Genomic DNA, 131,112 nt, shown 5'->3' with positions numbered 1-131,112 from the left:
CCGGGCAGGAATTCAAGGGGCGTAACGTACACAAATACCGTAAACGTACAGTAACGTAAACAAATACCGTCATTTTGGCACAAATTTCCATTTTTTCCTAAAATGGTAAACCTACAAGACGGACAATTACAAATACCAGCACAACATTTCTAGACATAAAAAAACGCTTTGTACTGCCTAGGCATGACGTGCTTAACGCGCGCTCGAGTGGGACGTCACATTTATCCCCCGAAGGTCTTTCCGGAATGGTTTCCGAACGACGCGGTGTAGTCGCACCAAATTTTATATAGCTGTAGAAAATTAAATAGCAGATCATTTCGTATCAGATATTTAGATGTGCCTTGTAAGGTCGGTGACCTACGGCAGACCAAAGTCAGGCCATGGATATAACGAAGTCAATTTCTAGAGAATCGCTTAATCTGATGGAACAGTGGAGTGTTAGACGAAGACATACATCTCTGAGATACTTTCCTATGCGACAAAACAATTTAATGAACAAATTCAATTGACCCAGGGTCAGGTGTAAAAGTCAAACCAAGGTCAAACCAACCTGCTTTATTATTCTAAAGCCTGCTGTATGGGGTACTTTCTAGTGTTCATTTCAAATTTGTTAAGTAACAGGAACCGCATTTTACGTCTTCCATGGGCTTTTTAAAGGTCATAAAAGGTTGCTGACATAAAATGACTGAGGTCAACATTTCGGTTTTAGAAACAAACTGCCTAGCGTAATCTTTGTCGCTTATTCAAGTAAAAAATTCAATGCAGTCTTGTATGATTTTGGTCACTATGACCTTCAAAAGGTCGAACAAGGTAATTGACCTAAATGAGAATGTTACCTCTTGCTTAGACCCGGTAGGTTGGTTCTGGGGCCACTTCGGAGACCAATCCGGGGTGTGACTTTTTGACTTTATTTGACCCGAAGGTCGTGACTTAGGACTCTCAAACTCCGACTTAAGTGAGTGTACGTACAGGTCAACACACATTGTGAATGTTGTGTCTCTAGCTCTCTTAGTTCCTGAGATCTCAGAGGGTCAAATTGACCCCCACCCGAGCAAATGGTATTCAACCGGCCATCCCGGCGCATGTTAAGCAGTAAACAGAACTTTTACACATCAAACCAATCTTTTATCACACTTCGGCACACTCCATTCAGACAAAACTAACACTGCGCTGAAGCCACCGCATACAGCATTGCCCATGATTGACGACCATCTTTCAAGTAAAGCGTGGTGAAAGTCCAAGCATCTGGCCGGCCCGTTAAGACAGCGTTGGGAAAAGTTAGAACCACACCTCACGTTCTGGTCCGATTCGATCTTACTTCATCGCCTTGTCCATAGAGAAACAAGGTTTATTAGTCATTTACTACAGGCTCTGAGACAAGTGCACACAGAAAAATGTTGCGCATGCGATTGCCTGCAAGTTATGCTAACGGGTTCATTACATAGGAGAAACTAAACGCCACCTGTGACCACGTTTCATTGACCATCCTCGTGACGCAATGAACACAATCAACAACACCTCCCTTGGAGACTATGACTGGCAAAGCCATCCCGGAACAATCATCGCGGCCGACTCTCGGTGTGTCAAAATTCTTCCAAAATGGAAGTACGTAGCTTACTTCCACATCACCAATTCTCAGTTCATCCCAGATAGGGAGCATGTGCTTAACACCAAAACATCGCCATGGAAAACTGTCGCACCGCCGTCGTATGGTTCGCATTAGATATGACCAAGCGGTTCGTTCAGTGTTTCTCCAGCAATACATTGTGTAATAGTTACTTGGGGCGTTTATGATTGCGGGCTGCATGGTAGCGAATCACGGCTATGATTGCTTAGTGAAGTGCTATGGCGAATTGTGTTTGTGGACTTGGATTTACGACGGTATATTGATGGAAGTGTGTCATGTATGGTATTCATGCAAAGATGTACAAGCAAGAAGCAAAGAAGCAAATATATACAAATGCACACACACACACACACACACACACACACACACACACACACACACACACACACCACACACACACACACCACACACACACACACACACCACACACACCACACACACACACACACACACACACACACACACACACACACACACACACACACACACACACACACACACACACACACACACACACACACACACACACACACACACACACACCACACACACACACACACACACACACACACACACACACACACACACACACACACACACACACACACACACACACACACACACACACACACAACACACACACACATATATATATATATATATATATATATATATATATATATATGTATATTTAACCAGCGTGTTGCATGGTCATGCTAAAAAATATTTGCACATGTCTACCCATTATCCATAGCGCATATGGCTCTTGCCCGCGAGTTTCATGGTTTGGCAGTATTTTTTTTTGTGTGTGGGGGGGGGGGAGAATTGAAGGCAATCCAAGGACGGAAGCTGGTCTATAATACAGAGAGTTTGGTTGTAATGAGTCTGTATTTTTAGTTTGGTTGTTATGAGTCTATATTTTTAGTTTGGTTGTTCTGAGCCTGTGTTTTTAGTTCGGTTGTTATAAGTCCATATTTTTAGCTCCGCTGCTCCGCGTGTTCGATGAGTCTCAGACGAGCGCTCCGTCATAGAGATGAGTCTCAGACGAGCGCTCCGTCATAGAGATGAGTCTCAGACGAGCGCTCAGTCATAGAAATGAGTCTCAGACGAGCGCTCAGTCATAGAGATGAGTCTCAGACGAGCGCTCCGTCATGGAGAATAAACGAATAAGCTAGAATCATACAGGCGGCAGTTGTTTATGCATTTTTTTGGACGTGCTGGGCAAAATAACTTAACTTCCTTTGGTAATTCAGGTGAAGCTTCATCTAACACCTAACTGTTTTAGGTCAGCGGCCCCCTGTAGGTACCGAGTATTTAGGCTCCGACGAAAGCACTTCCAAACAAAATGCGGGTGTCCTTCACTTTGGCAAATAACGAATGGAGCCTAGTTAATCCGCCACCTAATGCTTGCTTTTGGAAAATTCTCGCAAAGTTTAAATGAAAGGTCGCTGCGCTTCACTTGATCTATGTCGTCTCAATCCATGACACGTATTTGTAGGTGAACGAACATAACCATACTACGTGCGTGAGCAATGTGCATGGAACCCAAGAGCGGCGACGATGATGTTCAGCGGGGAGCCGGCCAAGACACGGCCGGTCCTCCAGCCAAACATCCCGCGGAACAAACCTCATCGCTCCACTTATATCAGCTCAACACCGATAGCTCAGTTGGTTAGAGCGCCTTTGCTCCAATTCACCCACCCGTGGCGGGGGTTGGTTCGAATCTCTTTCAGCTCCAGAATTTGCGCATGTCTCGGACGGTCAGCAGCCGGTGGCAGCGGTCGCGCTAGAACTGTTAGGCGATGTTAGAGGGCAGGACGGACCGCCGTAAAAAGAGGCCGCTGGGCCATGATGAAATGAGGAGCGCCGGCGATTTGTTTAATGCAGTCATTTAACGCGTGATTTTGCCAGTTTATCTACTGTAAAGCTAAGGCAGAATTGATCTCGCGGTAGCGTCTGAACTATATTCTATTTAGAAGGGTAAAAAAGTGGAATTTAAATATAATAATATATATATATATATATATATATATATATATATATATATATAGGGGAAACGTTCTCAATGACAACTGGGTCATATCCGGCGATTCTTTGGGGGGGGGGGGCCTTTCACTGTCAGGGGGCTCTTTGTCAGCCCTGTGCCCTCTTGCCAAAGCTTTGGCTGCGCCCTGCTTGACCTAACTTGACCTCTGACCTTGTCCGCTTCGGTGAAGGAGTTCGGCGCATGGTGGCGGAAGCTCACGGGCTTTTGCCTCTTCGCCCGGCTGGACACTGTGCTCGTCGAAAAGCAGAAGGCGACGCCGATGTCGTTGCTGGACGGCGAACGGGCGCAGACGCTGAGGCACAGTCTGCAGGTCTCCACCGACGCTGACCTTACATCGATGCTCGACACGATGGAGGCGCGCTTTTGTGGCCAGCGGAGCCTCGTCATCGCCCGCTGATTACTCTCCTCGTGGGCTCGAGGGCCCGGCGAGCTCGACGACATTGTGTGCGGCATCAAGGAGACCGCTGCGTGTTGCCATCTTTGCGTAAGCATTAACTTACAAATTTATGTAAATCCCATATGGAATGTACGCCACAAACAAGGCCGCCGAGATTAACGGGAGGTCCGGCTCCGTGGCGACGCCTCCGCGCGCCTGCTCTCCGGGCTGTGGGTGACGTTGACGTGCGTGGACGTCGACCTGCGTAGACGTCGACGTGCGTGGACGTTGACGTGCGTGGACGCCGACGTGCGTGGACGCCGACGTGCGTGGACGTCGACGTGCGTGGACGTCGACGTGCGTGGACGTCGACGTGCGTGGAAGTAGACGTGCGTGGACGTCGACGTGCGTGGACGTTGACGTACGTGCGTGTGGACTGTGCGTCACGTCGACGTCCAGGACACCGACCCCGGCCGACGGGAGCGGATGGTCGCGGTCGTCGGTATCGGCCAACACTGTCCGGGCTTGGCAAAAGTGACAAGTGACCGAATCGGCTTGCGGGACAGGCGTTTGCTGCGACCTCAACGTCCGCTGGCGAAGCGATGCGGAGACGTCAGCACCAGCGCAGCCCGTCATCTGCTCTGCCCAGAAGCCGCCGAGCCGGGCGACGGCTGCCACCGGATCAGCTGAGCGGAAGTCGAGCCGTCGAAAAGATGTTCAGTTTGCTGCGGAAGCAGGCGACAAATCTTGAGACCACCATTTGTAGGAAGACGGTGATTTCGGTGAAAAGCGCCAGTGCACGAAATGTAGGATCACAGATCGAGGGCTATTGTGGGGATCATATGGGTAGTTTACTTATTTAGCGACGCTTGACGCTGTCGGAGGCGTCGCAGCATTGAGTGGTGGACAAATTATGAATTGTGGCTCAGACTGGAACGGTGTGGTGTCGAAGCATTGCGACAGTGGCGCGACAGTCAGAAAGAAACCGGTGGAGGTAGAGTCAACAATGCTGGCTAGAAGCTTTCGGCATGCAAAGAAGGCGCCGACATAGCCAGCCGAGAACCGAGCACATGGCATCAATCGAACTTTTCACGAACTCATTTGTAGGCCGTATTATAAAAGATCGGGCTCGTTTTGTCAACTATACATTCTAGTGTAATCTCTCCGAAAAACGTGGCTTTGAAATTGTCGCAGGGATGTTCCATGGCCATTCAACACGCGCCCTCGGCAAGGAATGAGTTAACGCGTTCGCCTTGCCGCGGGGGACTCTGCGATGGAGGCAGGATTTCCGCCTCACGCACTACAAGACCAACCATCGGCCGCTATGCAGAGACAGGGGGGCGCATATAGAAGCCGGGGGACACGCGTCACCCTTTACCAAATTTGTGACAAGCATTTGCATGCACCTGATTAGACATTGACAGTAACAAAGTTCAGATGGACGTTTACAGCTTAGATCGAGAGCATGCATGTTGTTCTCCGGCACACAATAATTGAAAATAAAATCCGGCAAACAATAAAATAAATCGGGCAGACAAAATCCGGCGCAAATTTTGCACCTTTGCGGCGCACTGAACAAGGCCTTCAATGAACATTTTTCAGTTGCTGCTTGGGACACGTAAAATGGCCGTACATCTGGATCCACCCCCAAAATCATGATGACATGACTGCGTTGGCATATGCCACCGATTGTCATGCGTCACCGCGTGACACGATGCGCAAGTGGGTGAACGGGGGGAACTTTAGGCAATTTCTTAGGTGCATACGCGTGTTCATTGTGCGTATTCCGCACAACCCGTGGCTACCAAGGAAGCAATCCCTTCCTTATGCCACAAATTAGGAGAGCCACAGAAGAAAGAGCTGAGGAGGTTGCTGAAACACACAATCTTTTGATCTCCAGTCGCGTGAACATACACATGCTTAAGTATCCCTTCTTTTCCGTGAGAACAGATCGTTACACAGAGGACTGAGTGGCTTTCCCAATTGTGCAGAAAGTTCGCGATTTAACACGTACCCGAGTGGCCCGCTGAATACCCTTCGCTCAGGTGGGGGTGTAGGTCAATTTGTCCCATCTGAGATCTCAGGAAGTAAGACGGCTAGAGACACCAAGTTTTCAGGGTGTGTTGACCTGTACGTGAACTCACCTAAGTCAAAGTTTAAGGCTCCTAGGTAATGACCTCCGGGTCAAATAAGGTAAAAAGGCCAAGTTCCAGGCTGGTCTCCAAAGGTTCCCTGGAGCCTAGATGACTGTTCTAAGCAAAGGTCACATGCTCATTTAAGGTCAGTGACCTTGTTTGACTTTTTGAAGGTTATGGTGAAAAAATTCATACAAGACTGTTTTAAGTTTTGCATGTGAAAGAGCGACAAAGATTACGCGAGGCACTGTGTTCTTAAAAAAAAAAATGTTGACCTGGACCATTTTAGGTCAGTGATCTCTTCTGACCTTTTTAGAAGTCATGGAAGGTACATAATGCGATTCTTGTTGTCAGTAAATTCGAAATGAGCGCCAGAAAGTATTCTAAACAGCAAGCCCTAGAGTAGTAAAACAGGTTGGTTTTGACCTCGGCCTGACCTTCATACCTGTTCCTAGGTTAATGGAATTGGTCCATTCAATCGTTGTGTTGCGTAATAAAGTATCTCAGAGATGTATGGCTTCAGTGTATTACATTCCGCTGTTGGATCAAATTGAACGTTTCCCTAGAAATTGCCCTCGCTGAAACCATGGCCTGACTTTGACCTGCCATAGGTAAGCGACCTTACAAGGTACACTTGAATTGTTGGTGCCAGATGATCTGTTACTACATGGTCTACAGCTAGGCAAAATTTGGCGCGGCTAAGCCGCGCCGTTCGGAAACTATTCTGGAAAAAACCTTCGTGTGGTCGATTTGATCCCCGCCCGAGCGCGTGTTCACAATGTAACAGGCTCGCAAAGAAAGTAGAAGAAAGGTAAAATAAACGGACTACGTCCATGAAAAACCACCGTTTATGCAAAGTGGCCCACATGCAAGAAAGCTCACGTTTTACTCAGCTGTGCTCAGGGGCGGATCCAGGATTTCGTCAACGGAGGGGCACGTAATATTGTAGGCCCCCTGGAGTTTGGACACCCTCCAAAGCATATCCTTGCTTTTCGGTCGTTACTTTTTTAAAACAAGTCGTATATGTATGTATATGTATATGTATGTATATTTGCTTGTTCATTTATTTGATAAATACGGAAATCCATCCAACTGTGCACAGTCCTATAAAGCTAGACGTGCTACGCATGCATACACATGAAGCTCACTCATTTTCTACAGAGCATTTTAAATGCTGTCATTTTGAGGCCGATTGCGTCGGAACAGAGGGCAAAATAAACTTAAGTTGGCTGCTAACAACCATCAAAACCAAGCATGGACTTGATTCGTAGCTAATGCATTTATGGCTAGCCGGCTGGGTGATGTAATCAGCTGATGGCGAATGACTAATGCGTAATTTTTCCTGCGTTATAAACTGGTACAACATATCCTAGCATTCAAAATATGTTAAGAACGCGATGCACTAGTATAATAGGGCTATTAGAAGGAATATTGTATCACACTGTTCCCCTCCCTGACACGAGAGGCCTTCTCACCCGCCAGTTGGTCCCGGATCAGCTCTGTTTGCTTATTAAATCTTTACTTTTGCTAAAATTAATTCTTGGCTGCCTGTGGACCCAAAGGCTTCCAATTTTGTTGTTTTTGTTGTAAGAAAACTGCGTCCGTCCGGCCAGTTATGGGTTCCTTCAGAGTCTTTAGGTCAGCTCGGCATAGCCCGTGGTGCGTCGTCCTGTGCCTCCCCACCCTCTGCATCTGCCACCGGCCCGAGCAGCTGAATAGATGAGGCCCGCCAAGAACATAGGACCATCCATTCAAATGAGAAATACTCACGACGCGATGTGTAGGGCTCTGAACGATCGAGTGCGCCCGGCCAGATTAACATATTGGCCCCCGTCAAGAGGGCAGGGCCCTCCATTCAAATAGGAAGTACCCAAGACCCAATGTAGAGGGCCCCCAATTGATCGAGTGTACCCGAGCAGGTTAACAAATAGGGCTCCCAACAAGAGCACGTGGCCCTCCATTCGAATGGGAAGCATCGAAGACCGGAAGTAAATGGCCCCAGAATGATGGGATGTGCCCGAGTAGATCTATCAGAAGTAGCCTGACAAGAGTGTAGGGTCCTTCAATGAAATACGAAGTACCCAAAACCCAGTGTGGAAGGCCCAAAAAGGTAAAATATACCCGAGCAGATTATCAGGTAGCCCAGACAGGAGTGTAATGGCCCGAATTCAAGTACCAAGACCCAATATATAGGGCCCCCGAACAATCCAGTGCGGCCGGAGCGGCGGGAAGACGGGGTCCCCGACAAGTGCGTGGGGCCCTCCATTCAAGCAGGATTACCCAAGACACAATGTAGAGGGCCCCCGGATATTCGAGTGAGCCCGAGTAGGTTAACAGATGGGGGCCCCGGCAAGAGTGTAGGGTCCTCCGTTCAAATATGAAATACCCACGACACGATGTAGAGGGCCCGAAAAATCGAGTGCGCAGAAGCAGGTAGACAGATAGGGGCTCCCGAAAAGAGCGGAGAGCTCTCCATTCAAAAAGGAAGCACCCGAAACCAGATATAGAGATGCCCCACGGACCGAATGAGCCCGCGCAGCTTTTCACAAGGGACCTCAACAGGAGCGTATGGCCCTCCATTGAAATAAGAAGCACCCAAAACGCGGTGCGGCGGAGCCTCGAAAGATGGAGTGTACCCGAACAGGTTATTAGATGACCCCGGTAGGAGCAGAGGGCCCTAAATTCAAACACCAAGAAGTAATATACAGCGCCCCCCGAGTAATCCAATGTGGCCGAGGAGGCGAACAGAGGGGGCCCCGGACAAGTGTGTAGGGCCCACTGAAATAACACGTGCCCAAGACCCAATGTAGAGGGCTCCCGAACGATCCAATGTACCCCAGCAAGTTATCAGATAGGTCCTCACAAGAGCGTAGGGCCCCCCGTTCGGAAAAGAAGCACCCAAGACCCAGTGTAGAGGGTCCCCGAACGACTGAGTGTGCCCAAGCAGGCCATCAGATGGGTCCCCGACAAGAGTGTAGGACCCTAAGCACGTGAGAGAGAATTTGAAACGCCCTGGACCAATATAGAAGGCTCATGAGCATATCACAAGTGTGTCGGTAGGTCAACCAAGACCCACGTAGAGGGCCCCTGAACAACCGAGAATAACCTGGCAGGTAAAGATATGGGACCCCAGCTATAGTTGACAGAGCCTTTCTGGAGAAAGGAACCCGTGGAAGGGTCCGTGATTGACAAGAGTGTCCCGATATGCTAACAGGAAGGTCCCAACAACAGCACAGGGCCCTCCGAGCAAATGCAGTGAAATGAAGGGCAGCCTGGAATGCTCCTTAACGATCAAAATGATTCTGGAAGTGGGTACATGGGTCCCCGGAAACACCACGGGACCCTTAAACAGTGTAATGGGGCTTAAAATGTCCAGTTCACAGCTTATCCAATAATTGAATATTTTTTGACTTCTCTAGGCCCTTCACTTTCGCTTACAACTGCTTTTGGTCGCCTGGAAGTCCAGAGATACCCAGTTTTGTTGCGTTTTGTGTTGAAAAAACTGCACATGTCCGGCCGGCTAAAGGCCCCCTCGGAACCAATGGGCCCCTTCAGAGCCCAGGGGGGGGGGGGGGTATGGGGACACGACCTTGTGCCCCCCTCTGGATCCGCCCCTGACTGTGCTCAACGCATGTCCCGCGCAATCAAGACTGCCGTGGCATTCGAACAACCATTCAATGGCAAAACGTCATACAAGAGGATAGCATTCTTCAGCGATCTCCCATTCCTCAAACCATTATGTCAACACCACCTCGGGGCGCTGCATCGATTTCGCTATGACGCTCCCCTGGGCTGCCCTGGTGCGACATCCCGGGACCGGTGGGGACGAGTTATGATCCAGCGGGACGGGACCACACTGTTCACAGCACGGATGTCACTGAGTTGGTTGGATAATTATTTCGCTGGAATGCACATCGAGTAAGGTGTTCTGGGAAATAAGGGACCTATCGTGCCAATAGTTCAGGTAATTTTGTGACATTTCTTTGGCCCAGCGTTCCCTTTTGCCCACATGCATTAAGGGGCTCAGAGGAGCCCTCACCCGAGTGGTCACTACCCCACCGGAAATGACATTCATTGGGAGGTCTCAGGCTCCCCCGGAAGTGCATAAAGTGACGCTCCCGCCAGCAGCTTTATTTGTTTGATTATGAAATCCTGGCAAATTTTCGCCGTCTCCCGAGCTTCGAAAATGCTTGCACTCAATTTAGCTGCAGATTTTGTCTTCTTTCGTCTCTTTTGCGCAGGCTACGGTGCTTTCTCTTCTGTCATCCAACAGTTCCAACGGATAGTGTCGGCGTTGTTTACGTTTCCAGAAAGAAATTGCTCTGTGTGAGTGGCGGTTGGCACGGGAGAAGGGTCATAGGAGTTCATTGCGTTACATACTTAACAACAGTAGAAATCTGGGAAAACCAAAGTGTAAGTTTCTTGCGACATTTCAATGATTCGCCATGACTGGCATATGACGGGTCTGGTGGGCGGCGGGTATCGCGGAGCCAGATTGGAAAGGAATCATGTTATGCCAAGCATGTCCGGCGTTGCGGCGTTATTGCAGCAAAAAGTCTAGTGTATGTGTGCTGTAAATCAAAATGCTCAGATTTTGGTGCATGGTTTCCACCAATTACAGTGTATGGACCAATGTTACAAGGTATTATTGTTTTTCATGTTAATTTTAGGTTAACATGCAGTGCAGGTATACATTCCTACCTAATGTTAAAAAATCATTGTACATCATTTGTCGTGTTTGAAGGCAGAACATATAATGCATAATCTTAAAACAGGTAGATTCATGCTCCTACCTTCAACTTTAAATATTTATGCTTTGTTACTGCTTATGCCCAGCTCTGTTTCTGCATTGCCATTGCATAATTACAATATTTCTGCTTATCAGGAACCTTAAAAAATGTATGGGACTAAGGTAACTAATAATACAATAAAAACGTTTCTTATCACGTTTAGATACGTTTATGAAATGGACAGGCCAGAATAGTCCAGAACATAGCCTAAACTGGCCTAACCTAACCTAACCTAACCTAACCTAACCTAACCTAACCTTACCTAACCTAACCTAACCTAACCTAACCTAATCTAACCTAACCTAACCTAACCTAACCTAACCTAACTAACCTAACCTAACCTAACCTAACCTAACCTAACCTAACCTAACCTAACCTAATCTAATCTAATCTAATCTAATCTAACCTAACCTAACCTAACCTAACCTAACCTAACCTAACCTAACCTAACCTAACCTAACCTAACCTAACCTAACCTAACCTAGCCTAGCCTAACAACCTAACCTGACCTAAACTAGCTTAACCTAACCTAACCTAACCTAACCTAACCTAACCTAGCCTAGCCTAACCTAACCCCCACCCTATCCCCTTCAACCCAGTGTCCCTTTGGCATCCATGTTCCATGCCATATATATATATATATATATATATATATATATATATATGTATATATATATATATATATATATATATATATATATATATATATGTATATATATATATATATATGTACCATATTAAGAAGTTTTGTTTAGCCACCATATTCTCATTTTGCTTTTCATTCCCACACAAAAATCTCATGTTTCCCCACCATGTTGACCAATCTACAAGCAATATGGAAGACTGCTTGGATATGCAAGAAACACATTTTATTGAATTTTGTTACCTTGGCCTCATACATTTTATAGTTCTTGGTGAGCAGTAATGTTGTGATCACCCGTAGAAATGGTGCTGTGGTCGTGGTTGCTGTCTGTTGCGCTCGGATGTTTGCTATCGTAGTTATTTAAGTTCCAAGGTAAGAGCTTAGATGACCTGCTTTAGATTAATTACGATATGTTCTGCCTTAAAAATGACAATTGATGTACAATGCTCTTTCTTAACATGAGGTAGCAATGTATACCCTGACCAAACATGCTCCTTCGAACACTTTCATGCAAAATTGCTGTGAATATTCAGCAGGATTTGATCTGGCCTGAGCTGGATGGAAGAAGATGCGAAAGAAGCTCATTGCACCAATTTCACTAGTGTCTAGCTAGTCTGCAAGAATCCACTTGCTGTGCTACAGATTACAGGGTGCTGGTGTGCTCAACCAGAACCTGCATGCACTGAAATAAATCCATCTACAATTCTGTAAATTTTTTGCAGACTGGGTAATGAGTTAAGATGGCCAATGAGTTAGGTGTATTTTCTCATTATTCCTTTGCACATCAGATGTGGAAAGGTAAATTGAATTTTCATCATTGTGCATCATTGTATTATACTACCACACCGAGTAGTGACAATTTGAAACAATGAAAAGTTATAGCATTATATTCATACAAGGGATTTTTTAAACTCAGGCTGTACACTGTGCTCTATTTGAGTACTTACACACTATGAGTTATATAAACCAATAACAACTATGCTGCTTGTTAGTCATTCTGGTACCACTTGAGGTATTGTAACTTGTAGCAATATGCCATGACATATTCAACATTGCAAAGGGGATTACATTCTGCAAGCCAACCTCCATTGTAACCATTCTCCAGTCAGCAGCATTCTAGAGAGATATGATCTGAGCTTATTGTGAGTGAGCGAATAGGCCATGGGGTAACTTACATGACTTACTCAGAAATTTGTTAACCTTAGTGTCCCAACCCAAGTTGGCCTGGCAGTAGCCAAGGGGTCCTATGTTTGGACAGGCTTATGTTCTTGCAAATGCTGATTGTCCCTAGATGCAAGTTTTGGGCATAACTATGTGCCACATTTTATTGTAATTGTAGTGTAATGCATTCAAGGGACTTATGTCTAAGATGCCTGATGAAGCAAGGTGTTCTTTTTCTGCATCATTGGAGTGACATCATGATTGGAGCTCTCTGGCTCCCAAATCAGTAAATAAGCTTACAACATTGTTCAAAGTGAAGTGTAAATTTAAGTGGCTTGTGCTACCACTGAAGACTTACACATGAAAATGATAAAATTGTGAGTTAGCATGTTCAGCAAGCCACATATGCTTTCAGTCATGAGTCCTGCATCTATCTATTTAGGGTTGTTTTTCCAGATTAATACCCTGTTTTGGCAACCAAAGCAGACAAAGGAATGACACTGAATGCATAGTGCAGGAAAAACACCCTGTCTTCGAATCACCAATCATTCTCAACACTGTCCAAGCCAACAATACTCTATCATGCCATATGTGTTTCGGGATTTTAAAGACAGTTTGTCATGTAGGTCCCCATTCTCATTGAGCTCAGGGTCGAGAAAATATTCTACCCTCCTGCTTAGGGATAAAATGCCATATGGCCACCCAGTTAGCAACTAGATAATCAACTGGGAAGTTACCAATGTCATACTCCCTGGATTTGGCCTAGAGTTTAGCATGCTGGCTTAGATCTGGAGATATGTGGGCATTGAAGACTGTGCTGGCATTCATAGCATCTTTATTGTGAGTTATTGTGTACCAAAATATTTGTTATATTTGTGAACTATAGTCACAGTCAGTGAAATGGAGCCTTTCTAAATTTGCATGATTAGAAAAATGAAATGATCAGACAGTACTCCTGTAGTTGTTTACAGCCATAGTTCAAGGTTATTTATAGTCATTTATAGCCATGGTTCAAAGTAAGCCAATTTATACACAATATGTGTTGTTAACATGCCAATAATTTTCAAAAAGCAATACTTTGCTGCATGTTAGATACATTGAAGAGGGATATTCCACTGCATGGTATCAGTTTCAAGGGATGGTATGGTATACCATGACATGTGGTATGGGTTTTAAGTGATGGTATGGTATCCCATGATATGTGGTTTTGGCAGTCCATGGATGAAGACCCCATTTTTCACTTCCTGGTGTCATTTACATGCTACATGTCAGTCTATCATCATCTCACATTTCCAACTCCCTGGAAACATATTGCTCTTCTTGTTATGAGGACAATCAAGGTTAAGCACAGTTTATGCTAGCTTTTATAACCTTTTTATGCCATACAAAATTCCTTATAATTCTTTTGCACTTTGTCTAGTTGCAAATGTCTGTAAATAATTGATGCATATGGGATGGTGTTAGCATGGTGTGAACTGTAGTGGAATGCAGGAGCTCAACTGATATGTTATCAATATTTAATAGATCAATTAGTAGTTAAGGTAATTTCACAAACCAGAATGCAGTGTAGCAAGCTGAATTCCCCAATTGTGTGTAAGTACAGTGTATCATGCGCACGGTAAATCATTGCTTTCATCAAGCTTGAGATCTTTGAAAGCAAACGACGACACTTATCGCGAGGTATTTCATACCTTAATTCATATTTATCTTCACTGGATGTGATTCTGATGCCTTGTTCCCAGGTGTGCCAGGGAAAACCAAGTGATCAAGTCGGTTTGTCTTGGAAGGCAGTTATGAGTTTCAACATGGCGGAGGTAAGCTCTCTGTCGGTGATATAATGACTAGAACACGCCTTTTGTGTGTGGCGCTGGCTGGTTCTAATTTTCGTCTGGAGTGCGGAAGAGTTAATCTCGAATTCGGTGTTCAGTATTGATATGCTTTTGCTTTACCGTGTGCTCAAGTAATCAGAATGCCTTGGGTGTATTATGAACGAGGGCTGGCACATCCCATGGCATCCCATGGTGGCACATGGTTTTTCATGTCGGCTCCGTAAAATGTGGATGCCGTTTGATTTAAAGCGTGCTGTCCAATACCATTTCTTACCTGACTGACTGACGGCGAGCGTCGTGGTACCGACGTTTCTGCCTGGTTCGGGTCGATTCCCCGTTTCCCTGCTACCCGCATAAGAGCATAGTCCACGGCCGTTTCCCCTACCGCCGTCAGATGTCACTGCCGTCATGGCCGCCCGTCTATAGGCGGCGCTGTCGGCGGCTGCCCGTCCACTCCTTGTTAGTCACGTGACTGCGCGGGCGCCAGTTATTCCGCGCGGCGGTCTGGCCAGTTGGGCGGCCGGTGCCGCGGTGTTTGGTGGTGGTTGTGGGCGGCGACCTGCGTGCGTCGGTGCGCTGCGGTGCGGAGCCGCCAGCGGCAACCGAGCAGAGCTGTGGTGTTGGCGGCCGCGCGACCTGTGATGCTCCCGTTGTGTGTTGCGCTGTTCTGTGGAGGTGCGCACCGCTAGTGAAGGGCGCGTGACAGCGGCCACCGGCACAGGCGGGCTTAAGCCAGGTAAGCCGGCCGCGCCGGGGCCTCAAGGGCACACGGCGTTGGGACAGGTTCGCAACGTCCTGAATCCCCGCAGGTCTCGTGTTCCCCGCTATCTCGGCAGGACGTCGGCGGCCTCCCTGTCCTGAGCAGGCCGCGCGGCCTACCGGGGTCTGTTGTCTTCATCATGTATTTGTTTCATGTATTTATGTGTATCATCGTGCACTTGTTGTGAATTGTTTATCAGCGGCGCACGTGAATCAGGAATGGATGAATGAATCAGGGGCTCGGAAACCCGAGAGGGCGGTGCAGGGTGGTTGAGCCCGCGACGTTCTGAAAACTTAGCATTGGCGCTATGGGCGATGACTGGAAAAATATAACCTAGAATAGATATGGCCCCCCCCCCCAACTTGAGACGTCCTTCGTCGCCCCCAGGCTCCATGCAACGATTTATTGTATTTTCGTTGACTCAGATTCGGAGGAAGGTTTAAACTCTGTTTAGGCTGCACATAGTCCCAGGTTTTCTGTAATGCGTGTGATAGCTGGCTCCTGCGCAGAGGTGTCGATGCGTGGCATGCTTTCGAACGGCGGAAAACAACAATATCTATACGGGCACTTGTTCCTTCCATTCTAAAAATGCTCTCCATCGCATGCAGACTGCGGTGCGTGCTGAGTAACTTTATCGACAACATTTGTTTTATTTCCCTGGTTACATGGCTCTGCCTTCCTCCTATCATCTCTGCTCACGTCTAATGAAACTACGAACGAAACTAACTACGAAAAGTCACGAACTGTTAGCGCAAGGGTTTAATCAACTTCCCATTGAGGGCCCTCTGCTGCAGCTGCAGGCGGGGTGTTGGAATCCGGATGGTCCGGTGGCGGCCCCTCCCCGCCATCCAACTTTCTGGAAAGTTAGCCCTGGCCCTCTGGGCATCGATTGGAAAGGAAGAACTAAAATGGATAGCGGCGCTGCCCGCCCCTACTGGGATCAACTTCCCACGCGCATAGCCGGTTTAACTACATGCTTAATGTTCGCTTTACTCGTATCTGTTTCATCGCGTCGCTATGCAACGCCCCTTGTAGGGGCGGCAGAAAGTCCCTGCTGCTAGTAAGGCCTGCCAGCTCGTCGGCGGTGTGTGACACGATGTGCGCACGCGGTCCGGACCGCGCTGCCGACGCGAACAGTGCCGCCGGCGCCTGCCAGCGCCGTGTGCACTGATGGGCCTGCTCTCCGGCCTGTCGGGCGGCTGAGCTGCCCCGGCAGTGTCGTGTACCGCCGCCGCCGCCCCTCGCCGCCACCGGACACCGGGCCGTCTGTTTACACCGGCCCGCCGGCGGCGCCTGGTGCCGCCCCCGCGCCGTCAGCGGCGCCGGCGGCTGTTTGAAGCGCTGCAGCATGCGCAGGCTGCAGCGGCGGCAGCAGGCCCCCGTCCGGTGAGTCACGCCGCCGCCGATGCCGGCCTGCTGACCGGCGGCGGCTCTTGTGCGCAGTGGCGGAGAGGCCGCCCACCCGGCGGCGGCGGCGGTCGCTCGCATGGGCCGGTTTTTCTCGGCCGGAATGTGCACGGCCCATGCATGCTGAGCAGCCGGCTGTGGGCCGCGCGGCGCCACCGGCGCGCCCGCAGATCGAACTTGGCGGCCCGCGCCGCGGGAATGCAGGTCATCCCGGCCCGGTCAAAAGCGCGCTCTGAGCGCGGCCGGGGCGTGCTCCGTGCAGGCTACGGAACGAGTGTTTGTGATAGCGTTGCAAGCGCACCTCATCAGATGCTGACGGTTAAGAGTCACTGACTAGTTAGATTCATGAAGATGTAACGGAGCCATCCTGGTTACCGCCAATGGCTCGTGCCGGTTGCACTAGAGGCCATCCCTCTCGCGGTTGTCATGAGGCCGTGGGAATGCGGGCCCCCCTAGCCGATCTTACCTGGCTAGGGGGGCTAGGGGGAGGGCGGCTGGGTATGACTGTGACCTGGAAATGCAAGATCGGCACTACACCGCAGGCAGGTGGTACTTGGGCCGTGCTTGGGCTGGCAATGCCTCGACGGTGTCGATCCCAGGGCTGGTTTGCGTGCGCTGCAGCAACTGCAGCTGGTATCTGTGTCGGCACCAGCCAGACATTTCATGTCCTGGCCGGCGTCCGTTTGTAGCAGCACCGGCACCAAGTGTTTCGGCCAACACGTCCCAATTGGCGTGGCAGCGCGCGGTGACGGGCCGCGCCCGCGCCCCCGCGGACCGGGCGCCCGTGTCTGACCCGGTGTCGGGCGCCGGGGACGCCGCCGCGTGTTGGCTGCCGTATTCACGGCGCCCGCCGCCCGCCCTGATGATGTCTTATGACGTCAGAACGACGCGGTGGTGGCGCCCGACGGCGGGGCGCCCAGATCAAATCTCTCGACACCGTTAGCTGACCTGAAGGAGGTCATGCTGATTAGATCCAGCGTAACCGCATCGTGGCTAAACGATGCGCGTGCCGGTCGCCCGTCTCGGAGGCGGCGCGATGGGGTCGGAGAGGTTTTAGCATATGAATGGAGCGGCGGCGTGGGAACCGGCGGCGGGAGAGGTCCCACATTTCGGAGATGTGTTCATTCATTGGTTCAGTCAATTGGTTGATGCGAGCGGCCGCCCGACTTGCGGCGTGGAGTGTGTGTCTGTGTGTGTGGAGGTCTGAGGTGTGCCTGTGGCGTGTATCTGTGTCTGTGTCTGTGTTCGTGTCAATGTGGCCCTCCGTGTCTGTGTCTGCGTCTGGTTCCGTGTCCGTGTGGTTCTCTGTACCTGTGTCTGCGCCTGTGTCTGTGCAGGCCTGGCCCGGGCTCCAGGAGTTGAAGCCCGTGCCGCCGAGAGGCGGGCGGCGCGGCGCGGCTGGAGGCTGTTTTAGCTCAACTCTTTCCATACTATGAATGAGTAGGACGTTAAATTCAAAACAATAGTGGATGCGTTCGCCTCCCTCCCCCGCCCGTGCCGCCGACGCTGCTGAGAGCCGCTAGCAGCCACCCTTGCCACGCGCGCCGGCCCGACCGCCCGCCGATTTCTCCAGCAGTGGAGGTGCTTTGCCGGGATGTGTCGCGCGTGCAGTCGGGGTCAGCGGGTCACGCCGGGTCGTGGGGTGTTGACCCCCGGGCGGCGGTGCCTCGCGTGGCGACCTCAGTGAAAGTTTTAGTAGGAGCTGAGGCGTTTACCGGCCCGAAAGTGCCGCCGTGCGCCATGTTGTGGTAGTAGCCGAGCGCTGGGACGGCGCTGGGCGGCTGCTGCGCATACTCTGTTTTCGCCTCGATTGGTGTCGGCGCTTAAACGATTGGTGTCGGCGCTTAAACGCCATCGAGGGCTCAGCCTTCGACCGCTGAACTGATTGGGGGCGCGTGACTCCCCTGTGTTGGGCTCATCAGGCGTTCTCGCTGCAGCGAGGCGGCTCTATTTGCACCGCGAGCTCTGAGCGCGGCGCTGTTTTGAGAATCGAGCCGAGTCCATTCACGGGCGGAGTGTTGCGTGCCGTTTCGGCCGCGCCGTGTTTGGCCTCGGCTCGGCGGGGTGTGGTCGCCCCGTATTGTCACGAAATGGCGAGCCAGCGCCGCGCCAGCTGCGACGAAATGGGCTGGCCGCCGCGCCGCGATTGTCCCCTGGCTAATGGCGCCGGTGCGCCAATCTCGAGCGCAATGTTCGCGCCTTTTGTGCCAGGTGTGGCAGCTCCGGCCCCGTTCCCAGGCGGCGGGCCGCCGGCCGCCTGAAGCCCGGCGTCACCCACATGGCCGGGCGGCGGCGCGCTGGGAAAAAGCGGCCCTGGGCGCCGGCGGCCGCCGTCGCTACGGCCGCGCCGCAAAAAGGCGCCGGCGGGCGGACCGGCGCGGCGACGGGTGCCCGACGGGTGCCCGACGGGTACCCGTCCCGGGACCCGCAGGGGCCCGGCGCGGGGGTCGGCGTGACCGGCTCTGAGCGGTTTCGCCGCCCGCGCGCCCGCGCGCCAGACGGTGAAAGCGTGGATGGCTGGGTTTGCACGTGCAGCGCGCGCCCGACGGGAGAATGGCTGAGCTGTGTGCCGGGTTTTGGCCGTGCTTCGTCGGCGCTTCTCCGCCGTGACTTTCTCGTTCCGCTCATAAGCGTGCATGAAAGGCCTCGTCCGGCGGTTTGTACCGTGCGGAAAATTGCTGCCGACTGTCGCACGTGGAGCGCCGTGGTGAAAACTAACGGCGCGGAACGCGCGCCAGAAAAGTGCTCGGAGTTTTGTAAATAACGCTCACGTAAAAGCGCAGGCATGTGATTAACGTCAAGTGGTGGAAGTGCCTGGATTGCACGCCGAACGAGGGACGTGTACGCCCTTGCCAGTGCTGACTGCCAGCGGGTGGTCTTCAGCCGGCGGGAGATGTCAGTACGGGCGTGGTCATCCGTTTGGAGAGCAGATCGCGAGGAAGAAACCCGGCGAAAATGCATTCGGACGCGTGACGTGACGCTGTTAAGGCTGGCTGAGTTCGTCGGAACGGCCTGGATGTGGAGTCAAACCGAGGCCACATAGGAGTGGCCACGCCAGCATGGCCGGAGGAGCACTCCAAAAGGAGGGGAGTGTTCGACACTTGCTCAGGTCGGTAGGAGATTAAAAGCTTGCGTCACCATAGGGCTAAACATTCTTAGAAATGAAAGCTTAGTAGAAACCTCCCCCTCCCCCCCCCGCCAGTTCTTGCGCATGTTGGGACGGACACCCCGCCACGTTAGGGCTCAAGCATAGGAATGGACCAGTCGTTTCCGCGCCTGCCCAGCCCAGCCTGTGACCCAGGTCTTCCACCCAATCGCGGAACCCGCCTGTGACATCGTGCAGCTGATTGGTTCATTCGGCAGCGCTCATTGTATCGTACGCAGTGATAACGTCGCCGTGCGGTGCGGCTATTGCGGTGGTCAGTTTTTCAACGCAATAGACCTGTTTCAATCTCCCCTTGCGACTGGATTCGTGCGGGTAAGCGGCGTCCTTAATGGCGACCGTTACGCCACGTTGCATGCGCTGCCGTGATGCGGCCGTGCTGAAGCCGCCGGCCCGCCTCTCGCCCAGAGCTCGGCGCTCCATCACCCTCCAGGGCGGGCGCGGTGGGCGGCCGCCGCCCCCCGCCGGCTCCATTAACTATTCCATTATTATTCAATTTCATTAGCGCGTCGGTGAGCTGCTGTGGTCTGGACTGGCAGGCAGAGCGCCGGCTCGGGCGCTCTTTTGCGGGAGTGGGAACGACAGGTGGGGTCAGCAAATGCGTTTGTAGCATTATTTAGAGGCTGGTGCGTCGGGTAGGGCTGTTTGCGTCGCAGTCTGCCCGGTGGGCTACTGCAAGAAACCAAATAAAAATGCAAAGAACCCAAAACAGCAAAGAAAGCCAAAGAACTTCAACTAGTTATCCCGCCGATTTGAACCCGGCACTTGTTTCCGTATTCGTTATATATATATATATATATATATATATATATATAACGTTTATTATATCTGTTTATTATGTACAACGTTTCATTTCGTTTATGTATATATATATACATATATATATATATATATATATATATATATATATATATATATATATATATACGTATGTATCTATGTAGCGTTTACTATATTCGTTTATTCGTGGGCCTCTACTGCGTGCGTCCTCGGGCCGAGGCCAGAGCGGCCGAGTGAGCACCGCGCGGGGCAGGGCAAGGGACATTACGTCAGCGCAGGCCAGGAACATTACGTCAAATGAGATCAGCGGTTAGTGAGAGAGCGTGTAGAGTTGTGTGTAGATCGGTAGCTTAAGTGACCCCGGGAGCCGCGCTCGACGGGCGACCCTCAGGTCCGTGCGGGTGGGCTCTAATTGCCTCTGTTGGATAAAGCTAGGGATGTTTGTCACTGGGCAGCCTCTGAACCGGCGACGTGTCGCAGTCCGTCGTGCGCCGTTTGCGCCGCGCATTGGTCGCGTTTCTGTACGTGCGGCCAAACCTCCGACTCGACGTGACTTTAATTCAGCTTGTCGATGCCTTTACTTCCCCGTCGTTGTCAGGGCTTACACGCTGAAAACGTGATCAGAAGCTTTCCGGTCTGGGCTGGAACTTGGGAGGGGCTGTAATATACGGAGAGGTTTTACGGGGAGGTCTCACCGACAACGGCGCTGCGATGTCCGCGTGACAAGGTACCTTCTTAGGAACCGGATGTAGGAACCGTGTAGGATGTAGGAACCGTGTAGGAACCGTGTGCCGGATGTTCTGTTCTGACCCCTGTTGCATTCCGTCACCATTGACGTGCTTCTGTGACGAACAAGCGGGACGTCACAGTTCAATGCGTAACGTATCACGAAGGTAGCAACTTTGTTAGGTTGATTTGATGGTAGATGGCAGCTTGATTGCAGTGTTTATTCAATTCGATCGCAGCAGCTTCCACGCTGCCTCATTTCTGGGTTCGTATTCGTTGAGCCTGATGGCCGGAGCTGCGGCGTTGAAGCTGAGAGCTGCACCGCCACCGGCCGCCTCTGTGCCTGTGGCCGCCGCGGTGGGGCGGCTCCCGGAGCGGTGTGGGCGTGGCGCCTCGCTGACCGTCCCGTGGGGCGCTGGGGACGACCCGGGGTCACTGCAGCACCGCTTCAGCCGGCCGCGAGGCGACCCTAAGACGGATGAGCCCCGCTGCAGTCGCACTCCCAGGCCCAGGCTCTCAAGTTCCCGCAAGGGGCTTCCTCCGCACCGAACCCGGTGCGGGTGTGTGCGGCCGGCTGCCGCCAGCGCACTGCTGGGAACTGCTGGTGCACGGAGCCGCACTGACGGAAAAGACACGCCGGCTCTCTGGGCTGTGGGAACCAGGCTATGTGACTAGGACTGTCCCGAGATGTGTTGATCGGGTGGGGCCGTTTTCGTGCGCGGTGGCAATGTGACGTGTCTGTTTTGACTTTAGGACACAGCCACAGTGGCCGGCACGCAATACGTCCGTTTTCGCCGCAATGGTGTGGCCGTTTTCGTTGGCATGACAACGTGATGTACCGGTATAAACGTAGGAAATAGCCTCGTCGCGTGCCAGCTATGTGGCTGTCGATCAGGATCGACGTAGGCTCCGCGCTACAGCTGCCTCGTAACATGCACATATTCATGGTGGCTCCTCTCATACAATATGCATATTTATGATGGGGATGTGCCATGCATATGTTCGCTGATAGGTTTACCATTCTGGCTACGCTCAGTTTGTTTTTTATTGGAGATGCACTAGTCTATTATGCATTAGTTTGTGTTTAGTGGCGACAAGTCGGGCTTGCGGGCCCAAGTGGTGTCTTTAAGAAAATGCTGTAAGGCGTGTCAAAGACCTTCCATTTAGGCTGGGTGTTTTCAAGACCCCAGAGTGGCAAACGTTCTCTGCGCACCACTGGGATGACACGCTCCACAGGAAACGGAACGCTGAGTGGATCGGACGCGGGTTACGGGCTAGTCTTATAGCGGGATAAAGCACAGGGGAGGCAGACGTGGCGGAGAGGCGTCTGGCGCTGACGACAACTGCTGAGTCGTGCGTGCTGAGTCGGACTGTGCCGAACCGCGCCGTGGGGCTCGGTCGTGTGTGACGGCTCGCGCCGCGACGGGGCGTGGCACCGGGGCCTTGGCGCCACCTCCCAGCTCCCGCGAAACCAGTTGGACAAGTCGGTGCCCTTGTTTGAACCTTGGGGCTCCGTCGGCGCGCCTGCCTGATGTGTTTCCCGGGTCTGATGTATCGGGACACGCCAGTGCCGACCGCACGTCCGGGGTTGTACAGCGTACACACCTCTCAGGCACCGTAGGGTGATTTCATCCTGAGGTGCACCGACGCAGCTCGAGGCTGCCCGCCCGTAGCGCCGCTCGTAGGGCCGGCACCCCTCCTCTGGGGCAGGTTGGACTGTCTGCTGGACCAGCTTCCCCCCCCCCCCTTCATCGGCCTGGTCGTGCCGGCACCCCCTCCCCTGGGGCAGGTCGGGCTCTCCGCTGGACCGGCTAACCTCAGCCGACAGCCGTCAAGATGGGCGACCAGATAGCACAGAGTGGAGGCCGGACCACTGGTTTGTTGTGGCCCGGCTGCTCCGCCCCTTCAAGTGGCGGCTATGGTGTGCTGAGATGTGGCGATAAAACCGGACGGTGTGTGCGTGGAGTCGCGAGGACCGCTGGAGCGCTAATTATCCTATTATGTGGCGTGTCGAAATGCGCGACCGTAAAACAATCACACCAGTAAACTCGGCTGTAACTATCATCCCCAGTTCTGGGGCATTCCCGACTGTGTATTTGTTGCTGATACTTCAGGCATGTCCAGCAGTAGTGACAGTGCTGACGCTGCCAGAGCAACGCTAACAACAACACGGGGATTGAGACACCGACAACATCGATTACTACGGAGGGATCGGCTCGGGCTGTCCTCCATGCGCACAACACCCACTGAGTCCCTGATTGGGGCGGACCTCTCGCGCCGCGTGGCATCCCCCCTCGGCAGCGTGGAGATGCCGCTCTCGAGGCCGGCGGAAGGCGGCCGCAGCTCCGAGTCGACACAGTGCGGGGTCAACGGTGGACGCTGTCGAGATGGTCTGATGGCGTCCGGCCCGGTCCGTCCAGTGTCGGTGTCTGTTGGCTCCTGGCACGTCCAGTTTCGATTTCCGCTGGCGCTCGGTCCGTCCAGTGTCGGTGTCCGCTGGCGCCCGGTCCGGCCAGTGTCGGTGTCCGCTGGCGCCCGGTCCGTCAAGTGTCTGTGTCCGCTGGCGCCCGGTCCGCCCAGTGTCGGCGTCCGTTGACGTCCGGTCCTTCGCTCGCGGCGGCGCATTTCCCGTCCTCTATCGGCGTGTTTGATTGCGCCAACATTGGTCCGCGCTGACGCTTGCGTATGTTCGGCGTTGGCCCACGTTTGAAGCCTGTTTACGTTCAGAGTACGCCGGTGTACGCTGCGTGCGACAGCGCAGTGCGTTTGCGCAACGGCTTAGTCATTTGGCCGGTTTGAATGCGGTCATCCGATGGCGGTGTGTTTCTCTGGTGACGCAATGGGTGGCTGCCAATGGCGGTTTGTTTACCTGTTGACGTCATGGGTGACCGCCAATGGCGGTTTGTTTACCCGGTGACGTCATGGGTGACCGACAGTTTGCGAATCGCCGTGCTCTGCCGATCCGATCTGCCGCGGCTGACAGCCACGTCCGCGGAAGGGACTGGTGGGTGATTTAATAGCCCGTGTATTGTGCTCGTGCCTTAAACGCGTCGATTTTTTTATTTCGATTTCGTGGATCTTTCGATTTTCGACAGCTGCGAATTTATCGCACCCTGTGCGCAAATGTCAAGATTAGCGGAGGGTCTTTGCGCGCCCGGCGTCAGTTTCGGCGTCACTTTGTGGCCGGTTAACGTCGTATCGTGGCCCAATTCCTCGGCCGCGGAGACGGGTCGCTTTTGCATGCTAGCATTTAAGTGTGGGAGTTGTCGTTTTATAACGCCAAGAGATTCAACAGAATGGCGTCACTAACGAATTTTGACGTACGCCGGCGCCTTGATATTCTTCCACGCACGTGCCGTTCACCACACAGCGGCCGGCTGGGACCGGGTGAAGGCGGTCAGGACTGGCCGGCCGGGACCGGGCCAGGACCGGGCCAGGACCGGCCACCTGTCGGCATCTGTGGTCCCCGCTCTCGGCGTGTCACGTCCGTGTGACGGCCGCCGCCCGCCACCGCGGTCAGCCATCCGTTCCCATACAGCGCCGGATGAAAGATGGGCCCGCGCGCCGCGGTCTGGCGTGGAATCGGCACATTAGCGGCGCGATGGCATCTCCGGTGCGGACGCGGCGACATCTGGCGCTCCAGAGCACCTGGCGTACCGACAGCCGGCGTGTGCCGGCCGTCGACGGTCGGGCGTCATTCTGTCATCACGCCGAACTACGCGCCGCGGCTGGTTGGCTGTCGGTGGACCGGTGACGTCATCCCCAGCTGGAAGTCCATCTGGTCGCGGTGGGATAAAGTGATCGGGCGATGAATCGGGGTCGCTTTTACACGTTAGCGTATTGGTGCGAGTGTAATCGCTTAAAAGGCGAAGATATTGGACGGGATTGCATCACTTGAAAAGTGCCGGTTGTGGTAGCGTGGGCATTGTTCAGACGAAGTTGCGCCAGGGCGAGGATGACAAGCGCCGGCTGAGGAAGGGGTGTTGAGAAAGGCGAGTTTTTGTAGTCGTGGTCACCATTCTGGTCTCTCGCCGACCACCCAGACCGGGTTGAACAGACTCACGGACAACAACTGCCGGCAGAGAAAACCGCAGCCAGTCTCCTAAGGCAAGTGTTTTCCAAATGCGGGACCGTCTGAGGTTTCCAACCTGGGGGGCGTCTGAGGCCATTCGCCTGCGTGTCATGTTTACTAGCGCGCTCCGCCCTACAACCGACCCATCTGGCGTCGCCTCCATTCATCAGCGGCCAGCCGGCGGACGACCGGCGGCAGCCGACACCTGCCGGGGCCCGACGGCTGCGTCACCGAGGCGTCATCCGTCATCGGCGTCATCGGTCATCGGCGCCAGCCGGGGTGCCGCGCGACAGGGGCAGCCCGGGCGGGCCGAGTCGGGGGAAGAGTGGGATGGGTGCAGAGGTGTGCCGTGTTGGGCGGTGACAGGTCCGCGTCCGAGCCAGGTCCTAATAGAAAGCTGGCTGGTGGAAAGCGCAAAGCACTGAGTCCGGTGGTACATTAGAAAATGATGTTTCGAGATTAGGATGAGAGATGACGATGCTGATGGTTCAAGATGAGATTTTTTCTTGAGACGACTCAGGATTACTCGCCGTTCGGAGATGCCTATTGACGCGTCCTGTGTCGGTGCTCGGTTTGCTGGTGCTCTACCGCATCCACGCTCCTCCCGGGGAAGCCATGTGCGGTCAGTACGCGGGACACCCGGCAGCGCCGGCCCATCGACATTCCGTGGGCCTCTGCTCCACCGCGGCGGGGCGCGGAGCGCGGCCACACGTTACCTATCGGAGCTGGAGGCCGCACCGACGGCGCCCAGGCCGCCATTAGGCCAACGGTGCGCGCGGGCGGGGAGAGATGGCATCGGCGCCACCCGATCGTATCGGCAGTGGCGGCCCTGCGCACGGCGGCAGCGGCTCTGCGCCCGGCGGCCGCGGCGGCCGCGGCCCTGCGCACGGCGGCAGCGGCGGCCGCGGCCCGGCCGCCGGCTCTGGGGCGCCGCGCAGCCGAAGCGTGCCCGGCCTCGTGGGCCGAGTGACTGCCGCGTGTTTCCTGCCACGTGGCATGGTCTCGTCGCCGTCTCATCTCAGAGACCTGCAGAGGGGTCGATGAGGTCGATGAGGCTGGAGGTCGTGTCCCGCTGCGACTCACGCGGGTGTGTCTCGGTGATGGCTCGCTCCTCGCTCGTAGTGCCGCCTCGTCTCGTGTCGCGTTGTAGCGGAGATCTCCGCAGCGTCGCGCCATGGCCTGCTGGTGGCGGAGATCTCCGCAGCGTCGCGCCATGACCTGCCGGTGGCGGAGATCACCGCAGCGTCGCGCCATGGCCTGCCGGTGGCGGAGATCTCCGCAACGTCGCGCCATGACCTGCCGGTGGCGGAGATCACCGCAGCGTCGCGCCGTGACCTGCCGGTGGCGGAGATCTCCGCAGCGTCGCGCCATGACCTGCCGGTGGCGGAGATCTCCGCAGCGTCGCGCCATGGCCTGCTGGTGGCGGAGATCTCCGCAACGTCGCGCCGTGACCTGCCGGTGGCGGAGATCTCCGCAGCGTCGCGCCATGACCTGCCGGTGACCTGCCATGACCTGCCGGTGGTCACCGCCGGAATGCAGCGACGGATTCGGACGCCGCCCGCTGCTGTGGAAGAAAGTCGGAGACATGGGAATGGAGGCGGGCTGCTGTGGGAGCACCCGGCCGGGGCTGGGGAACATTACCACTCTCCCTCCCCACTGGGGAAGATGCATTGGCCGAACGAGGAATAATCGTGATGAAGGAGGAATTTCCGTGTTCTCATAGAATGACCAGTGGTCGAGAGCGTCCCGTTTGCACAGCCATGCGCGTACACTCCCATGTTAAAGCCTTTTTCGTCACTTCCATGGGAGCTTCCACCACGCGCAGTATGTTTGTGAAAGGCATCGACCGTGATAGCTAGCAGTTGGAGCTGTGCCGAGTGGCTTGTGTCATTGCATCCCCCCCCCCCCCCCGCAATGCGGCGACCCGCCCTGCCCGCGTCTGCCGTTCGTGGGCGGCCGCTTCCTGACTGCTCTGCACGGCGAAATTCCACGAGCGTCCGGCCGCTGGAGACTGCGACGCCAAACACCAGCGCCGGCGACTGCACGGCGCGGCAGGCCGCTAGCACGGGGCGTTGCCCAATCGGCACGCCGCCCTGCGGCGCGCACAATGGCCGATTGTTGGGTATTGAGGCTGGCCCGCTGCAGGCACGGCGTCGGCCGTGGCACCATGACATGCCGCGGCCCTTTGGCCGACGGGTGGAGAGGCGCGTCTGGCGCCTGGAGATGGGGGGCCTGGCGCGGTGCGGAGCCTCACACGGCGCCTTGTGTCGTCAGCTGGAATGGCGGGCTTGTGGAAGACGCTGCTGGTCGACGACTTATTGAGGCTTGCCGCTCTGAAATGGAGTTAACTCTGACCGGTTAGTGTAGTAGATCAAGGGACGCTGAGCAGTGGCTTGCGAAGCAGCCATAGTGGTCTCTTCCGCAATAGCTCCTGCCATTCGCAAGCGTTCTGGTGCAGCTCTCATGCGCTCTCCGCCATTCGCCGATGTCAGCTCTGAGCAAGGAGATGGATCTACACTCTGTCCCAACTTGCATGGTGAGGCAGGGCTGGCGCCCCGGATCTGTTCTTTCTCCAACTGTGCGGGCCGCGCGTGAGAATTTAAACTCTCCGCCGGCTCTGAGCCTGCAACGCCTTCAGCGGTTCAGGCCTCCGTTTGACTCGACCTCATGTGAGTCCCGTCTGGGCCCGGACTCGGCCCGTCCAGGCCCAGACTCAGCCCATCTCAGCCCGGTCTGGACCCAGGCTGGGCCCGCCCGCGGTGCCGTCTGCGGCGGCCTGCGGCCGGGCCGGCGCGCTTCACCAGGCGCCGGCTGCCGCCTGGTCGCACCAGCCGGCCGCGCCTGGGAAACGAAAGTCACCTTAAACGCATTAGCGCGCGGGTATTTCACGTGATGGCGGCCGGAGGTAATTTGTCCGCCGCCGTCGGGTTCCCGTGGGTTTTTGTGTCCGGTTTTGTGCGGCGCGTTCGCCGCATGGCCGCGTGGGCAGTCGGACGCAGCCGGGCGGCGCTGGTGGTCCGTCTCTCCCTCTCCCCGGGTCGGTCTCTGTCGCGGCCGCGGTCGCGGGTCTGGGGTCTCCGGTCCTTGTTCTCTCCTGACGTCGCCTGCCCTCTCCTCTCATTGTTCACCTCCCCCTCCCCTCTCTCTCTGCTGCCGTCTCCCATCCCACAGAACACCTGCCCGCCGCGAAGCCCTCCGTCTCAGCCGGACGCGCGCATTGAACGTGCCGGCGCCCGCTCCCCCCCCCCCCCCCATCACGCGCTGACTACGCCGGGGCCGGGGGCCGACCGCAGCCCAAGGTCGCACGTCGGCCGGCGGCGGCTCTTTTACGCCGGCCTGAGGGGCCGCTTCCGGCTGAGGCGGGCCGGGCGCGGCGCGTACGTGCCGGCAGCGCGGGCCGCGGCCGGCGGCGGCCGGGGCCGGGCACCGGCGGCGCCGGCTGGTGCGCCGCCGCCGGCCACACCGCCGGCGGTGCGGCCGGCGCGGCTCGATCCGTGGCAGAGGGGAAGTGTGCGAGTACGCTGAACGTGCATGTGATGTGTTATGACAGGTTTGGATTTCTGACGTGTGGTGGGTGCTTAGAAGGACTGAAGCTGCACCTGATCCTTTCACGATGAAATGTCCCATGACTGGATCGAGTGCCTTGTTAGCCCATCTCTGTGTGATACTTGTGGCAGAGTGGTACTGCCTGCTCTCTGACGTCTGTGCCCGCTCGCAGCCTTGTTTTGACTGACATGGCTGTGGGGCAGTGACCACACCATACACACGCGCTCGCCGGCGTGCCGCGCCGACTCTGCGGCGGCCAGCGCACCGAGTGCGTGGCGGCGGCTTTCCCCTGCCAGCGCTGCTCTGGCGCCCCTGCTCGTCGGCGTCGTTGACCGGCGGCTTTCCCCTCCCAGCGCTGCTCTGGCGCCCCTGCTCGTCGGCGTCGTTCACCGCCGCCGGCCGCTAATCTAATAGAGTCGTTGACCTGGCCGTTTTTGTTCCTTCGCCGGCTGGCTGGCCGTCAATCAATGAAAGGTAAATACGCGCCCAGGGCCGACCTCGCGGCGAGGCAGGCGACGCCCGGCCTCTGGGCGTTCGAACCGAGCGGAGTTGTGCGGCTGACAGTCGGCGGGGCGGGCCTCCGCCGGGGCGCCGTGAGAATGAAGACTAAAGCCCTCGTTTTGAAGGTCTGAATGGGCCATCCGAGAATGAAGCAGCATCCTTTTCATGTGGCTGCGCCACGCGGAGTGACGCAGCAGGCCGGCAGCGCGGCGCAGAATGACCGGCCGAGATTGGAGAGCTGCGGTGGTCGGACGTTTGGTGCGTCCAGGCTGTGGCCGCTGTGCCGTGGCGTGGTAAATGACCGCGAGCTTTGCTGTTCTGACTGTGACCGGCTGTCGCCCGGGCTTAGAGCGAGCCGCCCGAAGCACGTGACGTCCACCTCTCCACGGCCCCGCTGAGGAGCTCCCTTTGGCCGCTGCTGTGGGGGCCTCCTTACGACCGCTGCTGTGGAGGCCTCCCTACGACCGCTGCTGTGAGGGTCCCCTTGATGGCCGCTTAAGGCCTGCTTCTTCTGCCGCTGAAGGCCTGCCTATGGCGTCGCTGAAGGCTCCCCTTTGACCGCTGCCGTGAGGGTCTACACGGTTGCCGCTCAGGGCCTCCTTATGGCTGCCGCTGGGGGCCTTAGTTTGACCCCGCTGAAGGCCTCCCTTTAACCACCGCTGGTGGGCCTTGGTATCGCCGGAGCTCTGAAGACTCATTGCTATTGTCAGTGGGCTGTACATGCTTGACCATTGCTGTGCGCCTGGCCGGTGCACGGTGTCTCGCTGCGGCGTGCCACGGCAGCCTCTGTCTCCGTGTCTTTATGGTCTCCCCCACGGCCGCTCCCGCGCTATCTCTCTCCCTCTCTGTCTCCCGAACACGTCTCCGGCGCGGTCTACCGCGGCCCCACGCATTGTCCGCAGGCACGGGTCACAGCTCTCGCCGCGTCTCATTGTGGCGGCGCGCGTCATTGCCTAATGAACGGCCCCGCGCGCTGACCTAATGAGGTCGGGCCGGCGCCGGAACGACCCCCGCCCGGCCCGACCATTTACCGGGGTCGTGGCCGGTGGGCCGGCTGCCGCGGGCGCACGCGCAGCCGGCCCGGTCGTGTAGGCCGTGGGGAGGTCGGGGCGAGCGTGGCCGCGTTGTAGCGATGCCGTGTTGTACGTTACAGGCCGTGTTGTACGTTCAGGCCGTGTTGTACGTTCTGCACTGCTGGTTGGCGCTGATTCGTCGGCGGCGGCTCTTTTGAACGGTACGAGTGACTTATCTGGCAATTAGCCTTGTCGTTCGTGATGTTTACGCAAGGTTTCGGGTGATGGCATAACCAGCCCTCTCCAGGCGCTGGTTGTCCCTGAGCCGGACCTGGGGACGTGTAGTGAGGCCATGCGTACAAATGCCTTAAGCTGTGAACCCATGGTCGTACGACTCACAGACGCGCTCTAATTACTAGACAATCAGGGAGAATAAGGGCACTGGTGAATAGGACAATAGTCCGATGGACTTCCATCTGCGCTGAATCATCGCCCCGAACCCCCCATCAAGACACTGTATGCCATTGTCTCCCGTTGAGCAATGCGCAGGTTGTCTTGCGGTCGGCGTTGGCTGGCGGTGGCGGACCGGTGGCGGTCGAACAGGCGCGTGCAGTGGGTGGCGGTATTGATGTGTTATCACATCTAGTCATGAATTATGCGGACGGCAGGGTAAAACATCGAGCCTGGGTGTAAATGAGACCACGGTGAAAGCGTTTTTATTTGGCGTAGGGACTGACCTTGTGAGCTTTAGAGCATTGTACCTAACGCACACACGCGGAGAGGTTATCTGGTTTGTTTCGTCTCAGTTGGAATTTGTGTGGCCTGAAGCGTTATCCGATGCGAGAGGCTGTGGTCAGTCGTTTATGGGCTCGAATTACGCTAATCATGGACCTCTCCCGTCTCGGTGGAAATCGCCACGTCTAAAAACAACGTGATAAATGTATAGCATTACGTTCATGCCGCCATCACTCTCCATTCCGGGACGTAATCGGAACACGGTCCACGCTGCTCGGTGCGTCAGCCCGCAGCTCCTGCCCGTCCTCCCACCCGTCCTCCCGGCCGTTCTCCTACTCGTCCACTGCCGGCCGTCCTCCGCCGCTCGTCCTTCCGCCCGTCCTCCGCCATCGGTCGCCCCGCTCGTCCTCCGCCGCCCGTCCTCCCGTTTGTCCTCCGCCACTCGTCCTCCCGCTCTTCCTCCGCCGTCTGTCCTCCCACCTGTCCTCTGCCGCCCGTCTTCCCGCTCTTCTTTCCCCGTCCATCCTTTCGCTCGTCTTCCCGCTCGTCCGCCGCCTGTCGTTCCACCTGTCCTCCCGCCCGTCGTCTCTCACGTTCTCCCGCCTGTCCTCCGTCTCGGGTCGTTCCGGCCTTCCTCCCCTGTTGGCCGTTCCGCCCCTGGGCGCCGTGCGTATGTGGGTCGTTCCGGCGTGACCTGACCGGCGCGCGCGCAGGCGCGCCGGCGGCGGACGCGCGGTTAGTTCTGCTCTACATGGACGGGCGCGGCCGACCTTGATTGTGTCGGGACCGCGGATGCCGGCTGCCGTGTGCGGCGGGCGGCGGCGGCGCCGGCGGGCCGGCTCCCACCGTCGCCGCCGGCCAACTGCCGCCCGCCCCACTGTGGACACTGGACACGGCTGTTCTCTGACTGCAGCGGACAGCGCCTGTGGACCCGGACGGTCAAAGTGAATAGTCAGCAACAGTCAGCGGTACATTGGACGGCACTTGTCGACAGTGGAGCCCGCAGTGAGCAGCGACGTGGGTTGTAGACGGTCATCGCCGTTTTTACCCGGTCCTGTCCAAGCGTGTGAAACTGTTGAGCAGCCGGCGCTGCCGCGTCGACCTGGGCGCTGCTGCCGCTCGCGGGACAGCGGAGACCGAGCTGCCCTGTCTGATCGCCTGCCTTCGCGCCGTGCCTGCAGTCGTGACGTCAGACCGATCGCGCAGGCTCGCCTGGGGGCCGTAAACCCAGGCCACTTAACACAGGCCGTAAAGGGGGTCTTGCCACCGTCGTTAAGGAGGCCGAACGCCACGGTAAACCAGCCTTGTACGCAGACGTTTACGGCCGAATTGCTCGGTTACAACTCAGGCGGCACCAGCGCGCGGTTGTGGCCGTGCGACCTGCTTGAGCTGCTTTCCGAGCGTCATCGCAGTGTGACGTTTCGACGCGCCCTGTGCGCTCGCTCTCGCGCGGTGTCCGGGCCGTTGGCGCTGTACCGTGTCCCCCCCTGGTCGCGACGGGAGCCGGCTCCGTCCCGCCCTCCGTCTCAGCGGACGTGGTGGCTCGGCGGGAGCGTGGTAATGTCACAGGCGAGAGGGTGTGGTTTGGAAGCGTGCCCCTGCCACCTGTGGGTTATTGTCGCCCATTGCATTCGGCGTGAAGGATTGGGGCGTCAGTGGCATTAACAGGAGGCCATTCGCTTGAAATTGCCCAGATATTACCACCGTCGCAGCGTCCTGCTGAGGCGCGGGTCCGCGCCGTGTCCGCCCCGCGCCGCAGTGCGCGCCGCCGTGTCGTCGCGTACCGCGCCGGCTCGCGGTTAGCGCCAGTCGCGCCTCGCCTGCGACGGCCCGGCAGTCGGCGCCGTGCCGTGGGAGCGGCGACGGCCGGCGGCCCCGGCTCCAGCGTCACTGTGCGCCGCGTGGCGCCGACCACCGGCGGCTCGAAGTCGGCCACGCCTCGCTCTGCACCGCCGCCACCGTCGCTCTGTCACAGCGCGGCCGTCTCCGTGCGCTCTGCCTCCCGCTCCCTCGCTCTTCACCGTTCTGTCGATGACATCTCTCCACCCTTCCCCGCCTCCACCCTCCCCTAAATGACCCCAGCAATCGGCGTGCTCGTAAACACCAACAACTCGGACTAACCTCGTCCCACACCCCTTACATCACTGTGTGTGGTGTCTGTCTGCCCACGTTTATGTCGCCTCTGTAAGCTCGCGTGGTTTTTACCTGTTTGTGTGTTTGCCTGCCTGCATTCTTGCTCTCGGTTTTCATGCTCTTTTCCTTGCCTGCAAATGAAGTCTTGTCCTCAGTGTTCTCCCATGCCCGCAACTTCAAATAACTTTATATTTTCTGTTTGTATCTTATCTTCGCTCATCCGTTCTGTTCATTAAAAACAAGCTCAACCCATGGTTACTTTCATTTCCTCCGGCTCATATACTCGTATGTGAGCTTTCTCTTGTTCTCCACTCTCTACCGTTCACTTCTTCAGTTCTCCACCATCCATCTCTAATTCTCTTCGCGATTTTATCGAATGTACTCAGCGGCGCCCGCCTCCATCCCATTCATGCATCGATCACGTCCTCAACCCAGCTCGGCCTGAACAGGCTCCCCGCGACGCGGCCGGGCCCGGGCGCCAGACCCGACACCGGTGGCCGATCCATCGCAGCGCGGCGCCCTGCCTCCGCCGGCCGGCTCGTGACCTCTGCCGGAGTCGCGGTGATGGATCGACCCGCGCCGCCCCGGAAGGCCTCATGCGGTATTCATGGGCGCCGCCGGCCGTGACCGTCCTCGCCTGCCGGCGGCGGCTCGCGGCGCGTCCTCCGCGGCGGGAGGCGGAGGTCGTCCTCGCCTGTTGACCTCTCCGCTGCCCGGTCTCCCGTACCCCTGAACCTCGGCTGGCGCTCTGGAGACCGGGCGACGGCGGCGGCGCGCCAGGCCCTGGGCTTTCCTGGCAGCGTGGGATTTTTGTGTCGCCTGCAGACGAGGAATTTGCGAGGTCTTTCCTCATGGCTGAATGCGCGAACATTTGCTAAGGCTGCAAAGGGTTTTGCGCAACTCTGTGTCAATTGTTTGACTCACATTTTTACTTGATTGCACGTTGCGCGAGCTTTTCGTGGGTTGTACTCGAATTGTACGAGAGTATGTCGCAGTTCCCTGCGCAGCGCTGAAGCATAGTCCATTTATCTCCGGATTCCATCGCCGTTCTTGGATCTGCATTATGGCAAGCCCATCCAATGTGCGCCCGCAGAAGGATCTTCTCCAGTGATTGACCGCGGATCGACGCGCGGTCTGGCGCCGCTGTCGAAGCGTCCCGGCCCTCACGCCCTCCGCTCGTCCTCCCGCGCGTCGTACGCCCCGTTCCGTTCCGTTCCGTTCCGTTCCGTTCCGTTCCGGTGGCGGGCGGTGCGGCACGATGTCAATTTCCGGCCGGCGGCGGAGCGCCGGTCGCTTCCCGCCCCGCTTCCGCTGCCGGGCACAGGTCGGCGGAGGTGTCGACGTGGTGCGCGACGGGTCACCGCCGCCCGCCCTCGGCCTCCGCCGGGGCACTCAGCGCGCGGGGCGAGTGTAGTGTCGCCGTTGGTGTTTGTACGCTTAAGCTATAGCAGACACGTTGGCTGCAGTAGTTTTCTGTCATCCTGAACGTCGTTGGACTTGCATTTCATGGGTTGCACAATGTGTAGAAGACGGGGCACAGCAACCCACAAAAACGTGGCATGCACGTCACTAGCCATTATGTGTCCAGTATTTAAATTCACCGTCTGCACGTGCAGTGAATACAAGCAGGCGTGACCTAGCCAGGAACTTCCGGCGCGTCACTTGGCGAGCGGCCGTTTGTTTTCGCCAACCGCAGAAATGTGAAAACGGAGTTGTGAAATGACCTCTCAACCACGCGCGAACGCCAGGCGCTCAACCCGTGCCCGCGGTGAGGGAACCCGACCCACGGCGAGTGAGCTGTTTGTTAGAGGCATTCAACTCAGAGCTGAGAAACGCGACCTAAAACAGCCATTGGATCGACCGCACGCTTGTTCCGTGACAAACGGAGGCCACCTTCGACCTGCGGGCATCTCCGGGGGGCGGGGGTGAGCGTCACGGCCCGGTCAGCGGCCCGGCGTGATCGGTGGCCCGGCGTGGTCGGCACACCGCTGCGGCCGTTGCCGCCAGCGGTACTCCACCTTGTCGGCGAAACACCCGCCGGACCTGTGAATCTCGGCGTTCGCCGTGTGTTCGAAGCAAGTAATGAACACGATTTCTCTGCGCCGTAATGCAGGTGACTGCGCGCCGTGGAGCGGGTGTCATGCGTCGGCCTTCCGCCCTCAGGACCGGGGATAACGCCTCCCTTCGGTGGGCTGGGATACGGCGTCTCGTCATGGTGGGAGGATGCACGTGTTGGCGGCGCCAGAGCGGCTTGATGCCCTCACTGAAGCACGTAATCACGCCGTAAGCAGGGCTTGTAATGAGTACACTACAGCAAAAATGGGAACTGGTGAAGGCAACGACCACTATCAAGCGAGCGTCCTGGCGCGTAAACACCCGCAAGCGGTCGTCATAACCGTCTCACGCCTATTCCGCGCCACCGCATGACAATAAGCGCGGGAACATATCTGACGCACCAGCGCCGCCAGCCGCCTCTGCGGCCGCGTTGGTGCACACGGGGCTGACCTGCGGACCCTGTGGCGCGTGGTGTCAAGGCCACCTGTTCGCCTACGTCGGGAATGTTATGGGGTATGGGAAGTCTGCGGTGTGTTGCCATTGCTGTCCAGTTAAGAAAGTGTAAGTGCAGTGGAAACCAGTCGACGTGATCTTTAGCATCTAAAAACTGAATGCGCCCCGCACGGTCCTTTTGCAAGGCTCGTGATTGCAGCCGTTTCCTCTACGTCTTTCCTGTCGGCTCTGGCTTGGGTGCCGGCCGGTGGTTGGTCGCCGCCCTCGTCTCGAGCCGCTTTTCGGCGAACGCCGTCCGTGTCGACGCGCCGTTGCTCCTTTCTCCAGCGTCGCGAGAACATCACCTGTTCACGAGCGGCCGCAGTCCGGTCGGAGCAGTAGCTACCAGCCGACGTCGCCAGCGAATGCTCTAACGCTCACCGTCCCTCTGACGCCCGTCTGATGTCCGTGCTGGCCACGGAGCCCGCTGCTGGGCGTGTGGCGGGCTATCTTGACTACGGCTGCTGGTCCAGGGTCGCAGCCGTCTGGACAGGATTGGGGCTTCCAGCAGAACGTTTTGACTTTTGGGTGGTGCCTTGGGCGGGCCCATCGTATTGGGTAGTGACACTCTGCGCAGATCCGCGATATTCGCCAGGGCGGTAAGAAGGCGGCGACCATTGACCGACCGCACTACTGACGCCAGTCACCTAGCGTCAGGAAAGAGCCCAGCCGGCCCGCAGCGTGTGCTGTGTCGTCCAACAGGATGATGCAAAGCGTGCCGTGCCATTTCGCCAGGCCACCGCGCTCGTCTGGCTGCGGTGAGAGGGTTCGGCGCGAACGGGCCCGGGGCATGTCCAGTGGAACCAGCCCTGCGATCCAGCCCCGGCTGGATACCGTGCCAGACAGCCCGGTCTCGGAGACGACGGTGGCGTCTCGACACAGGTTTTGTCGGCTGCCGGGCGCCTGCCGCGCTATCGTGAGCGCCTGTCACCCGGGACGGCGTCCGTAGGGGCCGATTGGACTGATAGTTCGGACGCTGGCAGTACTGGTGCCCGTGTTTGGACCCTGTGTTGGCTATGAGTAATGGATCTTGACTGGAGCCCGCGAAGGCAAGATAGTATTATTCTTCACCGGTGATGTACAATCTTCCATCGCTGGAACATAAACAGGAGTGGGGTCCGGTTCGTGGTCAACAACCCGCCACACATGGGACACCCGTGACCTCGAAGCTAGTGTTTGGGTGCTGTTGACCCGGTGTGGAAGGGAGGCAGTGACGACCCCTGCTGTAATAGCGTGCGGCGTGAAAAATGGATCAAACTTCCTGTTTTCTGTTGGAATAACCCCTCTCCCGTAATGATCGTATTCGATACCTAATGGCCATGGGAGTGGAATGAAAAGACAGCGATCTATAGATCATCAAATGTAATCAAACAAGCCCCCTTAAAATTAAGGCATTCTGCTCCTTCGTGCGTGAAATGCATGACGAAAGATAGTTCGCAAGACGGGACGTGATAAAAGGCGGGACGTGATAACGAAATGTATTTAGTGCGCAAGTGCATTACGGCTGCCCCTGCTGTACTCGCTATGCGTAAAGTTACAGATGGGGTTCTACAAGGGCTATTCCTGAGCTCTTCCAAAAGGGCTAAAGGAGGTACGACGTCGTGGCCCTCTACGGGTTCGGGTGTATCTGGTGGTTCGGGTGTGTCTGCCCCTCCGCCTGTTCGTGTGTGTCTGCCCCTCCGCCTGTTCGGGTGTGTCTGCCCATCTAACGGCTCGGCTGTGTCTGTCCCTCTGTCGGTTCGGGGTGTTTGCCCCTCTGACGGTTCGGGTGTGCCCGCCAGTTCGGGTGTGGCTGCCGGTTCGGGTGTGTTTGCCCCCTCTGACGGTTCAGGTGTGCCCGCTAGTTCGGGTGTGTGACGGCTCGGATGTGCCTGCCAGTTCGGTTATGTCTGTCCCTCTGCCGGTTCGGGTGTGTCTGCCTCCCTTGGCGACTCGGTTCTGTCTGCCCCTCTGACGGTTTGGATGTACCTACCAGTTCGGCTGTGTCTGCCCCCTCTGACAGTTCGGTTGTGTCTGCCCCTCTGCCGGTTCGGAGTGTCTGCCCCTCTGACAGTTCGGGCGTGTCTGCCCCTCTGTCGGTTCGGGCGTGTCCGCCCCTCTGTCGGTTCGGGGTGTCTGCCCCTCTGCCGGTTCGGGGTGTCTGCCCCTCTGACAGTTCGGGCGTGTTCGCCCCTCTGCCGGTTCGGGGTCTGCCCCTCCGCCGGTTTGGGTGTGCCCGCCCCCCTCTGACGATATGGGCGTGTCTGCCGCAGGCGTACGTCGTCTCCGCCTCAGGATGCGGTCGTCGGTGAGCGTCATCCTGTCGGACCCGCCGCCCGACTCGGCCATGTCCTTCCCAGACTACCAGCAGACGGCGCTGGACCACCAGAGCCTGCTCATTGTCGTCCGGCAAGTCGGTAAGTACGCGCCCCTGGCGCACGCCTCCATGGTGTGGGGGTCCGCGACCCCCGGCCTGAGGGGACCGCGGTGGAAGGACCGCTTGCCGGCTCAAACGCAGATCTTTCGAGAAATCGCCCGCAGCTGACTCCCAGTCGTATGAAAGGTGACAAAAACAGGCACCGTAGACCTTGTCGGTGTCGACAGGTTTTTGGTTTTATCAGTGGTCCGGCCGGCGTACGCCGGGTCAGTAGAACAGCCGGTAAAACGGATCCTGTCGCACCGCACCGGGCCGCGTATCGGAGACCTTGCTGGGGTCGAACGGTTCAGGACACTCGCTGGCGCATTGTCCTGAGGACACTGAGGACACCCACTGGCGTAGCGGGGCCGACTCTCCTGGATTAACACACCGATCGGACGTGCGCTCAAATAACTGCCGCAACGCTCGCAGCGCGCCCACATCACTGCCGTTTCGAAACGACCGATAGCGGCCGCGCGATAGCGGTGAGCCCATTAGGCGCCGATTCGGTTGAGAAGTGCGGTTTTTGTGCGCCGGCCGCAGGGCGAACAGAAGCCGTGAGCCGGGCACGGAACGACGCGGCCGGTCAGGCGGCGGCCGCTCGTGGCGCGCGGCTGGGGTGCTGGGGCTCCGCCGCGACGGTGCGTTGTGCGCGGATGTCCAGCGGCATCCGTGCGCGTTGGCTAGTGAGTGTGCGAGGGCGCGCTGTCCGTATCCGAGAGGGCTGTTCGTGACGCACGATGGAGCTGCAGCATTCTTGGTGCTGCGCCCGCCCTCTCCGTGGCAGGGCTCCCACAGCATTAGCCCATGACAGCATCGGGTGAAATTATCATTCCAGTCTTAGTCGGGTCAGACAACATTCCCGCGGTCAGATTCCCCGCGATCCGACAGCGGCCCGGAGGCGGCCTGGTGGCCTCAGGGCGCGTGGCGCCGGCTGCCGTCTCGCGTGGCGTCAGGGCGCCCATGCCGCCCAGTCAGCGCACTCAGCGTGCTCAGGGGCCGCGTCCCGCGAGGCCGGCGGCGGCGGTGCGCTGGGAGACGGTCGCACGGCCCGGCCGCGCCCCGCTCGGCCTCCCGTCGGCGGCCGGGCGTGACGTCACCGCTCAGCTCACGCTCACGTGGCCAGCCGCTGCGCTCACAGCTTCACGTGCTTTCCAGGCCTCCGAGTGGTGCCGAGTCCGATCGTAATGGTAGCGAATCAGTCTGAATAGTGACAGACTAATCTGCTCTGTTAAAATTTGGACTGCAGCTTTCGCTGGACTCAAATGCTCAGCTACAAAAGCTAGCAGATGTGAACAGGACTGCGACATAGCGATATTGAACTGGTGTAGTTTAGGTAGAACACACCGAGTAATTTTATCTCAGACAGATCGCCGGCAGCTTGCCTCTGATCTGTCAGGTAATGAACTGCTTCCTGGTATATTTCCGTCCTCCCGCAACATCTGCGCAGCACACCGCCCTCGCTCGGAATACCGCTGCAGTGCACCGCCCTCGCTCGGAGTGCCGGTGCAGGGCCGGCCGGCTGAGCCGCCGCCGCCGGCGGCACCTCGGCGGCGTGGTCCCGGCCGGCGGGTCTCCGGTCGCCGCCAGCTGCCCTGACGCAGCGGCTGGCCGCTCAGCCGTCTCCCCTCCCCCGATCCCCGGAGCTGGTGCTGTATGAGCTTGCGGCGGCGGCGCCCTACAGCCCTGCTCGGGCGGCGGCGCCCCGCCAACGCTTTCACCCGCCTGGGCGGCGGCCGAGCGCGGCGCCGACGGAGGGAGGGTGGCTGCCCGCCGTCCCGCACCCTGTGCTGGCCTGGGCGGGCAGTGGGGTAGGGCGTTCATCTCCGGCCGGCCGGCTCGCCGCGGGGGTCCGTCCATGAACGCTGCATGTACCAGTTTCCTAACCTTTTCAGGTGCATTTTCTCCGAGATTATCTCCCCCTTCCCGCGGCTGAAACGTGCTGAAAGGTCTAATTCGTGTTATACAAAGTAACTGTATCGGCCATTCACAGAGCTGAACGCTGGGTATCTTGCCAGTGCAGTGTTTGACCACTCCACGCTGGTGAAAAAGCACCACCCCTATTTTCGACCGCCGTAGCATACATTGTCGGCGTCCGAGCGTCGCTCTTTGGATCGTGCAGATTTGAGTGAGACGCTTCCCCTCGCGCCACAGCTGGCGCCGGGGCTGGCGCGATATTGGCCGTGGCAGTCCGTCACGACGGGTAATAATAGCCGCGGCTCGGCAGAGCTGGACCGGGGCCGCCCCGCGCTCCCCGCCGTGGGGTGCGGGCCGCGGCCCCGCCCACTGGCCGCGTTTCTGGCGACCGGTGGCGCGTGACCGGACGCCGTGACCTTGGCGGGCGCGTGCCGGCCCGGTCTGGTCCGGTCATTGGTCGGCGCCGGTCATGGACCGCCACACCCCGCCCCGACCTGCCGGCGAAAGCAGCGACGGACGTCTCGTCTCGGGCTAGTGTCTCTGATGGGCTCCAGACTGAGCTGCTCTCGGCGTCTTATCCGCTGATCTGAGCTGGTAAGAAAGATGTCTGACGTAGAGGCCCAATTGGGCAGTAAGTTGTCTTGGAATATCTGGTTACCAAATCCGCTTTATACATGACCACAATCTGACGAATCACGAGAGGATGGGCGTGGGCCCAAGGCGCCTCCCCTTTGGCCGCATTTTTTCCTCTTCGCCATGGATGGCTCCTGACACGACGTCTAAACTCGGCGTGATGCTTTCCCATTGAGCCCCGCCTCCCTCCTCACTATGTAAATCCTGGCCGCGCTTCTGTGACGGAATTGTTTGTCCATGGCGATCTCCGCCTGTCGTCCGTCCGTCCGTCGTTTGGTCCTGGCCTGTCAAGGAATCAGTGCCCGTGTGGTGCGCGGTGATTCGCTGAGGCGATCCTGTGGCCCGGGCCTGCGGCACCCCTCCGCAGGGGAGGCCGGCCTCACCGAGACCGTCTGGGGCTGGTCCGACGCCGTGCCAGATGCCTCATCAGGTGCTGCATCGGCTGCTGACGACCCCCTCCTGTCGACGCCTACGAGCCGCACCACGTGGCGTCAGGCCACGCGACGCTGGCCCTGCTGTAGTGAGCCGTACAGCTGATCGTGCTGGGTGCTCCTGATGGGTAGTTAGTGTTTCCGTTTGCCTTGCATTGCGCATACAAGATGAGCTCCTGCGACGGCGGCCATGGCTGGGGGCATGTTTCGCCCCAGAGGTGCCTGCCTGGGGGCGTGGGCCGCCCACCCTGGGCGCCTGCCTGGGGGCGTGGTCCGCCCCTTGGGCGCCGCGACCCGGCCGCCACGGAGGGCGTGGCCCACGGCTCGGGTTTGGGCGCGGCCGCGCGTCGGGGAGCCGACCGCGACGCGCGCGGCGATCGTGATAAGGCGCCGGGAATGAGGTGCGACCTGTGAACCAGCTGTGAACTCGCCGCACCGCTCTGAGGAGGCGTGTCAGGGTCGGGATGAGATCCACGACACAGATCCACAACGCAGCAAGAGACTGCGTGGGAAGCTTGAGCCGTGGTTGGTTGGACTCGTGGACAATCCTGCCGCGTCGAGCCTGCACGGACTGCGCGTGCCTCGCCTCTCACGTGAAGCCTCGCCGATCCTCCTCGGCGACACAGTTTCCTCGGCGCCGTCTCTCGGACCGGCACAGTCTCCCCGGCGCCGTCTCTCGGGCCAGCACCTGGGCAGCGGCTGGCGGCACGACGCCGGGCGGCTGCGTCACGCATCAGCATCATCACGCATGGCGTGACCGGGGCGGCTGTTTTTGGAGCGCGCGGCGCGTTCTGCAGCCGGCCACGCCGCGGCGCGCACCGTCAGCCGCTGCACGGCCTGACCGACGGGGGGTGCTGCTCGGCCTGGCCGACTGGGGGTGCTGCTCGGCCACTGCTGGCCGTGGCGAGGTAGTACAGAGACGCTCGGGCGCCGCTGGGCATTGGTTGGGGTCGCCATCAGAGAGGAAACTTTCGAAAATGGTCGAGAACAGACGCTTGAAAGCCATAAGAGCATACAATGATGGTGTGTTTGTGATCAGTTGATTCCAAACGGTGGCATGTATTAGTGTGTTCGATCACTTTATTCCATACGATGGCATGAAGCCTTGATTTTAGGGCCCTGTCAAAATAGCTTACTGCGTGTATCCTGACCCCACATGCGGCCTGGGTCCAGGGTGTTTGCAAGCAGAGCCTGTTGCGTGTTCGCTGAACCCGCCTCCCATGTTAGGCTGTGGGACCTTGCGAGTTATCAGTGGTAGGAGTCTAACTTTTTTTGTGCTACCATATATTCGTTGCTGGACCTTTTTCGTATGAAGAGCGCTTTTGGAAAGACAAAGGATTACTTGGTAAAGAGTTATTAATTTATGCTCAGTGACCTAGCTGTTCTGGCCATGTGTAGCATCGAAGATTGATTTCAAATGTGACTTCACATAGATTGGTACAATCTTCACATTCTTGTGTCTGACCGTATTTTCCCGCAGCCACCGTTTGTTTTTTTGTTATTTTTTTTGTTGCTCAGGGACCACGCGAGAAATCGTTTATGACTCCTCGAAAAACTCATTAGGTTGAATGCGCTGCTTCAAAAATGTGGCGTAAGAAATCAGCAGGTAGATAGGCACCAGGCAACTTCCTCAAACATCACCGGTGAAATCACGTTAAAATCAAAGTGAACATTTGCAAGCGCGAACAGCAATGCTCACGGAAACAAGAAGGATCAAAATTAAAGTGCCTGTTTGCAATACCGCGTGTCCGTGGAGGGCCCATTTGAATGCGCGTGCCCACCGTTCCGTCGATCCTCCTTCACCCTGACTTAATAATCTGTTTGTTGGATGTGGTCCCCCATCGTGGCTGAATTCTGAGCCCCATTCAGTATTATTCCCCCTTCCCTGACCCTGACAGAGCCTCAGCCTCTTAGCCTCCGACCCTTTCAAACACCAAGGTATGGCAATACTTCATCATTTGAAACCTTCGACTGCACCTTCTTGTCTCCATCGACCAACTAACCACTTTGTCGTAGCCTGTTTGTATTCGTGGTTCTATTAGCACTTACTGCACACTTAGACGACGTTTTTCTGCACTGTGTACCGGAATATCCCAGACCAAACCCAGCCTTCCCCTAGTCCATAACGGACGCCGTGCCGATGTCGGCTCGCTGAGATACGGCCCCCTGGGGCGTCGGCACCGGGCCTCTGGTCGATCGGTGCGGGTTGTCCCGCTGGAGCGTACCCAGCTGTGTTAACAGTACCGTGCACCGTGCACGAGCGGCCACTTCTGAAGATGCGCCTCCCGTGCATAGTAACTGTGCAACGTCGTCGCGCGTGTTATCGGTCACGGGCCGGACTTCTCTCCATCAGCTGCACGTAATCGCCGCATCTCAGCGGGTGCGACACCGGAGCGCAGCACAGCGCCGTGTCCGGGTGGCGGGTGGAGGCTGGTCCCCGGCGACGCCGGAGCGCAGCACAGCGCCGTGTCCGGGCGTCGGGTGTAGGCTGGTCCCCGGCGACGCCGGAGCGCAGCACAGCGCCGTGTCCGGGCGTCGGGTGTAGGCTGGTCCCTGGCGACGCCGGAGCGCAGCACAGCGCCGTGTCCGGGCGTCGGGTGTAGGCTGGTCCCTGGCGACACTGGAGCGCGGCACAGCGCCGTGTCCGGGTGGCGGGTGTAGGCTCGTCCCGGGCGACACTGGAGCGCGGCACAGCGCCGTGTCCGGGTGGCGGGTGTAGGCTCGTCCCGGGCGACACTGGAGCGCGGCACAGCGCCGTGTCCGGGTGGCGGGTGTAGGCTCGTCCCGGGCGACAGCACAGCGCCGTGCCCGGGCGGCGGGTGGCCGCCGGACGCGCGAGATAGGGTCTCGCGCGGGACGCGCTGTCGCTTGTGGACACTGATAACGTGGAGCACCTCACCCTGCCTTCGACCGGTGTTCGAGTTTCTACTCCGCCCGGCACTAGCAAACGCCCTGTTTCTGACCATCGGAGTCAGCTGGTCCGACATAGATCTTCGCGGTTGAAAGGTGCTGTCACCAAACACCCGACATGTCGACATCTTCAAACTATTACACCGCATTTAAAAACTTACCGGAGAGTGAGTCACTCCAGTCGGACGAGTTTCATCTCGTTCTCCCATTGAGAGTGAGACGCTGGTGTGATCCCGCCCGCAACCATCAACATGCTGGCTTAGCCGGACCCACTCGAAGACCGTCTCAACCTCGTTGGAATGCCGTCTTTGACCTGGAGGATGACCCCGCTGATCCTCCGTGCCATCCGCTCAAACCGGTATGCTGGGTAGCGTACCGCTTCCGCACGTGTCCTGGCCGTCTGGCGGCTGGCCGACGGCGGCCGGCCGGGGTCGTGACCTCGGCAGCATCGTGTTCGCTGTCCCGTGACGTGACCTGGCGAAGCGGCCCGGGTGGTGAGCTTGGTCAAGTCATGCACCGTGACCCATTGACCTCGCGGCGACCGGCGCGCTTCCCGCAAGATGTGCTGGGGAGGGAGGGGGGAGGAGGTGTCATCCGTCCTGGATTCTCGTGCTGAAGCCTTGCACGCGGATAGATACAACGTTGGCCACGGCCACCATTATTTATTCATTTATTTCACATGAGCAATCCACAGATTCAATAGGTACCCAGTTGCGGATGCAGTCAACAGGTTAGACAATAAATACACACGAGCGTACACACAACAACACTCGCTAGAACTGTCGGTAGGCTTCTTCCATCTGGGGATGTCTGAATGGTTGGTGGGCGTTTCACCACTGCGTGGGTGACGTTGACCGACCAGGTCCGATGACGGCTGCCTTCAGACGCTCTCCCCCTCCCCCTCCCCGATTAATGGCGAGATGATCGTGCTGAAGTTGATTTTAGGGTGGTTATATACGCTGATCCATAAGTCACCCAATGTGCTGGTGTTACTGTTCATCGGTGCGTCGTCTTGGAAATGGCAAATCCTTGGTGAGCATCCAGGGCCCCTTAACTTTCGTTCCTGTTGAACTGGTCCGCCAAATTAAGCTGGTAAGCCGCTGGTGTGCTCAAGTTACCAGCCGCCTAACGCAGTTTGACTAGAGAGCCAACGCAGTCACGACCCCGTTTGCCGTGGAAAGCTATGTCCACAATGTGCTTACACTCACCGGAGTGTGAAAGCCTGTCATACGTGTCTGTCCTATCGAATACGGCCCACATTGTTTGTGACGCGTAACACTGCTTCGTCGATCGAGCCCTGGCCACCGCCGCCGCCGCCGCCACTCCCGGCTTCAGCCCACGGAGGGGCCATATCACCGCCCTAATCGGAGCTCTCGTGAATTACCAGCGGCCATTCTCCCCGCAACACGTTGCGCAAGCGTTTTGTCGTGCCTGCGCGGCGCTCGGGCCGGCGCTCGTACGCCCGCTCGTTGTTTCGGATTAGCATCTCATCAGCCAAATTGTCACCAAAGCGGGCGCGTGGGGTCGGCGGGCGCCCGGCTGCGCCGCTTTCACGGCTCTCTGCGGTCCTGCGCGCACAGCTGCCGCCGCGGCGGACCGGGCCCGGGGCTGTGGCGATCCGGTCCGCTGGCGCCGCCCGCCGCCCGCCGCCCGCAGACGAAAGCGGTCCGGAAACTGGCCGCGCGCCGCCCGGCTCGGGCGCTGATTGCGTTAGTGGCTGTGACTTTCTAGCGACTGCGTCCGGCAGCCGTCCTACTGGCCGCTCGGAGAGGGCTTGGTGCGTAGGGCTCGCCTTTCGAATCAGTCGCTGTGGGCTGGCGCTTGTTGAAGCCTTCAGCAGAGATGATCTCTCAGCACGTTCAGCCTGTGGATTTCGTCACTGACGGTGCTATGATGTGGGTGCTTACTCTAGGTCACCCACGCACTGCGATTCCTTTATGGGGCGGGTGCATGGTGGGTATTCCTAACCACCTCCGACTAGCTCCACCTTGCCACCTGGACACTTCCTGGTCGCCCTCTTTCCTTACCGCCCGTGCACCCCCCTCGCCCCCTGCCCGTCCATTGACTTGACCCGGCCGCCCGTGTCACGCATTCCTCCGCGAGCGGCAGTGTCATTCCGTACCGACAATGCTGATAATCACCGCTTAACAAGGACCAGGCCGCTGGCGCCGCAGCGCCCCGGGCCAGCAGCCGAAGCGGCCGGGCCCGCTGGTGACGAGGCCCGGCCCGGGCGGCTGAGCCCGCTGCTGAGGCGGCCCGGGCGGCGCAGGCGGCGCTGATGGCGTGTTTACGCAGCCCCGGGCCGCGCCGCTGCTGTGTTTACGCTGCCGAACGGCGCGCCGCGTGCTGTTGACCCTGCTGGCGTGGGCAGTGTCACGGAGCACGGGATGGCTTAGCGGGACGTCAGACGCTGGCGCTTAGCGGCCAGCGTCTGGGCAGGGCAGAGGTGCGGTCGTGACACCGGCGCCTGGTCTAGCGAGCGCTGCTTCCAGCGTCTGGGCAGGACAGAGGTGCGGTCGTGGGACCGACGCCTGGTCTAGCGAGCGCTGCTTCCAGCGTCTGGGCGGAACAGAGGTGCGGTCGTGGGACCGACGCCTGGTCTGGTTGGTTAGTCAGTCATTCAGCCAGTTAATTAGTTATCGGGTTAGTTAGTGAGACAGTTTGTTTGTTTTTTGTTATTAGTTATTGCGTTTTGAGGGCGCGCCATATGGCGCGCTGGCGTCCTCGTTAGTTGTTGGGACTCCGGTAACGTCCGTGATGGGACCAGGTTACGCTCAGCTCCTTAAGCGTGGGACGGAGAGGATGAAACCTGACCTCGGATCAACTACCCATGTACCTATGGCCCTATATTGAGACATCAGCTCACCTTCCGGCGGGTCTCGTGCGGTAGCTCCCTTGCGTGCTTCTGCCAGGACCATCGCTCGCCTTCCCAGCGTGACGTTGGGCCCGACAGTGGCCTGTCTCGGCAGCGCCCCAGCTGGTGGAGGGAGGCACCTGCTCGCAATGCAGGCCCACGGGCGTGACCCCCGTCGCACCGAGCGCGCGTCTCCAGCTGGCGGCCGGAGGTGACCTGAAGTCGGCCTTCAGGTTTGATCCGGTGTAGTCCGGTGGATCCAGATCCGGATTGGATCCGGTGGATCCGGATCCGGTGTAGTCTCGTAGTCGGCACCGCGACCGCGGTAGCGCGAGAGCCGTCCAGGTCCTGTGACGCACCGCGACGGCACGAGCAGGCGTCACACCGAGGACTCCGGTGATCGGGGTGTGCCTTGATGCCGCGTGGACCGGCCGGCCGCGGTCCGGAGATCTCGGCCTGTGGCGCAGCTGCCCCCCTCTGGGCACCGGTGACGTGGTGGCGGACGCCGGCCGGTCGGCCGCGGTCCGGACCTCGACCGGTGACGTGGCGGGCGCCGGCCGGCCGGCCGTGGTCTGGACCTCGGCCCGTGACGTGGTGGCAAGCGCGGCCGAGCGGCCGGCTGCTCCTGGTGTCAGCTAGCCAGCGAGGGCTTACTTTTCTGACGGGAATTGTTGATGGACGTTGGCTGCTCACTGCGACGTGTAAGTGGAAAGGACAGTTCAGAAAGGAGGTTCCCCATGCCGCAGTGAAAACTGATGCTTGTAAAATGTCCTTGCGTCAGGAATCCAACGCAGACATCTGGAGGTAAATATAAACGTCGTAGCCGCCGAGAGGTAGCGTGCTGTAATGCTGTGTAGTGCTGCGAGGTCTCTTATCGCCGGGTAAGACTGCGTGGGATCGAGCTATATGTGGTAAGGATTGTCTGTCTTGTCTGCCATTTGCTCCCCGACTGCCGTTTTATCTTTGCCTCTGACGGGCTCCTTCTGTGCGCATTACGTTCTCGAATAGCTACCTGTGATGCCTGCGGCCGGCCACGCTTCTCCTCCGAGGTCCCGAATAGCCCTGGCCTGACAGACGTGTGCCAGATAATTATGTTCGTGCGCCCCGTCGGGCCCGTCGCCTCCGGTCCGATGTCCCGCCGCGCCTCCGTGGTTGGGATGGCCGGAGACGAGGTGACCCGGCTGTAGATGGATGGTCGACGTCGGCCGTGGAGCGTGGCCCGGTGTAGTCCAGCCTGACTGCCTGGGGTGGAGAGCTCGGGCACGGATTGGGCTGTGAAGTGTGAGGTGTTCGGTGGTGGGCGGGGCGCGGGTACAATGCCGTGTCGGGGTACCATTTGTGGCGCAGTGCCGGGTGTCTTTAAGCGTGCCCGTGTACCGAAAAGGTCATCCGTCCCTCTTGTTCCTATCTTGCTTCATCCTGCATCCTCGCGGCACCCCTCTTGTTCGGGGCAGGCTGCATGTGTCAGCCACGAGTGGGCCGAGAGCCCCGTGGGAAGGGGAACCCCGACCGGGTACCTAGCGCACATGCGCGGGTTGAAGCTCGGCGGTTGGTCCCCCAGGCGCGTGCAAGTCTGCCCCACCGTTAACCACTTACCTTCATCCCATAGCCCTGAAATGATCATTTCTGGTTAAAGGACTCTAATCCAAAACAACAAATAACAATCACCGAAAGGGTGGCACGCGCCGTAGGCCACCAGGGAACCGGACCGGTGGTGATGGAGGGGAGCGCGTTGTGTGTCAGATGGCACCAGCGGTGCGGCGCTCAGTGTGCGGTGGGCACCGCTACTCACCGCAACCGCCGCCGCCACCGCCGCCACCGCCGCCGCCAGTGCCGTGGGATGGCTGACTTTGCCACAAAAACTGAACATTCTATCCGCCCGCAACGGACGGCTTCCTTATGGCGCGCCGTCGACCGTAGCAGGATGTGGCACTGAGCGTAGTGACCAAGTGCAGCCGGTCTACACCCGAAGCGCTGGGCTGTGATGACGTGATAGGCTGTCCGTGTGGCCTGGAAACGCTGGACTTAATGGTCATGATGTCGGGTAGTTGTCCACCGGCGGTTTCCTCCACCGCAGTGGATGGAACGGAAAACTAGCAGATGGAATATCAATCCAGTGGCGTATCAGACTCGGGACTCAGGGGTGGGGGGGGGGGGGGGGGAACTTAGGCGCGTATTTCAGCCTCCATCGCCGCTACTGGCCGTGGATGAGTGCTCTCTGGCGCACGCTGGTCACATGGAGCCGGCGCGGCACGTGTTCGTCTCCATCGGCCGCTGCACGGCCGGCCGGCGGCGGTCCGTCACCGGCTCCGAACGCCACCTTGACGGCGGCTCTGCTGTGTTCGGCCCGTCTCAACACTGCCACCGTCATAGGCGGCCTGCCAGCGAAACAGAGCGGCTCGGCGCGACGCGCGGGTACCGCCCCCTGACCTTGCCCTGTCCCCCACCCCACCCCGCCCCTCCGTCCTCAGCGGCGGTGCGGTGTTTGGTCGCTTTGTGCTGGGTGGTATTGTGTGTGTGTGTGCGCGCGTGTGTGTGTGTGTGTGTGTGTGTTAAGGTGCTTTAGATGGTGCTTAGGAGCTGCATGGTGAAACAAGATGAGCGCATCACGACGCAATGGTACGCGCCACGACCTACCGTAGTGCGGTTCAGCGTAGTATGGTTTGTCTCTGGCCTGAGCGCCGCACCAGTCGGCGTTGTCGGTGCCGGCTGTGCCACGGTGAGGTTCTACTACTACCAGCGCTCCGGCGCATTCTGCTACGTAGCTGCACCCTGCGGTGGGGACGTGAAGTTTCACGAACAGCATGCGCCGAATCCGAGTCAGGGTCCGATGAGACCAGAGCTGGCACCCCGCGCCCTGCAGCAGTATCCTGTTAGCTCAGCGCGTGCGGTGCGGCGTCGTACCGACGGACGGGCCGGGCGTCGCGTGGCCGCCTGGCCGCCCACACGGCATCACCAGCGCAGGCCAGCGGCCGCTCCGCACGTCCCGGCGACGGCGGAGTGCGTCGGCGGACGTCGGCGGGGCCGGCGTGCACCGACGCTGCGCACGCCACGGCGCCAGCCGCTCTCACACGACTCCGGCTCTCCCGTTGGAGAGGTCATACGTTGTTTCCGGTGTGCGTATATCAGTCCAAAGCTATTGACAGCAGAGCTAGGCCAATTTCGTTTAGTACATCACTCTCCCGGGTGGTGTTACAGGTTGCTGAATGGAGACTGTCGCTTTTTTCGGTGGCAACATTTCAGTCGCAACAGAAATGACAATGTTATTCTGCTGCACGAGCCTCCTGTGGACTTTTTGCTGGGAATGAATGCACCTAGCCTGCCCGCCCGCCCCCCCCCCCCCCCCCCCGCTCTCTCCCCCAGTGGCCAGCCTCAGTTAGACTAAAACTTTACGAATGGAAGCTTTCACTGTCTTGGTGGCGGGACGATAGTTGACGCAGGACATGCCATGGAAGGTGGTCGGTGGGTGTTGTCCCTGTCCCGGACGTGCGTGGCGTGCTCGCAGCACCAGCGCCTCCTGCCGGCGGCCCGCCCGCAACTGCCACCGCCGTCTCTGCGGTCTGTGTCCGTCCGCTGGCGCCCGCCCGGCGACCGTGAGGGGCCCCACTGGGGCGCGCCGCCGTGCCGTGCTGACCGCGCCAGGGTCACTGGCCGGTCACCTGGCCCGTCGCCCGCGCGCCGACACGTGCTGCACGTGGCGGCGTGCCGGCGCGTGCCGGCGGCGCCGGCGGAGAGGGCGTGGGAACGGAACGGCCCACGGTTGGTGGAGTACGCGCCCTGCTGCGCAGATGTGGGGTCAGGGGTGGGAGGCAGGCGGGCGACACGCTGGGTTGTGGTGACACGGCAAAGGTTGACCTCTTCTGCTCAGATGTGACCTCTGTCATTTTACACTGGGATTGACCTGTGTCGTCAAGAAGCTCGGACGTTGTTGAGATTCGGATTCTCTCGTCAAGTAACACTAACTTCGTTTGTCTGAGGCGCACACTAACTACAGGCATAAGGCATGCACGGGATTAACATGTATCTTCACGTACGGATATAGTTTCATACATTCCACGACTATAATTGCTTACCCTCTGTAGCCAGTACTTTACGGCATTTGCAACTCTTAACCCCTCCTTCCTGGCTTTGCCCGTGGTAACTGCATTGAGTGGTCATTGCCAGTCTCTGTATCCTCACTGGCCAGTCTGTAGCCAGCTCGGATTGCAACTTGGCGGCGCCTCAGCCAGGCTGGGGCTGGGCTCAGCCCAACCTCGCCACCAGGCGGCGTCCGGCCCGGCCCCTGAGCGCCGGTGACGTGGCGCCAACACAAGCGGAACTAATAGATGGTCGTGTGTCACTAGTAGAGGCGCGTCCAGGAGGAGCGGAGAGCACTTACCGACGTCCGCGTTTCGCGGGTGAATGTGACGTCATTTAAGCAAAACTTGTGTATTTTGTTCGCCGGTACGAAAGACGGCAGCGATTTTACACTTTCGGTTCGACAAGGATCCTGTCCGCCTTCAGCGTTTCCCATCCCCCTCCCCCACATCTGCATGTTCCCGGTCCGTGCCGATCAGAGCGCGTGTCGGTGTGGAACCGCCGGACATGCCCGGCGGCACTGTCTGACCTTGAACTGCGGCTGACTTCTGATTGGTGCCGAGTCGCCGTGGGGCCCCGCCACGGCCGTCCCGGACGGACCTTCCAGGCGCCGGGCGTCACGAGCCGGTGGCAGCTGGTCGCACGGGCTAGGTGTTAGTGGCCACATGGCTAGGTGATAGATGTTTATTGGTCATGTAATTGTTGAAAGGATTATTAAATACGTGACACGCAGCAGATGACAAAGGGTGGCCTAGGATACGTTGATTGTCATCTTGGCCTTAGAAAATGTCTCGCTGTCAAAGCAGTTTCGATAAATGGTGACCCACGATTGCATGATCATGGTCACAAGCAATCGCCTGTCGTTTCTCCTTGCAGCGGCATGTTCAAGTGTCGCAATCTGAAGGCTGTGCGGCTCGGCCGACCACCACGGGGCAGGCTGGCTGGCGAGTCATCGCCGTCCCGCTGATGTTGCGCCGGGTGGTGCCGTGTGCCGCCCGGCCGGCCTCGGGGTGCTGTGTGCGGCCCGGCCGGCCTCGGGGTGCCGTGTGCTGCCCGGCCGGCGTTGGGTGCCGTGTGCCGCCCGGCCGGCCTCGGGGTGCCGTGTGCCGCCCGGCCGGCGTCGGGTGCCGTGTGCCGCCCGGCCGGCCTCGGGGTGCCGTGTGCGGCCCGGCCGGCCTCGGGGTGCCGTGTGCTGCCCGGCCGGCGTCGGGTGCCGTGTGCCGCCCGGCCGGCGTCGGGGTGCTGTGTGCCGCCCGGCCGGCCTCGGGGTGCCGTGTGCCGGCCGGCTCGCCTCGCAGCGCCGACTGTGACGCGCTGCTCGTGCCGCCGACTCCGCGCCGCTCGGTCTGATGATGCGTAGCCCGGCACCGTGACGTGCCGCCACGTCTCTGTTGACGCCCGTCGGCCGCGTCACGCTGCGCCGCGTGACGTGCGGTAGGGGCGGGGGGGGGGGGGTGACTGGCGATCCGTGACGATGGGAATAGGGACGGTCTCAACCAGAGCTGACACAGTTGGACTCCAATGTCGGCATTGGTGTCTTGGGCACTGCGTTGGTGCCTTAGGCATTGCTTTTCTTCCGGCTCTCCCGTATGATATGGCTCTGATTTCATAAATTGTGGAACAAGGTGTCACGCTACAGATTTCATTTCAAAATCGGATACAGTAGATAACTGAGCTGCGCCTCATTGGCCACCGCCTACTTGCCTCTGCCGCGGGCTGATCATGAACCCTCGCAGTGCGGGACCCTCCCTCCACCTGGTCTTGATCAGTTCATGACTTGACCCGGCCTGTCCTCTCCCTACCGTGCCAGCCGGTGACCGGCGGCGTCTCTGTTTCACCAGCAGCGGCGCAGGACACGAGAAAGCTGCGCCTGTCTGACCAGCCGGGCGCCTGTCGCAGCCGGGCTTTCTACCGTCACAGGCCGGCCCACCTGTCCTGCTGCTGTGGGGACCGGGGCACCGCAGGATTGCAGGACGGTGGGACTGTGCCATCATCGGATTACCAGCACATTGAGCCTCCGGCCACCGGACTGTCGACCCTTTGGACCGCTGGATGATCTTGCTCCTCGGACCGCACGAGTGCTGCGTCTCAGGACCACTGGGCCACTTGACCATTGGTCCACTGGTCCACCAAGCAGTTTGATCGATAGTTGCCAGGATCACCAGGACTTCGGAACCGCCTCCGAGGCTGGTGGTGTGTTTAAATAGCCGAGTTTGCAGGCGTTCTCAGTGCTGGTGCCGACTATCGGCTGATCAGATATCCGTGCACGCAAGTCTAGCCAGGCTTCCGCTGAGGATTGCCAGCGACGTTTTTGAGGACTGTCTTGAGGACTCGTGTCGCGGCTCATCTCAGCTCACCTCCGTCTGTTATCACTGCCGACCCCGAAACGCAATTTCTCCAGGTTAATTACATCGTGCGGAATGCCATTTAAGAGCGCGTTAATGTCGCCCGCCGCGGACAGAGCCACTGGGCGATAACAATGGCGCCGCGAAATCGAGACCGCTGTCTCGCGCTCCGGGTCAGGCTGGAAATGGTCTCACTGTCCTCTGAAGCCGTGGGGAAATCTCTGCTCACTTCCTGTCGCTTCGTCTGTCTTTGCGTCGTGGCCGGGTGGGAGCGACGCAGGCGGATGGGCCGTGCTTTATGGTTGGCTTGCATGCGAGCGAGTGGTCGCATTATCGATTAATTGGCCCGTGTTTGAACTTGGCGCCTGCTGCCACTGTCTGTCGAGCCGGCATTATGCCTTCCCCCTTCTTGTCTTTCTTCATGATGCCATCCCCCTTCTAATAATTGTCATGACCAGTTCAGTCCATCCTGGTGTCTTTTCCTGGTATGGTTTGTGCAGTACCATGCTACATGCATTCATTGAGTCAGGCTGTTGTCCGCCATGAGAGCACTGTGCGCTCCTTCAGAACCGTCGGACCCGATGCAATGGCTGTGCAGTCGAAGCGCCCTAGAGCCCCTATTACTACTACCTTGGCCCCCAGTCCTTCCGCCTGGCGTGTGACAAGCGGTGAGCTGGTTACCGGGCGTGTGGGGCCGAGCGCGACGTCCGCCCTTCCGCCGTCTCGTCTGTCGGGGGAGCGGGAGGGGGCGTGATGGACGAGGCGAGACGACGGGCCCGTGTCTGATGGCGTGAGCGCCGCCCGCCCCGCCCCGCCCCGCCCCGCCAGCCGTCCGTCCGGCCAGAGGGATGGACTCGCCCGGGGCTGCTGCAGGCACCGGCGGAACAGGTGGCTCAAACGGGCGAACCGAAGCCACGGAAGGCGTTCAAGAACGTGTCGTCCGGTTGCTGTTTTCACCTGAACCGACCTGTAGAGCCTGTCAGTTGGCGCAGCCGGTGACCCTGACAATACTTACGACCAGTGATGGTCCGTAGAATGGTGTCGTTTCGCCCGTACGTTAACCACTGCGTCCGAGAAAGTCACCACGTAACTGGCCCCTGCGAGGCCGTCCTCTGTGCCGACGCAACTCTAGGCTCAGTCGCACACTCGGGGCTCGTTTGAGAGCGGGCTCAACATGTGTGTACGGCATGTGCTGTGAGTACTTCACGGGCTCGCTCTCATGCCATTACGATACCTCTGATTCAGTGGGGTCAGTATGACTCCCAACGCTGTAAAAACTTTTCTGTTTAGGATTTGTTCGGCGGGGCAATGGCCGAACCGTTCGACGATATGTTCGCCACAGGGCCTCAGAGATCCGACGCTGGTTGGTTCTAGGTGGCAGAGGTCTGGGGGGGGGGGGGGTTCATCCCCTCCCCACACCCTTTGACCTGGCGCTGCACAGCCTGGTGAGGGCATGGGTCACCTTCTGCTAACCTCTTCAATCCCCGCTCGCTGTGGTAGTTTGAGGTGCGCGAGGCACATGTCCGACCCGGCTCTGCAGCCGTCCCACGGCTCTGTCCTGGATGAGGTAACCATGGCGCCAGCCTCACTACACACACTAACTGATGTCTGTGTTGGGTGTCTTGCGGGAGGGAAAGTGCGATAGGGTTAGGTCCTAATGAACCTACGCTCTGGCGCGACCTTGCAGGCTTGTCGGTGGGTTTCCTCGCGCGGCTGACAAGATAGAAAGGGCTGCTGTACTTTTGAGACGCCGCGACCACAGGAGAATGCAGCTAATTAGGACTGAAACACCGACCTTGTTTGTCGATACCGTCATACGTCGGCACATGGTTGGCTTATATGTGGATCTCAATTTGAGCGGTGGTTTTGAAAGGGTCTTCATCAGGCCTGTTAAGTTGTGAGCCCATGTGATCCCGCAATGGGATCATGGTTCCATCTTCCGTCGAACTAAGATGTCCTTTATCCTTGTTCCATCTGTATATTTTTTAGTGCAAGCTGACTTGTCTCATGTGGTCAGTCAGTCGGTCAGTGAGACACCTGGGCGTGAGGGGGGATGTAAAGGCGACATGTAGACGGAGATCTTTGTCAAGGATCCAGCCACGAGACGCAGGGCTGTATGGCGCGACCTACAAACGACCCCGCGCCTCGGATCGTGTTACGTAGAGTTTTTGTTCATGGACCGAAGAGCTTGTTGTTGTTGTTGTGTTTTGGCTGCAGGGAAAGGTCATTACATGAAGAACAGCATCATTGTTGCGATATCAGAGACCGTGTATACTTCGGTGCCGCCCGGATCAGGGCGCTCATTGTTTGCGAAGCCTATGCAGCCACGATTGCATGGTTCCAAGCAGTGCACACCCTGAATGGGCCGGCCGTTTAAGGCATGCTGAACGGCGCAGCAGGCATGCGAGCGCTGTCCTTGCACTGATTCGAGTTCCGCTGAGGCCCGGACGACCATGCTCGTGCTGTCAATGCCGTGGCCGGGGACGCGCCGCCGCTGTCGGCAGCGACAAGCCATGCGAGTGACCGCCGGGCTTCTGCGGACTGGCTCGCTGCGGCGGACCGTGGCAAGGTTTGCTGCCTGACCTGTGAGGCATCAAACTGGGCTGCGTTGCGGGGCGTGCGGGGATATTCACTGGCTAAGCAGATGCATCGGCAAATGCGCTGCAATACGCAAGACCCGTGGACAAAAATTAGGATCGCCCGGGCTGATGTTCGAATCATACTGAAGTCATAGCCGGGCTGATGTTCGATCTTATCTCTGATGTTTCAGCTTCTCAAACCGCCAGGCATCTCTTTGATGCCCCGCATCACATGACGAGAAATCCATGTTCTGCTGTGGCCTATGAGGCACTGGAGGGCAGAGACATCCAGCGGGAGTTTGCTGGATGGGCGCCACCACTCAGCTGTCAAGGGTTGCCGGAGCCCCCCCCCCCCCCCTCCCCCCGCCCAGCATCCAGTGTCGGACGGCGTGCCCAACTGCCGGGGTTCAATGGCCAGCCTATGAGTGCCAAGCGTTGTCGGGGAGACGCAGTTGGCATGAGCCCACAACCTGTATTCCAATTCCAAGGCCCTGAGTCCATGCTGCCGGGCGCCGAAGTGGCGCACGGTCGGCGTGGCGACACGCGGCCGCCCACGGCGCCGCGGCGGCCGCGCGTCCTTGCGTGGGAGCCGGCCGACCGGGCGGGCGACTCTGTCCCACGCGGCCGCCGCTGGCTCGTTACGGACGACGGCCGCCGCCGCCGCCGCCGCCGCCGCCGCCGCCGCCACCGGCGCCCGGCCGCCGCGTGGGCCAGCGTCGCAAAAACGCCCGTGCGCCCACGGTCGCATTGTCGACCCGAAAAGGAATCAAGGCCCGCGACGGGTGGACATGGGTGTGAGCGCAATGTAGCGCTGGTGGCGTGTTTACACCGGCCTCGATGCTCGGGCGCCCGGTTACAGCGGTGGTGGAGCGTCGCTGACGTCAGCTGCTGACAGCGGGCGGGGCTGCTGCATCAGCTGCTGACGGCGGGCAGAGCTGCTTTAACAGTGGCGCCACAGGCCACGGGGGCAAGCACCGACCTTGGCATGGTGTGGCTTGGGAATGTTGGCGCCCCCACGTGCGGGTCCATGACCCCAGCCCTGCAATGTCGGCGAGAGAAATGTGGACTTTTTGCTGGCGGCCGCGTGTTCTTGTGCCGGACATTCTCATGCGATGGCCATTTGCGATGGGACGAGGCCGCCTCTCACGTGTTCTACGTGCCGCGACTGGTGAATGTCCGCCGTTGCGGCGCGGCCGGCGAGTGTAAGGCGGCGGCGCAGGAGAGGCCTCCACCGCTCGGACGTTGCATGCCGCTTGTTCGGCGTGTGGACGGAGGTCGGCCTCGCGCCGCGAAAGCGGCGGCTGTGTGTCGCCCGCTCCGGACATGCTCCATAATGCGGGGAACGGTGGGGGAGAGTGTGATGGTCACGCTGATTATCAGTGTGCAGAGCTCCGCCGTTGCACCGTATCCACGCTGACGACGGCATGCGCCGGGCGGCGTCTGACGCGGCCACGCTAGGTCCGCGGAGAAGCAATCCTAGGTCCGATTGATAGAGTTTTGGATATGATTTGCGGTAATGGTTATAAGATCTTACTTTATTGGACCAATCAGTGAATTTGACGCTGTTCTACCTACGCTGCACCGTCGCCTGCCAGTGGACCTCACGGGCGCCGGGCGCGGTCTCTGCTCTGGCCTGACGGCCGATCGGTTTGACGGCTGCCCGGCGAGTACTGGCGCCCTCTCCGTCGCCTGTCACAGGCTGGGCTTGGCAGGCGCTCGGGGCAACGCTCCGTACGTCTCGGCAGACGTCTGCCGGCGTCATGCGAGCCTGTCGTTGGCGGCGGCGGCACGGCGGTGGTACGAGCTGTTGCGAACGCACGGCGGGGCTGCGAACGGATGCGTTGGTCACCGTTGCGTCAGCGGACGGCATCAGGGATGGTCGGCTGTGAAGACAATCTCGGCCACTCGACACCGCAACGGCAGTCAGCTGCGGAGCCGCCGGCCACCTCAGAAGGCCGGGCAAGGGGGAGGGGCTCTCGAAGGCAGTCGGCGCGTGCCGCCGACGCTTTCACTTTCTGCACCGGCGCCGGCATTGTTGGCGGTCGCCGGAGGCGCGCGAGGCCCGCTCCGTCCGTCCGGCGGCGACGCGGGCGGCGGGAACAAACAGTCCCGCGCGAGCCCGGCGGCCGGGGTCAGGCGGCGGCCCGTTTGTCGCCGTCTGCTGTCGACGGCGCGCCTGACCCCTGACCCCGCGTACACGCGCGCGCGTGCCGACGCTTTCATCCGGCGGCCGCCGCGGCGCGCGGACGGCGGCGGCCGGTGCCTGTGTCCGCGTCACGCTCGCGGCGATGGTTTTATAATGAGCGGCTGTCGCCGGCGCCGTGCTTTCGACGACGGCGGGAGTGTGGGGCGGGTGTGATTGACCGGCCGGTAATAAATCGGAGTGCGAGAGCGGTGAATCATCGCAGGAGATGCCGGCTGTTACAACAGGCAGCCCGGTTGCCCAACGCGCTCGCGTGCGCGGCGGGCTTCGCTCGTGGCCCGGTCGGACCTCATCGATCGCGGCTCCATTACGGCCGTGTAGTGGCGCCGGAGCTGCGGGCCTTTGTTATGTGCGCCTTGTTTGTCGACGCGGGGCGGCGCCGATTGTATCGTGTCGCCCGGCGGACCCGGACACGGCGGCACTGTCAGAGGATGTACCGTCGCGGCGGCCGGCGGGCTGCATGCCGGCTGGACACCGGTGGTGGCACGCCGTTTGATTACGGGGACTCTGTATCTGTGAGTAATTAGGAAAGCTATTTGCATTGATAATGTTGCTGGCGGTACGCTGCACCCGTGTCCGCTACGCTTTGTGCACGTGCTCTCGCATGTCGGCGCTCAGGTGATTTCGGGCGTCATTTGTAAAGTCTGTGTTTGCGATTCCGCTGTGGTTGTAAAATATACAGTGACAGTGGTGAATGGTTTGTTAAGCCATTAACCAGCTCCGCCAGTTCAACTGGCTGCAGATGAAACGGCCGCGTCCAGCTCACCTTGAAAGCAGCAGATGACGAATTGCCCGTTCCCGTTACCGACCCGCTTGCCCGTGTGCGCGCTCGCAACACCGCCCGATTTTGAAACGGATGAGAACAGACCTTGCCATCGGGGCGCCCGTTTCGACACGGCCCAGTGTGCTGGCGCCCGGAGGCGGCGAGCAGCCCCGCAGCCTCGCTGGCCGACGCCTCATGACATATGATTACACTGTCTCCCGACCCTGATGCCATTGCCGGCCCGGCCTCTCCAGACGCGCAGAATGACGGCAAATGGCCTGGAATGAGTGTGGTGCTCGCGGCGTGGAATTTATGATCGTCGTGGCGAGGGCACGGCCCGTGTTATCTCCACTGAATATGGTAACAGCTTGTGCGCATACAGAACAGCGCGCGCCGCCTTCGACGAGCGTGTCCGGCGCCGAGCTCGCGTCCGCCGCGAACCCGGCTGAGCGCCCTCCGGCTTACGCTTCATCAGATGGCGCCCGGTGTCCTCCGCGCGCGGCCTGCGCGCCGGCAGTGGCATCGGCGCGGCGCCGCGGCGGTCGGGCCCCGCCGCCCCGGCGGCGGCGTGGCGGTATGCGAGGAGCGCCGGCACCTGCCCCGCCGGCGGCCGCGCCCGGCTCGGGTGACGGCTCCAAGGCCGGCTGGCGCGCCGGGACGCGCCGGTGGCGGCTGGCGGCCGGGCCGCGGCCACGGACGGCAGGCGCCTGCCCTCGTCTGTTGGAGGGAGCTGAGAGTCGTGGCCTGCGCTAGGCCGCGATGCTCAAGTCTGTGAGTAGGAAATGCGTTATCGGCCGTGTGGATTGTCGAGTTTGCGACCACAGCGGTGAATTGCGTTTCACAGCAATGCAAGGAATTCACTGTCCAAAGCGCGCCGGGCTTGCCACCCTCGACTCGTGTCCCGCTTCCCCCGCGCTGGGGGAAGTGGGACAAGTGGGGAAGCTGGGGGCCCGGCGGCGGAGTTGGCGTTTCCAGCCGTAGCGAACCTGCAACCCCCCCCCCCCCTCCCGGCGAGCTCGTCCGCAGCGCGTCACGTGGCCGTGCGAGTCGCGACACCGGTTTCGCCACCTCTCGCTATGCAGATGGGCGTTGCTAATTGGGCGGACATGGGCGGGCATGCGATTAGCGTGGCGAGAGCGGCGCCGGTCCGGTGGCGGCTCGTTCTGACAGGTGCCGGCTGGGGATAAGCGTGCGTCAAGGTCTCGCCGGCAAAGCTGTTGTCCTGTTACCTAGCAGGCACTCTGTTCGGCATCGCAGGCTTTGTGCTTGTTTTTTTTCAGACGCCACGTCCCTTGATTTGAAAACTTAAGTTACCAAAATGTAAATTGAGCATACTGGTGGCGTTAGTAATACTGCGTTAGTGCGTGGTGCCTCGGTCTCCATGTTCCTTGATTTGAGAACCGTGGTAAACGAAATATGAATTGGGCATGCAGGTGGCGTTGATGATGCTTCGTTATACACCGGGCTGTGTGTGAAATGTACACTGTAGGCGACGCGCTGTGCAAAGCCCCGATCTTTAGGAGCGTGTAGTTTAAATTCCCGAGGCAAAAATGCAACCCGGGCCATTCCTGATCGAGGCCGAGACGGTGATTGATTCTGGAGGCACTGGAGCGGTCGTGCAGTGCGAACTCACTGGTCGCGTTTGGGTGGATTCCTAGGCCATTGGGGCAACGGGTAATACGAAAGTGAACGCCGCCGCGAAGGCGGTTACAGTTGAGAAGAGACCGCTACCTTCGACACCCGCACCCGGCGCCCGCTCGAGTCGGTGATCAGTCGGTGATCTTCACTGACGCCCGTAACCGGTGGCAGAGTGTTTTGACCTGCATCTTCACCGCGTCAGCGAGATGGCGCGATGGTATGGCTCCTGGCAGTCTAGCCACAACGAAGGCCGCTCCCGGGTGGCTGCGCCGGACAGGATATGGTCAGGGCGCACATGCGCCACGCACTAGTAGTTGATGGTCCAGGGCACGCCGCGGTGTGGCAGGTGTGGGGTACAGCTGGCTGTCAGGTGTGTTACTGTTGCTTGCCGACGCCGGACGGCGGGTGCCGGCGCTGTTTTTTCAGCTTCCCTTTGCCGGCTGATAAGTTGATACTGATAGTGAGGTCGCAAATATACTGGAATTCTAGCCTATGTTGACTGCCATTATTTACACCCGACCCCCAGTGTTCGTCCACCGATGCGACTATTTATACAGTAAATAAGACTGCTATTATTTACACCCGACCGCCAGTGTTCGTCCACTGATACGACTATATATTATAGCAATTGTTGAATAAATGCCTTATAGCCTGATACTTGACAGGAAGCGGGCCAATTTCTTGTGCGTGGGAGCACAAGTGCCGCACACACAGGAAGCAAGCCCCTGTGCCTTACACATCGACAGATGACCTCTGACCTATCTGTGCGTGACCTCACGCGTCCGCCGCCGCCTCCGCAGTCTCCCACGTGTGTTCGCCGTCCATCTGAAGCGCCGTCTGTCTCTCGTGCCACAGGTCAGCAGCTGAAGCCGCGCGCGTTCGCCAAGCTGTACGAGCGGATCAGCCGGCTGCAGCACGTGACGGCGCGGGACTCGCAGGGGGGCCGCCGCGCCGTCTGGCTGCGCTACCGGCGCAGCTACCCGGCCGAGAACAACGACTGGGGCGAGTTCCAGAGCCACCGGCGCGTGCTCGGCCTCATCACGCTCGGTACGTGCTGCACGCGCCGTGCGATGGGTCGGTGCAGGCGTGCGCTGACGGAGGTCGTGGGGTAAACGCACACGTAGGGGAGGACTTCGGTACGAACACGATGTGGTTCGTGTGGCCCGACTTGCGAAGATCTGGACAGGGCGGATTGGTAAAAAATTGGGAGTCGCTTCGAGGATACCCGTGGATGTGTGCGATTACTCTAGGCGGTTTTCGTCACTGCTTTTTTAGGGTTGGGCTTGTGAGTGCCATTGGTGCTTTCGGCGCTCTCATCTACATGGCACCGCCTGCCTCTCTCCTGCCAGAAAGGGCGGTCACAGCGGGAATAGGACCCCGTGCTTCTATTTGCCAGACGCGCACCTTCCACCACAGCATCGATACGCCAGGACTGAGCTGCGCACCTGCGGTGCGTGCCCGACATCCTTATTAAGAGCTCTCTAAATTATCATCAACTAGGTCGTTCTCTGTTCTCCAGAAAGCCGACAATGAGCCCCATTTTCCCACGAAGCCCGCCTTCTGGAACCCGCTGACCGCCGTTTGAGGGTTTGTGGCTGCCAACGCCGAATAAATCACGCGGCCCTGATCTCACGTGAGATGCTAACGTGAGAACCGCCCGGAGAACACGCCGAGACCAGGTCACCGCCCGCCAGCACGATTGGTGGGCCAGGCCCGCTGTCGGCCGGCTTAGCAGGGGAGTTGGCAGTGGCCGGCGGAGATGGATTCGTCCGGGCGGTTTCGTGCCGGTTATAACCGGCTGGCAGACACTTCTGGCGGCAAAGTCGGAGAGAAATTGGCATGATTTTCAGTACTGGAGAACGCGTGGCAATCCGATAGAAAACAGTGGAATGGCAAAATAACCAAATTACATGTCGAGCATCGTTGGTGTTATCAAAGTGCACTGAACATTGAAAAAAGGCTGAAAGGTGGGATGTCTGAAATGTTAGTGACCGTCAAGTGAAGTAAATGCGTGGCATGCAGTTCTGGTGAAAGGATCTGTGGAAGAGGATCAGTTGGCTCGCTGAGTTTTAAGCAGGGTGTGAAGGGGTAGGGGTAGGGGGACGCCACGTTGCATTGCCAGCCCGCGGCACCCGGTTGCAGCCAGTAGACATGTGTTCTACCAGCTGGTTGTGCCCCGGGCCAGTTACCACGAGCTGGTGGAGACCATTGACGTCAGGACCATCATAGACCCACTGAAGTATATTTTGCGCCACTTCATCCCACACAATAATGCGCTACTGTTACAAAAATAATGCATTGGTTTGTTTTTATTGCAACAACATTGCTGGAATTGTGATGGCGACATGAAGTAATTGGCGTGATGGCCACCAAGTGGCAAAGAATAAAACCTGTAATGATTGCTGGGGTCGCTAAGGTCAGAGGTCGCTGTCTGAACGTGAGACGGCGGATCCAGCATCATGTCATGGGGAAATGGAGCACGATTTTTTCGCCCCAATCTACAGAAAGTCTAGAAAAAATGTTTATTTCGGCGGTCTTGAGCCGTCGGTATGCACCAATGAAGACGTGGGAGCAAGGTGGGACACGGCTTTCGTTCGCTACATGATTCGTGAGCCTGGTGATACTATTTCAGATCACTTTCAACATCAATTTCCGTGTACTGACTTAGCGGATTTGATGGTGCTCATGACTTTTTTCGGTTTATACACATGATGATGTGTGTATGTATCGCATGCTGGGTGGGGCCTCCGTACAGTGGAGCAGTAGGGCATTCAGCCGGCTGTAGAATGAGCAGTGTTGCATAACACGGGTCATGGGGAGCAGTTCCAAGGCAAAATACCGCAGCTCTAAATACCACAGTTTTGCAGTGACGTCACGAACCATGTTCACACCACGCGGGGTCTACAGGCGCCATGTGGAATTCGGCGCCCGACGTCTTCTGAGCTGTGATTGTTTGCGAGTGATGCCGGATCGCGTCTTCTTCTCGGACTGAAAACACCACGCTGGAGTGAATCTTAGGGAGCGCTCACCGATGCGATGCAACTTAAAACACCACGCTGGAGTGAATCTTAGGGAGCGCTCACCGATGCGATGCAACTGAAAACACCACGCTGGAGGGAATCTTAGGGAGCGCTCACCGATGCGATGCAACTTAAAAGTGAACATCATATACATCGACCTCTCCAGCACTCTCCTCCGCGGTCCGCATGTGCATAGACGGCGGTATGGAGAGGTCTGTGACATGTCTGTCCCGCTGGCTCCATGCCGGGTACGTCCCAAAGCGTCGGCCTACCGATCGCGTCGCTCTGTTCCCCAGCAGGGCGCGTGAAATGCTGGGTGGGCGACACAGGTGGGTCGGCTTGGGTCGACCCTGCCTGTTGGTTGGTCCAGTCGCAGCCGATGTTCGCCGCGGGCCACTACAGATCGTGAGACATGCTGATTTCTGTCACACTTGCGGAGAATTCATGTTTTAAACTGTACTTGTGATATTCAGTAATAAAAGCTGCAGAGTTCCTGCGACGTAGTTCAGGTAGCTCCCACGTCACTAACAGGTCATATTGCACAACTGTTTTGCTCCAAGTTCTTGTCAAGTCGGCGCCCCAGCTCTCGGCCACGTCGCCCGGCGTCACCGGCGTACGACAGCTCTGGTGCACGGCCAGCTGGCGGCAGGCGCGGAGCCAAACGCGGCGCCTGGAGCCAGTTTTGTCAACATGCACGGCTTCCGCGTCACCGCTGGTGCACACTGACGAAACACGGCAGGTTTGGATGTGGTCATATTTGAGCAGCATGGACGGCGAGGGTTTTAGAATGTTGTAAAATGGCTCATTTTTGGCGTCTCGATCGGTGCTTAAGCTCATGAAACAGCAAACCTTGGCGAAAGGAAGTGAAACACAGGCCAACTGGGGAGGCATCTGCCAACGGTCAATAATGCGCTGCTTCTGAAAGGGTTCAGACGACTTCGGCGGAGCTTTGTCTTCTACCAAATGTTTAAGGAATGTTTCACCGTTGCGAGAAGTGTTGAATTGAGATGACGGGATCGTGGTAGGGCGATGGCTGCCCTATTCAAGCACATGGGCCACAGCCTTGCCACAGCGGCCATGGGTGTAACAGCGGGGAGTCAGTGGCCGCTGGCAGACACACCACATGGCCCAGCACTGCTGTCCCATTACAACCACAGCCTTGTCAAGGCCTAAAATGTTCCAGTTCGGGACCTTAATGCGATTAGCACGTTGGACCGATTCCACGCCAGACTGCTGATACCGACCATATGATCAAGCACGGCAGCACCATTGGCCGCCAACGGCCACTGCCGTTCGGTTATTGGTTGGGTATAACGTCCTACGCGGTATCGCGGTATCAATCGCCACGGACAGAATTGTTCGCAAGATTCTGATATTTCGAGTGCTTTTTGTCACCAACGAATGCATGACCACATCCGGCGAACGATTTCACTTATGTTTTGTCATTTCCTTATCGCGATTGACGGCGAAATATTTCCTGCAACGCGTTTATATATCACGCGCCCCTGTTCATATCAGCTGAAAATATTTGTGTTCACGCAAACCTGTGACACAAATGACCGGACCAATGTTAGAGAAGACTGTGGTGACGTCACTCTGCGGGTGGCATGCGATTGATGGTGACGTCACTCTGCGGGCGGTTTGTGATTGATGGTGACGTCACTCTGCGGGCGGCTTGTGATTGATCAAGCACAGCCGTAGGTCTGAACCGAGAGCAGCTCTAGCGTACAACCTGAACCATTTATCTGGCATTAGTCAAAGCTCACCGGCTGCAAGGCTGGGAGCGCATAATCCGCAGGCATAATTCGAGACAGACCACTGCACGCGGTGCGATGTGTGGGGCGGTGCAACGGCGGGCGATGTGATGCATCACGTCACCGTGTGGAAATACTGCCGTTTGCTATGCTGGCTGGCGAGGAGCTCCTTGACGACAGACCGCTTCTATATGCAGTTGCATGTGATAAGCTGATCAGTTGCAAGGTTTCGCCTGTTTGGTTTGAGTTGTTGCAAGCGAAATGTGAGCCGAGCAGAGCGCCCCCGGTGAAGCCGAGCGCCTGGTTCTTGTTAATTCGCAACCTAACGGTGATGGTTGAAGGTTGTTTTGTAGGCGGAATCTGAGCCCGTCTGCACGTCCACTTTGGAGTCCAACAGAGGATATCTTGCTTAGCCGCTGATCGCCGACGCGCGTCAGACAGGGAGGGCATGACCAGCATGTAACGCACATGAACATCTGCACATATGCAAGCCACTTTTCGCCTCATTGATAATCATTTTACCTCCTATGTGGGTTTCAGAAATAATTTCATCGTTTCTGTGAGCCATTTCAATATCAAAAACGTTACAAAATTGGTTTTCGCCAGATCTTTGGTAAGGTATGATGAAAGCCGCAGCTGCCGCCGTCGCCGTCCGGCAGCACGTATTTGGCACGTGGCTGAACGGCGGCCGCGGCTTCGGGCTTCGGGTGCCGCCTGTGCTGAGCCGTGGCCGTCATCCGGAGGTGGCTGGTGGCAAAGGGTCTGACAACGCAGCTGCAGCTAGCCACACACTGATTATCTGGCAGTGAAAGGGCGCAGCCGCATAATTTGTCGCGAAACGGTGAGGCGTGTTGCAGGGGCGCGGAATCGCATGGAGCACGAAACACTGTTTGGCTTCAATCATTGTGGCTTGATTGTGGTCATTGGCCATTGTCATTGCGGTCAGCCTCAATTTTTTAACTTAAAATTTTTTCACACGCGTAATTATTCACGAACATGCAATTAATATATGCGATAGGGGCATAGGGGCACACGCCCATGTCGGCTGTGATGAAACCAGCACCGCCGGGTGATGGTGGCCTTTTCAACCACCCGAGGGTGTTTGCTGTGATGTGTGCGCACTATGCTATACGCTTGGTAAAAAATTGCTTGACGTCCACAGCCATCGCCGGCCCCGCGGCTTCCACCTCAAGAAATGCCTGACATAACCGCACTGAAACATTGCGACGAACATTTGTCGCTCGCGTCCATGAAGGCGTCAGCCTGCAGCGCATCAAGCTACAGCCGGCGGTGTTGTGAAGGATTCGGTGCCACAGAGATGGCTTACGGCTGCTTTCTTCGATGGAAAACGGCTTAAAAAGTCTACCATGTTGTTTACCAGTTTAACGTCTTACAGCTGCTTTCTTCGATGGAAAACGGCTTAAAAAGTCTACCATGTCGTTTGCCAGTTTAACAGTTTGGTTGAGAGGGGAGGGAGAGGGAGAGTCTGCTGGTGGTGGTACAAAGTGTTTTTTTAACGTCTTCTTGATGGCTGGCCGGTGTGTCATGTAGAGTGGTGGACGATTCAGAGCAGGAAGAATAGTTTTTCCTGTGCTTTTGTAAAACCCACCTTACACTCGCCGGCATACAAATCAAAGAACATACAAAGATAACAATCTTGGACCAGTGGGGCCAAAGATGACAAAGCCAGACTGCGGAACGTAATTTAAGCAGACGTTGATTCAATACACGTTTTTAACAGCGATGAACATAGAGTTCAATCCACAGACCCGGGAAAAACGCAGTGATAACCGCGCTTTTAGTTATACATTTTTAACTCCAGGGATGCATGCTGGAAAACAGGTTTCATACTTCCATTCGGGCACGTTTTTCTCTAGTGATGCACGCGGACACATAAAGCTCGAACATGTGGACAGGGAATGTCACGTTAAGGTGACCTGAATACGACGTGTTTCCGCGTGTATTCTGGAACCTTGCTGCTCGGATTGGTAAAGCCAGATGTGTCTGAAACTGTCTGAGTCGTGTCATGATATGATTGAGTTGACTATGATTGACTACGGGCCATTGACGCTTCAGGAGCTGTCCCTGTTGCCACGCTGTATGATTGTAGTGACTGTTTCTGCACAGCTTGGAGGCAGCTTTGGTATTGGTCATCACAGCTGCAACATATTCTGGTTTGCTGATTATAATTTACGAAAATGCGTTTCTGTATGTGTACTGAAGGGATTGGTGGTGGGCAGTGCGTTTTCGTATGATCCAATTAGATTAAGCACGATTCGAACGGCTTCAAGAAATTTAATAGCACAGGAATAGAACACTCTCGTAGTCCATTCTTTTGAAATGGTTCGACATTCTTTCTAGCAGTGGCACGTTCTCCGTATCTTGGTCAGTTATGCACCGCAAAGGTAGGTTGCCGAATCGTGCTAGTGTTTACATTGCAGTGCCGGCGGGGTTGTTAGTATAATGTCGGATTCGATGCTATCCTAGACAGTGCAATGTCGAATAACACTGCATTGTTGGCTGCAACCGCTCCCACATCACAACGGAACACGACTCTACCGCGTTGGGTCGACACGGCAGCACGTGATCGGCCGCCCCTGACCCGCTGCCTCCGCCCGGCAGGTCACGTGACCAACCAGGTGGAGCTGAACGACGTGTGCAAGCAGCACGAGTCACTGCGCAGCCGGTACGCCTCGACGCTGTACGACTCGCGGTGCGTGGTGCTGGGCGTGCCGGCGGCGGCTGCGGCAGCGCCCGCCTCACCGGCCTCCAGCGACGGCGAGCGAGCCGCCGCCGCCGCCGGCGCCGCCAAAAAGGTCAGCTCCGGCAGCCTGGACCGCGACAGCGGCGTCTACGACCACAGCGAGCCGGCCGGCTCGCTCAGCGAGGCCAACAGCGAGGGCAGCGAGCCGGCCGGCGGCGACAGCGAGTCGGACGAGCCGGACGAGCGCGCCGGCCGGGCGGCGCGAGCCGGCGCCTGCATCCTGCCTGCCACCGCGCCCGCCGTCAACGGCGACGAGAACAAGGAGAACGCGCCGGTGGCGCCGCCGACGGCGCGCGAGCGCAACGCGCGCAATACGGCGCCGGACGCGCTGCGGCCGCCCGGCTCGTTCCGCGCGCGCACGCTGTGCTACAGCAGCGTCGAGCAGTGTGACGACTTGGACGCGCAGCTGCAGGAGTTCGTGGCGTCGCTGTTCTGGGTGCTGGAGGCGAAGCGTGTCGACAAGAGTGCCGAGCGGCTCGACAAGATGGCGCTGCTGTGCGCGCCGTTCGAGCGCAAGGACTTCGTGGGGCTGGACATGGAGAGCCGCAGCAATAAGAAGCGGTGCATGGGCCGCGCGAAGAAGCACCTGGCTGACCTGTCGCTGCAGACCGGCCTGCCCGGCGAGGCGATGAGCTACTACACGGCCGCCAGTGATCTGCTCCGCCAGAGTAACGACTGGCTGTGGCTGGCAGGTGAGGCTCGCAACGCTGGCTAGCACGTGACCTGACCTGGCCGTGACCTTCTCTGATCGTGACCTTCTCTGATCGTGACCTTCTCTGGGTGTGTCTGTCCGTGTTGGCTCTCGTGTGGCGCCGTGCGGCAGCATGGGTATACTTTGTGCGTTCCCCCGCCTTTGGCATCTGTGTGCCCTGCGTTTTGTAGTCCTCTTTGTGCTCTTGTGTTGACCTTCCCTTGCCTCCTTTGCGTTTTGTTTTTTGTCTCCGTGCTCACAACGTAATTTCCCGGATTTTCGAGTTGTCTGGGGTGTTCTTCCTGTATACTTGCATATGTCGTGTTCGCATCATGTCTGTGCATCATTATGATGCTCAGTGTTACCACGTTACTGTTAAGTGTGCATACGTGTTCTTGTGCGTACCCGCACAAGTGTGCACCAGTATGGATGCCCCAGTGTCTGTTGTGTTGTGCAGATGGATGGTCTGCGAATTGCCGATCTTTTCATTTCTGCGCGCGGCCTTTTCGTTTTTGTGACATCTACCGTTGGTGTTGATGTGTTGGTGCCGGTTTTTAGCGGTGCCCAGTCACTATGTTTCTTGTGACTTGTATCCGTGAATTGCGTATTGGTATCCTTGTATCCCGCTTGTATCCGTGAATTGAGCCCAAGTAGGTGTTGTTTCATGTCGTTGCTGCCGTGCCATCCCTGGCTGTTGTCTGCGTGTCCGTCGTTCAGTTGTCGGAGCGCAGTTGTGCTTACCCCAGCACTCCGCCTAGTTTCGTGCTCATCTTTCCCTAATTGCTTCATCGTTGGTAGTTCGCACAAAGCCCCCTTAGTTGGCCTGCTGTCGATGTATTGCGACTGGCTCCGCTTCAGCGTTGTGATTCGCGGGGAGAATGGACCCATTGTCGTGATTAGTCTTTTGAAGGCGCCGTTTGTTGTGATGTGTCAGCGTGTGATCAAGTGTGCGTATTGTTGTCATTAGTCTCGCGCTGTGTCGGAAAATTTGGAGAAATCAGCTCTGTCAACAAAGTTGACTGAGGTGATTGTTGTTACTTAGGAAGTTGGTGATGGTCTATGCTGGCGACCGCGTCCGTCTACCATATACTGACCTTGCGTTCTCTGTGTGTCGAAAACAGTCGGGGCTGTGACACTTTCTGCCAGATGGAGCTGTAACTCACGCCTTATGGCAGCTGATGTCAGCTGGTTAGCCCGGCTGGTTTCCGTCCTCATTCTGTTTCGAGCTCTGGTTCGGTCTGCTGCCGGCACAGCGCTGCCATATTTCCAGCGTTATTCTGCCGTGTCCTGCCATGACTTCGCTGGCGTCTGCCGCCTGCCGCCTTGCGTTGGGATAGGGCTCTGCTGCTACTCGGCCTGTCGTTTTCCGGCTACCATGAGGGCTTGAAACCTTCCAAATGGCGTACGAACCATCCATGTTGAATGAATTCTGGAACACGGGTTCGCACCTTTTGGTGACGTCACCGGACGGAGGTTCCCATCCACTCCACCTCGTGACCACATTAGCGGACGGAGGTCGATCTTTTCCAGCTCGTGGCCATGTGGAGCTAAGTCGCACTCCGTGTGACAGCTCCGAGCCGGAGCACACTTTTATCATGTGACCACTCCGGACCGGGATCACTCCTCTCCGTCGCAGAATGACCATCGTCGCAGGCGCGCCCTGAAGCCCCCCCTCCTCCCTGTAGCCACTAGCGCAGACCAGCGCGGTCGCCGTGCGGCTGTGGCTGCTGGGTCATTCCGAGGAACCGAAGCAGCTCCCACCGACGGCCTCTGGGCTGGCGCTTGGTTATCTGCGCGCCGTGGCTACGCTGTGTTTATCACATCTACTCAGCGCCGCCACAGCGTCAGTGGGCCTCTGCCGCGGCTGTGGTGCGGACAACTGGCCGCTGAGGCGTCAGTTAAGCTGGGCTGCCCCGGATTGTGTCAGCGCAAGACGCCCCCGCCCGCCCGTGTTCATGCCTGAGGTGATGCGGTTTAAAGCTGGTCGCTTATGTTTGCACCGCGTTGTTTTGGTGTCTGCTTCGACCGGTGCTCATGGCTTGAGGCTCGGTGGAAGGCGTCACCCTCGATCAGGTTTGCTTTCCACGACGAAGTGCCAAGCGTCACTTGATGGCCGCACTTCCCAGTTCTCTGCTCCAGTTCCACGCACTCGCGCGCGGCAGGCTTCTCGGACGCGTGGCATGCGCGCTCGGCTCCGCGTCTGCGGCGCGACCGAGACGAACTGGGCGAGCGGCGGGCGGGGAGAATGGGAGCCGCCCGTCGTCCGCCGGGGATGGCCGTCCGCGGCCGGCCCTGGTGGGCGGGTCATTATCACGTCACGGCGCCAGCCATGCCCGGGGCCAGGGCTGTGGCGGTCGGGCTGTGCCGTCCGAGGAGTCTGCGACGGCGGCCGGTAGCGCAGGCTATGGCTAAAAATGCAGGGATCGTCTCTGTATCGGCACTCTTGGTTGGAGTTACTTGCGGTCGGGTGGCGTGACCAACGGCGGAGAGAAGGTGGGCCAATCACTGGGCCAAACTCGGCGAGCCTTGCGTGACGCGGGAGCTGGCCAGTCCGGCTCTGACCTGGCAGCGGCGGTGTCCGGGGGCTGGCTCTGAGCTGGCCTGCTCAGCTCCGCCCTCCCCAGGCGGAGGACGTGGAGCGGTGCGGTCCCAGCGCGCACCGTGGAGCGGTGCGGTCCCAGCGCGCGCCTCTCGTGCAGACTGAACCCCAGGGGGACGGCTGGACGCCCGGTCGCGGTCGCAGCCTGAGACGTGCCTGTGGGCCAAGTGCGGCATGTGACGCGCCCGTTTCGAACGATCGTCGTCTGGTGAAGGCGGGCGCCTTGGTTGGTCTTTGAGACGGCTCCGGACTGCCGCCAGGGATGCTAAGGCGCCTGGCATCAATAAGAGGACCTCATTGACCGGCCGTGTTCATTAGTGATTTGTTCGCTGCGGCGTGTATCAGTTTCCCGAACATATGATGCGCTTCTTTGTACGCTTTTTTGTTGCGGTATTCACCGTCTCCTGGGTCTGGGGAAATGGGTGTCTGGCTAATCGGGCCTTGTGAACAAAGCTGCGGTGTGGCGTCAGTTGGAAGCTAAGATCGCGGTCACTGAAAGCGCGGACAAATGGATCTTTGGATCTTCCGGGCGGCCAGAGTCAATCTCGGCCCGCTGCTGATCAAATCGAGCGCCACGTGTGCTTCAGGTGGTCCAGATACGCCTTCAAGGCCAGCTTGCGGACGCCAGCCTGATAGCGTCGGACCATGGAACGCCTGGTGCGTGAGGAGTGATGGGCCCCATCAGCGATTAAAGTAATGTAATTTGTGCCGAGAAATTGGCACGAGTCGACCGTGAGATAACCGGATGTGATCCGGTGTGGAATGCCGGAGCGGTGGCGGCGTCTAATTGGGTCCGACGTGGCCTGACGTCTCCCTCGGGCGATGCGTGATTAACAGTGCGGCGTGCCCCCAGGAGGAATACGAATGGCTGGGTGTCTTCTGCCGCGTCCCTGTGCTGAACCGCTCTCGGAGCGTCAGAGCGGGCTGTGGTGGCCCTGAGTCCTGCCGTGTCCCTGTGCTGAGCCTTTCTCAGAGCGTCAGAGCGGGCTGTGGTGGCCCTGAGTCCTGCCGTGTCCCTGTGCTGAGCCTGTCTCAGGGCGTCAGAGCGGACTTTGGCTCCCTCTGAGTCCTGTTGTGTCACTGCGCGGGCCCCTCAGAGCATCGAGTGGGCTGTGACTCCCTCTAAGTCCCGCCATGTCCCTGTGCTGAGCCTTTCTCAGAGTGTCAGAGCAGTCAACTGCTGAGCCCCAGTGTGACCCCCGGCTGTATTACCCACGGAGTTCACTGTATCGCCTATGTTTCTGCGCTGAGTTTCGCTGTTTCCCCGAGAAGCGCCCCCACTGAGCTCGATTTGTGACCGTGCGCTGCGCCCCTTTCGCAGGCTGCTTCGAGGGCATGTGCGCAGCGTCGGCGGCGGTGCTGTATCCGGACCTGCGGCGGACCCAGGTCCAGCGCAACGCCTCGCTCAACCAGGGCCGCGTCTGCCGGACAGGGTCAGTGGCAGCGCCGCCGTCCAGCCGGCCACACAATGGCTGACGATATCCGCTCGTCTCATGGGGCGCGTAGCATGTTATTATCCAGCCCTGGTGTCGTACAATCTCGTCCGTTCATTCAGCTGTCCAGTGCTCGAGAACACGTGATGGGCTGTGCGAAGAGGGGAGAGAGGTCGGCGGCGGAGACCGAGGTGTGCCGTGCTGCTGTGCACGTGCGCCAGCCGTGGCCAGCTGTGCCCTGCAGCCCGGCAACGGCCCTGGCGCCGCGCCAAAGGCCGGCCATGGCGTCATGTTCGTAGCATCGGTGCGGCACAGCTGGTCGTGGTTGGCTCGTTGCCCCCCCCCCCCCCCCCCCCCACCGCCGTACCCCGTGCCAATCATGAATTTGGGTGTGATTCTGACCGCGTAACGCAGCTGCTGCCCGATGCAGTTCGTTTGTCAGTGTCCGCCGCTGGCGCACACTGCCGACACGGTTGGTTTGTCAGTGTCCGCCGCTGGCGCACTCAGCCGACACGGTTGGCGTGTCAGTGTCTGCCGCTGGCGCGCACAGCCGACGCAGTTGGCCGCTGGCGCACACAGCCGACCGACACAGTTGGCGTGTCAGTGTCCGCCGCTGGCGCACACAGCCGACGTAGTTGGTTTTGCCAGTGTTCGCCACGGGCGCACACAGCTGACGCAGTTGGTGTGTCAGTGTCCGCCGCTGACGCACACAGCCGACGCAGTTGGCCGCTGGCGCACACAGCCGACACGGTTGGCGTGTCAGTGTCCGCCGCTGGCGCACACAGCCGACGCAGTTGGCCGCTGGCGCACACAGCCGACACGGTTGGCGTGTCAGTGTCCGCCGCTGACGCACACATCCGACGTAGTTGGTTTTGCCAGTGTTCGCCACTGGCGTACACAGCTGGCGCAGTTGACCTGTCAGTGTCCGCCGCTGACGCACACAGCCGACGCAGTTGGTCTGTTGGCCGCTCAGCATGGAAGAAGGTTCAGCTCAGCTTTTCCCCGTGTGCTAAAGCGTCGTTGAGAGGCATCGTTCAACTTGTCTCACAGTGCGGGGCAAAATCCCATACATTCATCACACGTATTCCCGCACCGAAGAAAGCCATACGTCAGCTTGTTGCGAGCTCGCTATCGTCCAGAAGTCGTGTTCGGTTGTCCTGACAGTGCAGCGTTGATGGCTGTCGGTTCTGGCTGTGGCGTGTCGCATCATGGAGCCTGGGAGCCATCAAGCCAAGCATGGGCTGCACGCATTGGATGTGACTGGGGCAGGAGGGCTGTGCGCCGCAATAACAGACACAATCCTGGTGTCGGGACGTGCGTTTGTCGTGCCTTATTGCGCTTGAGTTCCCAGGATTTGCGGCGCTTGAATGTGGCGCAAGGTCTGTTGGCTGGCTGGCGTCCGTAAACCAGTTATGTGGTGCTGCGATTGGTGGGCTTGCTGGCAGAAGTGTGGCTCGACATCGTTCTGACTCGCTCAGCTGTTCGTGACGCTTCAGGTCATCTTCACGCTACGTCTCCGAATGTGTTGGAAGCGCACAAGCGCACGCCAGCGAATTTAGCCACATGGTGCTCTGACCTTGGCCACTTGAGCACTTTGTTCGCACCCCAGATTGGTGGGTCCGCCCGACCGTGCGCCCGTGGGTCGAAAGCTGTCCGAGAGATGTCGCTGGGAGCTGGCGCGCCCGCGCCGTCGGCCTCTGCAGCCACTGTGGGCGATGTCGCTTTCAGCTGCTGTGCTCAATTTATCGCCATCGGCCTCTTTGTCATTGTGGTGTTCGGGCGGCTGTAGAAACCGCCGCTGACCGGTGCGTGAGATCGGCACGGCTGCGGTCGTTTGACGCGCTTTGAGGGCTCACATCGCTTATGTGTGACCCGCCCGCTGTCCGGGTCCCGCAGACGGCCGGCTACAGGCTCCAGCAACTCCCTGCCGCACGGCATCGAGCCGGCCGAGATGCTGGAGGCCTCCCGCGGCTGCCTGACGCCCTCCGAGATCGTGGACAAGTACCGGGAGTCGGTCGTCCACTACAGCAAGGTCAGCGCCGTCCGGCCGCTGTCCCGCCGCCCCAGCCGGCGTGCCCGGCAGGCAGATCAGTGACGGAACGCTGACGTCGCCTCTGACGCCGTGTGCGGTGCATTGCTGACGCTGCGGAAGTCCGGCCGGACGAACCGGGACCATAGTAACGCCATAGCATCTCATGCTCTCGCGTCCAGTGTGGCTGCAGAGCGGTTGGCTCTTTGTTCAGTCCTGCGTCCCCTGGCCCTGCGAGCGCTGAACAAAAATCCCTAAAGCTTGGCTTTAGGGATTTTTGTTTGTTCAGCCCCCTTCCCCCCGTCCAGTTTCGATGCTGGATCGCCGTTGTGTTGCCTGACCGAGCGGTCAGTGGCTGACGGTGCTGCTGAACCCGTGCTCTGCCTCGCCGCCGACAGTACCGGCACGCGGGAGTGATCGAGACCGAGTGCAGCCTGAAGGCGGTGCACGTGCTGATCGAGCAGGCGCGCTACCTGATGGCGGCCGAGTTCCTGCAGAACGTGGTCTTCATCAACCTGCAGCTGTCGGACGAGGAGAAGGTATGTCCAGCGCGCCGCTGGTCTCGCCCGAACGCGGGCGCGCGCGCAGGCAGTTCGCGCCCCTGGCTGAGTTCTGAATCCGGCGTGCGTCGACCGTTGATCTGTGCAGCGCCGAGACCCGTCTTGTGCGCGCGACACCTATTGGCATGTATGCTCGTTTTAGTTCATCATTTCCCTTGCGTGCGTGAGTTGCCTTTTTGGTTGCTGTGGATCACCTATGCCTTTGTCTGCCGGGTGTATAAACAGCGAGGCACAGCGGTCCGAAAGTCATCCAGTTGGACGTGCAGAATATAGATATAACTTGGTGCTGACAATTTGCGCTCATACATGCTGATATAGCAGAATATGCACAGTTTTGTTGGCCGCTAGTCCGTTGTCCTTTGAGCCCGAACCTGACCCGTCTGACCGATTTGCCAAGCGTAAGGCGCCTGGACTTTGGGTTGATCATCGTCCTGCTCGATGTTAATTGGGTAACCTTGGCTGGAGGGAGGAACAACCGGCAGTGAAACCCGAGGCGGAAGTGCCATGATACCAACAATCGACATTCCTACCTTCCAAGTGGCCGCTTATTGTCGCACTGCATGGGTTGGGTGTAACATCGCATATTGCAATGCAACCTTGCAATGTGTTCCGCACCGTGCGCATGGCGGCCCACGCTGCTGCCGTCGGGGTTTCCCCTCCCGCCATCATGCTGCTGGCACCCGCTCGGCACCGGCGCCTGTCTGTCGGAGCCTGGTGATTAGGGGCCATAGACAGAGGCCCAGCCTTGGGGCGTCTGCCGCGGCCGAGGCCGTGTGGGTCTGGCTGGGCGTGCCTCTCTGTGTGCTTAGTGGATGGGAGGAGTGGTCACCCCGTCTGGTCGCGATTCACCCGTGGTGTTGATCGTGTCCAAGCAGCGGCTGGTGTGTGTGTGTGTGTGTGTCGTTGGGCGAACAGGAAGTGGATCCTTCCGTCGGGGGTAGCGCTCTGCTGGTTCGTGGGTGCTGTGGCTCATACCGCGAGATGCTTATACATGGAAGTGGGGGCGTGCCGGCCATCTCTTCAGGGGCTCACAACTCGAGCGAGCAGAATCCGACCCTCGACTGGTCGAAGCCTCTGTGCTCCAATACATGGGTTTGGACTTGACCAACGCCACAACCCCGGTGACTTGTGCGATTCAGTACTTCAACCGTATCCTGCACAGGTCCAGTGTCTCACAACTCCACCCTCTGCGGGTCCAGCGCTCACAACGCTCCCTCGGCAGATCGGGTGTCCCACAATGCCTCGTCATCGGTCCGGCGTCTCCAAAATCGCCGCCACAGGCCCAGTGCCTCACAGCCCCGCTCTCCGCAGATCCAGCGGTTCACCACGCTCTCGGAGCTGTACGCGCAGTGCGGCTTTCCACCGGAAGGCGGCCTTCTTCCGGCGCGTGGCCGCCATGCGCTTCGTGGCGTCGCAGAACCCGCAGCCCTCCTGGAGCCAGTGTTACCAGCTGCTGCTGCAGGCGATGGACGGCTACCGCCTCAGCCTGGACCCGGCCCACTTCCGCGCCGGTGAGCTGGCCGCCGCCGGGGGTGGCCGGCCCGCTGCGACGGTGGCATACCGTGGGCTCGCCGTCGGCAGCTGGGTTAACGAGAGACCCGTTCGCAGTCACGTTGCTGCTTTAGGTAGCGAGGTTTGATAGCGCCTGTGTTAGTTTACAACGCGCGGTATTGCCGCGGCCAGCCGCGCCGCATTCTCTCGCGCGGTCACTGTTGGGAAAAGTAACTGGGGTGGTGGGAACGGCACCGACTGTGTCATGCTAGCGTTTCAAAATAAGATGAGAGCACAATGTGACCTAAACAAAGTATGCGCCACACGGTTCCCGCCGTCGTCCTTTTTATAAGAAATAATCGCCGGAAAAGGGAAGTCTTAGAGGTGAAAGGATTCAGCCCCACTGCGTCGTGCTGCGAATTATGTTATTTCTGCTAACGTTAGCGTGTATTTCTGCTAACGTTAGCCTCAGGCCAACCAACCATACCGTTCGCCCTGCGAAATATTCCGGTCGGCGGGGCGACCGCACCATGCGGCGCTCCTCGCCCGTCGTCCATCGCGCGGACCCCCTGTATAAGTGCGCCATCGCCGCCAACGGTGATGTACGTGCTCAATATGCATATGAACCCAAGACGAAATAAATTTGAAGCTAATGTGAGCCGTGGCCGATACATTTTCGCAATGCTGTTGCCGTTGGGTCAGTGGGTGAATCTGGGCGCCATATGACCAACGTAGTCGGTGCGCCCCAAAGCCCAAATTATCATCATCATCATCAGTGGGTGAATCGGATGAAAACACAAAAACAGTAGACATGCACAAACCCTCAATAATTGTGCCAACACTGCAACAAGGCACACGGTGAAATATTTCCTGGTGAATACAAAGTAGTCGTTTTGAGCATTAAGATTCGCCCGATTCGTGGCCTTTGTTTTAAGGAACTGTCTTATCACGCATCCGTGAGCACTGCTTGGTCACCTGTGCAAAGTTGGCGCCAAAGTCGCATTGTTGGTAACTTTCTAATTGTATTGTGGTTGTTCATTCGACTTACTGCATCGACGATGTGTTTCATTCATGACGTGGGCTTTCTCCATTATCATGTTTTGACTACGATGCACCTGAGGGACTGAGGCGCGGTGTTTTGTTTTTTTTTTGTTTTTTTGTTCGTCTAAGTAATTAGCGCCCTGTTGCGTGCCAGTCCGCTTGTTTGCGCTGTGTTGGCTTTGCAAAATGTGCGGGTGCGCCTCGTCGCGGGTGTTCCACCCACAAGCCGCGGCCGGAGGAGAACTGGCGGCTATGGCTTGAGGCAACACGTGTCAGCTGGCTGGTGACTGTGGCGCCGTCTGCGACCGCTCTCCGGCGCGGCCGTCGATCACAGCCGACCACTGTCTGTGAGGCGTCGTCCCCGGGGTCCCATCACGCGCGTGTTGTAGTCCGCTCGTGACAGCCGCGAGCCGCCCCGCCCGTGACAGCTGCGAGCCGCCCCGCCCGTGACAGCCGCGGGCCGCCCCGCCCGTGACAGCCGCGGGCCGCCCCGCCCGCGACAGCCGCGGGCCGCCCCGCCTGTGACAGCCGCGAGCCGCCCCGCCCGTGACAGCCGCGGGCCGCCCCGCCCGTGACAGCCGCGGGCCGCCCCGCCCGTGACAGCCGCGAGCCGCCCCGCCCGTGACAGCCGCGGGCCGCCCCGCCCGTGACAGCCGCGAGCCGCCCCGCCCGTGATAGCCGCGAGCCGCCCCGCCCGTGACAGCCGCGAGCCGCCCCGCCCGTGACGACCGCGGGCCGCCTCGCCCGTGACGACCGCGGGCCGCCCCGCCCGTGACAGCCGCGAGCCGCCCCGCCCGTGACAGCCGCGAGCCGCCCCCTCCCGTGACAGCCACGAGCCGCCCCGCCCGTGACAGCCGCGAGCCGCCCCGCCCGTGACAGCCGCGAGCCGCCCCGCCCGTGACGACCGCGGGCCGCCCCGCCCGTGACAGCCGCGAGCCGCCCCGCTCGTGACAGCCGCGAGCTGCCCCTCCCGTGACAGCCGCGAGCCGCCCCGCCCGTGACGACCGCGGGCCGCCTCGCTCTGACGTGCCGCGCCTGTGTCCGGCAGACCGCGTGACCGGCTGGTCGGCGCTGCAAACTCAGCTGCTGCAGGAGCTGGTGGGCTCGTCGCGACGCATGGGCAACACGCCGCTGGCCGTGCGCCACCTCACCTTCCTGCTGCACGCCATGTTCGGCGCGCTGAGCGCGGCAGAGCGCGCCGAGTTCGCCGCCCAGCTGGAGGGGCTGGCGGCGCTGTGTCAGCCGGCGGCGCCCGGCCCGCTGGTGCTGGAGACGGGCCTCATCATACCGCCCGTGAACCTGTACTGCCTGCCGCTCGTGAGGTAGGTGCTGCGGTGGAGCGGCGGCGGCGCCTGGCTGGTGCGCCGGGCACGACGGGAAGGAGGGTGGCAGGGAGGACGTCTGCGGCCGGGAGTCGGGGGTGTTGAGTCACGACACTCTTTGAAAGTGTGGATTTCAGATGTGTATGCGCTTATGCGTACCATCTAGCGGTGTCTTTTCATGTACATTCTTCGTTTATCACGGGAGGAAAAAGTTAATTATGTCATGATGTGCGTATTTTGTGGCGGGACTGCGACAATCCGTGGCTTACAAGCGCTGATTGGTAGGCAAGCACAGGCCTCGCCGGCTGCTTCCTTGCCTCTTGATGCCGCGTGAGTGGCGCTCGTGAGAACTGATCGTAATGCACGGCAAAGACGGCTAATCTGCGGTGGTGGGTGCGCTGCCGTGTTGTGGAGCGTCGTGGAGCTTCCCATGGGTCGTCGTTCTCTTGGCGGCGTCTCCAGGGGATGATGACGTGCCTGTCGTGGAGCCTTACCCTTCCACGTGTTCTTCGTTGTGAAGCGCCGCCAATCCACGCTTCTATCGTGGAGCCGAACCCCTCCACGTGTCCTTCGCTGTGAAGCGCCGCCACTCCACGGTCCTGTCGTGGAGCTGTACCCCTCCACATGCCCGTTGCTGTGGAGCGCCGCCACTCCACGGTCCTGTCGTGGAGCTGTACCCCTCCACGTGCCCGTCGCTGTGAAGCGCCGCCACTCCACGGTCCTGTCGTGGAGCTGAACCCCTCCACGTGTCCTTCGCTGTGAAGCGCCGCCACTCCACGGTCCTGTCGTGGAGCTGTACCCCTCCACGTGCCCGTCGCTGTGAAGCGCCGCCACTCCACGGTCCTGTCGTGGAGCTGTACCCCTCCACGTGCCCGTCGTTTTGAAATGCCACCACTCCACGGTCCTGTCATGGAGCTGTACGCCTCCACGTGCCCGTCGTTGTGAAATGCCGCCACTCCATGTGTCCGCCGGCGCGGAGCCGTACCAGAGCGTCGTCTCTCGCGTGACCGGCCCTCGCCCGTCCGCAGGCGGTTCCGGCCGCTGGAGTACCCCGTCCACCTGCGGCCCCAGCTGCTGCTGCGGCCCAAGGCCGACGACCACGGTCCGTTCATCTTCAGCCCGCTGCAGTTCGGCAGCTTGCGGCGCCAGAAGAAGGACCGTGAGAAGCTGGGTGAGAGTCGCGAGCGCATGGCACGGGGCGGGCCTGCTGACGGGAGTGCATGGCACGGGCGGGCCTGCTGACGGGAGTGCATGGCACGGGCGGGCCTGCTGACGGGAGTGCATGGCACGGGCGGGCCTGCTGACGGGAGTGCATGGCACGGGCGGGCCTGCTGACGGGAGTGCATGGCACGGGGCGGGCCTGCTGACGGGAGTGCATGGCACGGGCGGGCCTGCTGACGGGAGTGCATGGCACGGGGCGGGCCTGCTGACGGGAGTGCATGGCACGGGGCGGGCCTGCTGACGGGAGTGCATGGCACGGGGCGGGCCTGCTGACGGGAGTGCATGGCACGGGGCGGGCCTGCTGACGGGAGTGGTGGGGAGCTGCAGGGCTTTGGCACGCGTTTGTCTTGTTGCTTAACACTTTTGTCTCTGGACACTGACAGTTTGCCAGACATTTTAAAGATTGTCTGATTCCGTATGTGCAATTCAATGCCCAGTGTCCTGAATTTAAGACATTAATTAGATTTAATTTCACTGAATATACAATCGTCTGTATTAATTAGATTGTAAAGTTACACAGGGAACTGTGCACTTGGAGAAGGTGCATGATCTTTTGCACGCATAACGTCGAATACCATGTCGACGAAAGGGGCGATTTGACCTCTTACTTCCAATCCTCCTGCTCCGTCGCACGGCGCGTCCTTGTCTGAACAGCGCGTCGCTCTCTCGTGCCGCGCAGAGTTCAACTGGGTGGCGGGCGAGCTGAGCCAGGTGGAGCTGTCGGTGGAGAACCTGCTGCCGGCCGACCTGCGCGTGACGGCCGTCAGCCTGCTGTGCGACGGCGCGCCGCTCGACACGTTCCCCTCGACGCTGACGCTGGCGGCCGGCTCCGGACAGCACACCGTCAACCTGGTGGGCGCACCCCAGGCGCCCGGCCAGGTTACCATCACAGGTGAGTGGCGGCGGCGCTCGCCGGCGGGGAGCACTGTTTGGACGCTAGAGCTCAGGGGAGCGCCCCAGGCGCCCGGCCAGGTCACCATCACAGGTCAGCGGCGACGGCGCTCGCCGGCGGGGAGCGCTGTTTGGACGCTGGAGCTCAGGGCGGAGCACGATGGCACATCAATAAGCACGTAACACATACACGCATAACAACGTCACGATAGCAAGGATGACGATAGCACATCAATGGCGGGTGGGCAGTCTGCTTCGCAGGAATAGTGTTGGTCACTGCGACAGGTGAGATATGGATAAAGCTCACAATCGCGCTTCGGCGGTAAGGTGAGAAGACAGGCCGTTGCTGAGTACTGTGGGCGGGCCGTGGTGGAGAGTCGGGATCACTGCACTAGCTCCGTAATGAGAGTGCGCGGTTGCTGTTCCAGCTTAAGCTGTGACCTTGGGTACACTAAACCGTCCCGTATCCGCCTGCGTGCGTGACTGACTGGCCGTCGCCGCCGCCGTCGCCACAGGCTACACGGCCACCGTGTTGGGCGTGCGCTCCAACTGCCGGCTGAAGCACATGGACTGGGTGGACGTGTCGCAGTACACGGTGGCCGTGGTGCCGGCGCTGCCCCAGCTGCAGGTGTCCACGTCGGCCGCCAAGCTGGGCGGGCCGGCGCCGTTCGACGGCTGCGGCATCGTTAGCGGCGCCCACCTCAGCCTGCTGGCCGGAGAGAGGTGGGTGGGCGCTGATGGGGATGACCGGGCGCGGGTGTGGTGCCAGAGATGACGCCTGGTTCAGAGGACCGCGCGCGTGTGTGTGTCTGCGGTGGGTCAGCGGGGGCAGCCGAACGCCGGCGCAGTGCCGTCTCCTGCGGTCTTCGATGTGGTGGCTGGGTGGTCTGGGGTGACGACTGCGCTTGGCACCGCCGCTGGCATGACCGCCTCACCAGCCGGTGTCACACTCTGCCGCAGCCACGAGGTCACCATCAGCCTGCAGAACAGCTCGTCGCAGCCGGTGGAGCGGCTGGAGGTGACGCTCGAGCCGCCGCACGACGGCCGCCTCTTCGCGTTCCGGCCGGAGCAGCTGGCCGAGCAGCTGCCGCTGGCGCCGGGCGCCGCCGCCCAGCTGACCCTCACAGTCACCGCCTGCCACGACTTCGTCCTGCACGGCGAGGAGCCCGAAGGTACGACGCCGGTGACCCGGCCAGCGCGGCGGTGTCTTGGCCGTCCGCGCGTGCGCAGTGCCATTAAGGGCAGGAGCACTGCCCCCCCCCCCCCGCACTCCCACCCCTGTTTCGGGTGTGTGTCGCGCTAGGGCAAAGCCCCAGGATGAAGTGGAGCACAGATTAGGGCGAAGCAGGAGTGTGTGTTGTTTTCATGTTCGCGGACTGTTGGTGCTAGGTGCATGGGGTAAGGGCGTCGTGTGTCGTATTTTAGCTGCTCTCGTGAAGGATTTGCCGCTAGTTGCATGGTTTTTGCTTAGTTCTGTTGCATTTGGAGCATGTACTTAGCTTGATGGCGGTCCAACATCTCATGACGTGGGTTATCGTTGTACTCGAACATTGTTGTCTTATAAGTGCCAGAAGTCAATACCATGCAACACATTTTGTGTCACCGACGGGTGGTGTTTCCTATTAAGTGGAGGGCTCCAGCTCCCAAACTTTGAGAAGAAATTGGGAAAGATCCGTGGAGTCCGGAAAATCCTGTTTCTTGGCAAACATTTGGAATGGGAAAGGTTTGGCCACTTTTTGCCGGTCCCCTCCCCCCCCCCCACCAAACCTATTTTGCGAAACTTTACCCTTGACTGCTACGTACCTGGTCCATCACTGTCAGGACTGGTCATACCTGGGTGATGTCTGTCTGACTGATGACGCTGACGACGCTGACGCCGACTGACGCCGACTGATGTGGCTTTCAGCTATCGAGTCCGCCAGCTTAACGGGAAGCCAAGCGCCCAGCCTGATGAGCTCGGCCGCCACCTCCCTCCCCTCGCGTCTCTCGAGTGCGCTGTCCTCGGGCCGCGGCCGCCGAGCGCCGGGCGAGTCGACGCCGTCGCTGGGGGGCGGCAGTACGCTGTCGTCGGGCAGCGGCGGGCAGACGGCCGTGTCCAGCCTGGCCCGGCGCCCCAGCCTCCAGGAGACCCGCTACCCGGCCAAGGTCAGCGTCCCGCTCTCGCTAGCGCTGGCTGATGGCTGATGGCTGATGAAGTCATCTTGTCGGTGACACCATAGAGCGGCTGCGCTGCGCCTTATGCTCTCACATTTCCAAGCTGGATACCAAACCTGACTGAACTAAAGCTCCAAGTACTAAATTGAATAAAGTAATAGCCGTGGTATGTCTTGCCATGCCCTGATGCCATGATGATAGCCATGAAATAAACTAAAGCCATGAATGTTGAACTCGTCTAAAATAAAGCTCTCGACACCAAACTAAACTAAATAAAATTGATTAAGCCGGATACACAGGCCCTATGTTAGCCATCAGCGGTGGGCGCGGCGTCAATCAGCTGTGGCGTGGATCCTTGCCGTGGCTTGACCCGAGCGGCGGACGTCTGCGGCAGGTGGTGGAGGGCATCCTCAAGGTGCGCTACTCGGGCGGACCTGGCCTGGCGGCCGGCTTCTGCCGCGCCTTCAACATCCTCGTATCCGTCGACGTGCTGCCCTCCGTCTACATCACCAAGTGGGACGTGTTGCCGGCGGAGACGTGAGTGGCGCGTGGCGGCGGCGGTGGCGCGGGAGCGACGGCGGTGGCGCAGCGCTCGGAGGCGCCCGCTGCGCCCTCTGGGAAGGGTTCCGCGTATTTCGCTGAGAGGATGCCGTAGATGTGTCATGCTACGTGCGTCAGCTGGTCTTTAAGGACAATGTTGAAACCTCGCCAGTGCTACGATTGTTTGCTGGCGCATGTGTCTCATGCTCACATGCACGTTGCCACAAACAGCCCCTTTCAAAAGTACATTCGAGTGTGCCAGTGCTGACTGAGTGGTCGGTACCTAGTCGTCCGTTGCCAAGCTTGGGTAAGAAAGCTGGCAGTCTCTCTGGTTGTCCACTCTGCACAGATGTTAGTGGAAAGCACCCCTCTGAAAAGCAGGTGCGCGAGCAGACTGCCGACGGGGCTGGTCGGCAGCGGCATCGGCATCACGGCATCACGAACCTGACCCGGCGGCCGCGCCCCGCCCGCAGCCTCAGCTCCTGCTACCTGGTGCTGGACGTGCTGAACGCGACGGACGCCGAGCTGGAGCTGCAGTACACGGACGGCAAGCGGCTGCTGATGGAGGGCGGCGAGACGTGCCGCGTGCCCGTGCCCGTCGACCGGTGCCCCCTCCGGCCGCCGACGGTACGGCGGAGGGCGATGCGGCGCCGCCGACTGGCGCAGCTGCGCGCCGTGCGACCGCCGTCTGCCTCTGTTCGGCCCCTGCGCAGACGACTGCCGTCCTCGCCGTGGGGCGGGAGTCGCAGTCTCCGTCTGCACTGTTCGCGAGTCGGTACATGTGGTGACTGCGGACAGGGCGCGCGACAGTTAATATTACTATCGTCGCACGGTCACTGTCCACCCCGTCGGACCACAGCGGGGTGAAAACGTGCGTGCGTTGCCACCAGGATATGGTACGGCTGCCGGTGTGGTCTTGATGTTGTTGTCAGACGGCGTCGGCCTGGCCGCCCGGTCTCCGAGCCGGTGGCTCTGCCACTGCCCTACGTCGGGCGATGACCTGAAGCCCGATGTCCCGTCGCTCACAGGAGCCGGCGGTGCCACCGGCCGGCGGGCAGCCGCCGCCGGACGGGCCGCAGCCGCCCGACTCGGGCTGTGACGTCAGCGACCACGTGACGCGGCTGGTGACGCTGCTCTGGCGGACGGCCGAGGGCGAGCGCCACGGCACGGCCGACCTGCGCGGCGTCACGTGGAGCGCCCCCATGCTGGACGCGCTGCGCATGTCTCCCGTCAGATGGGGTACGTCGGCCGCCGCCGCCGCCGCCGCCGCCGCTATGGCGGGCCGTGTGGCCTCAGGGTTGGCCACGGCGCTTGTGCGCGGCGCTCATGTCGGATGGCTCACTCCGCTCAGCCGAGAGGAGGTGACGGAGGAAAGGGATGTGGTGGCAGGGGCGGAGGTCAGCGCACTGGTGGGCGAGGGGGTCAAAGGAGTAGCTTTCGTGCGATAGGCGACGGGTGCAAGGGGACGGTGAGTATCGTGCTGGTGTCTTGTAGTCTGCTTGCTGGCTGTTTGTCGGCTCGGGCAGGCTTCATTCCACTGAAATTGTACTGACATCTGCCGTCCGGCAGACGTGCTGTGGAACGGCGAGGCGGCCGGTAGCCATGGCGACCGCCAGGCACGCATCGGTGACGTCATCAACGGCGAGATCCGCGTGGTCAACTGCAGCCAGTCGGCGATGCGTGACGTCACGCTGAAGCTGAGCGTGTACCAGGACCACCAGAACGGCGCGCTCAGCTACCGGCTGGAGAACAAGGTGTCAGTCTCCGGCGCGCTCAGCCGTCACGCTGACCAGGTGGGTGGAGCGGAGCGGGTGGGTCGGCACGGCGGCGTGGTCTGGCCGCTTCTTAGGCTGAATTGGTGCCTTTTTTGCTGGATTGTGCGTCTTGTTGATGTCAAAGGGGGTTCTGTCGCTGGCCCTGATTACGCAGCCTTCGCCAGGGGTGCAATCTTGTAACTAATGTTGCCGCCGGGATGAAATGTTGCACAGCTTCATGTGTACCCTGTATGCTTACGATAATGCTGGCTTTTAATGCTGTAGCTATGATGCCAGATATGTTAGAGCGTAGTCAAGTGCTTAGAAAACACGGATTTAAGGGCAACACCGGATATGATTTTCTGTGTAGGCGTGTGCGCTGCTGCGGAATTACGCCACTAGTTTCAGGGAAGCACAGCCGCAATATATGTCACGCTTTTCCTCGGCCGGTTTGCTGTTGTTCCCACTGTCGTCTTGTCCCTCCATCTACTGCGGCACTCTCGCTCCCAGTATTACCCCAGCCAGAGGTGGTGATTGGTGAGGCCCCGGCTTCCTTCCCATGTAACGTTGGATCTCTGATATTGTCTTGGGAACTCCCAGTAATTTGGGCTGAAATATTACCAAAGCTTGGAAAAAGCTGGCTGTCACGCAACGCTTATCCGCTTTAAGCATTGTTCGCTGGTTATGACTACTGTGCGGCGCAAATGAAGGATTGTGCTAACGTGATACAATTTTTGGAAAACTGTCGGTCAAAATAAAGTGGGCTGAATCCGTTTAAAAAAAAAACGCATTTGGAGGAGGTTAGATGGTTGAACCCTCGGCTGCCCCCGCCCCCCTCCATTTGTAAAGTTTGACGCCCCTGATGGCTCCAACCCTTCAAAGTTGTTACGGTGCCTGCGCCTCAGTTTCATATTTCTGCCGCCAGGTGCCGGTAGGACGGTGCTCTTCTCCATCCTGTCGGCTTGCTTTTCTTTTCCGCCGGCTACTACAAGCTGGAGCTCACCTGCACAGCGGCCGGCGGCCAGCAGTGGAGCCACGTGCAGGGGCTGGAGGTGGTCTGAGCCGCCGACAGGGGCGCGCGCATCGCGCTCGCCCCGGGCAGAGCTACTCAGCCTTGTTTTGCCCGGGTATTGCGTCTGCTGAGCGGGGGTGGGGCCCAGTGGGGCTGGCATGTCAGACTATTATTCTGAGATGCTGTCCGTCAGAGGACAGGTTACTCAGTGGTTATATTTGTTAGAATGTGTACCGCTGTGCTCAGCTCCGCTTTTCGGGAAACGTGCGGTCGATATGTCGTGGGGCGCATCGCCGGTGCTGTCCTCTGTCACAAGTTTAGCTGTTCATTGCCGCCGAGAGGTGGCGCTCGACTCGCTTCCGGCCTGTCCGTCCCACGCATAGGGGACTGCTGCTGGGGACGACGCTCAGTGATGGCCCGCGGGCCGTGTACCTCGCGCGGGGGACCCAAGCATATAAGCGCGATCTGACGGCTACTGTGTTAACCAAAGAGCACCGAGCCGCGCCGCGCCGCGCCGGCGGACTACTCGAACGGAATCGGGCCCGCGCGGGACGGCAGAGCCGCTTTGGGGACGGAGCGGTGCCCGGTACAAACTGCCTTCCGAGTGTGGACGCGAGCTTCTGTAGCAGGTCGTGCAGTCGCCGCCCATTTACGCTGTGATATGGTGCTTCGAGTCAGCGCGCGGCGGTCGCGGACCTCCGCGCGCCTCGGCGCCAGAGGAGGGCTGCGCCCTCCGTGCGGCCGGCCGGCCTGGGCGGGCTGGTGTGTTGTGAGTGGTGTGCTGTGTAGCCGACTGAAGGCAATAAACGGCCACAATATGCTGCCAGTGTCGGTGCTCTGGACTGCGGCGAAAGGTGGCAGCGGATGCATCATGGCCGATTTTGAGAACTGCGGACGTCCGGGTTCGAGAACAATACATGGCCGAGTTTGAGAACTAGACATGGCCGAGTTCGAGAGTTATACATGGCCCAGTTCGAGAACTACCAGTTGCTGTGGCGGATTAAGTCAGTCGTGTATGTTAATGTGTTCTGAGGTCGCAAACTCATCTACTCCCGGTTTTTTATCAGAGATGGTTGTTTTACATGTGGTAGGAATACATTTTGCTGAACTTATATGAGCTCTTACGGGTCGTCTGCAAACATCGCGGAGCGTAGGCAAATGGGATGGCCTGAAAACAAAATGTCCTGGGTCATTCTAGGTCAGTGACCTATTCTGACCTTTGAGAAGTCTATAGAAGGTGTATAATGCGGTTCCTGCTATCAATGACTTCGAAACGAGCACCAGGAACTACTCCATTTTGCAACCGCTGGAGTAATAAAACGGGTGGGGTTTGATCTTGGTCTGACCTTCATACCTGGCCTTGGGTCAATGTAATTTGTTCATGCAATTGCTGTGTTGCTTAAGAAAGTATCTCAGAGATGTGTGGCTTCATCTAACACTCCGTTGTTGGATCGGATTGAGCGATTCTCTAGAAACTGCCCGTGGGGAAGCGATGGTCTGACCGACCTGCCATAGTTCAGCGACCCCACAATTTACATCCAAGTTTATGATGCCAGACGATTTGTTATTCCATTATCTACAGCTGCGCAAAATTGGGCGCGGCGTAACCACGCCTTTCGGAGATCATTTCGGAAAATCCTTCGGGGAAGGGTCGATTTGACCCCCTCTTCCCCTCGCCCGAGCGCGGTTAATGCGTTTTCACCCACGTTCATCAAAACCCAAGCGTCAGTACGGCGTTCAGTCACGCACGGCCAGGATCCGTACCTCGGGCGTCGCCCCTCGGCTCAGGGTCAGTGACCTCACCATATCCGCAGGGTCTCCACGGCCACACAGGGCGTTCCTAGCTCCCGGTCACAGTCACTACGCCCACAGGCGACACGCCGGCTCACATAACATGCCGGCTATTGCTGGATATGGTTGGTGGCATGTTGTTTTGCTGGATGGTTTTAAGCTCTCCTATGGTTAGCTTTGGGTGCTTTTCACTAAAAAGTCGCATTTCGCTGGAGCTCTCAGTTTGTTAGTGTTTTTCCAAAACTGCATCGTCTACGTGTAGGGTGCCTGCGCATAGATTCGACCACACAAGACACGCATCACATAACCCAATTTATTGGGTCTACAGGTTAAACGATAATCATGCCCTAGCCTTCATCCAAAAGCAATTGTAGGAAGTTGGGAACGGGACAGTAAGTCACATTTGCAACACGCTTGTTACGTGGTTAAATGCGCCATTGACTAAAAACTCACCTACAGTTGGGCACGCAATCTACCTGTTGAATTAACCATAGCCAGTATGACTTTCTCAGCTGACGAGGGTCCAGACCCTGTGCCTACAGCTGTCGTCTTGGTGTGGCAGCAGCTCACAGCCGCTGTCCCTGTACAAAGGCGGCTCCCCGCTGCTGGGGATGGTGCTAGTAGTGCTCCTCGTGCTGTAAGGTATAGTGCTGTGGGGAACTAGTCCTGCCCGCCAGCTCCTGACACCCGGCCGTTCTGTCCTGTTCTGTTCTGGTCTGATCTGTTCGTTCTGGTCTGGTCGACGGTCAGGAGCCAGCTGTAGCCCCAGCGGAGCAGGTGCAACAGCAGGTACAGCCGCAGCACGGTCAGCGGCAGCGGCCGGCCCATGTCGACCAGCAGCACTTGTCCGCGAAGCAGGCGCGGCCGCGGCATGAGCTAGAGCATGCTGCAGCACAGTTGGTAGACGGCACGCGCCGGCCGGTAGAGCGCCAGAGTCGCGTGCACCAGGACGTAGTAGACCGGTAGGAACACTTCGCCCAGTGAGCAGCGTATTGCCAGCCTCATCAGTGGCGACAGGGTAGAGGCGATCCACGCCAGCGCCGCGCCGTCTTCACCAGACGTCATGACGGCTGCGGAGCGAGAGATGACGGTGGTGGCACGTGGCACGGTAGCCTTGACCTAGGAGAGGTGTACGCGGTATCTGCACGGAGCGGTGGCCACGGTCGTGCTCCGACAGAGCGAGCCACACTCCACGAGGTCTGCGAACTGTCTGTCTTCTGACGGTGCTGCCGAGAGGCCTGCTGAGCCCTACCCGTTCCACCCGAGCCGTGCGCAGGGCATAGGTCAAAGCGTTGCCAGTTGTTGTGGTCGTACAGATAACGCCCGTCTCACCATTGGTGGAAAGTCTGGTGACGTAACGCTAACCGGCATGCGTAATCTTTGGTTTCTTGTCGGCCCCCGTTTGCGGTTTCGACAGAGATGGTCACGTTGAGCATGGAGGAAGGGAGCATGAGTTCAGCCGGGGGGTCATATATTTCTGCCATTAAGCACGTCGTCTAGCTGTATATGGGACGGATCAACCGGCGACTGGGTGTTACTTGTTTTCAGTGCGATGCAATGGGTGAAGTGTTTTGAAGGTCAATGTGCCGCGTTTAAATCTGGAAAATGATTGCAGATGTCTTGGGACAGCGTCTTTAAAGAGAATGTTCACTCTTGAAGATATTAAAGAAAAACACATCAGATGTGATAAAATAAGCTCATTCACTACTAGTCGTACAGCTTGAAGTGAAAAATACTGTTCAAGACGACATAATTTCACTGTTGAATGAATGTGCACCCTAACACGTCACTGTTTGATAACGTCATCGTACCTTGCTGAATACACACCCGGGTGGCCGGACGAATAAACTTCGCTTGGGTGGAGGGCCAATTAGCAGACAAACCAAAATATGTTATCATGTAGCGCCAGCGATATACATATATATATATATATATATATATATATATATATGTATATATATATATATATATATATATATACATATATATATATATATATATATATACATATATATATATATATGTTGTGTTATATATTATATACATGTATATATATATATATAATATATATATATATATATATATATATATATATATATAATCTCGTTGACAATGAGTGCCACAAACTAGACCCAACAGCAAGCTCTAGAGTAACAAAACAGGTTAGTTTTGACCTGAGTATCCCATGCCATACCTATGACGAGGGTCTTGACAATATATATATATATATATATATATATATATATATATATATATATATATATATGTGTATATATGTATATACTATATTGAAAAACTATACTATATATACTACTTTATGTCGAAGCAATATTTTGACAACATGCTTAAGCATGTTTGAAATTCTGCTAGCCGCAACAAACCCATCTCATAAGTTTCGAAGTATTCCATGGGTTGAGCGCACTTAATCCAGCGAGACACATTGGTGAGAACACAGAGTATTATTGCTACCAAAGCACTACAAAGAAAGCTCGCTACCGTTTTCGCTTCCTACTTTTATCGGTAGCGCATTGCTATTATCAATTCGCTGGCTAACATCAGACAGTAAGGCAGCAGTAAGGACATGCAGTCAACATAATGAAATGTTTACGTTCCATTCTAAAAAAATTATAAGGACGGTGTGTGCTGATCAGCGGGGAAAAACGGCACCAGTGTAGAAGCGTCCAAAATCATTGCCCACACCATAACAAGAACCAATCGGTATTTGAAGTCGGGTTACACCACCGACAGTGGCGGCTGTTCACCCCCCAAGTATCGCACGGTGACCACAGGTCACAGTGACCCACATCGGGCGTCCCTGGTCTCTAGAGCTGGGGTCACACGCCACACCCGCCCCTCCCCTGCATATCATGTCATAGGCCAGGAAAATTGGTCAGCCGCCAGTTACAGTATAAAAGGCGCGACACCACCACGACTGGTATCACTTGATCCCACACACCTTACCGCACAACATGAAGGCAAGTGTTCGGGATGTAAAACAGTGCACATGCCAGACATATTCTGGGTATGCATCTAGTTAAAACCACTCTAGATGTGTGGTCACTTGAAGCCGCGGGAAAACACTCCCTTTGCTTGACGTAACTTGCCTGCGATGGCCGTGTGTATTACTTTCCGCAGTACGTGCAAGGCACATCAGTAGGCATGAAGGAGGGCAAGGCAACACGTTGCTTGATACGCCGTCTTTTCACGTCTTCAAGCAGCAATCGACAGACATACAGTATATGGTGCTTTGCGGCGAGTCCGTTTCTTCGATAAAGTCAAGTCATGAGTACAAAAGGTAGCCACGCTTGTGTAAATGATGTCATCAATATGACATACTCAACATGGTTCCAGCTGTTCCTGCTCGCCGCTGTTCTGGCTGTTGCTGCCGCCGACAACGCCCCCAGCTACAGGGTCCCGGCCCACCACCAGACCAGCTATGCCCCGGCCCCGGCCCCGGCCTACCACAAGCCTAGCTATGCCCCTGTTCACCAGCAGAGCTACGACCAGCCGCCCAAGTACAACTTCAACTACGACGTTCACGGCTACGGAGACTACGAGCCCCAGATCAACGCCCAGGAGGGTCGCGATGGCTACAGCACCCAGGGCTCTTACTCTGTTGTCCTTCCCGACGGCCGTACCCAGAAGGTGATCTACACCGTGGCTGATGCCTACTCCGGCTACGTCGCTGACGTCAAGTACGATGGAGAGGCCCGTTACGACCAGGCCTACGCTCGCCCCTCTTGCCACCCGCAGCCCAACTACAAGCCCGCCTACAAGCTGGCTGCGTCACACTATTAGAAAACGATCCCATCCATGACGAGGAATGCTATATGTTATCTGGGTGCGAGAACAAACTATTCTTATGTATTTATGGAATAATTGTTGCTGAATAAATTGTGCAATGCTTTAAGCCTTTTGACGCCCAAAACACGAGTCACAAGGACCGCTATCTTCATTTGTTTGAATCAATAATACTATACGCTTAAAAGATTGGTGCAAAAAGCTCAGAACTCCTAACTGTGCCTACAACTGTTTGGATTACTGGATTGCATCTCACCAACTCAACTTTGAGCACGTGCCTCAGTGTTGCTGGGATGCGTATTACATTCTGCCACGAGCCTAAACATGTACATAGGACATACTGCAAACCTACTTGCTTTGACACAACCGTTCCTCAACACGCTAAAAGCTCATTTCCACTCCACAAAATCTAGGTTGCACTTCACCTTTCCACTCCAAAAGCCTATTTATTGAGCTATTTCGGCAAATGGTGTGCCGATAGGAGATTGCGTCGTGGCTGTTTGGGCAGCGATGACTTGTATGCACTTATTAATGATAAACAGTGGTTTTGGTAGAACCAGCTTTGAGTACCAATTCGCTAAAAGGGCACAACTTGGTGTCGTTCTATTGATAAGATGCCCCGGGATTTAGCGGATTTATGAGTGATCGATGTTGATGTTTTTCGTGCAAGCATGGCGTCCCACGTTTGGGACAAATAGCACTGGGTGGTACCACTGCAGTACTCCGAAATTATCATATATATATATATATATATATATATATATATATATATATATATATATATATGTATGTATGTGTGTGTGTGTGTGTGTGTGTGTGTGTGTGTGTGTGTGTGTGTGTGTGTGTGTGTGTGTGTGTGTGTGTGTGTGTGTGTGTGTGTGTGTGTGTGTGTGTGTGTGTGTGTGTGTTTGTTTGTGTGCGTGTATGTGTAAAATATTCATATTAAACACACATGTGCCCAAACATATCCATCTTAAATCCTGCAAACATGTTTACAAATGTTTGGTCCACCAGATAGCGACTCAAAAACCCAAATTTGAGCCTGTACTTCTTTGCTGCTGTGATGCACATTACATATTGCAAGCGGATTGCTCTGACATAGCCGTTCCCCGACACGTTAAAAGCTAGTTTCCACTCCACAAAAGCTGGTTTCTACTTCCCCTCTCCACTCTAAAACATGATTTATTGAAGTATTTCGGCAAGTGGTGTGCTGATACAGGATTGCGTTGTAACTATTTGAGGAAAGATGGCTTGTATTCACTTTTTAATAACAAACATGGTTTTGGTAGAAACAGGTTTGACTATAGATTCGTTAACATTGCACAACTGTTCTATTGACGAGATGACCCGGAATTCCGCGGATTTATGATTGATCGATATTGTTGTTTTTTGTGCATGTATCTTGTCCGACATTTTGGGATATTTCAGAAACATTCTCTCGAGAGACCTCAGGACCAGCTACGTCTGGTTATACCACTGGGTAGTACCATTGCAGCGTTTGGAAAATACGCACACACACACACATATGCATATATTTATATATCTGTGCGCTGTATGTGTGTGTGTGTGTGTGTGTGTGTGTGTGTGTGTGTGTGTGTGTGTGTGTGTGTGTGTGTGTGTGCGTGTGTGTGTGTGTGTGTGTGCGCGTGTGTGTGTGTAATCAATGTAAACTTTTTGAGTCGAAAGAACGTTGGCAACGCTTCGATTTCCCCAGCGGGCGGCACTGGCCTGGTACCGGGAAACATCTGAATATATGAAGTATTTAATGTGACACACTTTTATTTTTAAGCATTTGATTATTATGTGATGAAGTTTCGACCAGTTCGTCGCTATGGACTATGTGATACTCCCATTTCTAACACAAAGCTTGCCTCGATAATAAACACTGTGGTAAGCGCTGTAGGGTGCAAATCATAGCCATCGTATAAAGTTTCGTTAGATTCGCGGACACATAAATTCCTTTATTTCACCTTTTTGTATAAGCAGAGTGTTCAAGATACCATCTCACTTATTACATAAACGTTTTGGAAACTTAGTGTGTTGCAAACATTACAGAATATGCATGTTGGGAAAAGCAAAGACAATGAAATGTACGACTTTCATAGAGGTGATTTCGGAGCCTAATGACACACCTCACGAAGGAGCGGCTGCATCAAATCGTAATGGTAAATCTAGAAAAATTTGATAAAACTGGTATTATTAATCAAATCGTACGCGTCTGATCTAACAATACGTCAGAAGTACAAAAAAGATGGGATGCTCCATCAGGCCTTACATGAGGAAACGTATAACATCCAGCGCCCGTAGCAAACTTCGCACGTCTCTGCAGCCGAGTGCGAGCTAGGTGAAGCCTGACTCGTCAATCACCGTGTCTTTGGCGTGTGCGCTGGGCATCGGCCTCGGTACAAGCTACGGATACAAGCCTTCTGACGCCTTTTTAATCTCTAGTAGCTTCTGGTACCTTGGCTCCTTTTCTGTACTTCGGACCCTCTTTGTAGTGTATTCTTTACACGTGACTCGATGTGGGAAAACACTTTGCATGCCGGCGTTGCGATGCGTATATCCTTAGTCGCGTTCGCCAGCCGTCGCGTGAGCCCTAAAGTCATTTTCACAGGCTTCCATCGTCCTCCGGTGTGCCGAACATACTCGTTAGTCTCCAGATTCGTTAGGTCAGTGTAAAACATTTCTAGGGTCAACCAAACATCGTTAAGTAGCATTAACAGCGGCGTCGGACATGCTGGGAATGTATTGCGTAGAAGGTGCGATGAGATGACGAGCCAGTTTAGAAGATACCAATTTCTTAATGCAACAAAAACGAACCAATGACTTGTTTTCACCTTCAACAACTTGTCCATCCGTTGGGAGACATCAGATTAAAACACAGCAAAAAGACATGCAGGCAGCTGACGTGGATTCAGTGGGGAAATCAGTACTGCTGTAGAGGCGTCCAGAATAGTTTCCCAAACCATTACAAGACGCCATCGACATTTAAAGGCGAATTACACCACCGACAGTGGAGGCTGTCCAGTGACCCATATCGGGCGTCCCTGGTCTCTAGAGCTGGGGTCACACGCCACAGCCGCCCCTCCCCTTCCCCACATATCATGCCCACAGACCGCTAAAATCGGCCAGCCGCCAGTCACAGTATAAAAGGCGCGACACCACCACGGCTGGTATCACTTGATCCCACGCACCCTACTGCACAACATGAAGGCAAGTGTTTGGGATGTGGAACAGTGCACATGTCGATCATGTTCCGGATATACATCTAGATAACGCTATTCCAGATGGGTGTTCGTTTGAAGGCAAGGCAAACATTTCCTTCGCCAGACTTAAATTGCTTATAATGCTCTAGTGTATCCCTTCCAGCAATACGTGTAAGTAAAATCAATACGTATGAAGGACGGCAAGGTAACATGTTGATTGATGCACCCTTAGTTCAAGCCTGAGGTGGTCATCGAGCAAGACATGCAGTATATGATGATTTACGGTGTATCCGCTCCTTCGATAAAGTCAATGCATGAACGCAACAGGAAACTATGCTTGTGTAAATGATGCCACCTCTATGACACACACAACATGGTTCCAGCTGTTCCTGGTCGCCGCTGTTCTGGCCGTTGCCGCCGCCGACAATGCTCCCAGCTACAGGGTCCCGGCCCACCACCAGACCAGCTATGCCCCGGCCCCGGCCCCGGCCTACCACAAGCCTAGCTATGCCCCTGTTCACCAGCAGAGCTACGACCAGCCGCCCAAGTACAACTTCAACTACGACGTTCACGGCTACGGAGACTACGAGCCCCAGATCAACGCCCAGGAGGGTCGCGATGGCTACAGCACCCAGGGCTCTTACTCTGTTGTCCTTCCCGACGGCCGTACCCAGAAGGTGACCTACACCGTGGCTGATGCCTACTCCGGCTACGTTGCTGACGTCAAGTACGATGGAGAGGCCCGTTGCGACCAGGTCTACGCTCGCCCCTCTTACCACCCTCACCCCAGCTACAAGCCCGCCTACAAGCCGGCTGCATCACGCTACTAGAAAACGATCCCCATCCGTGACGACGAATGGTATATACTATATTGGGGCGAGAACAAACTAGTGGCATGTTTCTATGGAAGATTGCTACTGAATAAATCATGCAATGTTTTAAACCTTTTTTACACCCAGAACAGAAATCGCAAGGGTTGTAATCTTCACTGGTTACAACACAGAACACCACACGCTTATGGGATTAGTGCAAACAGCCCAGAACTCTTAGCAGTGCCTACAAACGTTTGGTTCACTTGATTTCATCTCACAAACTCAACTTTGAGCATGCGCATCAGTGTTGCTGGGATGCGTATCACATTCTGCCACGTGACTAAGCATATACATATTGCATGCTGCAAATGCATTGCTTGGGCACAACCGTTACTCAACACGTTAAAAGCTTGTTTCCACTCCACAAAAGCTAGTTCCCTTTTCCACTTTCAACTCCAGAGGCTTGTTTATTGAATTATTTCGGCAAGTGGTGTGATGATAGAGGATTGCGGCTTAGCTTTTTGGGTAACGATGGATTGGTTTCCCTCATTGATAATATGCAAACTCTTGGTACAACCAGGCTTGACCATAGATTCACTAACACAGCAAAACTTGGTTTTGTTCTGCTGATGAGATGATCCGGGATTCAGCGGATTTATGATTGATTGATGCTATATTTTCGTGCGAGTAGTGTCCCACCTTTAGACATATTTTAGAGATATTTTCTCGGGAAGCATCAGGACCACTTACGTCAGATAATAGCACTGGGTAATACCACTGTAGCACTCTGAAAAAATATATCCAATCCATGCTAACTGTTTTTGAGTCACAAGTACGTTGGCAACGCTTTAATTTGCTCTGCGTGCGGCAATGGCCCGCTACCGGAAAACATATTTGATGAAGTCTCAACCAGTGCGTCACCATGGACCATGTGATATTCTACTTCCTAATCCGAAATTCTCCTCGATAACAAACATCGTGGTAACCGCGATGGGGTATATTCACGGGATCACAAATTCATGTTTTCATATCTTTTTGAATAAACATATTTTTTAAGCTTTCGTTCCACTTATTACACAGACGTTTCGACAACTTAGTGCGTTTCCAATGTTACAGAACACATACGTTGCGAAAAGAAAGGTGAATGGAATGTGTGACCTTCATAGCGGTGACTTGAGAGTCTAATGACACATTTATCGAAGGAGCAGATGCCTCAAATCGAAATGGTAAATTCAGAAGAATTTCAATGAAACCGGTATTACTAATCAACTCGTAGGCGTCTGATCTAACAATACGTAAAATGCACAAAAAAGGTGGGATTCTTCCTTAAGTCTTAAATGAGGGAGTACATATCTTCCAGCGAGTGTAGCAAACTCTGCACTTCTCTACAGGCGAGTGCCAGCTAGATGAAGGCTGGCTCGTTAATCACCTTGTCTTTGGCCGTCCGCAGGGCATCGGCCCTCCTTCCCGACAGTCGTACACAGAACGTGACCTACACAGTTGCTGATGCTTACTCCGGCTACGTTGTTGACGTTACGTACGAGGGTGAGGCCCGCTACGATGAGGCCTACGCTCGCCCCTCTTACCACCCGCAGCCCAGCTACAAGCCCGCCTACAAGCCGGCTGCTTCCAACAACTATCAATAGGCTCCAGTAAAAACTGTCAGCAGCCATAGCTGTTGAGCGTCAACAGGATGCAAGGGTGATCTAGTTGCATGTATTTATTTAATGGTTGTTGTTGAATACATCGCGCAAAGTTCTATGTCATTAATGGACCGAAAACACACCTTGCCTTGATCATAATTTCCTTTGTTCAAATCAGCACTTCCACACGTTGAAGCTATTGGTGCAAACAGCTTGGGTCTTCTCAGAGCAACAAACAATGTTTTCCTTAGCTAATTGGCAAGTTAAAAACTTAAACTTTGGGATGTATCTGAGCATTGATGCAATGAATATTATTTACCTCTAATGGGTGGCATAAATGAATTCTTTCCCGATATACACACACACACACACACACACACACACATATATATATATATATATATATATATATATATATATATATATATATAAGAAGCTATGGTAAACAGCAATCATTTGTATTCGGTGCTCTAGAGATTTTCAACCATTGCAAGGCATTTTGATCTCACGAAAGTCCAATTCCAAAAGGCGAGCATTATCAATTTTGATATGGATCTTCATTTGAGTAATATCACGGCGTCCAAAAATGCCCTACAACATCCAGGTTAATGTCTTGTTGCTTTCGCATTGCGTTGTAGATATTTGGGAACTGATAGCTAGGTGGCTCGGGATCTTGTGATGTAACAGACACCGTATGTGTGCAAGACGTAGACAAAGTAACTACAGCGTGCGCATGGATCATGTATGAAAAAGCAGCGCGGAAATCTGACCCGTTTGTGTACAGCGTGCCTTCACATGTTCATGATAACTGACAAACACATAGATAAATACCCAACATACGGGAGGGTGCTTTTTAGTCCCAGTATAGATGCATGTCAGACTCAAGTCAACGACGAAAAAAGAGTAATATAGACGCTTCATTGCATTCTTTAGAAAGCGAGTCATTGGCCCACACTCTGCTTCTGTATTTGACATTGTTAAAATTGCGTGGGTACATGCAATACTGAGGGCCATTTTCCCATATTTCCCCCTAAACATTTGCATGTGTGTACCGTAGTACGTACATGGATGCTCTATAGTACATAAATTGTGCGTCTTCTACAGAAGACACGAAACTATTCAGCACGCCAATCCACTGGCATCTGACCCGCAAGAGCCCAAGAGCTTTTGGCCGCGTTTTGTGCTATACTTAGCGGTCTTTTGAAGGTCAAAAATTTTCACATTAAAAACATATTTTTTGTTTTTCCTTCGAAGTTAAAACAGTAAAAAGCAGTATGTGCTGCCAAACACCACGCAATTAAAGACAAAATCATCTTTGCACCTTTACAGCCGGAGCATCAGCGACAGAAAACGGTCAGGTCACGTGATCGTCCACGTGATCCCGATCACGACCTTACATGGGGTTTTGTCGTGAGCCACACCAGCCACTTTGGACACTTACTTCCTCCTTTAAAGAGAGTGTCTTACCTTTGGGGCATATTTCAAAGCACACGCTGTTGAAATCTCAGGATCAGTTTCGTCTAATGATAACACTGAGTAGAGCCACCGCTGCACGACCGTCGAAACATAACAAGGGTATCAATTTAACTATTTTCGAGTCCAACGTACGCTACCAACGTCTTGATTGGCCCAACGGGCGGCAAGGGGTCGCTGCCGAGAAGCAGTTTGGATGAAGTATGAGCCAGTGCGTCACGGTGAGCCTTGTAATACTCCCATTTCAAGCTACAAGGTGCGCCACGAAAGACCCACTTTGGCACACGCTGTAGGGGAGAGATTAAAACCATCGGGTAATGTTTCGGTAAATGCGCGGCAAGATAAATTCATGTTTGCATTTGTTTTTGGCAAAACAGAGTGCTAGGCTTTCGTAGCATTTATTACACAAGCGTTTCGATAAATTCCTGTGTTGCAAACAATACAGAACACACACGTTGGGAAAAGCAAGACAAATGCATTGTATAAATTTCATGGTGGTGAAGTGGCAGTCCAATCACATTTCTCTCGTATGAGCGGCTACTTCAAATCAAAATTGCAGAGGGATTTCGAGACAGATAGTAGTAGTGATCAAATCATGTGCGTCTGATCTAGCAATAAGTGAAAAGAACAGAAAGCTGGCATATACCCCTCACGTCTTACAACAGGTAAGACATTTCTTCCAGCTAGTCTATCAAACCCTACATTTCCCTGCAGTGGAATGCCAAATAGATAAAAATACGACTGGTCATCCATCACATTGTCTTTGGCCTGTCTGCTGGACATCGGTCCTCGGAACCAGCTAAGGATACTAGTCTTCTGACGCCGTTCCATCTGCAGAATCTTCTGGCACCTTCTCTCACTCTTTTTTCTTTAGACCCTATTTCTTTAGTGTATTCTTGACACATGACTCCGATATGGAAAAACACTTAAAAAGCAGTTGATGCGATATACCAACTCTACCCTTCGCCGTCTTCACCAAGCGTCTCCTGAGTGCTTTTGTCATTTTCTCCGACTTTCGACCCTTCCTGGCGTGCCGAACATGCTCTTTGGTCTCCAAAGTCCTAGTCAACGTAAATTAGCACTATGACCAGCCAAATATCGTTAAAGTAACATTTAACAGCGACGTCGGACATCCTAAGAATGGCATGCGCATAAGTTGCGATAAGATGACAAACCACTTGGCTCATAAAGAATGCCGATATCTGAACGCCGAAAGAACAAAGAGCTGGCAGATTTTCCCATTAAACAACTTGTCCAGTCCGTTAGCAGGACATCAGGCGATAACTCAGCAGTAAAATATGCAGTCAGCAGGACAAAACCTGCAAAGCCCATCCCAAGGATTTCAAGAACTGTAGTGCTAATCAGCGGGGAAAACGGCACTGCTGCAGAAACGTCTGAACAACATTGTGCCCATCAAAACAAAACGTCATTCTCATTTATTGTCGGATCACAACACCGAAAGAGGAGGGGGGGGGGGCTGTTACCAACTACAAATACCGCACGGTGACCACGGGTTACGGTGACCCATATCGGGTGTCCCCGGTCTTCCAGAGCTGGATCACACGCCACACCCGTCCCTCCCCTGACTCCATGCACTGACATGGACCTACAAAACCGACCAGCCGCCAGTCACGGTATAAAAGACGTGACACCGCCACGGCTGGTATCACTTGATCCCACACGCCCTACTGCACAACATGAAGGCAAGTGTTCGGGATGTAAGACGGTGCCAGACATGTTCTGGTTATAACTCTAGTTAACGCCGCTCTAGATGGGTGTTGGTTTGAAGTCGTTGGAAAACTCTTTTTTTGCCAGATCTAACTTGCTTGTGCATCACTTTCCGCAGTACTTGCAAGGGGCATCAATAAGTATGCAGGAGGGCAGGGCAACACATTGCTTGATGCGTCGTCTATTCACGTCTTCAGGCAGTAATCGGTCAAGGCATACAGCATGTGGTGTTTTGCGGGGTGTCTGATTCTTGGATAAAGTCAATGCATAAATGCGAAATGTAACCACGCTTGTGTAAATGGTGTCACCACCATGACACAAACAACATGCTTCCAGCTGTTCCTGGTCGCCGCTGTTCTGGCTGTTGCTGTCGCCGGCAACGCCCCCAGCTACAGGGCCCCGGCCCACCACCAGACCAGCTATGCCCCAGCCTCGGCCCCGGCCAACCACAAGCCCAGCTATGCCCCTGTTCACCAGCAGAGCTACTACCAGCCGCCCAAGTACAACTTCAACTACGACGTCCACGGCTACGGAGACTACGAGCCCCAGTTCAACGCCCAGGAGGGTCGTGATGGGTACAGCACCCAGGGCTCTTACTCTGTTGTCCTTCCCGACGGCCGTACTCAGAAGGTGACCTACACTGTGGCTGATGCATACTCCGGCTACGTTGCTGACGTCAAGTACGACGGTGAGGCCCGTTACGACCAGGCCTACGCTCGCCCCTCCTATCACCCTCAGCCCAGCTACAAGTCCGCCTACAAGCCGGCTCCTTCCTACAACTTTTAATATGCTCCATTAAAAACAGCGAATAGCCATAGCTGGCGAATGCCATCAGGATGCAAGGGTGACCTAGTCGCATGTTTACATTTAATGGTTGTTGTTGAATAAAGCGCGTAAAGTTCTATGGTATTTGTGGACCCGGAACACACGTTGCCTTGACCATAATCTCCATGTTTAAACTCAGTAAGCCTGAACATCCGCAGTATTGCCGCAAACAGCTTAGATCTTCTGAGAGCTGCAAAAAATTGCACGCTAAACTAATTGGGATGTCAATAATTTTACCTTGGGATGTATCTGAGCATTGATACAATTAATCTTATCTATCGCAAATGGATGGCATAAATGAATCTTTCCCCGGTATATTCGAAGCTATGGTAGACAGTAACCATTTCGAGTCGGTGCTCTAGGGATGTTCAACCATTTCATGCAGTTTGAGATCACCAAAGTGTAATTCAAAACGTAAGCATTACCAATTTCGATATGGATCTCCATTTCATATATATCAGAGTGTTCAAAAATGCGTTTAAACATCTAGGTTAATGTGCTGTTACATTTGCATTGCGATGTAAATATTTGGAAACTGATGGCTGGGTGGCTTGGTATAGTATAATCTCGTCGCGACGTAACAGACGGCTTATGTGTGGAAAACTTAGGCAAAGTAACTACAGCATGTGCGTGCATCATGAGTGAAAAGTCAACCTGGTAAGTCTGGCGGTTTGCGTAAAGTAGACCTTTGAATGCTGACGACAATCAATAAACACGTACATGTATACACAACATGCGGGAGGATACATTTTTTAGTACCACTTTAGATGCACATAAGGCTCAGTTAAACAATGGAAAAGGAACTTGCTTTGACGCTTCACTGCTTTTTTCAGAAAGCGACTTACAGGCTCACACTCTGCTTCTGTATCTGTCGTTGTTAGCATGGGGTACGCACAATCAATACTGAGGGTCACTTTCTCCATATTTTCGCCCAAAACATTTGCTTGTATATACTGGAAGACGCGCAATATTTCTGCCCTGCAATCCGCCGAAATCTGACCCGCAAGAGCCCGCGGACTTTTGGCCAGGTTGTGGGACACACTTGGTGGTATTTTGAGGGTTAAAAGCTTTAACAATAAGATAAATCATTTTTGTGTCGTTTATTTGGTATTTAAACCATCCAAAAGTTAGGATGTGCAGCCAAACACCAAAAATCATAAACAAAATCATATTCGCACCTTCACACAAGAGCGACAGTGACAGAAAGTGGTCAGGTCAAATCATCGTCCACATCATCATCATCAAGGTCATGTGTACACGTGTTTTCATCGTGAGCCACACCAGCTACTTGCTTGGATATTTGCTCTCTCCCTTAAAAATAGTGTTCTACCTTTGGGGCATAATTCAAAAGCATACGCTAGTAAAACTCCAGGACCAGTTTCCTCTAATGGTAGTATCGGGCAGTGCCGCTGCGGCGCAGTCAGAAAATAATAAAAATATGGATTTTGGCTATTTTCGAGTCCAAATCACACTGTCAGCACCTTGATTAGCCCAGCGGGCAGCAACAGTTTGTTTGTTTGGGCAGCAACAAGTTTGCTACCAGGAGCACATTGACTGAAGTTTTAGCCAGTGTGTCATCATGGACCATATGATATTTTCATTCCCAACACCGACGTGCGCCTCGAAAACACCCACTTTGGTACACGCTGTAGGGGAGACATCAAAGCCACCGCGTAACGTTTCGTTGAAGTCGCAGAATCATACCTTTATGTTTGCATATCTTTTCGTTTAAACAGAATGTTTCAAAGTTCTGTAGGGCTTATTACACAAGCGTTTTGATAAATTAGTGTGTTGGAGACAATACAGAACACACGTTGGGAAAAGCATGTCAAATAAAATGCAAAGTTTCATGGTGATGAACTGCAATTCCAGTGACATTTCTCTCGTAGGAGCGGCTACTTCAAATCAAATTTGTGATTTAAGGAGGATTTCAAGAGTGGTCGCATTTCATACCAACCCATACACGTCTAATAATATAATAAGTGTAAAATACAGAAAGGTGACATATTCCCTTTACGTCTGACATGATAGCTCACGCATGACTCGGCCATCATATTGTCTTTGGCCTGTCTGCTGTATATCAGTCCCGGGACATGCTACGGATACTAGTGTCCTGCCGCCAATCTGATCTCTCCAACAGCTTCTGGTAATCTGGCTCGCTTTCTGTACTTTGGACCCCCTACTTTTAGTGTATTCTTGACAAACGACTCCGATGTTCGGAAAACGTTTCGCAGGCGAGTGTTGCGACTTGCCAACTCTATCCTTCGCCATCTTCACCAGCGGTCGCCTGATTCCTCTTGTCATTTTCACTGACTTTCGACCTTCTCTGGTGTACCGGACATGCTCTTAAGTCTTCAAATTGGTTAAGACGGCGTCCATGTTCTTTAGATTTAACCAAAATCTCTGAAGAGAAGCGTTTTTACAACGGCTTCAGACATGCTAGCAATGTCTTGCGCATAACTTACAAAACATTGTTTTAAGAACTTGCTTGAGCATGTTTGCTTCTATCAAAGTGGCGCCAAATCCATCACGTAAGTTCCAAAGCATTCGATGGCTTGAGCGCCCTTTATCCAGCGAAACGCGTTACTGAAAACATTGAGGAACATCATGATCGAAGGAGGACAAAGAAGGCGCGTTGCCCTTTTCACTCCCTGCTTTTCCTTGGTTAGGAAAGCTACTGCGAATTCGTTGGCTAACAGCAGACATTTGGTTAGCAGGAAGATATTATGGAAGAAAGGAAGATAAGATGTTCAAGCAGGATACAATTTTCAAGATCCGCTCCAAGCGTTCCAAGAGCTGGGTGTGTGCTACTTAGCGGAAACAACGGTACCGGTGCAGAAGCAGCAGAAGCGTCCAGAAGCAGAAGTACCGTCCAAAATCATTGCCCCCACCATTCCAAGAAGCAATCGGCATTTGAAGTCAGATGACACCGCCGATAGGGGTGACTGTTCACCTCCCAAGTATCGCATTGTGACCGAAGGTCACAGTGACCCATATCGGGCGTCCCTAGTCTCTAGAGCTGTGGTCACACGCCACACTCGTCCCTGCCTATCATGCCATAGACCGGGAATTCGGCCAGCCGCCAGTCAGTATAAAAGGTGGGACACCACCACAGCTGGTATCACTTGATCCACACACCCTACTGCAGAACATGAAGGCAAGTGGGTGGGAGGTGGAGCCGTGCAAGACTGCGCCGGCCCGACACAAGACTGCGCCGTCTCGAGGCGCGACGCCAAGCGAGGAACGCCGGTGGCCAAACCGAGGCGACACGAGAAGGCCGCCGTAACCGAACGCCCACGAACATGGCAGGGAAGGGGCAAACCCACAGCCGGCCGACCAGCCCAGGGAACGGGCGTGGGCTACACCAGTCACCAGTCACCAGGGCTACACAGTCCGGTGGTAGGGGAAGCATCTCGTGTTGAAAACATATGATTACACTAATGCACGGATCAAATGAATAATCGTAACAGCCCGGGCACACGCGCCGCTAGCAGAAAAAGAAGGGGGGGGGGACATCTGTTAATCATTGTCACGTAAATACACCAACACACGGATTAGATGAGAATAAGTAGCTGATAATTCAGGCAATGGGGCAGCATCTCATGGTCATTGCCATTCGATTGCACCAATACACGGAACCAATCAGCATCAATTGCACCCACACAGTGGGCACACAACCTTAAGGGGGGGGGGGGGGAGGGCGGCGAGACCTCGTGATGCGGTGATTACACTTATGCACAGATCAAATGAAATACTAGGAGAAGGGCAGGGGCGGCAATTCTACACTTAGATCTGAGCCGAAAGGCCGTCAAGCGATCCGGATACAATTGCTTAAGGTGCATTGGTGTCCTGCCGTCTGCTGTCGCTTTGCATGGTCGGCGTGTACGCGCCTGGCCCCGTGCGCCGCGTCGACGTGCGATTAGCGACCGACGGCGAGCAGTGCTCTGCCCGACGCGCATCAGCACCAGCTAAGATGACACACTGCAGAGCATCTTGTTGCAACTTGGGTCGTCCGCGCAATCGCCGTTGGTGGAGATGCGTGGCGGTTGCGTCGGCACACTGGCGCGTGCCCAGAGGTCGCCGACAGTTTGCGCTCATGGAGCGGTCTCCGGCGCCGACGACGTCAGTGCGCCGTACGTCACGTCACCCGACTGGCGATCACGGACCACGTGCCAGCACACCGTCACTATCAATAGGTGCTCAGTGTTGGCGAGCGGCAGAACACGTGCTCGCACCGCGTCGTGTGGGCGTGCAACTGACGCCGGGGCGCGCGTCGCTACGGTCGAAAATTGCCCAGCCGCTCCTGCTAACTAGTGCCAGCATGGCCGCTAGATGGCTGCCGCACCAGGCGATGAGAGCCAAGTTGGTCGTGCTGCGTCTGCGGTGGTGGCGCTTGCCGGCAGTTGTGGAGTTGTGTTGCCGACTTGTTGAAAGTTGAGTGCGGCGTCGCGCCGCGTCACGTGCTAGAGCGCAGCCGCGCTTCGGAAGTGAAGACGCCCATGCAGCTGAGGACTGGTGCCAGGCCGGCCAGGCCGCACGGCCTCCGGCCGCGGTGCCCGTGCGCTGGAACACGGAACACAGCCGACCATTGGACGGCGCGCAGGCGATGTGTGAATGCCCCGCTTCCGGCAGAGACATCTGGCCGCAGGGCGTGCAACACTGATATCCACAGCCGGCGGCAATGGTCATTGTCAGGCGTGTGGTCTGCATGGCGTTGGCTCGTACAAACATGTGTTGCGTTGGCGTTGCATGTTGCCGGGCTGACGGCACGCGATGTTCGTGACATGGCATCGTTCGGCCAACCGGGCCAGCCGCCGGCAGGGCGAAAGCAAGCTGCAGTAAGCCCTCGAATGTTTAAAAATCAGTTAAATATTCTGGTTCCCATGTAGGCGACGTATCAGATATGAAGCTGCTCAGAACAGATTGCTAGTCAAAAAAGTTCATGTTTCATTACAGGAAATGGTAAAAAGACAAACGGATGCGCTCCACGCTCTGGAGCGCAGTTATACGTGGCACAGGGTTTTGGAAAACAAACCGTACCTCCATAATGCCACGGCACGGCGGGGCGTGCCGCCAATGGGGTGAAGCACTGGCTCACCGTCCCTCCCCATGGTGGGCAGGCAGTGGTGGGGGCGGGGGGGGGGGGGCGTGCCGTCGTTGGGAGCCGCATGCCACCCCGTCAATGCTGCATGGATTGCAGGCCTTAGGACGTCGGCGACGTCACCGCGGCCAGACGGCACGTGCGCGGCGACGACACAAGACTGCGCCGGCTCAAGGCGCGACGCCAGGCGAGGAACGCTGGTGGCCAAATCGAGGCGACACGAGAAGGCCGCCGTTACCGAACGCCCACGAACATGGCAGGGAAGGGGCAAACCCACAGCCGGGCGGCCAGCCCAGGGAACGGGCGTGGGCTACACCAGTCACCAGTCACCAGGGCTACACAGTCCGGGGGTAGGGGAAGCATCTCGTGTTGATACCATATGATTACACTAATGCACAGATCAAATAAATGATCGGTACAGCCCGTGCACACGCGCCGCTAGCAGGAAAAGAAGGGGGGGGGGGCACCTGTTGTTCATTGTCACGTAGACACACTAACACACGGATGAGATGAGAATCAGATGCGTCGAGACGCGTGGCGGTTGCGTCGGCACACTGGCGCATGCCCGGAGGTCGCCGACAGTTTGTGCTCATGGAGCGGTGTCCGGCGCCGACGACGCCAGTGCGCCGGACTTCACGTCACCCGACTGGCGATCACGGACCACGTGCCAGCACACCGTCACTATCAATAGGTGCTCAGTGTTGGCGAGCGGCTGAACACGTGCTCGCAGCGCGTCGTGTGGGCGTGCAACTGACGCCGGGACGCGCGTCGCTACGGTCGAAAATTGCCCAGCCGCTCCTGCTAGCTAGTGCCAGAATGGCCGCTAGATGGCTGCCGCACCAGGCGCTGAGAGCCAAGTTGGTCGTGCTGCGTCTGCGGTGGTGGCGCGTTGCCGGCAGTTATGGAGTTGTGTTGCCGACTTGTTGCAAGTTGAGTGCGGCGTTACGCCGCGTCACGTGCTAGAGCGCGGCCGCGTTTCGGAAGTGAAGACGCCCATGCAGCTGAGTACTGGTGCCAGGCCGGCCAGGCTGCACGGCCCCCGGCAGCGGTGCCCGTGCGCTGGAACACGGGACACAGCCGACCATTGGACGGCGCGCAGGCGATATGTGAATGCCACGCGTCAGGCAGAGACATCTGGCCGCAGGGCGTGCAACACTGATATGCACAGCCGGCGGCAATGGTCATGGTCAGGCGTGTGGTCTGTGTGGCGTTGGCTTGTACAGACATGTGGTGCGTTGGCGTTGCATGTTGCATGTTGGGAGCAAGGGCTCTCGGTGCCCATGGTTTGAGGGGAGGTTGCGTACCGCGCCTTTCCTCCGACCTACGGCCACCACGGCTCGCTGACGGTGGACACGGCACTTTCCAACCCGTCTGTGGGACCCGGATAAAGCGGGGTGGGGTGCCCAGGGGACCCGTGACTTTGTCGGCGGCTTTGGTTCGCGGGGGGGGGGGGGGTCTGTGTGATTTCTCTGCGCCAGGGTAGCAGCTCGGTGTGCCTCATAGTTTATCGCGGGAGTGGCGAAGACCCTGATGTGGTGAAGACTCTCGGTTTGCTGTAAACGCACGGTGCCCTGTTCGCACGCGGCTGTTCGCGGGCCACACAGCTCTCGTCCCGCATGAAGTTCAGCAGCAGCCCTTCCGGATAGGCTTAATACCCATTGCGCTGGAGGAATGGCGGACCACGCCGGCATATAGTGGCCAACCACAAAATGGACGAGGTCCTTGAGAGCGCTGCTGGAGCTCCCGGCAGAGATGAAAGGTAGGAGCAGGCGAGCGGCTAGTGTCAACCATCGGAAATGAAAAGCGAATAGATAAGTTCAGTTTGTTACGCATTGACCATTACGTCGTACCAAAATTTATGCGTCCTTTTTCTTTATGTCATTTTGCCAATGATCACAGACCTCAAAGATAGCGCAACATATTCATGACCGAAAGACCAAATCATGCGATATACTTTAGGATAGTGCCTGTTGACGTTTAACTGCCAGTGTCTTTTGACTTTTCACAGACACAGCTCGATGGTCCAATTCGCCACGGGCTCTTGCGCTTCGGACGGAGCCATTTTGAATGCCGCAGGCAGTTCAGCAGGTACAGCAGCTGCCAGTCTGTGCTCGGCTGCTGAATCAGGTCGACTGGTAGGCCTGGTTCTGTTGGTTTGGTAGGTAGGTAGGTTTGGCACGTGACCCTGCATAGGCTCCAATGTCACACCGTCCCTCTCCCGGACCTCTCCAGTGCAGGTCTTGCCAATGAGTCCATAAAAAGGGCTCGGCCCCGTGGTCGTGCCGTCCAGGCTCAGGCTCAGCAGTGGATGGCAGAGGTTCAGCTCGTTCCCATGCAACTGGCATATGAACCAGCGCATAAGTGGCTCGGTGGCCAGCTCAAACAGTCGGAACACGCCGTCTGTCGTCCCGGCGTTGACGGCCGTGCCATCACAGACGAGCACATTGACATGACCGTCCCACCGCAGGCTCACGGAGTGTAGCTCATTTAGCTCAGCGATGACAGCCACGTGTTTGTTATGGGATTCGCGCGGCTAGGTGTGGCTCGCGTAGGTTCTTCCTCCGCGGCTTTCAAAGTACAGGATGGTCAGACCTGACTCGTGGAATTATTTAACATTTTTATGAGCTGTGTCCCTTCTCTGGCCATCCTCCGCACCTCGCGAGCCTCGCTAGCCGCCGATGTAGCCCGGGCATATGACCCCAGTGCAGGTTTCTGGCGCCTGTACTGGTCCTTTAAGAAGGCAACCTCCCTTTGCTGCACTCTGAAGACAATCGGACATGGGGAGCTGCACTGGGACTTGCAATTATATTTCGCAGCGTCAAGAACCTTGTTGAATTTCACGGTGGCGGCATTATTGTGTCCTTCTTTTTCTTTACTTGACCTCTTGCTGATAGTTCTGCGAAGCTGTTATCAATCTCTTTTGCCCACTTTTGCCACGCGTTTTAGATCAGGAACAGGAATCTCTTCTTTGGCCGAGTCTCCTGATTTCGGCCGTCGCGGCCCTCATTCATTAGAATAACGTACTCCCGTCAACTCACGTCCCGTCCCGTCCCGTCAACGTCAAGAGAATAGGGTGCTCAGAGCAAGCGAGAAGCACAAAGGACCAACGCGATGGGCTCCAAAACGATGGGGAGTGTCGCGGCTGGCGGGAGTATAGGACCACGTCCAGGGCGCAGGGCCCTCCGAGCAAAGGAAAATTAACCACTACCAGTGTGCATGAATTAATGTCCCTGTGCAACCAACAGTGCCCGGACCAGTTACCAGAAACGGCGCCGACAGAAGTAAAGAGTCCTTCGCAAATGATTCAAAGCGAAATACCCCTAGATCAAAGAAGAGGGCCTGAGAGCAACGGAAGCTTCGGGCGGCCTGGTGCCTTACCTTATATGAACACCAACAACAGCATAAGGCCCTCAGAGCAGGTGAAAAGAGCCTGAGACTAATGTGAAGAACCCCTGAGCAACTGAGGATATCCTGGAATGTGCGGCCACGAAGAAAAACATTCGATATGCAAAGGTGTGCAGCCTATCAAGCGAATCGGGAAAACCCGTGGAGGAGAGCCTGATCGATCAAGATTGCCAAAGCATGCAGGCAGATAGTGCCCCAAAACATCGCAGAGCCCCACGAGAAAATTCAGAGAGATCAAGGGCAATGTGGTAGGCGCCTTAGCGATAGGATTCACCCGGGAAGGACTCCATAATGAACCCAACATTTTCCCGATCACTCCCCTGAACTATGGACTGAGATCCGTGCTATATAATATATATAAACTACATATAGTTATAAAGGCTATGGAATGAGGACTGAAACCAATCAGAAGGGTTGCTATGGATTGTGATAGAACCCGATGCTTGAAGGTGGTTTATCCTGGGATGTGTGTACCATCCACCCAGGCAAGTACGGACCTTAGCGCGGACTGTGCATCACCCACCCAGGCATGCACGGACCTTAGCACGGACTGTGCATCACCCACCCAGGCATGCACGGACCTTAGCGCGGACTGTGCATCACCCACCCAGGCATGCACGGACCTTAGCGCGGACTGTGCATCACCCACCCAGGCATGCACGGACCTTAGCGCGGACTGTGCATCACCCACCCAGGCATGCACGGACCTTAGCGCGGACTGTGTACCATCCACCCAGGCAAGCACGGACCTTAGCGTGGACTGTGTACCATGCACCCAGGCAAGTACGGACCTTAGCGCGGACTCACAGCTTTTCCAGTCACTGAATTTTTCAGTTCTTATAGGCCCCTCACATTCACTCAACTGTTTTAGGCCGCTTAGAGCTCGCCAGTTTTGTTGCGTTTTGCGTTTGAAAAAAAAAACTCGGCGCTGAGGCCGCGCTGATTCCCTCCGCGCACGGTCCGCATAATCGTCGCTGCCCCCTGCCGCACCCGCCGGCCTTGAATTGTCTTGCACTGATCGTAAAAACGTCGCTACTCTGAAACCAGCATTGCCAGGGGCCCTTTTTTGGTGTCAACACACGCACAATGGATGCCCCAGAGGCCACCAAAGATTTTTGCAAAACTGCACAATATACCGCACTGGTACCCTCAGAAGACCGTTGGGGGGGGGGGTGTCACATCGCCCCCTCCCCCCCTGTCATGGCGAGTAGCTTGTTCGGAGAGAGCTATCCGCCTGATGTGAAGTTTTTAGGAAAGAAAATCAGTGCAATTTTCTTGTTAGGGCACGGCAGCAGGCGCCCACCACTCAAAGCATGTCGCGCAGGGCTTGGAGCATGTCTAAGGTATGGGGGATAGTTTGGTGACGGTTGAGATGGGGTTCGAAGCGCACATTAGATTTTCATGAGGGGGGGGGGAAGCCTCGTGGAGACCCCCCATATTTGACGTCTTGCTTATGCCGCTTGCTGCTGTTTCGGAATCTGCAATGCATTTCGCTGCCCTGGCTATCAAGGTTCTTCATTGTTCTTTTTGGAGGGGGCGGGGGGGGGGGGTGGATCGAGGAAAACAAATCCAGCCGTAGATCGAGTTCAAACATGAGGCCTCTAAGTCCCGAGGTTGGAAGAAAGCTGCTGTTGTGACTGGGCTATCTTGTCAGTCCAGGGCACGTACAACTGCTTTCCTAACAGCAGCACATATCCTGACATTTGCTCAAGGGCAGTGCATGACTGGACATTTCGGTTATGTACATGATGTTGAAAACTGCAGCGATGAAAGAGACTTTCGGTGATAAGCTGATTACTGATGACGCTACTGGGCATGGACTTAAGGGCCATTTTGTCATATGACATCGCATTACGCTACTGGCGATAATTTTTCCCACAAAAATTTGGTCGACGACAAGAAGTACATTTTTACCACCCCTATAACCGGTCCTGCGGCGGAAATCTCACTTGACCTCTCGCGTTCCATTATGAAAGAACGAAATTTCATTGGTCCTGCTTTCGAATGGGTCTGTTCTTTTATGTGTGCGGTGCACTAATTTATCAAAGTGTAGTAACTGCTACGAAAGATTGAAACACTCTGTTAAGTCAAAAAGATGTGCAAAGAGAAATGTATTATCCCGCAGACTCAACGACATGTTATACCATAGCATTCATTTCTCCCCTATGGTGTTCGCCATAGCGGCTCTTGAAGGGATATGGGAGTATTACAGGGTCCGTATTGACGCAATGCCTCAAATTTTAACCAATGCGCTTCTCGGTAAGAGGTCCTTACCGCCTGCTGGGCCAATCACAAACGTGCTTTCATTCGCAACAGTAGAGGTACCATGGCGCTTGTTAAGACGACGGTGCTATCGAAAATTGCAGGGAAAAACATAGCGCTGACACAAAGCGTTACCAGCATGATTTGGACTTCGCAGCGCTCTTCATCTTCAACCATGAAATGACATCTAATGGTTCATTTAAACGCTTAATTCCGAGAGGAGCCTATCTGATATCCCGCAAGGTCCATCTTATAACAGAGGGAAGGCCAAGGCATTGGTAAGAGAGGGTGGGGGTGGCACACAGCTGGATAAAGGCTCCTGGTGAAAAGGCACCCAGATGAACAACCGGATTTGCCCAGTGTATTTCGCCGGGTTCAGTTGTCGTCATTTGTCATCACTGTGCGCTGAGGGACACAGTGGATTCAATACTAAGGAGACCCCTTACCATTCGTAGACATGGGGCCCCGTAAGTAGAACACTAGGCAACCCCGTTGCATTTCCCAGTCATATGTTGAAGGGGATTTCCGTCCAAACTTGTCAACCGGGGTATTTGCCGGCTACTATTCTGGAGACACAGTGGCTGGGGCCCCCTGGTCGACCACGAGGACCACAGAGGGATGCACATTGCATTGGTCTCCTCCCTGGCGCGGGAGGCCCTCATAGCGGAGCAGTTCATTCCGGATTGACGTAATGGGCCTCACTGATGCCAAAGGATTGCTTACCGACACAGGGGTTCAATAATTGGCAGATGATTCCAGTTCAGCTCATTCAGCCCCTGACTGAAATGGGGTGGACGTCCAGAGCGACGTTCATTTTTGGACCCATTCCGACACAGTGCTCTTTCACTGTCTCATCGTTAATAATTGCCATTTATCCTTCCTCCTTTCATTATCATCGGGCTGGTCAATTTTAGAGACTCCCTGACATTAGGGGTCACATTCCTGTCCCTACTCAGAGAACGGAACCATTGCTGACGCGGGGCCCTTGCCGACATGGGGCCCCCTGTAAGGCGTACTGACCGCCGCCCCCCCCCCCCCCCTCCCCTGACCAGCACAGCGGTTCCCCAATGCCTAAGGGATCCCGGCCAATGCAAAAGATCCTCTGACCGACAATCGTAGGCCCCAAAATGGTCCCGAATTTGGAAATGGGCTTTAGGCCGCCACGGGAGACTGTTAAAAATTAGCGGTCGCGAATCAACTGACTGGCCCTCATTGCCCGCAAGGGCCACCAATCAGCACAAGAGGAGCAGTGATGGACATTCGCGGGCCAGGATCCCTTGATACAGTCTCTGGCCAATTCTTCGGGACCCCTAGTCGGACCCTTGATCGTTGGCCCCGAAGAGCGCTGGGGGGCCTGTCTGGACCAAAGTGGAGACGTGTGCCCCAGTGCTCCATGATTAATTTATTAAGCTGATAAGGTAAACATCCCATGTACCGAAGAGGCACCTCTCATCATTTAGGCCCGGGATGAGCCCACTTCTGGTTGAACTACGAAATGGCACACGTTGGTCTGGGAAGTGTCATTTTTGCATGCCCCCTGCCCAGCTACAAGCCCGCCTACAAGCCGGCTGCTTCCAACAATTATCAATAGGCTCCCGTAAAAACTGTCAACAGCCATAGCTGTTGAAAGTCAACAGAATGCAAGGGTGATCTAGTTGCATGTATTTATTGAATGGTTGTTGTTGTATACATCGCGTTAAGTTCTTTGTCATTTATGGACCCAAAACACACCTTGCCTTGATCATGATTTCCATTGTTCAAATCAGCACTTCAACACGTTGAAGCTATTGGTGCAAACAGCTTAGGTCTTTTCAGAGCTACAAACAATTTTTTCCTTAACTAATTGGCAAGTTAATAACTTCAACTTTGGGATGCATCTGAGCATTGGAACAATGCATATTATTTACCGCTAATGGATGGTATAACTGCATTCTTTCCCGATATATATATATATATATATATATATATATATAGAGAGAGAGAGAGAGAGAGAGAGAGATATATATATATATATAAATATATATATATATATATATATATATATATATTATATATATATATATATATATATAAATATATATATATATATATATATATATATATATATATATATAAATATAAATATATATATATATATATATATATATATATATATATATATATATATATATATATATATATATGGAGCCATGGTAAACAGCAATCATTTGTATTCGGTGCTCTACGGATTGTCAACCATTGCAAGGCATTTTGATCTCACGAAATTCCAAGTAAAAAAGGCGAGCATTATCAATTTTGATATGGATCTTCATTTCAATAATATCACGGCGTCCAAAAATGCGCTACAACATCCAGGTTAATGTCTTGTTGCTTTCACATTGCGTTGTAGATATTTGGGAACTAATGGCTAGGTGGCTTGGGATCTCGTGACGTCGTAACAGACACCGTATGTGTTCGAGACGTACACAAAGTAACTACAGCGTGCGCATGGATAATGAATGAAAAATCAGCGCGGAAATTTGACCCGTTTGTGTACAGTGTGCCTTCACATGTTCATGATAACTGACAAACACATAGATAAATACACAACATACGGGAGGGTGCTTTTTTAGTCCCAGTATAGATGCATGTCAGACTCAAGTCAACGACGAAAAAAGAGCAACATAGGCGCTTCATTGCATTCTTTAGAAAGCGAGTCATCGGCCCACACTCTGTTTCTGTATTTGACATTGTTAGAATGGCTTAGGCACATCCAATACTGAAGGCCATTTTCCCATATGTCCCCTAAACATTTGCATGTGTGTACTATAGTACATACATGGATGCACTTTAGTACATAAATTGCGCGTCTTTTACAGAGGACGCGAAACTTTGCAGCCCGCCAATTCGCTAACATCTGACCCGCAAGAGCCCAACAGCTTTTGGCCGGGTTTTGTGCTAAACTTAGCGGTCTTATGAAGATCAAACATTCTCATATCAAAACAATATTTTGCTTTTGTTTTTCCTTTGAAGTTAAAACAGTAAAAAATACAGTATGTGCTGCCAAACACCACGCAATTAAAGACAAAATCATCTTTGCACCTTTACAGCAGGAGCATCAGCGACAGAAAACGGTCAGGTCACGTGATCGTCCACGTGATCCCGATCACGACCTTACATGGGGTTTTGTCGTGAGCCACACCAGCCACTCTGGACACTCACTTCCTCCTTAAAGAGAGTGTCTTACCTTTGGGGCATATTTCAAAGCATACGCTATTGAAATCTCAGGATCAGTTTCGTCTAATGATAACACTGAGTAGAGCCACCGCTGCACGACCGTCAAAACATAACAAGGATATCGATCTAACTATTTTCGAGTCCAACGTGCGCTATGAACGTCTTGATTGGCCCAGCGGGCGGCAAGGGTTCGCTGCCGAGGAGCAGTTTGGATGAAGTATGAGCCAGTGCGTCACTGTGAGCCATGTAACACTGCCATTTCGGACTCCAAGGTGCGCCATGAAAGACCCACTTTGGTACACGCTGTGGGGGAGAGATTAAAGCCATCGGGTTTCGTTGAATTCGCGGCACGATAAATTCATGTTTGCATACGTGTTTGTCAAAACAGACTGTTAGGCTTTCGTAGCATTTATTATACGAGCGTTTCGATGAATTCATGTGTTGCAAACAATACAGAACACACACCTTGGGAAAAGCAAAGCAAATGTATGATATAAATTTCATGGTGCTGAAGTGGCAGTCCAATGACATTTCTCTCGTCGGAGCGGCTACTTTAAATCATAATTTTGAAATCAGAAGGATTTCGAGAAAGCTGGTATTACTGATCAAAACACATGCGTCTGATCTAGCAATAGGTGAAAAGTACAAAAAGCTGGCATGCACCCCTTACGTCTTACATCAGGTAGAACATTTCTTCCCGCGAGTCTATCAATCCCCACATTTCCCTGCAGTGGAATGCCAAATAGATAAAATACGACTCGACATCTGTCACATTGTCTTTGGCCTCTCTGCTGGACATCGGTCCTCGGAACCAGCTAGGGATACTGGTCTTCCGACGCCGTTTTATCTGCAGAATCCTCTGGGACCTTCTCTAACTCTCTTTACTTTAGATCATATTTCTTTACTGTATTCTTGACACATGACTCCGATATGGAAAAACACTTAAAAAGCAGTTATTTCAATATACCAACTCTACCCTTCGCCGTCTTCATCAACCGTCTCCTGAGTGCTTTTGTCATTTTCAACGACTTTCGACCCTCCCTGGCGTGCCGAACATGCTCTTTGGTCTCCAAATTCCTAGTCGATGTAAATTATCTCCATGGCCTACCAAAAATCGTTAAAGTAAAATGTAACAGCGACGCCGGACATCCTAAGAATGCCATACGCATAAGTTGAGATAAGATGGCGAACCACTTGTCTCTTAAGGAAAACCGATTTCTGAACGCAAAAAGAACAAAGAGATGACAGATTTTCACCTTAAACAATTTGTCCACTCCGTTGGCAGACATCAGGCAATAACTTAGCAGTAAGACATGCAGACAGCAGGACAAAACGTGCAAAGCTCATCCCAAGGATTTCAAGAATTGTGTGCTAGTCAGCGGGGAAAACGGTACTGCTGCAGAAACGTCTTAAAAACATTGTCCCCTTCATAACAAAACGTCGTCCTCATTTATTGGCGGGTCACACCACCGACAGAGAAGCGGGGGGGGGGGGACGGGGGGCTGTCCACAAGTCAATTACCGCACGGAGACCACGGGTTACGGTGACCCACATCGGGCGTCCCCGGTCTCCAGACCTGGGATCACACGCCACACCCGTCCCTCCCTTCTCCCTGCATGTCAAGGCATAGGCCTGCAAAATCGACCAGCCGCCAGTCACAGTATAAAAGACGGAACACCACCACGGCTGGTATCACTTGATCCCACACACCCTACTGCACAACATGAAGGTAAGTGTTCGTGGTGTGGGACAGTGCCAGACATGTTCTGGATATAACTCTGGTTAACGCCAGTCTAAACGGGTGTTGGTTTGAAGTAGTGGGAAAAAATTTCTTTGCCAGATGTAACTTCTTTGTGGTGCTCTTATCACTGGTGCTGTATCACTTCCCGCAGTACATGCAAGGGAAATCAATAAGTATGAAGGAGGGCAAGGCAACACATTGCTTGATGCGTCGTCTATTCACGTATTTAGGCAGTAATCGACCAATATATACAGTACATTGTGCTTTACAGTGTGTGTACTCCTTCGATAAAGTCAATGCATGGACGCAAAATGTAACCACGCTTGTGCAAGTGATGTAACCTCTATGACACACACAACATGTTTCCAGCTGTTCCTGCTCGCCGCTGTTCTGGCCGTTGCCGCCGCCGACAACGCCCCCAGCTACAGGGCCCCGGTCCACCACCAGACCAGTTATGCCCCGGCCCCGGCCCCGGCCTACCACAAGCCCAGCTACGTCCCTGTTCACCAGCAGAGCTACGACCAGCCGCCCAAGTACAACTTCATCTACGACGTCCACGGCTACGGAGACTACGAGCCCCAGTTTAACGCGCAGGAGGGTCGTGATGGCTACAGCACCCAGGGCTCTTACTCTGTTGTCCTTCCCGACGGCCGTACTCAGAAGGTGACCTACACCGTGGCTGATGCCTACTCCGGCTACGTCGCTGACGTCAAGTACGATGGAGAGGCCCGCTACGACCAGGCCTACGCTCGCCCCTCTTACCATCCGCAGCCCAGCTACAAGCCCACCTACAAGCCGGTTGCGTCACACTACTAGAAAACGAGCTCCAACCACTTTGAGGCAGGATAAATGTTGTGTGAGTGCGAGGAGGAGCTAGTCGTGTGTATTTATCGAATGACTATTGCTGAATAAATCCTACAATGTTTTATACTACTTGTATGCCAAAAATGCTTGCTGTAAAGACCACAATCCACACTGGTTGAAATCAGCAATACTAAGAGCTCATAGGATTGATACAGGTTAGGCCTTCTCAGAGGTACCAACAAAGGTTTAGCGCACTGAGTCACGTCTCGATAAATCCAATTTTAGCATGCGTCTCAATGCTGCTGTGTTGCATTTTATCTACTAAGAACGTTCTGTTTTGGCTCAATTGTTCCTCAACACCTTAAACAGTTGTTTGCACAAGCACAGTCATTCTTGTCGGTGTCGGTGCTCACTGTTCATTTAACTTTCAGAGCTCGTCAGTGTTTCAAGGTTTTTTTGCAATCATTGTATGTTTTTAAATTTCAAAACAGATTTCAGTTTCATTGAACTCATGACATACCAATCACTTATTGAACTATTTCAGCAAATACCATGCTAACTGATGATTGCGTCGTAGCTGTTTGGGTAACGATAGGTTGGTTTCACATGTTCACAAAGAACACGATTTTGAAGAAAAAAAAAACAGGTACAGCCATATTCCATAAACACGACACAAGTTGGTTTTACCCTATTTACGCGATCACCCGGGATGCCGGTGGATTTTTGATTGATCAATATTATCATTTGTTTATGAAAGTGGTAGTGAACGTGACAGGTGGCTTATTAGTATTTCACAGCCCATACGATTATATTCTTTAACGTATACTTACATATTATGTATATGTGATCCCGGTTTTGCGCAACTTGTGATTGCTATTAGTACTCTAGTGGTATGATGATGACACATTGTTTGCGACTAGTTGACAGCCATCCTCTTTTTAGTCTGCAGGATTGACCTATATCAAGCCTTTGTGGCCACAGCATTGAAAGGATCTTATACAGCCAAAGATCGCAATTCATTTTTTAAGGATCTTTAAACACCTGCGCCTTTTGCGGCGGATCGAAGGTCTCCCCTTCTTTGATGGTGGTGACGTGCGTTCCATTGCGACCCCCGTATGTGCTGCCTGCTTTGTCAGGCTCTATATGCTGGCTATTGTTCGGAACATGGGACGGCAAGGTGGGTTCGTTTCTCAAAGCACAAACTACGTGCTGTTCTCTTGAAGCGGTTGCAGTGTCGCACGTGCGTAATGTGTGCTGGCGAGTTCTGGTCAAAATATGTCTTGGTTTTCACCATGGTGGGTTCTTAGAAAAGGGTTACAATCTCCCATATTTAAGATTATATGCATGCACTTCTTCCGTAGGGCCAACCACATTAGAGCGTGGCTATCCTAGCCCCGCGTCAAAAGTGCAGCGAATAGAAACATGCAGGTGAAAATAACAAAAGCAATGTCATAATTCACAGGCACCTATTCACCGGCTACCCAACATATTAGCGCACAAACAAGCGCATTCTCACGGCGCGTACGAAACGCTTCTGTCTTATTTGTGTGATTTCGGCAGGCATTGCATTATATAATGCTGGCGTGTGGTATCCAAAAAGGATTCCACCGGCATCAGTTGTCTGCTTAGGAATGCATAGGAATGCCGAGTGGGTGGCACACGTGTGTCGTAGTTCAAAACAAACACAGCCTTCAGCACATCAGGCTCGCCGTTCATCATCACCTTATGAGCCAGGGTATCCACGTGAAGCTTTGCCATGTGCTGAGGCGGTATCCATTAGTGTCTCACGCAGGCCAGAGACCTGGCGGAACATCGATCAAAATGTCACCTCTACCAAAATCACTCTGACAGCAAAATGAAGGACCCTTTGATTGATACCAAAGTTTTTTCCGCATGCAATTGGCTTAAGCTGTGAGACAGCGTTGGACCTGCTTGAGCACCAACAACGTCACTAGAGGTCTGATGACGCCATCTGGAAGGCAGTGCCGCGCATGGGACAGGCCCATCAGCACGCCATACACCGGCGGTTGACCTCAGAAGCGTTTGAATCCCAAGACAAGACACTGTACGAGACAACTAGGCTCCTCACCTCCACACACGGTCGCAGTGCAGGGTCACGAAAAGTTACGGAGAAGTCCGGAGAAGCGCAACAATTTTGACAACTGGCGAAAGTGATCAGTGGCATTTCTGACGGTGTGTTGGCCCGTCCCGCTTCAGGGACCTAGAATTGCTTTTGAACTGGGGTGGGAGTGAAAATTACATCGCAAAAACACCGTGCTGGAGCAAAAAAAAAAATCATAAAAGATGGAACTTATGAGCTTGTGACCGATGCTTCAGCAAACAAAGACATCTATTTCAAGTTGGCATGGACCTAATATCATAAACCGGACAAAACGTTTTGGTTTTTAGCATCTTAAACCGTTTAAGTAGAACAGAATACATAAAACATAGTAATATTATGACAGTGTAATGGGCATAAACAATTATCAACACCAATAAGTTGATGCTGTACTTTGCACTTCCCTTCTACAGCACTTAAACACAAAACGAAGCCAAGAAATTCAAAAACAAAGTAACAGAAAATTCAACAAGCATAAAACACTCAAACAAAAAAATAATTGGACTGCAACACATCAGCCAATCACCAAGTTAAACACAAAATACATACCTCTGGTTTTTGTTAAGATGGGATCAGGTAAACAAACATTTTGTTGCTGTTTCTTACAAAATACTTATTCCATGAAAGTAGCCTAACTATGCCTAACGTAAAGAGGCTTACTTCATATGATCCTGTCTAGCCTGTTTGTATCACAGCAGCAGTTGTGAGTTACTGATTTTTGCACAATTCCTATTGCCACTTGCCATGCACTCAACCAACTTAACCTAACTTAGAGTAACCCATATGTTGTACATCATTTCAACTTACCTATCTGTTGACAGCAGCACTTGTGATAAAAACATGATATAGCTAAATTTTGGCTGGTTTCAAATTGCAGTTGTATTCAGTTCATTTGTGAATGCTTGTTGACATCAGACAAAGTGACAACACGCCATTCAAAATAATTGAAACCACTTTGAAAAACTTATGTTGATTGTCATGGTTAAGCTTTGTCAAGACCAATAATGGGTCAATAATAGACTCCACAAAACAATCGCTCATGGCGGTAAAAATAAGTTCCGTGCTTCAAATTGTCTCCTTCATTCACTGTGAATTGCTCACTCTTGGGTGCTCATCAAACATGTTTTGGCGGCCGGCGAATTGATCCAATTTATGCATGAAATACGTACAAGTTTGCAAATCTAGCGGAGAGTTGGAAAATCTTGCAGAAAAAGTGTTTAACATTTTAAACAGCAGATGGTACCTTTAAAGGCAATCCAAAAGAAAGGAAGAATGAAGTGGTACCACACTTGTATGATACCAAGAAAAATAAAAGTAATTCAATAAACATAAAGACTGATACTTTTCTGCCAAAATTTTGTAACCATCTACTTCGACTTAAAATATGTTAAAATAAGTGCTCAAATGGTGATATTCATTTTTTAAATTGTATTTGGAAAGCATTTATTGAATCCTTCACTGCTGCATTTCGGCAGTGATGGAATTTAATGGTGAAGTTGACTGGGGAAAAAGAAATAGTGGAGTAAAATTCTCTACCAGGCCTTCCTGGTGCTTGCACCAGGCTCTGCTTTCGTGGCGTGGTGGGGAGAGGGGAAAAATAGGGAATGCGTGAAACCTTGCATTTAGCACACAGCTGCCGATTGCCACACAATTTGTAAACAAGCTACACTTAATGCGTGCAAGCGGCTGGGGTCACTGGGTTGCTTGGGCTTGGGGATGCCTGGCGCCCTTGATCTGTGCATACATAGACATCATTCAGATGTAGGTGAGGCAGGACATAGCCATAGGTGTCCAGGTTCTGTGGAGCCTCGTTTATGCTTGGTGGTTTGAAGTGAACTCGGTTTTGGATGACATCTGAAAACCTCAGAAAAGGAAATAGGGGTTTGGCTTGCGCGATTAAACGAAGTCAGGCGGGAGTTAAAAATCCACATAAAATATGGGGAAAAGGAGTGAACAATTCCTTTTCATAGGATGTTGCTTTACACCCAAACTCGGCAATTCTAGGACACTGTCCCGCTTTTCAGGCATATTTCAAAGACGTCTTCCAGTAAAACCTCAAAACCAACTTGTCTAATAATGACACTTGATAATACCACTGCAGCACAGTAGAGATGTAATAAGGATGCAAATTTTATCTATTCTGCACCTAAATTACACTGGTAATGATTTGATTGGCCAGCAAGCAGCAGTGGCCTGTTGCAGGGAAGTATACTGAATTAAGTTTAAACGAGTGCGTCATTATTGACAAGGTAATATTTCTATTCTGAAATCCGAAGTGCGACTTCATAATAGCCAGTGTTATAAACGCCGCTGCAGAGATGTCATATCCATAGTATAAGGCTTCTTTGAATTCGCCGGATAATTCGTGTGATAACTTTCATAGTGTTGAGCAGGGAGTCCAATGAGGTTTGTTCGCCAGGAGTGGTCACTCGACATCGAAATTGTGGCTTCGGAAGAATTTCGAGAAAACTCGCATTGCTGATGAAATTACCGGCCTCTAATGTAAAAAGTCAAAAATACAAAAAATAAAATTTATTAAGAATTTCATGCAAGCAACACCTAATCTTTTAAGCATTTAGTTATTATTTGATGAAGTTTCAACCATTGCGTTACCATGCAGCATGTCATATTCCCAGTTGTAATCCAAAGTTCGCCTCGATAACAAACAATGCAGTAAACGCAATAGGGTAGGGGAGAGGCGGGATAATTAGGACACTTTTGGAACTTCAACTTTGATGAGTCATTGCAGGAAAAGTATGAAAGCCAGGTAACATTGCACCATACAACTGAATAAATTGGATATTTATTTACATCAAACTAATAAGCAAGTTTCTCTTTGTGGTAAGAAACGACACGCGTGGCGCAAAAACAAAGACCTTCATTTACAGGAGAATCGAGACGCACGCAGGATAATCGGGACAGACGTGAATATGAATTGGGACATACTAAGGAGCATTGGGACAACATTTCTGCTCGGCTACATGTTCTATAATTATATTGCAAATGGTAAAATGAGTACTGCATTGCCATCTACTTACGTTCAGGAACTTGTCAGTGATCGTGGCAGCGCTTCCTTCCACTGAAAATGGCAGCATATCAGATTCATAAAACTGAGACACAAAATTTTAGAACGTTAATTCAGGATATATTTTCCATCTCAAACTAACCATTCTGTTTTTGGCAGAAGAACCCAACAACGGAAATATATTTCTAACATAAGATCCGGCTAGTAGTAATTCCGGCAGTCTACACAACAACCAGACGACACCGCCACGCAACCTGCAGTCGTATTAAGCACGTTGAATCATCACAGTCAATGCGCCACTTGCGGCACAGCGGATCACATGACTATCAACATTGGCAGTCTAGGCACATACTAGGCAACGACAATGGTCGAAAACTTCCTACACATCGCATAATCACGTATAAGCACAGCCAATGCTATTCTTGTAGCACAGCGGATCGTAGGACTCACAGTCTCGGCAGTCTAAGCACAAAACAGGCAAAGCAGCTGTCACAAAACTTCCTGAACATTATGCTACTCACGTTGAATCTGCACAGCCAATGCGTTGATGGCAACACAGTGGACCACCTGACAATGTCGGTACCTATCCTAGGCACCCATTTAACGACGTACACGGTCATAAAACTTCCTACACATACGTTAAATCAGCACAGCCAATGCGATACCCGCGACACAGCGGATCATATCGGATCATAGCGGATGAGCCGATCATCAGTCTCGGCAGACGTCACATGCAAACTGTGCCTGCCAGGTTGTTGCGTCGATAACCGGCAAGCACGTCCACTTTTTCATGTTGTACACTGGATCCACGATTCACGGCTGAGCCTATACTGCATCCCACAGTACAGACACGACGCATTATCGTCAGCCTTTGGCAAGTCCTTTGCACCCCCCAGCTTTCTCTTCTTACCTTTCGTGTTAGCGGTGTTGCTCTTGGCATCGAAGAGTCACTTTGACACACGCTCGTGTCTGGCCTGCGACTTTCGAGTCTTCTTCTCCCCTTTCTCTTTTTTTCTTTGCAGCTCTGGTGCACTCGTAGCCGTCATGGTTTTTCCCTTTTCCGCCCTCGACGGCTCGGCTCCACTTTAGGTCCTGCCTTAAAAGATGAAGGGCCAGGGGGTCCTGCCTTAAAATATGGATGACCAGGAAGTGTAAGCGTACGGTTATGGAGCATAGACATAGGCATTGGACAATATGTCTCACTGGAGGATCCTTTTGGGATACAAAATTATCCATTAAAAAACCATATTTTGACGGAATTACAACATAATTAACAAACATAGGAAAGGTGGAAATGAAAGGAAATTTATAGTCACGAAAATATAAGACAGTTTAAAAATGAACAATGTTTTCTTAAGGGTCGTTTGAACGATCTGAGGTCTGTTTAATGTCATTTTGTCATTGCTGCTTTATCGGTTTAAGGAAGAAATTGGGATAAAAAGAACTCACTTTCGGATATCCCCGAAACTCCTGCGGTAAGACAAGCCGGACTGCGGGAGATGCTGAGCTGAGTGGGCCCCTTCTTTGGACCTCAGCTGGAGTCCGTGACAGCCAAGGAACTGCATCCGAGTTGTTGCTTGCAAATGGTGGCCTTTTCAGCTGCAGGTCAACCGGATCAGTCGGCCTCCTTGACAGGGGTGGAGGCTCCGGACTCTCGACGCGGTCCTCTTCGTGTGTATCCGCTTCGTGCGTGTCGTCTTTGTGTGTACCCGCTTCATGTGTGTTTGCATCGTGTGCGTCCGCTTCGTGCGTGTCGTCTTCAGCCACCCCGGGCGCTCCTACAGTCGCTGAGAAAGCTGGTCTGTCGGTCACGTCTGCGGGAAGAAAGTCATCCTTGGTGAAGACTTCAGTGTCCAGTGGCCAGATTTCTGCCGTTCGAAAGCCGGGCAGGATGTTGGCTGGGATGGCTGAACGGATCAGCGCCTGCCCCATCAGCTTCCCCATGTTTATGAGCTGATGATGGACTGGTGGATGGACTTCCCGCGTTTTGGAGCATCCAGCTGTCTACCTGCTTGTTGAAGCTTGTCTTCATCGGACCGAAGACGGTGACATCGAGCAGTTGCAGCCTGTGACTCGTGTGAGGAGGTAGAGTCACCATATGGACTCCACTGTCCTTCGCCAACGTCAACACGTTCAGAGGCTGACATGGCTGACGTGATTGTCGAGCACCAGGATGACTGGAGTGTCCTTGCTTGCCCCCCTGTGCTTCACAATGTGCTGGATCACCTGCTCAAAGTTTTCAGGCGTCATCCACCCGCTGCCGTGACACAGCTGCAGCGATCCTCCCGGGCTGCCTTCCATCAAATTCTCCCGAAGAGTCTTCCTGTGGGAGACGTAGGCAGGGGGAACGTATGCCCCAGTGGCAGTCACAGCGACACACATCGTGACAAGTTCACCCCTCTCCGCAGAGGTGACCTTCCCAACCTGTTTGTCTCTCTTTCCAGCAATGACTTTTCCAGGCTTCTGTACAGTCGTGAATCCAGTTTCATCTAAAGTTAAAATCCTCGCACCTGAGACTCCCGTCTGTTTCAGGACCTCAGACAGGCTTCCGAAGAATTCCTCGACATTGTACCTGTTGAAGACTCCAGCTCGCGCGATGGATGTAGCTTCAGGTTTCCGCAGTGCCAGCTGGGTGTTCCTTTTCATGAAAGCCTTCATCCACTCGCGCCCCGCTTCCTCATTTTCAGCCCAGGAGGCGGGAAAATCTTTGTCATTTTTAACTGCCATTTGGTAGGCAATTTCACGTGTTTGCTTGTGCGTTAAACCATGAAACATCTTCGAGCACTGCATTACATATTCACTGAGGGCTTGCTCCTCGTCAGCAGTGAATATCTTCGAGTGACTGTAGTTGGGCTCAAGACGAGCTGCAGTATCGACACTGTGCCTTGCGACATACCTTCCAAGGACACTTTTGCTCACACTGTGGGGTTCTGCAGCTTTTCTCAGGCTCACTCCTCCTTCTACAACATCTTTGACAGCCAGCAGCATTGAATCATGAGATACGTCCGCGTACCCCTTTTCTTTTCTAACGTATACACGTGGCATGGTTTTGAAAGGAGAAAAAAGGTGAGTAAGTTTCGATAAAAACAGTTATATCAATTTATAGGTATGTATAGTATTGTGCACGAGTGATATTAATGGTTCCCGCAGGAGGATTGGGACATCTGCACGACAATTGGGACGGGTGTCCCGATTCTCCTGCAGAGCACGCTAGCTACTAGACGAGTTCTCCGCCGTTCGTCAATTGGCTTATATAATTTTAAAAGCGGGCAATGAAATTAACATTATGTTAGCTTACAATGTGAAATAGTTAAAAGAAAAGATGACTTGACATGAACAGCACACATAACTTGAAATAACACTCGAAAAGTATAGTTTTTTGGCACTCACCCCGTACAGCGTTCCCGTGCACCGGAGAAGGACAGTTGATAGCTTCCAGCGTAACTTGATACAAAAAGGAAAAACATTAAAGTACAAGTGGTGATTCGGCGCTGCCCATCTCGAAGATATTTGCGTGCCCCTATTCTCCTTCGTCCCAATTCTCCTGCCTCTCCCCTGCAAATCACAGCCATGGTATAAGGTTTCGTTGGATTCGCGGGATCATAATTTCATCTCTTTTCTTATCTTTCTGTATACACAGAGTGTTTCAAGATACCATCTCACTTATTAAATACACGTTTTGAAAACTTAGTATGTTGCAAGCATTACAGAACACGCACCTTGAGAAAAACAAAGAAAATGAACTGTATGACTTTCAGTGAGGTGATTTGGGAGTCCAATGACACATCTCTCCAAAGAGCGACTGCCTCAAATCGAATGGTAACTACAGGAGAATTTCAATAAAACTCTATTAGTAATCAAATTGCACGCGTCTGATCTAACAGCAAGTTAAAGGTACAAAAAGGTGGGATACTTCCCGAAGTCTTACATGAGGGAACATATATCTTCCAGCGAGTGTAGAAAACTCCGCAGTTCTCTACAGGCGAGTGCCAGCTAGGTGAAGCCTGACTCGTTAATCACCTTGTCTTTGGCGTGTTCGCCGAGCATCGGCCCTTGGGGAAAACTACGGATACAGGTGTTCTGACGTCTCAATAATCTCCAGAAGCTACTGGTACTTTGGCTCACTTCCTGTGCTTTGGACCCCCTTCCTTAGGTGTATTCTGGACAAATGACTTGATATGGGAAAACGCCTTGTAAACAGGTGTTGCGATGCGTCAACTATACTCTTAGTCGCATTCGCCAGCAGTCGCGTGAGCCCTTGTATCATTTTCACAGCCTTCCGTCGTCCTCCGGTGTAGCGAACATGCTCTTTACTCTCCAAATTTGTTAGGTCAGTGTCAAGCATCTCTACGGCCAACCAGGCATACTTTAAGTAGCATTAACAGCGGCGTCGGACATCCTGGGAATGTACTGCGTGGAAGCTGCGACGGTATGACGAACCACTTAGGAGACACCAATTTCTTAATGCAACAAAAACGAAGCAATGACTTGTTTTCACCTTTAACAACTTGTCCATCCGTTAGGTGACATCAGATTAAAACACAGCAAAAAGACATGCAAGCTGCTGACGTGGATTCAGTGGGGAAATCAGTACTGCTCCAGAGGCGTCCGAAATAGTTTCCCCAACCATTACAAGGCGCCATCGACATTTAAAGGCGAATTGCACCACCGACAGTGGAAGCTGTCCACCACCCAAGTATCGCAGGGTGATAACCACAGATCACAGTGACCGATATCGGACGTCCCTGGTCTATGGAGCTGGGGTCACACGCCACACCCGCCCCTGCCCTGCATATCATTCCCACAGACCGCTAAAATCAGCCAGCCGCCAGTCACAATATAAAAAGTCAGACACCACCACGGCTGGTATCACTTGATCCCACACCCCTACCGCACAACATGAAGGCAAGTGTTCGGGATGTGGGAGAGTACGCATGCCGCTCATGTTCCGGAGCTATCTCTAGATAACGCTATTCTAGATGGGTGTTCGTTCGAAGGCAAGGCAAAACAATTTCTTCACCAGACGTAACTTGCCTGTAATGCTCTTGTGTATCCCTTCCAACAGTACGTTTAAGGGAAATCAATAGGTATAAAGGACGGCAAGGTAACACGTTGCTTGATGCACCGTCTGTTCAAGCCTGAGGTGGTAATTGAGCAAGGCATACAGTATATGGTGCTTTAAGGTGCATCCGTTCCTTCGATAAAGTCCATGCATGAACGCAAAAGGCAACCACGCTTGTGTAAATGATGTCACCTCTATGACACACACGTGTTTCCAGCTGTTCCTGCTCGCCGCTGTTCTGGCCGTTGCCGCCGCCGACAACGCCCCAAGCTACAGAGCGCCGGCCCACCACCAGACCAGCTATGCCCCAGCCCCGGTCCCGGCCTACCACAAGCCCAGCTATGCCCCTGTTCACCAGCAGAGCTACGACCAGCCGCCCAAGTACAACTTCAACTACGACGTGCACGGCTACGGAGACTACGAGCCACAGTTCAACGCCCAGGAGAACCGTGATGGGTACAGCACACATGGCTCTTACTCTGTTGTCCTTCCCGACGGCCGTACCCAGAAGGTGACCTACACTGTTGCCGATTCCTACTCCGGCTATGTCGCTGACATCAAGTACGATGGTGAGGCCCGCTACGACCAGGCCTACGCTCGCCCCTCTTACCACCCGCAGCCCAGCTACAAGCCTACCTTCAAGCCGGCTGCGTCACACTACTAGAAAACGAGCTCCAACCACTTTGAGGCAGGATAAATGTTGTATGGTTACGGAGAGGAGCTAGTCGTATGTATTTATCGAATGGCTATTGCTGAATAAATCCTGCAATGTGTTATGCCACTTGTGTGCCAAAAATACATGCTGTATAGACCCTTATCTACACTGATTGAAATCATCAATACTAAAAGCTCTTAGGATTGATGCAGGATGGGCATTCCCAGAGGCACCAACAAAGGTTTAGCGCACTGAGTGACGTCTCAACAAATCTAATTTCGGCATGCCTCTCAATGCTGCTGCGTTGCATTTTATCTGCTGCAAACGTTCTGTTTTGGCTTAATTGTTCCTCAACACCTTGAAAAGTAATTCACACGACTGCGACCTGCTCGGCTACGGAGCCTACGAACCCCAGTTCAAAGCTCCGGAGAGTCGGAATGGCTACACCACCCACGGCTCTCACTCTTTTGTCCTTCCCTACGGCCGTATCCAGAAGGTGACCTGCACCGTTGCTGATGCCTACTCCGGCTACGTTGCTGACTTCAAGTACGAGGGTGAGGCCCGTTACGACCAGGCCTACGCTCGCCCCTCTTACCACCCGCAGCCCAGCTATAAGCCCGCTTACAAGCCGGCTGCCTCCTACTACTAGAAAGCGATCCCCATCCATGACGAGCAATGATACATTGCCTGTTACCATGTAAAGCAGGCAATGTTCTTGCCATTTTTTCACTCAAGACCTAAGCAATAACGACCCAATCTTCACTGGCTAGATTTAATATTACTGCACGCTCAAGAGATCGGCACAAACAGCTCAGAACTCCTTGCCGTGCTCACAAATAATTGGTTCACTGGATGGCAACTAACCACTCAATTCATGTGTCTCAGTGTTGCTGCGATGCATATTACATTCTGACAACGCTCCTAAACATATATAGGTTTTATGTTGCAACCGTGGATAGCCATGGCCCAACCGCTCCTCTACCGCTAGCCCATCCGCTAGCTTACACAACATACATGCGTGTTTCTCGCTCAACTCTCATTCAGCTTTCAGTGCATGCCAATGATCCAAACAAAGGTTCTCAAAAGATATCGGGGTTTTAAGTTCAAAATTGCTTGGATTGCATTACAAAGGACACATTCAAGGCTCATTGAACTATTTCGGCTTATCCTGAGCTGATAGGCGATTGTGTCGTTGCCAGTTGGATAATGATTGCTCTACCTATTTTATATATTTCATATTTGATATTGTATAGACATATTTTACCTATTGACAACAACCATGATTTTGGCACAGCCAGGTGGGACCATATATCCATTAACGCGGCACAGCAGTTTGGTTTTATAAAACCAAGTTGAAGCATATAAATGTGAATAGACTTAAGGCTATTCACAGGATGATCTGGGATACAGCATCGTTGTGATTGGTCGATG

The 131,112-nt window shown here is 55.2% G+C and overlaps 1 protein-coding gene across 1 annotated transcript; it reads left to right on the top strand.

Moving 5' to 3' along the window:
- Positions 1-10,481: 10,481 nt before the first annotated feature.
- Positions 10,482-88,058, top strand: brun (trafficking protein particle complex subunit brun). The gene is given in 22 exon segments (XM_037217876.1): positions 10,482-10,598; positions 14,522-14,593; positions 38,244-38,387; positions 61,592-61,783; positions 68,133-68,966; positions 72,886-72,997; positions 74,894-75,029; positions 75,425-75,565; positions 76,898-76,942; positions 76,944-77,097; positions 79,167-79,440; positions 80,469-80,611; positions 81,341-81,553; positions 82,068-82,275; positions 82,513-82,724; positions 83,459-83,697; positions 84,101-84,243; positions 84,720-84,873; positions 85,275-85,325; positions 85,398-85,485; positions 85,816-86,039; positions 86,926-88,058. Coding segments are annotated over 20 exon segments (3,996 nt in total). The 5' UTR covers positions 10,482-10,598; positions 14,522-14,593; positions 38,244-38,266; the 3' UTR covers positions 87,238-88,058.
- The last annotated feature ends 43,054 nt before the right edge of the window (positions 88,059-131,112 follow it).

This window comes from Pollicipes pollicipes, unplaced genomic scaffold, assembly GCF_011947565.3.
Source record: "Pollicipes pollicipes isolate AB1234 unplaced genomic scaffold, Ppol_2.1 Scaffold_4219;HRSCAF=4965_pilon_pilon_pilon, whole genome shotgun sequence".
NCBI classification, from domain to species: Eukaryota; Metazoa; Arthropoda; class Thecostraca; order Pollicipedomorpha; family Pollicipedidae; genus Pollicipes; species Pollicipes pollicipes.
This window is presented reverse-complemented; position numbering and strand designations above follow the sequence as displayed.